This window comes from Acanthopagrus latus, chromosome 4, assembly GCF_904848185.1.
Source record: "Acanthopagrus latus isolate v.2019 chromosome 4, fAcaLat1.1, whole genome shotgun sequence".
Taxonomy (NCBI): Eukaryota; Metazoa; Chordata; class Actinopteri; order Spariformes; family Sparidae; genus Acanthopagrus; species Acanthopagrus latus.
In genome coordinates this window covers 22,823,655-22,938,784 of record NC_051042.1, presented here as the reverse complement: position 1 = coordinate 22,938,784, position 115,130 = coordinate 22,823,655, and the positions used below count along the sequence as shown (strand labels likewise).

Sequence of the window (115,130 nt, the reverse complement as noted above, 5' to 3'; positions counted from 1 at the left end):
GGCGTGCAGTCTGATGGGAAGTCAGCACAAGAAGCAGAAGAAGAAACAACAACATTTTTTGTGTTTTTCTGAAATGCTAGTGTGTTTCTCAGACTCAGAGGTAATTGTATTGGGTGCATATTGTCTTTTTGATGAAAAAGTGTCAAGGGGAATACAATAGATAGCCACAGACTGGAGCTGAATCTGAGTTGCCACAACAAGGACCATTTTGGTGTGCCACCCTAAGATTTTCACTGGCCCCATCTGGCCCCCCTATGAAAATGTTCCATGGAACCGAATTAAGGTGTCAACCCCCCCCCCAAAAAAAAAAAAACGGGACGGCAAAGTTTGTCCCGGGAGAGATTTATATTTTCCCGGGACAGCTGACGAAAAAAGAGAACAATTCTTAGTACGGATCTCTAGTCTTCTCTGACAGCGGTATTTTCTTGCGAAGAGGCGCCGCCTGACAGGCAAAACCCGGGGAAAAAAGCAACCCTTGTGACGTGGCCGCTTAATCCTGTCAGTGTCGGAAGATGGCTGACAGTGGACCCCTGGCAGCGAAAAGATGCGACTCTGGCTCAGTGTCCTCCGTGAGCATGGAGACTATATCGGCCCTGACAGAGCTGGAGGATCTGGAGAAAGTTTATCAGCAGCTCTGCACACAGGAGGTCAGTAGAAACGGCTGTTAACGGCAGTTTGTTTGACGTTGACACGTCCTCCGTTTAACTTCCGGGACGCTGCTCGCCCAAAACACTACTGAGGGAAAGGGCTCCACTTTGATGGAATAAGACCAAATAAATGCAACAAAATAATGAAGCTATTACGTTAATGACTTTCAGAACATGCTAGAGCTATTGTTTACCATTAACTAATCTCCAGTGCGTGGAAAACAGTGGTAACGTTAGCATCTGAGTTGCCAGGGCACAAAGCTGTCCACAACACCTAGCTAACACAAATATTAGTATGTGATAAGTGATGAAAGTGATAGAAATGATTCTACCTGTCAAGATTTCGACTCTAAAGTCTCTCTGAGGGTGTTGGCAAGCATAGTAAAGCTACCATAACTGGCAAACCATTTTGAAGATGCATAGCGTCACCCTGCTGCCGTAACAATGTATCTCATGTTGAGGTATACATCGTTTTTATGTAATTAATTATTTTGTCAGACTTATTAAAGGTGCACTATGTAGTTTTGCTGGGTTTTTCATGCCAAAACACACTAAATAAACTAACTCTTAGCTTTCATGACTGAAATCGTGTCCTTGTGTCTGTCTGTTTATTCATACTGTTTTATTTTGTTTATATGTGGCGGACCCTGCCACCTTTCTAGCTTCAAACAGTGTTCTGGGACCTTATTTTTCTCTGAGAACAGCTTGTTTATTCACTTGTGGGGGAAAAAAATCATAGTTTGTTTTATCTCATTAACAATGTGAACATCAACATTCTGAGTTTGAATATCTTAAATGCCCTGTCAGATCTGCCTGACAGTATCACAAACACAATCACCCAGTCAAATGAAGAAAAATGTACCAGTGGGTTCAAAGAAAAATGGTAGTTCATGGGCCATTCATGCAAACTAAATGGTAACGGCATGTTCACAGGGTGGGTTTGCAATGTGTCATCAACCACAGCAAGAAATGTAATTGTCAATTTGTCCAGAAAAGTCCTGAAAGTGTTTTAGATAGAGCAGGAAACCTATGCACTAAGTCTCCTAAAGCCCATATTTAAAATTATATGGAGTCCTGTAATATACTGCCATACTGATGCAGTAGTGTTACTCAACTCACCCTACATGCTTTAAACTACTTACACACCACATTATCTAATACTAACATGCCCGCTTTCCTTGTCAGATAACTACATGCCTAGATATTTACCAAATTTATTTGGTTTCTGTCAATTAATTAGGTATGTTTTGATAGAAAATGTGAAGATGTATTGAACTGCATGAATCTGTACTAAGTTTAAGATGCTTAAATCAAAATAGAATTCATATTCATTTTGCTCATCAGATGTATTGTTTTTTCCTCTAATGCAGAAAGAAGTGGAGGCTGAGCTGGACAGACTGGTTGGACAGGAGGGCGCCATTCACACAAAGATGCTGGCACTACAGAGGATGGGGTACAGTTTAAGCAGATTAGTGTAGTATCAAAAACTCAACATTTATTTGAGTTCCAGTCATGACAGTCTGTGTTCTGTGAACTGTCTCCGTCTCTTACAGGCCCAACCTACAGTTGATCGGGGGAGATGCCAGTCAGCTGTCAGGCATGATCACTTTCACATGTAGCCTGGCCGAAAACGTTAGCCGCAAAGTCAGACAGTTGGACCTTGCAAAGGTTAAAACACACATTTGATATATCTATCATAGATACAATATCATTTATGTGCAGTTTTATTAACCTTTATATTCATTGAAGAGAGTTTAAAAGGGGGGATTTGTTGATAATATAATAGATTTAAAAGCATTTTGACACAATGACAAAAACACCACGTATGATTTTTAACTTTTGCTGACATTTTCTGATCATCTTAGGTTGTATCTATTTCAAGAGTATTGCAGTGGATCGCACTGATTTCTTATTTTGTTTAATCTTTTTCTAGACACGGTTGTATAATGTCATCCAGCGTGCCGACGATATCCTCGATCTGAAGTTCTGCACGGACGGTGTCCAGACAGCTCTGCGTAACGAAGATTATGAACAGGCTGCTGCCCACATCCATCGATACCTCTCTCTGGACCAGTCGGTTATTGAGCTGAGCAGGCAGGGAGAAGAAAGTACGAGGCTTCCAGTTCTCCAGTCTTGCGCAGCAGTGAATGCTGTAGTCTAATTTGATTTAATGATTTTTTTCTTTATGTTTTGTAGATCAAATGTGTCAGATTATTATATGATAGTAGTCACTCAGACAATATTGGGAAGAATCATGGAAAAACACCAAATACTTTAGCACTATGATCCACCAAACGATTTAATACTTTTGTCACTGCAGTGAAAGTAGCAGTAAATCAGCTGCAAAATAGGAGCTATGTACTGTATGTGTGAGCTTGTTGATGCATCATGTTTGCTCAGGTAGTGCTGTGGACGCCAGTCTGGTAATGCTTCAGGAGGCAGAGCAGAAACTGAAGGTCATTGTTGCTGAGAAGCTGGATGAAGCTGTAGCAGCAGTCGACCTCGCACAAGTGGAAAGGTTTTTCAAGATCTTTCCTCTGTTGGGCCTCCACCAGCAGGGCCTTGCACGCTTTGGACAATATCTCTGCAGTCAGGTCAGTATTGTTGTTGGTCCTGTTTTTGTACAAGGACATCTGTGAGTACTTTTGGTCGAAAGAGCAGTCACTTATAGTGCATTTAGTTACACCAGTCCCATGGAAGAATGGCCACACATCATACAGGTTCTTAATAAAGCTCTCACTTTCTGTTCCTTCAGCACACACTGTGATAACTACAATATAATAAAAGACATAAAGGTTTCAGGACATACAGCTACCATTCATTGTTAAGGTATCTCAAGCAAGTCCGCATTGATAAGCAGCCTGAAACACGTGAACACAACAGAAATGTGCTGGCATTAAATAGGATTAATGAAAATGTCTCACTTTTGTTCGTGTAAAATGTTAACAAACATTATGCATAGATAAAAAAGACAAAACATATGAAAGACAATAACCATGTGCGACTCTTGGACCGCATGTAGAATAATGTTATTTTGGAGCTGCATGCTCCTCTGCAGCAATGTTGGTTCTGACCCGTGACATCACTACATGGCATCATGTCCCACCATGCCCTAAACTAAATTGAGCCCCTCTGATCTGTTACATTCAGCATTAGAATAAAACCTTACATAAAAAGCAAATCATTTCTTAAACAAAAATTTATGGTGGTACATTTTAGACTCATTTTTAAACTACAGTGACACTCAGTAGAGTGCATACCTCTGCCAAGGCTTAACAGTCCCAGTTTGTTATCACTCATAGATACAAGCTACCTATAGACACGTTTTGGGGTTTGTTTTTTTTTTCGTGTTTTTTTTTTGTTGTTGTTATTTTCAAGTGCAGTGCATTTCTTTGAGAAATTAAGGATAATGTCTGAAAACATCCTGTCTCGCAATGTTAAAGGAAGTGAGAAAATCTGCCTTTTGGGGTCTATTCTGGGTGGAGACTTTTTTTTCTTTTTTATTCTCAATCTATTCATGGAAATCTCCATTGTATAATCCAGCCTACAAACCACCAAACTCAATCTCAATTGTCATCTTTGTTTTTTGATCAGAAATAATCAAAGATATCTTGGTCTCATTTTTAATTTCCCATCTGACATATTCTCACACAGCTTGCCTCCAAAGCTGAGGAGAACTTGGTCCTTGCTACGGGAGGAGACCTGGGCGAGAAGAGAGCTCCGCTGGTGTTTGCAGACACTCTGACGCTGCTGCTGGAAGGTGAGATAACGGGCCTGATGCTCTGCCTGCATCTGCAAGCATTTTCCTTTATTTGCTTGGAGCCGACTTAACTAACATGTTCTTGTGTGTTTACAGGTATTGCTCTTGTCATTGAGACTCATCTGGTGATTGTAGAGACGTATTACGGTCCGGGCCATCTGTACACACTCATCACTCACCTGCAGCAGGAGTGTGACCAGCAGGCCCAGAAAATAGTCGACAAGTTCATCCAGCAGAGAGGATACCACAACAAGGTGTGTATGACATCGGAGCTGCATGATCGTTTTTACTGCGTACCTGTACACACTGTGAACTTTTATCCTCCTTCAGTTTCAGGTTGTTCAGAGCAGCATGATGAAGAGCGTGCCAGGGGAGCGGATCGAGCCCAGGTAATTGTGTTTGTCTCAGCAGTGTCCTGCGTCTCCTCCACATTTGTCTCTGTGGTGTTTTGTTTATAACACCTGTCTCACATAAACAGGGAGTTGGACCCTGTACTGACAGAAGTAACCCTGATGAACGCACGGTCTGAGCTCTACCTGCGCTTTTTACGTCGTCGCATGTTGGCCGACTTTGAAGTTGGGGATGCTCAGAGCGTCACACAAGGTAGATTAATGTTAACGTGTGATGATGTATACAGAACACTGATACCTTTTTGAGAATGTAGAGCTGAAATAAGTCATCTGGATTTGGGATTGTGATTTTTCCTAATTCTTTGGACAGAGCATCAACAGAATGTGGAGAAGCTCCTGAAACACTGCATGCTGAGCAGGACGATGCAGGAGCTCATTGGTTACTATATTCCAATGGAAGAGTACTACATGAGAGAGTCTGTCAACAAGGTAAATTACTCTGTTTTCTCAAGTATTTTTATTTACAGTTTTTGAGAACTCTACCAATTGTGAGTATCAGAGTTGGGGCCTACTTCTGCATACATGGGAAAAGTTGTGTGAAAAAGCTTTTGTTGCCTCCAGAGGGAGATACAGTGACTCGAGTGATGTCACGTGAATCAGCATCAGTTGGGGCTGAAGACTACAAGTTTGACAATGAAAACCTCTGTAGACCACTCCTCATCTCATTTTGAGCCTGTGAACTTGAGGTTACGTTAGCCGCTGTTAGCATAATGAACCAGAATCTTTGACCAAAATGTCAGCAGTTAGAATAGCATTGTGGGTAGTGTAGGCAACAGATTTTTCAGAGGAACAATGCGTGAAATTAATAAAACATTATATTTCTGGTTTTGCTGCGTTTTTCTCCTTCATCATGAGAGTGACTATATTTGAGGAGCACAGTGATAAGTTGGTGGAGGATGTTTTCAACTCACTTTGATTTCTCTTTAGATCACACATCGCATTCTTCATCAATGAACAGACTTTGCTTAGTTGTCACAGAGATTTATCATCAAAGCTTTGATGCGTAATAACAACTTATATTTCACGCAAATATATACTTATGTCAAATTAATTTATATCTTTTCCAAGTACATGTAAGATGAAACAAGTGTGGCCTTTCTTGAGAACCTATTTGAATATATGCAAATAAGATAGTGAACAGTTATTGTCATCGAACATGGGTTTATGACACTGTATTATATTCAATTCCCTCTAAATGAGCAAAATTTCCTCCCCAGGCTGTCACTATGGATACATATGAAAAGGGTCAGCTGACCTCCAGCATGGTGGACGACTGTTTCTACATTGTTAAAAAGTGCATCAGTAGAGCTTTATCCAGCTCCAGCATCGACTGCCTCTGTGCCATGATCAACCACGCCAACTCTGTGCTGGAGTCTGACTTCAGGTACTCATTCTTTCTCTTTTCTGTTCACATTTTCAGTACTTCCTTTTGTTTACACTTTTCATGTCTTGTGTCCGTGTGCCCTTTCCTCTCTTCACCTGTCAGGGAGGTGCTGTATAATAAACTGCGGCAGGGCTTCCCAGCTACGACTCTGCAGGACATCCAGCGTGGCGTCAGCAGCGCGGTCAGTCTGATGCAGAGCAGCTTACAGCAGGGCAAGTTCAACACACTGGGTATCGAGAGCACTGAGAACGCCAAGGCTGCTTTTCTGGTAATACACACACACACACACACACACACACACACACACACACACACACACACACACACACACACACAGCCGCAAATTTTTAAAATGGCTCACAGCTGAAGGAAGCACTACTTCAAAAACCTTTCAACCCGTTTGTCGAAAGGTACATTTGGATCAAAGAAATACTTAAAGGTTTTATATATCAGTCCTGTCACCAGGATAAAATGTTGGCAGAAGGAATGGGCCAAAAAATCATGGAAAACACTGTCAACAACTTGACTGTGGTGAATTTTCATTATTGGGACAATTGTGAATTGAGATAATCATGAATATCCTCACCCAAGATGGCGTTTCAGCATTTATAAGCATGTCGACACTAGATGTTTTTAAGTAGACCAGCGGACAGTTTTCAGCTGTGTTTGTGTTGACAAAAAAAGAATATTTTTGATAGGAAATCAGTTCATCTCTAGCTGTGTTTATAGCAAACCAAGATCTGTATTTTAAGCCAAAAGTTGATCTTTTCCTGACCTCAACCACGCTTATTGGGGGGCCTAAATCTAACCAGAGCATAAAGACTATGAAAGAAACACAAAGTTGAAATATAAAGAAATGAATGAACACATTTGTGGTTTACAGAAAAGTAGATTTGCCAATATTTATTCAGGTGGTGTCATTCTGCCAGTTTGACCTTGACAGAATGACGGAATAAGACTGATTCATATTGAATCACATCAGCTATAAAAATCCTTCATTCAGTCTTTTTATTCTACCTCAGGTGACTCTGAATAACGTGGAGGTGTGCAGTGAGAATATCACGACTCTCAAGAGGAACCTTGAGGTAAGATTCACAGCTTTGCGTCTCTTTTCATTGTTTATAGTTTACCTTGTTTCTCATTTTCTTTCAATTCTTGTATTCCCTTCTGCAGAACGACTGCGCCAAGTTGTTCAGTCAAGGCGCCGGCTCTGGTGAGCAGGCCAAGATTGAAAGCTGTTTGTCTGACCTCGTCAACACGTCCACAAAGTTCAAGGATCTCTTGCAGGTTAGAGACATGTGCACATGTTGAACATTGCTCTTCATACAGTAGGAACTCAGCAACTGGGAATAATTCTGTCTGTGTGCTTGTAAGGGATTATTATGAGAGCGTAGTGTCAACAGCAGAGAGAAACCATGTCTAATGTATTTATTCAATAAGAAAGTTGCTGGTCATATTTTTTCCTAAATGAATGCAAAGTTTATTGAGATACTTACTCACTCAGCAGTCTTGTATCATTATAAAGAGGGTAAAGATGAGTGAGGTCATAGGAGACATGTATCCAGGGTAAGTGTCTGGAAATAGGACCTTTTTGTGGTAAAAGTTTCAAGCTCAGATGTGATTTTATTTCACAGGAGGGACTGACTGAGCTGAACACAACAGCCATAAAGCCCCAAGTCAAACCCTGGATTAGCAGCTTCCTGTCCATCTCACACAACATAGAGGAGGTAACAGCATCAGCACAGTGACCAGAAATAAATCGGAGGTCATGAAACACGTTGCCGTAACTGCCTTTGTCCCTCACAGGAGGAGTTTAATGATTACGAAGCTAATGATCCCTGGGTGCAGCAGCTCATCATTAACTTGGAGCAGCTCATGGCAGAGTTCAAGGTATCTTGTCTGAGCAACATTTCAGCCATCACTCCAAATATAGATTTTTTTTTTTTTTTTAAACTTCTCCCTGCCTTCTCACCAGACGGCCCTCTCTCCTGTCATCTATGACACACTGACCAGCCTGATGACCAGCCTGATATCGATTGAAATGGAGAAGACTGTCCTCAAATGCTCATTCAGCAGGGTGAGGAGCTGGGCTCGGCCACAAGGTGGCACCGGGTGCCCTGCGCATCACGTCACATCACATCTCTGACACACATGTGGCGAAAAGCCTCAAGCTATGATTTATTAATGAGTCCAGAAAGGCCTGCAGGAGAGGTTGCTTCCTCTTTGCACGATAGCGTCCTCCTATTTTGAGCTCCTTACAGGAAGCCTCCAAATGAATTCTTATACAACGTCTCATCCACTCACTGTTTCTGATCTTTTTGTTGCAGCTCGGAGGGCTGCAGTTTGATAAAGAGCTCCGGTCTCTGGTGGCGTACCTCACTACCGTGACCACCTGGACCATCAGGGATAAGTTTGCTCGCCTCACACAAATGGCCACCATCCTTAACCTGGAGCGGGTAATTTAGATCAACCTACACACCTATACAGAATATAGTAATTAGTATAATTGGTATGAAAGCTCATTTTATGTTTTTATCTTAATATTTATAGCATGATAATGAAGGTTCTCAGTCATCCAGTCATGGTAATTCTGTCCTGTATCGTAAACAACTGGATTTGTTTCAGTTCCTTGAAGACGTTTCCCCTCTCGTCCAAGGCGCTCAGAAGAAACTGAAACAAATCCAGTTGCCTTCGATATAGCACTTGGAATATTTATTTAGTGCATTTATCAAAAACAGTCTGATGCCATTTTATGATACTTATTACTTTCAATCAGAATGATTAGAATGACATTTGTTTTTACATCACATTTATCTCACAGCTACTTCACCGATTTAAGATTTTGCATACAAAAGATTTGAGGATTTTATAAAATATGGTGCTAAATATTGTTATAACATAACTACTGGCAAGATTTAAAATGGTAAAATAAGTTTCACCTCTACAAACTACATATTAAAATTTGGCGTCCATGTAGTCTTCAGATCTATAGATGCTGACCAGGAAATTACAATTTTGCAGTACTAGGTCAAACCTTTGCAAAACTGCCCCAAATGTAAACAACTACAGTAAAATGATGATGACTCATTTACAAATCAATGATAATTATTCATATTAATGATAATCCAGTGATTTAATAATTAGTAATGTAAGCCATTATAGCTTCTTTAACCATTAACATGTTGAAATATTTTGTAATAAATACGTTCTCTTTGTACTTTTTGCTTTACACAGGCTCATAACGTGCATTTTTCTCCTACAGGTAACCGAGATCTTGGATTACTGGGGCCCAAATTCGGGGCCCCTGACATGGCGGCTGACCCCGGCGGAGGTGCGTCAGGTTCTGGCACTGCGTATCGACTTCAGAAGTGAAGACATCAAGAGGCTGCGGCTGTAACTCAGGAACCAGCACGCTGTTTATCAGCGACTGCCGAGCATACTCACCTTGTGATGCTTTTCACTAAAGAGCTCAATCCAGGTTTAATCCACGTCTCTGTAAATGGACGTGGGCAGGATGCAGGCAAAGGGCCGGGGATTTCCTTTTGACTGGAACAAAAGTGCACATTGCTCATAGTGGGTTTCCAGACTCAACGCCTGGCTGATGTCAGACTGCATCAGAGTTCAAGCTCAGCTTTTAGGGACTTGGACACAGTGAACTGTTTGATATGAATGATCTGAGAATATTCTGTATAATGTATAATTAAAAAGTGTAAATGTGTTACACTGGGAGTTCCAACCTTTTAACCTGTAACTACGTGTGAGAAACGAGGACACACTGGGACTGAGGAGCGGCGCTCTGCGGCTGTCGGTGAAACAGAGCAGTAATGAACATCCTACCCATTAAACTGACAGAAGCAGGTCAGACAGCTGATCCAGCCTAGTCATTCAATATATGAATAGCTCCTTGTCTGTGATGATGGAACACTTTTAACCTAATAAATTGAGAGCTGCTGTGAAAACGCCTCTGATCCCTGCCATCCGCCACATTTCACGAAGTGCTGCCCTGTTGCCACGGAGGACCTGCTCCCAATCTTTTATACATGTTGCTGACACTAAATACAAAGCTGTGTTCACCAGGCAATGAAGCATTAAAAGTGGTCCGTTTTCATAATGTTCAGCCTAATTTCCTGGCCTAACCTTCAGTCTCTCCATTGATTAAAGCGGGTCAGTGTGTATTTAAACTTTTGCACTGTGGTGTCACAGCTCGTCATCAACCCTCTGACCTTCTTCTTTGTTTCGTGTAATCAGACTCAGACCACAAATGCAGGAGTAGTTAGGAAAAGTGTGGCTTTAATGTAAACACAACATTCGATTGGCTCAGCACAAACATTCCACATGAGAGCAACCAATAAACTACCAAATAGGATGGGGGTGCAGCACAAAAACATTCACAGTAAAAAAAAATTGGTATAATCATAATATATATACAGTACGGTGCTTTTAAGGTGAAAATGGAGATAGGATATGGGGACTGATATGTGATAGATAAAGAGTATACAGGGGATGGGAGGATGAATTTCAGGGTGCACAGGTGAAAATGGAGAGCTGTACTTTTTCTCTGTGAGAAGAGAAATGTGACAGATGAGGGGGGGAGTAAATGGTTCCCTGTTTACTGATCAGGGGAGAAGAGGGTCTTTAAACCCACAACCTCCCCAGACAGAGGCTGCCTCAAATGATATTGTTCTCCTCGTGCAGTCTTCTATTTCTACACAGATTCACGTCAAAAGGATAAAGCACCACACAGAGAACAAGATGTCATTGGAGGGCTGCTTTCTAACCCTCTGAACCATAGACAGGTGACGGTGTTCCCCTCCCAGTTTTTCATGTCAGGAAATAAATATGTGGCACGGGATTTTCAGGAGGTAGGAGGAGGCATGTAGGGCATGAGGCTCAAATAAATAAATCATTCGATGATAATAAAATGTTATATCTCACTTAAATAATATTAGTTGATAGTATGAACATGAGCTATGATTTCTGATACTAATCCCCTATCCGTTGTCAAATGGTTGGCACCGATATGACGTTTGTTTCTTTCCTTTTTTCCTTTTTTTTTTGGGATATATCATTGGCTGATAGGCATTTCCTCACGCTTACAGGAGGCCAATGGCGATGGGCAGCAGCCATTCTGAACAGAAGAAGCTCCCTCTTTCATTATGTTTTAAAGTAAAAGGAGACATCAGAGAGTGGAACAGACCTGCAGGCTACTCAGTCATGTGTGGGTCTGAAGGAGAGGGGAGCTTTGTCCCGTCTGAAAGTTAAAATAGCCTCCTTTCCCAACCATGACCCTCAGCCACGAGTTCAGCACCTCCCCAACAACATCACCATCTCCACGTTCATACACACAGCAGCTCTTCAAACGGAGCACAACAGGCTATATTCAGTACGGGGTAGAAATGCCTCGAGGCTCGCACAAAAAAAAAAAAAAAAAAAGTCACATAAAAGATGGGACCATATTCCACGCCGTGGTTAAAAAATGACATTGCACAATCCTCGGGTTGCATTTTCTGGACGCTTTTTGAGTTTTGGCTCCAGCTGAATATACCCCTGGTGCTGCCGCTTCTGACCTGACCAAGTTGTTGACGCAGTCATCAACAAAAACATGAAACATTCAGCTCAAGAACACATTTTTTTATATATAAGACAAAACTGGGGTGTGTGTGTTTGTGTGTACTGAAATCCAAATAAAAAGGGAACAAATCATGGCAATAAATCAGTGTGGTGTCTGACGGCAGCTCTTTGGGTCCTTTTTGGACGTGTAGAATTACATATTATGTGTTTAAGTATCATCAAAATTATCATTATTAACACCTCATACTCTCCACGACAACCTCTGTGCTTGGACAGGCCTCAGTATAAGCCACACCCTCTAAGGTTGTTTGCGATAATGATGTCAGTGACGGCATCAAACACTACCTGGATGTTCCCTGTGTCAGTGGCACAGGTCAGGTGACAGTAGATCTCTTTATTGGGAGAGCGGTTCTTACTCTCAAACTGAACCTGAATATATGCAGTAGCATCGTCGTAAGTATTAGCACCTGGAGATGGAAACAGAGAGAGAAGAGAGCGTGAGAGACGGGCGATCACCACTCTGCCCGTGGAGCAGCTTGGCTGAGGCACGAGGGTCACGAGGACTCACCTGTGTATTCTGGAAAACAGATCGTCAGCGGGGACTTCTTGATCTTCTCAGCGAACAGATCCTTCTTGTTGAGGAAGAGGATGATGGAGGTGTCGATGAAGAACTTGTTGTTACAGATGGAGTCAAAGAGCATGAGTGACTCATGCATGCGGTTCTGCGGGAGGATGAATATGTGTTTAGTGCTACACTGTGGAGAGCACCTCACAGTATGTACGTCGGGATACAGCATCACCTGAATTAGTGACGTTTCACTGGTTACTTAAAGGGCCAGTGTGCAGGATTGAAGGGGCTCTATCAACAGAAATTAAATGTCTTACTCTTAACTGTGATTTAATGTTTTTTTTGTTTTTTTAAACTAACCCTAACCCTAATAACCTTTGTGTTTTTTTAACCTTAGATTCGGCTTCATAGCAGGTCCTCGTCTCAAGAGTCTGCCATGTTTCTATGGTAGCCCAGAATGGACAAACCAAACACTGGGCCCTTTGGCTTTTTATTAAATTGGTTGCGATCTGCCTAGATACCTTTACATACCAGTCCTTTAATGTGTAACTGATAAATATCTTTTGGAAACAATTGTGATTGTGTAGGTTCATATTTCAGAGGTTGTTATTTATTGAATATCAACTACGAGCAGAACAAATAAACAATTAACGGCTCATATTCTCTTCTGAGGACAGCTTGTTTATTTAGTTATGGAAATACAATCATGAAAATAAATAATTCTGAGTTTAGATGATTACCTTGATAATATCATAAATATTACCTTTCTACGTTTGAATATGTTCAAAAACTACATAGTGCACCCAACACCAGGTAGCTGGCTGATGTACAACACAAACGTTTACAATTTATACCAAAGAAGAAGATAGTAAAAGACGGATCTTGTGGTTTCTCTGTTAAATGACATTAAGGGTTTCATGATAGAGGGTGTTGTACAGACTGTAAAAGTGATTTCAAATCTATTGTCATCGTCAATCTGTAGCTATCAACCTTTAAGATACATTTTTATTTTGCCATTTTGCCTTGACAGATTAGAGTCAACAGTCCAAAGTAAGGATACCAAGGCTACAACAGGTCCTCACCCAGGGTCCTCAATCTTAACCACTATAAGCCACCAGGACGCCTTTAACATCAGTCAGATCCTCACCATGAATTAATTTAACTGAGTCGTACTTACGGTTGTTTCATCTTCATGGAGCACCTGGTCGTATCCGCTGAGAGCCACACAGAAGATAATGGCCGTCACATCTTCAAAGCAGTGGATCCACTTCTTCCTCTCTGACCTCTGACCTCCCACGTCAAACAGCCTGGCAAGAATGTGCAATAAGTCAATTCAAACACAGAGCTTTAATCCCTGAAGCTCATCTTGGATAAAATGCCAGCAACAAAGGGCGAGTCATCACGAGCTGCAGAACAACGGAGCAGCGACTCCATGAAAGCTACCTGAAATGGAGGTTTTTGAAGGTGAAGTGGGTTTCGACGATGCCAGTGGTCTTCACTCGGGTTCTCAGGATGTCCTGCTCTGTGGGCTGGTAGTCTGCTGCCCCGATCCGATCTAGACTGTCCAGGTAGCTGATGAAGAACAAGAAGAAAGTGGATTAGACAACCGGTGTTTTCTCTTTTTCTGGTGCACATAGGGGGTTCTTAAAGTCCGTCTTGCTCCACTCACTATTGAGCAGAGTCATTGAGCTGGTATTCACGGGCGCGGCTGAAGCACTCCTGGGTCCCGGCGTCGGCCCAGACGCGCTTCATCGCAGTAAGAAGCTCTGCAGAGTACGGCTCTGTGTCCTCCATACGAGTGACCACATCGCAGACCAGCTTAGCATCCGCCTGGAACAACACATTACATAAGATCAGGGGAGAAGGAACAAAATGACATCTATGCATTTATTATTTATCACCTGTTTTCATGATTTTGTCGGATTTTTCAACAGTCCATTACAAATATAATATATCCAAGCATCCAATCTATGAGGGACATCAACCAGACGTCTTAACCCAAACTTCATAGTGTCTCATGTTTACATCATTAAAACAATCTGATCATTATTTTATTCTTCTGTCAAAAGATTACAATCAAATTTCAACTCCCTACATTTCAAGGACGTATGAATAAAATCTCAAATTTCAGCTGGAGGGTGGATGTCAGACTAACTTTTCTGTCCTTGTCTCCAAACTCGACGCCCAGGGAGTCCATGGCTCGGAGGATGGCAGCCAAGCTCTGGATGGTGTTGCTGTAGACCACAGGCTTGTACTGCTTCACGTCATCCCCAGAAAAACCATCTTCGTGGATAATCCTGCATGCACATACAGGTATTAGACACAAGCATGGGCCGTACCGAAGAAGGCACGCGCATCCGTATGTTCTTGCCGAGCCAAACAATAAACAGCGTGTGCCAGGCGATTCTACTTGGCGATCAAACACGAGACATCTCACAGTCTCTTCCTTCCATCTCCACCTAAAATGCATCTTTAAGTGTGTCGGTGTATAATGGGATGGGAATTGATCATATTCTCAGTGTGATCTGTAATTGGTCAGTAATGTGATATCCAAGCCATTTATAATTTATGACGGGCAATGGAGTGGAATCAGTCACAGCACTAATCAATCACAGCAGGCGGGACTCTACTGTTACATTTAGTATGACACAGTTAATCTGGTCGTCATTAAATTATCCATCAGCACTCCCTCATCTGACCTCACCTACACTCAATCTATAAAGGATCAGTCATAACGTCCCGAAAACTGACCGACATTACACATCAGCAGCTTCTTTTGAGTTCAGTCGTTAATGTTTGATGAGCAGAATAAACGAGAGAAGATGTTGGGGTTTTTTTTTTTAAATCTATATTCATCGCTCCATCACCTCCACTCACGCGAAAGAAAAACATTTCCATGAAATACAACATTAACCTCCAGGGACAAGCGGTAGAGATGCAGTTTCACTAAGCAAAGGCCATTGAGTTCTTTAAAGGTGCACCCAAAGATTATTCTTTATTATTGAATAACCTGCCAAATAACCACTCTGTCTTTAAAATATCAGATTGTTTTTAAAAAATGCACGTTTTAAGCCCTCACATGTCTCGATTCATCCAAACAATAAGTCCAAAAACTCAAATATGTTCAATCTACTGTTACGCAAGATGAAGAAAATCCTCAATGTCTCATATTTAAGAAGCAGGAACCTCAAAATATTTGGTATCTTTGCTAAAAGAAATTATTGTACAATTCAAAATAGGAGTTTATTAATTGTCTGTCAATCAACTCATCGATTAATCAAACATGATGACGATGGTTTCGCACATTTTCTTGGCGGAAACCCTAAAAGAGGTGCTTTTAATCTGTATTTTGTAATCTCATTGTGTGCAAAATGGCCAAAGACTGACCTCTAAATGAATGTATAACTCTGGGTGCTACTAACAGTTATATTAATCAATTATTATTGGATTTATTAATTCTTCTGAAAGGTATTTATGCTCAACACAAGTTCCCAAGGGAGTCTAATGTAACATCTTTAAATACAGTTCAAAACTCAAGGGAATTCCAATTATTGTCACAAAGAGAGAGAAAATCTGTCACACTCACATTTAATAAAGCAACATTTTTTTGCCACTTTGGCTCAAAAAATGATGATTAACGATTAATAGATGACCCAAATGGTTCCAGATGAATTTTTAATTGAACGGACTCATCATTTCAGCTCCATATAGGCTGCAGTACGTGCTACGGATGAAAAGTTAACTGACCTATCACAGAGTCCGAAAACAGAAAAAGTGTAAAAATAGACGCCACTGACATTTCTGAGACTGAGAGCCCGGTTAGGTCACCCATCAGTGAGGTTCCCTCTTTATTAATTCATATCCATACACCAATGCTTATTGTGAGCATGTTTTCGGCTGTGGGACAGGTTACATTTAAGATCATTTAAAGATCATTTTATAGATTTCAATGGCAGTGACTCTGTATCAGGTGTATCGTCACTTGTCTTACCAGTCATGAAACTACCACAACCAGGCCTGGATCACACAGGATTCAGAGACCTGTCAGCCATCATGCCAACCTGCACAGCATGTGATGATGATGATTATGTACACCAAAATTCATCGACCAGTGTCTGAACTTTATGACCCAAAGTGAGTGGTAAAAATCCACCCAGCTGCTGCCGGCTAAGGCTAAAGCAAACCATGAAAAGTGTTGGTAAACACTATTCGGGCCTGGTGTCTTGTGTTTCAGGGCAGAGCAGTGAGTTACAGACGAGCAGATACCACAGGGAGGGTAATGAGGTGGAGGGAAGAAGAGGAAGCAGGGCATGCATGGAGGGAAGGAAGGAGGGAGGGAGGCAGGGAGGGTGCAGTCAGTGCACTGCAGGCCGGGATGCGCTGAGCAGGACGGAGACGCACACACGCACACACACACACACACACACACACACATACACAAAAAAAAAAAAAAAAAAAAAAAAAATGGGAGGGATGCTTCACAAGACACAATATACAATGGATGGACGGTGCCTTTTCCCGACTGGAACATCTAGAAACTTAACTAAGAGGTTTAGAAAAAAAAACAACAGTGATTTAAAAACATCAAAGAGTGATTTAGCTTAGACAGGGGCAGGTTTAGATGCGGTTTTAGAAGCCATATTTCTGCGTAAATCCGCTTTATAGGCAAAGTACCCCCGGCGATATCGGGCACTTAAAGCCATTAAGATTAAAAGCAGAGGTATTCACTAATGGAGCTGTAGTGACCTCGATGTAATTCACACACACACACACACACACACACACACACACACACACACGCACGCATGCACGCACACACACAGAGGAACAACACCCACATATTCCCAGTCGTGCACTCCCTGTAGTCAAGTAAAACCCTCGTTAACTACATTTCAGCACCCAGGCTGCGAACAGCACCCTGGGGCGCACCGGTGCGGCCTCAGCAGCCTCACTGTCGGTCTGCAGGAGGTGCTCGAGTCACCGGCACTCCTCCGGGGCAACGGCCTCTCGAAACATGGCGGCTCAACCTGCCTGAGCACAGATAGGGGAGGCGCAATCTCGGGCCTTTTACTCTTGCGGTGCCGAGAAGGGTTAAATCGAGCCAGAAAAAAGAGGGGGAGAGACACTTACTTCATCTGTTTGACGATGGTGCTCTTGCCGGACTCTCCGCCGCCTGAAAAGAACGGAGGGCAGAGTGAGAGCCGGCAGTGAAATCAGTACCACGGAGAGCACCTCCGCCCCAAGCAGTCCCACCACAAGCAAACCGAGCCGCGACGCGCCGCGCCGCGCCGAGGCGCAGCCGCCCCGCGGCCGGAGAGGCTCTTCTCTTACCGAGCAGAAGCAGTTTGACGTCCTTAGCGGCGACCATCCCGTCCTCCTTCAGGTTTTTCTCGATGGCCTTGCTCCGGTCCAGAGCTGCGCGCTCCTCGGCGCTCAGTGTACATCCCATGTTTCCAGGCGAATGAGCAATCCCGTCGTCTCTCCGGTCCGCCCTGTCCCTCAACGACTCTCAATCAGTGCGCTGTCTCTCGCTCGGGCTCTCCTCCTGCGCGGTCTGCTACAGCATTAGGCCCGGATTGAGGGCAGAACAGAGCCGGGATCCCGAAGCGGTCTTTTTCTCCGTGACTCTGTCTCTGCCTCCTCGCTCGGTCTCCTCTCTCAGAGGGGATTGGGGGGTGGGGTCGTTGTGCTCGAGCCTGCGGGGTTGGGGTTGTTGTTAGGTGGGGAGGGGGGGGCCTGGAGCTCTCTCTCTCTCTCTCTCTCTCTCTCTCTCTCTCTCTCTCTCTCTTTACGTCTTTGCCTCTCTCCCCCTCTCTCTCCTTTTCTCTCTCTCTCTTTATGTCTCTCTCCCTCTCTCCTCTCTCTCTCTCTCTCTCTCTCTCTCGCGCGAGACTCATCTAAACGCGCACAATCTCGCTGACGTCAGAGCAGCCGAGCTTTAATCACGTCCTATGAAAGATTATTCAAATGAAAGAGCCGTTTAAATGGCAAATGTTGCCCTGTTGTCTCTCGGTATTAGTGCAAACTGTTGTTGTCGTTGGTGGAAAAATTAAAACGCCACAACACTGGCAGGACTCTTCTCCTGTTCTAGGATTAACATTCAGCAATATAAATGCAGCCTATAGCAGAAACATGGTGGAGAAGAGGAGCTGTGCATGTGCAAAAACAGACTGGAGTCTATATGTGACTTAAAGGAGCGCTGTGTGGAGATTTTGATCAGAAGAAAAAGGTCTCTTTTCATTGCCCCTCTTTGTTTTCATGACTAAATAAACAAAAAGATATTTTTTATACTGTCTTGCTTTGTATATATGTGGCGGACCCTGCCACCTTTCTAGCTTCAGTCAGTGTTCTGGAGATGTTACTGTCCACTGAGAATGGCTTGTTTACTCAGTTATGAAAAAGGAGTTTGTGTCATTACCTCATTAATATTGCAAAAATGTAAAAATCAGAGTTTCAAATACTACACAGCGTCCCTTTAAGTATGCTAAACAGCATTTATTAGCAGCAAAATGTAGACTACTTAAATTATCAGATGTATATAGTTGTATTGTATAGGCTCAGCATTTTTACCTGTATTGATATTAACATGATGTGCATAATAACAATTACATTACAGATGTTTATTGAATGTAGGGCAGCAGAAGGATTAAAACAGAAGTCATCAAGTGTCTCCAAAATTGTACATGAGTGAATGTACTCAGTTACATTCTATCACTAATAAAATCTTAAAATCATATTTTAATAAAAGTAAAAAATTATTGGATAGAAGTAGGCAATTAAGTTAAATGGCCTTTCTTAATTACTCAATATAAAGGTTACTCACCTGAGCATAATTTGTATTTGGACCAGGTATATGATGTATGTGCTGTAGACTTCCTGGGGTGTTGAGTTTTTGTGTTTGGTGTCGACTGTCTGGTTAGGTTATTATTATTAAAACAAAAGCATGACAGCATTTGTCAACATCTTCTGTACAGTTACAGCTATAAAACAGGACATGTCACTCAAATTCAACCAGAAAACCCCTGTCCCACTTATTCACAAAAATTCATTACCTTCATTATGGTCTCAGTTTTGTCTATACTGCAAGTTATGTAATTATTTTCTAAAACAGAAAATTAATCTTAAAGGTGCAATATGTATGAATTGGTCAAATTCATATTCAAAACAAATAAGTGCCAGGGTATCACCAGAGTAACTGCTAACTGCTGCTAACAGTAAATGTCTTTCGCTAGTTAGCTAAGATAGAAGTTCAGAAAGCGTGCACAGGGAGTCTGCGAGTCTCAAGGGGTTTTCCAGATTCACATTTCGTCCCGTCCACAAGCAGACTCGAGCAGACCTTCTGCAGGCTCACAGGGAGTCAGCTCGGGCTGCAGTCTCCACCAGACTGCACTGATTGAATTACACACATTTCAATGCAATACTGACGTGACATTGTAGAACTTGTGTGTAAAACAATTACTTTCTTTAAACGTTACTAGAATCATGTAGGCCAGGCTTAGGGTTAGAAGTACAGTAAGTAGAGGGAATCAAAATGCATTTTATTCCTGTAGACTTTAGGGGCTGTTTATTGGAGGCTTATATTCGCCTTACTGTTTCACGCATGTGCAGACTTGATGTGATGACAATGAAACATCACAGCATGTACTACTGAAGCCCTTGAGCACTCAGTCTGCACTTCCAGAGGGTGGACATTTGGATTCAGCCTTAGTGTTTATAAAACTAGCACAGAAGCTTTTCACTGGTATGGGGGTAGCTGGTTAGCATGCTAATACAATGCACAGACATCATATTGTCAAATTTCCTATTTATTCACACTCTGTTTTAAATTGAAGTTAATTTTTTAATGTTTTCAACTAAAGTTCTTACATGTTCCCTCTTTAAATAACAGTAGATTTTTGTGTAATACCTATATTTGTATAAGTGTAGAACATAAACATCCATATATGTCATAAACCCACATATTCCCAGAAATATTACCAAGCACATAACGTCTTCAGTGGCAGTTAATAAAGCCCTGCTTTTAGCCGATGTAAAGACACACGAGTCTGTCAATCATAACTTACACAAATGTGTATGTCTATGTTGGGGGTTGCGGCTGCACCATATAGCAGTAATATAATGTTTGTGTCTGATAAAAGCTTCTAATCCACACATCACATCTGGATGGATGGTCAAGTGGAGTAAAGAGAGAGAGGAGGGGGGGTTGGGCTTTTACAGTGGACCCTGAATGAAAACCAGCAGAGGAGCTCAACCTGAAGAGACTCCATCCATCAGTGAATTTCCTCTTTGACAGCCAAGCTGAGATAACCCCCCCGACACACACACACACACACACACACACACATCTCAGCTGCAATCTCCACCTCTCTGCCCCGAAGCTCCCACAACGTGACACATGCAGGCACATACATACACTCAGCCACAATATCAGTAATCAGCACAGTTTAATCATATGAGCATGTGCACGGTTGTGAGTGACAGGGAGCGATGGTGGGGAGGATTAACACCAAATTATACCTGAGGGAATTTTGAGAAAATTATGTTATCGGTTTTAATTACACTAATGCATCAAACACAAACATGAAGACTTTTTTTTTTTTTTACAACCATTTAATTTGTTCAAACCCATTTTTTAGAAAATCAATATTCTTCAGTTGTGTACTCATTAGAAACAACAGGTTCCATCTGTAAATTGACTTCTAAATCAGAAAAATAAAAAGAGAAACATGATTTTTAAAAAAAAGAAAAAACAGGTGTAACAGTGCATTAAACTCAAAACCCAAGCACATTTTTTTCAAACAGTGATGACAGGTCATTTCATCTAAATGAAAACAATAATACCAATGAATGAAAATCAAGATTTGAATCAATTTTCACAGAGATGTTAGCATGTGTTCACCTGTCTGTAACATGTACACGTTCACTCACACACTCACACACAGGAATGATTTTGAATGTCAATCGAGGACAAACATACTGTATATAAAAGCAGGCAGGACAAAGTCAGCAGCTCCTCAGGTAGAGGGGACCTGTCCTCCTCAGTTTTCACGACTCGTACACGCAGAACAAAAGCACACAGAGTTACTCTCGTGGCTGTATGTCCAGAATATGTTCAGCCAGGCTGGTGAGTTTGCAGTCCTCCAGTGCTTTGACCAGCCGGCTCAGCTTGGCTGCTCTCCCCTCCGCCTGGATGAATCGGCTGAGCAGCTGATAGGCTTGCTCATACAGCCCTTCTCTCTCGTACTCATAGGCCAGGTTGTCTATGGCCGGACTCTTCAGAGCCCGGCAGCTCTTTCCCAGGGCCCTCCCTACATGCTTCCACTGACGGCCCACTCCGTTAGAGAAGCTCTGAACATCTGCCGCTGATAGCATTCGGTCCTCTGACAGGCCGAAGGATAAAGGATGAAGGACAGAAAATACATTAATGTCAAAACCACTTAATTGTGGTTACTTACCTTTGGTTTGAAAGCATATATGTGTGTAAACAGTAAGCATTTCCCAGAGTTACTTATGGACTTGCTGTGCATCTCACATGTGCAGGATATCAACAGGATTGTTTATATACATGCACATTAAGCTGTTGAGGTATTAAAGGGGCTCTGTGCAACAATTTGTAGCAGTTTACATGTATTAATCACTTATTTATTGGCCGAATGTAAGAAATAAGACCTCCCCGTCTCTTGCGGTTGCCTAAACAAGTCTGTGGATGATTTGTTTCAGACTGTTGACTTCTTTGTGATGGACTCGAGTCTAAAGGATGACACTTTGTACACATTTTCGAGTAGCTCATCTTAGTTCCTCGCTACTTTCCATTAACAGGAAGCAACAGTAGTTAACATTAGTTCAAAAATAGATACTGCGAACATAAACTCACTATGGGCTTTGAGCACAACACAGGAGTTCCACAGAGCCTCTTTAAAGGGACACCGACTGATTTTTTTTATTGGCCACTTACTTTGGGGCAGTGATACAAGCTGTAGCACAATATTTATAATTTACCACATGTAAAATTCTAACACAGCCAGCAGACAAGGAACAACATCTTATTCGAGTCTTGTTTGTGTCCTACATTCACTCCTTGTGCTGAAATGCTCCTTAGAGCTACGTGGAACGTTCACACTACGTGTGGTCCCGTCATTTCTGTTTTATTGTATTGTGTTATTTGGGGATTTGCATGGTGTCTTTGCAGTTGCACTATGTTTTCCTCCTGTGTTCCTGTACTCCTCCCCAGGTTGGTCTTTCCCCCTCGACACCTGCCCTGAGCCGGCCTCGTTAGCCCTGCCCTGTTCCCAGTTGGTCCCAGCTGTTTTTCCCAGCCTATCAGCTCCTTTACTGTTTTGTTTCTTTACCTCATTCCGCTCACCTGAGCTCTCTCCACCTGCACCTCATCCCCTTGTGAGTTTCGTTTGTATTCAAGTCAAGTTTGCAGTTAGGTCTTTGTCGAGTCATCTGTTCTGTTTACCTGTTCCTCAGGCTTATTTTGAATCAAAGCTCTTCCGTTGATTTGCCTGTGTGCTTTCCACCTTCTACCTTTGTGTCACAATATCAGTTTATTGATTGTATATATGTGTGAATGAACACAAAACTAACAGCTGTTGTAATTTCTGATAAGGATAAGAGACTAATATGTCTGCCTGCTCTGTTTAAAAATCAGCTTACAAATATCAGTAAATATCACAGGTGGTTTCATATTGTTGGGCAGCTACTTTTTTTGTTTCAGCATCCCACTGAAGTATACCATAATCTCTATTTTGCTCACAATACTGAGGGAGTTTGAAGAGTTGTATAACTTGACTTTTGAAGCACTATCTAAAAGAAAAGCCACAACATTTTATTGGCAGCTGCTTTTATATACTAGCAGCTAAATTTGACTGCAGCATTTACACGTGGTCACCAAGAGAGTGACTGATAATAAAATAGACTTGTGCAACCTTCAAATGCCTTTTAATTGCTTAAATGTGAACTTGCCAGACATAAACTGTGTAAATCTAAGTAGATTAATATGTAATTACTCATTTCTTACATTAGGTTCACTCATTATGAAAGCAGTTCTTATATTTCAGACTGAACCAGAGCAGCTGGTGCTGCTAGAGGCCTTGGAGGAGACACTCTGGGAACTTAAGTCCCTAATGCCCAGATACATTAAAGTGTCTGCGGAAGCGAACCTAAATTAACACGAACTGAAATTGAATCTGGAATTAACACAATTACAAAATTAAATTAACTTTCAAGACACTGTAGAGCCTCATTGGTTAATGTTAATTCAACAGTTCAATACGAGGTCGTCAAATTTAAATCAGTGTAAAACAAATACATTATCTGCAGGCTCTAATCTCTTCCCAAAGACTGACCATCAATTTATAAAAGGTCAGATTAGAGAGTCAGCTGACAAACAGCACTGAATTCATATGCTGTCAGACAATCCAACACTAGACGATCAATCGGCTGTTGGATTTTGTGAAAATGATAACATGAGTCTGGCAGCTTCTCACATTAAAAAAAGTTGTCATTTTGGACAGCAGGCCAACAAATCTAGACCTCTCGACTGTACAGCTGTGCAGCACTGACACACTGGTTTAAAAAAATTAATAAATGAAAGCGTGCTGATGCTAATTCTGACAAATCATATCTAACAAGCAAGTTCCTTATTTCAACTTCACTTTTACACGTTGTTGAATGCACTAAAACAAAACCACCATGTTTCTGTTCGCTGAACCATGTGCTTATGGTGAATCTAATAAAAGGCAATAAGCATCTCAGAATAAATGAAAAAAGTCTTTTTGTGATATAAATGCTATTTTAATCTGTACTGTGACCTCTTCTGGCTGATCTACAGACTACAGAGGACTCAAACTAGAAATGGTCGCCTTGACTCACCAAACACTCTGTTCTGAAACTTGAAGCAGTTGCTGGGGAGAGGAGACTCCTCCTGTGTGACGGCAGTCGTCGTAGGGGCAGGACGGAGGGCCTGACTCCGAAGCAGCTGCTCCAGGTGATCAATCTCCTCATCACGCAGACGCTCCGGCTGACACAAAGTGACAGAGAACAGTTTTAATGCGTCAGTGTAAAGTTTTCTTCTGGTTCTACTGCTCTTCACTCTGCTGTAGCTCTCTAGCAGAGCTACTGTTTTATTTCCAAACAACAGACATATGTATACAATCTGCACTATAATCTATCAATTTGCAGTTATTTAACACAATATCTAAATCCTTTAACATCTTATACCAACAGAGTTAATACAATACAGCATCAAATGTTATTCCACCTACTGTATTGTTGTTTGTTTGTCAAAATGTAAAGTGTGCTGTGTTGTTTGTAATTCATGTCCAAAGATGACAACAGTATGTGTTCTGAGAAGCAGGACAGTTTTATGGGCTCTAACAGTATGAATGAATTTTGTGATCAGCGAGCTCTGTTGTTTTTATCTCAGGCTATCTTTGCATATTTTCTTGCTGTATTTTTTAAATTATAATGCCTGGTTTGATGCTGCAATTCCCTTAATCCAAGACAGATTTCTCCCACAGGAGACAATAAAGTAAGATCAACCTTAAAATTCAAGGTCCTATTTTTAAGATCCTCATTCACAACTTGTCAAATACTGATGCTCTGAGATTCAAGGATGTATCGCCCGCCATCTCAATGCATCAGTATTTGACGAGTTGAGAATGAGCTTTCAAAAATCAATGTTTCTTACAAACAGGACCTTTAATCAAATGCACAGTATGTCATTTCTGCTGCTAGTGGTCTCTCAATCAAAACAATGACAGAACACAATGTTTGATGACGGTGTGATGTAGTGTGGAATCATGGGAGTTGTTGTCTTCATTGTTAAACAGAATCTGTAGCATTCTGCAATGAAAAATCAAACAATCAACAGCTGACAATAGAGGTGCTATTATACCAAGTTTCTTCCTCTCTGGCTGACATATCTGATTTTTGTCGTTTCTCTAGAAGTCATATGAACTAAAAGGGGACCAAATTAAACACAACATAACCTTGAATAAAATGACAGGCCTCTTTGGGTTTGAACATTGTTGGGAACACTTGGTATAATATAAATACACAACAGTGTAAATGACGAAGGTCTAGTCGTTTTTAGTTTTATCTAATTTTAATGTATAAAATGTTATATCATGTAATTAAACTGTGAATTTAGAATGAAAATGAAACTTTATAAAATTGGTGCAAGTAGTTTTTCTAAAGATGTTATTCTTGCCTTGCTGTTTTTTTTAACATCTCCTTGGGGAAGTCTCACTATCTGCAATTTATTTATATGCTTTTGCATATTTTAGGGTATGAGCTGAAGTATGACCTTGTGTAGGTATTCAAAAAAATATTTTAACTTGTAAGCTGTATTATGTTGTGTCAGTAAGGGAAAATATTTAGCCAAACAAAATGGAATAATAAAGCAATAAAAGTATTTCTGACTTATTCTATTTTTGTAGTACTGGGATATTCCTCTTGAGTATTTGTTCACAACCCGTGTTGGTATTCAAACTGTTTTCTTGGCTCTGCTAAATGAGCTCAATCAGAGATGCAAATGGGTTGGTGCTGTACTCAATGATGGCAGTTTCACCAGATGGAGAAATGACTGACTAATCCGAGCCTAATATCAAATTTAAGAATGGGGAAGTCATCTTTCCACATGGCAAGCTTGCTACATTCTTCAAAAATAGCAGCAAGCATGGATGAGGTTGATGCAGCTATGAAGGTTGTTGTGATTCACTCACAGCAATAACAACACTTAAATTGACTGATTTCTTTTATAACGTGGAAAAGTTCAACTGCAGGTTCTGTGTTAACTGAAAATGATGAAGGCATGATATATCAAAACTAAAATCTAACATGATCGGAATGTCAGTAGTACCGGTTACTTGCTTATTTGAAACACTGGAGCTCCATCTCAGATCACCAAAGAACAAACAAACAGAAACATCCAGTCTACCTGTGACAGGTGGATGTGCTCTAGGCAAAGCTCCAGCTTGTCCAGACACAGATCCAGGATGTGTGTGCCGGCCTTGAGCTGTGTTTCCACTGTGAGCTCTTCGGGAAGTGCAAGAAGCCGGCAGGCGTGTTGGGAGAGGGACTGACGCACCGCTCCAGAGCTGTAGCTCTCCAGGAACTGCTGGCAGGCTGCCACGTCCACAAACTTCACCTCCACCCCCAGAAACGGATCAGCATCATGGACCTTAAGTATCTCATAACCACCCAGACCTCCTGCAGAATCTGACCATGGAGAAAACCCATGAATACATGTGACATCCAAGAAAATGCACATTTGTTTTATATATTGATTAGTATGGTAAACACGCCTAATAGATCCTAACTGGGGCGCTCACCTGTGAGTGTCAGCTTGATGACCTTGAACACGATGAACTTTCCCTCTTGCTGGTCTTTGTAGACAGAGAGCAGGTTCACATCAGGACAGAGCGACTGCAGGAACAAGACCGCACATCCTGCACATGGCCCACGATCCACAGTCTTGTCTGCCATTCTCTGAAAAGAGTGGGAGATATGCAGCGCATGGTTTAAATTAATTAAAAAATGTATAAAAAAAAAGAAAAATTATCATTCCGGCATATCATGCAGACGACATCAGATGATCTAAAGATAAGAGGATCCTTCTCCCCATTTTGTTTCCTCATAACAAACATTATAACACTAACTGCAGCTAAAGATGCTTATGACTTCTGTTATGCATTTGCAGCTTTCCCAAAACAACTATCATGATTTTCCCTTCCATCAGAAGACTTTATGTTGTTTTTACTTTTATTGCTTTGGTTGTGTGGTTTCATTTAATTCATGTTCTAATTATTTATGTTGTAAAATATTGTTTTCTAATTCCAATTTCTAAATATTAGGAATTAACAAATATCTTTAATTGCAATTATTTATGGGACGATATATAGTCCAACAAAAAGAAGCTATTCTGACAGATGAACTATTTCATAAACTTGAAGAAACTAACATCCTTTAACTTCACACAAGTTCAAAGTCTGAGAGGTTTAACAGTTACCAAACAGCATCTCATAACATTGGCAGCTGTGAAGGTCAAGAAGTCAGCTTCCATTGTATTCAAAGAGAAATTACCTTTATACTAAACTCTGTGGATTGTCCTTTGTAATGTGTATATTTTCAGCACTGTCTCTTTATTTCAATTTCAGTGAGTATCCATCAGTCACCATGGATCTGACTGACAATGTAATTTATTTCTCTGTGTGTACTTGTAACATCTGTAATATTGTTGCATAGCCTTACTCCATTTATCTCTTTGTAAAGTGGGATTAATCAGTAGAATTGATTTTAATATATGTGACTGCTTTTTTGTTCTGAGGATTTTTTTTTTGAGAAGGACCATTATTACATAATACTACACCCTTTTCAGATGATGATATCATGAGACCTAAATAAAACTAAACCCCAAAAGGATTAGATCAGAAATGGAACAATTCACAATATTAATGATTATATTCAATATTTTATGGCAGCATGACAACTTAATTCATTTTCAAGTAATGAGTTTCATTATTCCTTTCAGCTGAAGCTGATCTTTAAAGAAACTTATCATTTCAGACTTCTGAGCGTTTTTTATGGAGCACATGTTCAGTGTGTTAGTGAGAAGTCTTGTGAGGGGAATTTTTTTAAGGCAATTTTTCTTCATATAAATTACACAAAACAAGAAACAACAACAACAAAAAGTCAAGGTCTCAATTGTTCCAAAAATAAACCGCTAAATTTCAGGTGTACTGTCACAACCATGAAAAGTTGCACTTTACAAATATTTGGGAGAGTATGCAACCAAAGTAGTTGGACTTTGAAGCCCTGCAAACCATTTATTCAATCTTTATATTGTTGAATGGCGATGGCACTATTCACCATATTGTTACGTTTAATTTAATTAAGTTTATTCATCTGACATAAATGTTAACAGTAACATTAGTGCTGCAACATTCAGCCATGCACCAGCACCAGATGCACTGCACTCAGTGTTTATAATAAGATGCTAATTTACAACACCTGGCCATGGGAGACTTATTAAAAATTAAAAGTAGCTAAACAAGAGGTTGATAGAAAAATACAATTCAGTTATGAATATGATGCAGGTCACAAAATACAATATTATAAAAGGCTTAATTAGTCTGTGCAAGTGAAGTTGTGTTGGACTGATATGCTGCAGACTAAATGATGCACTTGTTAATCAATCTGCAAAATTATTAACGGTGTCCGAAACAGTTGATATTGTCTCAGTTGCACAACTATTGTAGTGAAATGTTCTCCAGACTCTGAGCTTGATGAAACGTTCGATTTACTTGCACAACATAAATCATAAACTGAATATAACTGCCTGGACCAGTGAGTGACAGCCAAAAATATGTTTCCTCCTGGACTTAAAACCACTTCTCTCCTAGTGGTCCCTGGCTGTTGTGTCCTCACTCCACTTTACCCTTTTACCCCAGCCTCCCTTTGAAACCCTCATTACATAAAAACATGTTTAATCTCAGCCCTCCCCTCCCCCAGTTCAGCCCCTGACTCCTGTGTGCTGAATGAACCACCGAGGCCCACTAGCTCTCCCTTGGTGTTGTCTCCATGCACAGGATGCAGAGCGCTCTGCATGGAAAGAGCATCCTCTGAGCTGGATTATATACATATCCTCATATTTCACTAATACACAGTATGCTTGGCCACTAGGTCTACAGGAATCTCCACAACTTAGCCCGTATGTAATTATATGCGATCCTATCTACGTGTACTCTGGAAGTACACTGTGAGATTTGTTCACCAGCTGTATGAGGATTAAGTGATCATCAGGAGCTTAAAATATATCATTTAGCTTTTGCTGCCAAAAGGCAACCTCTAGTATTCCCTGGACAGCTCATCTGATGATAAATGAAACAATTATCTGATTCAGAAAAAGGTGCACTTCCATCTTTGGCACTTTACAGCTCCAGATCTAAACAGACCTGTAGATAATGGCTTGAAATATAAGAGACCTATTCACCAGCAAATGAAGGCTACCACTAACGATTATTTTTACGTCAATGAATCTGATATTTTTTGGTTCATCAACAACTTGCCATCACAATTTGAGACGGATAGCTATCAAAATATTTGAATTTTGTCGGACCACCACACCAAAATCTATACACTGGTTTTTCTTGATAAATTACTTGCAAATCTATCATCAAAACTGTTTAATAATTACTGATTAATATTTGGTAGCATGAGGCCAGTAAACACATCTCTCCCCCCAAAAATTTAAAAATGCTGACATGACGTCACTCCCTCTCGTGTAACAATAAAACTTCTAAAAAATCCAAAGAAACAAAACAGACTAAATGTGTCATTCTTGAATAAACACACTTCTTATCCATACTTAACTACACTATACTTTATATGGCCTGTACAAACACACACAGTTGTTTCCATTTGTACTGACTGATTAAATCTCAGGACACACCATGCTCACTATATGTACATCTCTTAATTATATAACACAAAGTGCCTGAAAACCATACAAACAGGGATGCTTCACATCAGCTAGAGGCCATTGTTCAAATCCTTTGAAATGAATACAGTGCTACTGTCACTGCACAGTATTTGTAACGCTTACAAAACCAACTCTGTATCCCGGTGATTGGCCTGAGAGAACCCTGAGTCATGTAATGTGAATCCTTGCAAGTCATAAACATGAGAATTGGGTTAAAGTTGGATTAAACTATTCCTAGTATTACAGGGTGCCATTAAACATTGCGTACTACTATCACAAAGGTGTATGTTTGTTGTTGCAGTCAAGCACAGTCTGAAGCACACTGTCCTTAGAAGAGGTCTAATCTAGGGGTCGACCATGATATTTCGGACCAATATTAGTTTGCAGTAGAAATGAGAATCTTTGTCAAATTTTAAAACAGACAGTTATGAAATAAACCTAAGTACAATTTACTCAAGTAATGTTGTTTAGCACAAATATGAAGAATTTTACTTGAGTATTTCCTTTTTCTGCAACATAATACTCCATGTAGTTACTAGTAACTTTGAAGATTCAGATTATTCAGTTTTTATCGGCTATTCATTTTGGTGTGTTACCTATCATATGGTGTTGTGGGTGGGACATTGTGTTAAAGGATTGTTGCATCAGAGCCAACTAAGCACATTTTTAAATTTGTTAATTTATCAGGAATCTGACAGAATAAACACTGGTATCGATAATTATAAAATGCTGCATATTGGCCGGGGCCAACAATTGTCTTCCCCGAGTCTAAACACGCTGTTAAAGTGTAAACACCTGTGAAGGAGGACTATGTGCAGAAGCTTAGTGGATAGGTGTCAGTTTTCAACAAGGAACGTTACAGAAAGGAACGTCTCTGTAAGTTGCTGAAATAATCAGTTGATCAAAAGCACAATTGCCTAAATTTCGTGGATCCACATTGCAAAGGATGTGTTACAAAATCCAGTCCTTGCAGGACAGTCACCAGATCATACTGACTTTAACTGAACTTTAGAATGGATTAGTAAAGAGAAAGAGACAATTACAGTGAATATTAATGTTTTTTGTACATACATGGGAGTGTATGGTTTTAAGACAGACAACAATAACATGTAAAAACCTATCCTAAGTGTGTAGCTTTTCTAACTCTACTCATGTTTTGTATCAATCTAGTAGCCTGTCTGGTATCTTTTCTCCAAAACAAATCCAGTTACTTACTTTGGATATATTAAATCATGCAGTATTGCTGGAGATAAGACTTTTGTTGTTGTTGTTGTTGTTGTTGTTGTTGTTGTTCGAGTGAAAAGCAAATACAGCCAGGTTGTACCGTAATTTCACGTGGTTTTAATGTCAAAGGCCTGAATGCTTTCAAACAGCAGGCTAAGCTACAGATGTGGTTGCTAAGCGATCCAAAGCCAACGTACATGGGACGTTACAGGTGATTTTCGGCTACAACACGTGAAGTTAGCTGTACCTGCTACAGGTGAGAATTATTCACCAAAAGTTTTACAGAAGCATTGCACTTTCGTTCAGCCAGGAGGAGACACGGAGTGTCCATTTTGTACAGCACAAAAGGTAAAGATGTACGTTAAAAACACAGAAATATGAATGGAGTTCGGTGGGTTGCTATGAGAGCACAGTTCGTGTTGGTAATCCTCATGTACAGTAGATACAACTGCCGTAAAGCTTCGGCCAAAGTTTGACCAAACGAACTGCTGAAGTGTTTATTGAACAGCTAAAGGACCCATGATTTGTAACGTCTCGTTACACGATTCACTGTGAAGTAATCCTTCGTTAAAGTCGGCTCAAACTTACCTTAAAACTTTGTGACATTGTTCGGTGACGCTTCCTCCTGCGGGATCACACCCACTGACACAGTAATAATTTCCTGGCCTCCCATTGGCTGGGCGGGAATCAAACCGCACTCTGATTGGTGGAAATCAACACGCAGCCTGGGGAAAAAAATCATGACAGGAAGGAAGTTTTTTTTTTCTTTGATGTAGGAATCCATATGTAGGGCACAAGACTTCGGGCAATAACTCGTTGAAAATCAACATTTTCCTGCCATGATTCCGTACGATTGCAACATAATCGTTCACATAAGTGGTAAAACTTGTGGGTTACAATTATGACTGAAATGAAACAAGGAAGTGGTTCAGGGTGAGAAACTTGGTTGGTCAAGTAATCAAATCAGTGCTGCTGTAATTTATGGAAACATAATGCTGTCAGATGTCGTGACTACATTGATTTTTCTCACCCACAAAAAAATAAAGCATGATAATAGATATTGCACTGATAGACCAGGTAGCTTAAATGACAACAGCTAATGCCAAGGAGGAGCCTCTGTTTTGTTAATATTTGGCACTACCTCTGACATGATTAGTCATTTTACTGATGTGAGAACCTTTAGTTTTCTTCTGCTTTCCTTTCATTATAAATTAATTATCTTTGTGTTTCTGTGCTGTTAGACAAAACAAGCAAATTGGTAAACATTACCTGAGGTGAACACTTGTAATATTTTAATTATAACAGACTAATCAGTAACAAAAACAATGATCAGTTACAGCCCAAGAAGCTACTTTTCTGCATGCATTTTTTGTGGAGACATAAAATAATAATTTTCATGGAGAGGAGTTATTCCCAGATCAGTTCAAGATATATGATGAAAAAGCTCAGGAAAATGTGTTGTCAAAATTGATACCTTTTTAAAAAGATATTCAATAAATATTATCAAATGTTTGTGTACTTGTTTATGTATGATGACACAAATGTCAGCACTGTGTCAGAAGAAAAAGGTCATTCTTTTACATTAAAGTTATTTTTCACATTATGCTCAGTGATCTCACAATTGAAAAGGGAACCAGTAAGCCAAAAAATGGATGCTTCCTGTTTGATTAATGGGAGGAAAACTCATATCTACTTTCACTTCTCATCTCACACACATAGGGCAACAATGATGTTATTCGCAATTGTTCAATTTGTAAAATATCTTATGTAGTTGAAAAACCTGGGCAGATTTTAAAGGGACTTTAAGTTTGCAAATGGGCACGCCTGAACAATATTTACTAAAACAGAAAAAGTTCACTCAAGTTTTCCAAGAGAAGTTAATGCTGATCAAATAATCAAGGGGTTAGTAGTTCAATCCCGAGCTCCTTCTGTCCACACGTCCAAGCAAAACACTCAATCTCCTAGGGAGATCATCATGTGCCAATGTGTACACAACTACTCTGTGTCAACTATCTGTAAACAAAACACCCTAGGAGTACAATACAAAGATGATACGAAACCCACACAATAGATGTACTATATATAGATTTATTCATAGTATACAAAAGAGAAGTCATACAATGCTCTGCAGGTTGAACTGTTGCCAGAATCAGAGGAACTTCTGTGGTTGACATGTTTGACAAATTTGAGGGTTTCTTTGTCTCTGTAGACGAGGGCGAGGGAATTGTTCTCTGGATACACCGTGAGAAGCTGCGACGAAGAGGAAACCAAAGCAATTATGATAAGCATTGAAGTATTACCCACACTTGCATAATTAGACTTTATCACAATAATCAACACTCACCTCCTCGTCCTCTTCATTGGCAACATAACATGTGTAGCCCCCAAACTCTGACTGCCACTCTACCAAAGACAAGTCAAATGTTGGAACAATCACAGTGTAGATCTATGCTTTGTGTGTGTGTGTGTGTGTGTGTGTGTGTGTGTGTGTGTGTGTGTGTGTGTGTGTGTGTGTGTACGAGGACTTACCAGCACTGCAAAAAGGCAAAACAAGGTCCAGAGCGTACTCGGCCTGTGCTGCTTCTGCATCGTGCAACAGAGTATAGCCGCCATGAGACCATCGACGCAGTTCACCACAACATACAGGTGTGCTTGGCTCTAGACAAAACAAAGATAAAGGTCAAAACACAGACACACACTCACAAATAAACACTTTGTCTGTAGAAACTGACACACACCTTTTTTTCTGCTTGTATTCGCTGATTGTGATTGGGCTGATGACCCCGTGGCTTCTCCACTCTCTGGTACATCCTCATCTTCCTCTTTATCCTCATCCTCATCATCAGCAGGACACAGGTAGTGCAACTGAAGGCCGGTGAAGTTGGAGAGAAGCAGGAAGAAAGACTCTGAACGCAGCAGCTCCCAACATTCACCCACACACTGCGGCAGGGTATCCAGAGAGGCCACATCATAGCACCTAAACACACACAAATGCAGTAGTCTTAAAATATGCTCTTAAGCACAGAACATATACAAAGTATACCCAGACACATGACCTACCTCTTATTGGGGGGACCCCTCTTCGTCCACTGAATCTGAGCGACTCGTAGCGCTTCACTCACCTCCCTGAACTTCTCCTCCTGAGGACAGATGCACAGTCAGCCTGCAGAAACATTCGGACCCGTGCAAGGCTGAAAACAGTTGAGAAGTTACCTTGAGAAAATCTTTGAGCTGAATTTCAGAGCTGTCCTCAAACTCCTCTTGAATCTGCTCTTGATAGGAAATGTCCAGGTAGACTGGATTGACCCACTCCAGCAGCACCGTTTCCTGTGACCAAAACAAACACATGTCAGCGGGAGCGCAGGCTGTCTGTTGGATGAATAGTTTTACATTTTAGGAAATATAACTAAAGGAGATGACTGGTCGCTCTGTGCAATGCAGTATAAATTATTGTGTAGGTTGTTTTTCTTTTTGGTTTTTGAATAAATTAAATGCGGCAGACTTCATGAGTTAATAAATGAGCTAAGCTAAGCTAATCAGCTGCTGGTGGTAGCTTTATATCTAACAAATAGTTATGAGAGTGGCATCGATCTTCTCATCCAACTCCCGACAAGAAATTACCCAAGTGTATTCCCCGCTAACTTTCCTATAAAGATAGATAAAGAAACATGACGTAGAAATCGGCATCTTGTGCGATTTGGTGCCCCTCACAGTGTAACACCGCTGTCATAAATTCAAATCCCATGTCTATAACAATTTGTCAGACATAATGTAGTTGTTTACTCCGAACGACACTCATTACATCATAACAATGTTTAAGTGAACATGTATGTGGTGCACTGATCCTACCCTCTCAGAAACAAGAGCTACAACACCATCAAAATCACCTGTGTGCATGTTTGACCAGACTCACATCTCTCGGTAAGTGTGGGCTCCGTGAGATGGGGGCCTCTATGTGGCGGGGAGGACGTTCCAAAGACGGACCGTGAAACCAGCCGCTCAGCGACAGGCGACACTTGTCCTCTGTCAAAACCTCTGACACCTGAACAAACACAACGTACGTTATCGGAATCACAGGTGTAGCAGTGACGAAAAAGGGCCCGGTTGGTTATTCTTACTTGGTGAAAGGAGACGGGAGAAACTTCAAAAAGGACGAGCGTGTTCAAAGACGGTACGAGCGACTTTACTATGCTCTGTGGCTGGAAGTCACCTGATGACAGAGATGAAGAGTGTATGAGACCTCTGTTATCTTAAAGCATACACACAGACACTCTCACAAACAATGGGATACTCACTGTCTATTGAGTAGAGATCGAGGGTTCCCCCGTCGCTGCTCTGCCACGGAGGCACCAGATACAGGATGAAAGCAACGCGCCTCCCCTCCAACTCATCATCATGGCACAAAAGAACATCTAGAAAGAAGACAGAAGGTTTCGTGCTTAAAAAAGGAAAACATGCAGCGTACAAGTAGGCAAAATCTGATCGAAAGGGCCCAAAAATTATAAAGAAATCTCACCAGTGTATTCATATCTGGCACATGAAATATCCACCGTGGGCTCCAGTTCGACCCCCAACACTTCCCCGAGCCAGGAGCGGAAACGCCCAAACAGAGCTGCCCTGAAAACAAAAACACGGATTAATGCAAACTGCATTTAATTCGCTGAATTGTATTGATGGTGAGAATAAAGCTGCACCTTTAACCTTCTATAAGCCTCACCAAACAGACGGCATGTTCGACCGATCAAACCTACCATGACATTTTGTTGTGACATACATAATAGATGATCGCAAGAGGAGGCCGTTACAGTGCATCTAATTATGGTATCTATTCTCAAGGGCTGCATTTCTTCAGTAGGTACTGTATAATCATAAGTAGGTATTTATGAAGAAATTACATGTTTCTTCCTGCTGTAATCACAGCTCTTCATAATCCTATTAAAAAAGGCACATTATTTCAAAATAAAGGGGTCCTGTGTGCATTATTTTGCTGTCTGGATGCTGTATGAGTCTCAGAGGTGTTGTCCTGGATTCAGTTTTGACACTCAGCTCATTTTGCTCTTGATTTACACATTGAGATCTTATTTTTTTCCTGGACTTGGATCAAAACTCCAACCTCTTGGCAGGTTCGGCAGCTCTTACCGCTCTGTAATTCCACAATCACAGCTTTGTTTCTAGTCATTTGTTTGAAAGCCCCGACATTTACACTGCTGTAATAACTCTCAGTGCACCAGTGTACTGAATAAGAAACAGTCGACGCGCTCTAACAGGGATCACCTTGTGCTCTCAGGTGATTAACTGCAGCTGAATCCATTTTCCATTAAGTTCAGCGTGCAGTCCTCCCATGCCAAATGTTAATGCTACCTTTCAGCCTCAGAGCACAAAATGATGGAAACATACTAATTAGGAGTCAGATGCAATCTCTGGCGCCACCTGGTGGAGCTCATGAATAAACCATAACATGTCTCCCAACCACAGGGCAAACCATCAGATTCTAGTGCTGCTCCAACAAAACAATTGCTTTTAACCTATTCAGCGCAGCAATGACAGATACAGACTAATGGATGTGTAAGTATATCTGTCTTGAATATCTAAAAAAAAAAAAAAAAAAATGTTTGTTTAGAATGAACGTGAAGTTTGTCTAAACTGTTGTATCTAACTTGATCTTATGCATTCTGTGTTTTCTATTTTTATCTTTTTTTTCACTTATTATTGTTCAATTCCAATCTCATGTTGTGCATTGGTATCTTATTTTTACCATAATTATCAAGTGGGGGTTATTCTCCTTATTTTACAACAATTAAGGCATTTCATCCCCGTTCTTATGTTAATTCTGTCTTGTTTTTATGTGAGGCACTCACTGCTGGTCATTTCTTTGCTGTAAATAACTTTGAGCGTTTTTTCTTGGAAGACAAACTATTTCTTTACCTTAGTCCTGTAATATGTGGCTCTTTTCTCTTCTTCAAGTCATCTGACTGCAGGGGAACAACGACAAAGCAAAGAAAATAATAAGACAAGACCTCAAACCAACTGGAATACATCAGCGAGAAGGTGAGTTTGATGGACGACCTGTTTAAATTTGTACAGATCGTTTGACTTCTCGTGGAAGTTGAGCCCCAGCAGTTCTGTCTGCAGGTTCTCTACGAAGGTCTCCCTGTCGAGGAAGTTCCGGATGATGCAGTGAGGAAACGGGTGGCAGTCCAGCTCCAGATCTCCTGCACATGAACAGTGAAAGATCAAACGCCTGTGCGAGATGGCGACAAATAACTTCTCGTAAGTAAAGGATCTGCCAAACAAACCACGAACTAGAGTCTCAGCTACAGCCGCACAAGCTAAACTTATCTGGACTATCAAACAAACAAGAAAGATGGAATATTATAGATATATAGATTATAATTTTCATTCAAGTGGGGTTAGGTTAAATGAGATCAAATACAACCTGAAAAAAACATAGTCTCAACTCAGATGAAATCTTTCAAAATACTGGAACTCACATTATATCTTGGACAATATGAGGTTATTTTATCTATATTTAATATTAACTATGTAATTGACAACAAACAATTAAACAATTATAAACAATTTATTAAGCAAGTGTGTGTTGTAAAGTTGCAATCAATGTTTAAATACTAAACAGTTAATTAATACTGTACAGCTCATCTTAAACATTATCTAAGGGACCATAGACAGTTCCAACTCATAAAAACTTTTACAATTACTTAGAGGGGCACTATGTAGTTTAGGAGAAGATTTTCAAACTCAGAATTGTAATATTTACAATACTAATGAGGTAATAACACAAATTCAGAAATACGTATCTTTTCCATAACTGAATCACTGAGCTATTCTCAGAAGAAAACAAGGTCCCCAGAACACTGTTTGAAGCTAGAAAGGTGGCAGGGTCCGCCACATGTAGATGAAGCAAAACAGTATGAAATTGAAAGACAGTGCACCTTTAATTAATGGCTTATAAAGCACTTCAGTGTTTATCAATAGCAAAGTACTAACAGTGAACTATTGGCTAAAGTATAACAAACTACAAAGTTAACATTTAGTGATGGTTATCGTTAAGTGGCACCCAATAAGACAGTTGTAACATGAAAGGATATAAATGTATTAACCATTAGAGATTCTGACCTTTTTTGTTTATACTGTTGCAAAAGGTTTAAAGGTGCACTATGTAGTTTAGGAGATGAAATTTAAATCAGAAGAGAAAGATCTTCATCAACAACTATTTATGCCTAAGCAAACTACCTTCATCTCATGACTGAATAAACAACGAAAACACAATTTCATACCGTTTTACTTGGTTTATATATGGCGGACCCTGCCACCTTTCTAGCTTCAAACATTGTTCTGGGAATTTTATTATCCTCTGAGAACAGCTTGTTGATTCAGTTATGGTAAAGACAATAAATATATCTGAGTTTGTATTATTACCTCATTAATATTAATCGTTTTTAATTCTGTGTGAAAATGTCTTCTTCAAAACCACATAGCGCCCCTTTAATACTTCTGGATGTATGAGAGAATTAGCAGTAATGGTCCTAAAACAGAAGTCACATAAGAATCACTGTATTGTTAGATCAATATTGTGATATATAATGACTATAAAGTTGTGCGGCTGTAGGAAAGGATATCAACAATTTCCTGCTAATGGATTTCAGTGTCTTGGTGGTGAAGCTGGGCAGAGTTGTTTACAGGCTAAATGTCCAAACTGAGGCTGTTTTTTCAGCAGATTAATCCGGGTTTTCTATGTGCATTACTTTCTTTTAAGATAACCCGTCTCACACATATGTGCTTTGCTGCTGTCTTCATGATTTAGGGATGTTATAATGCAACAAGCCTTGATCTCGCAGGACAGGAAGTTCTCCAGACACTGAGGCTAGCTGCTTCATAGCCGATAATCTGACACATCTGCCAGCAGATCTGCTCTTCACCTCTGACTGCCTTGTGTGTTACTTCAGTTGTGATGTAGATTTGCAGTTGGTTGACTAACCGTGGCTGTAGTGAGTCTTCTGGCTCCACGCCTCCCTCACAGCCCTCTTCACCTGCTCGTCGTCTACAACTGAGCAAAGTTCAGCTGTCTCCTCGCAGTTCTTCTTCTTCTTCTTCTCCGTCCTCTCACTGTCTCCCTGCGGTCGTTTAGAGGCCATGACACACACTAACAGCGGGTGTTAACTCATGTGATGGTGCAGTTTGTTAAGAGCTTTTACAACATTTTCAGTAAACGTGGGGAGGTATGAAACGGCCCGTGCGTCGCGGATAAATGACGTTTCCGACGGGCGGAAGGTTGCGCCCTGAGTTAAGACTGCCAGGCAGCATTGAAAAACTAACCACTACAAATGACAATTTCATGTTCATTTTAACTTTTAGAAATGTAGTGCATGTTATTCGTTATATTGGAAAAACACTCTATATAGCTTTCGAGGAGATAAGGAATTACAAACATATTTAAATTAGGGTTCAATTGATTGCTCGTTTGTGATAGCGATGCAGTGCAAAATGGCACATTTGCAGCATAATAGCATTACAGATTAAGTTTAAATCAATTATTGATTTTCTCCCCCCTAAACCTGCAAAAAAATAAAAGTCTTTATTGTGTATAGTATCAAGGAAACATTGTGCTTCACTCGTGCATATCTATGATTTATTTTAATCTGAACATAACCAAGTGAATTTAATTGGGGCAGTATTCAGCTGCCTATGGGGTAAACCACCAGGCAAAGCTGGCGTTGAAAGAGTAGGCTGCTCACTTGATATATGAGGACTAAGTCAAACATCAATTCTGGCAAATCTATATAGTGAAGCATTTTGAGGTAGTTTTTAGACATTCAATTTGTGTAAACTCAGTGGAGATTTTAATCGGATTTGGCAAATATCTCAGTAGGCGAGTGTCTGACATTTTGATTTAGTAGTTTTTTTTCTGTTTTGACTATGCGACACTTTCACATAATACAGTCCTCTTATCAGTCTTTAACTAATACCAATGAGCTTGATATTTACTTTGAAACATATACAGATCAGTAAACCACTCACTTGCTTTATGCATTTTTATAAAAACATACTCAAAGGACTGCTTTATTAAAAAGAAAAAAAAACACAACATTGTTACAGGTTAAAACAAGAAACTCAATGATGCAATTTTTTTAATCAAACATTGGCCTCCTCCAAGAGGACATAAAAGCAGATTCTTATCACACTGGATTACAGACCTGTAGGCTACAAAAACTAGCATTTTTCCAAGATAAAAAAAAAAAGAAAGACACATGACATTTTCATTTTTTCTTTTCGCAGTATAAACACCCCTGTGGACTGTCAATATACCTTACACGACAAGCTTTTGTTTTGTGAAAGTTGATTTTAAGATTGAGACATATTTTCACCACATCTTCACTCGGACGGGGCTGCACTCACAGAGACAGCCACATTCTTCAGTTCATCCGGGTTAGTTGTAAATGAAATTGAACCTATAAAAAGAAAAACAATGTTCATTAGAAATTCATCCCTTCAGTTTTTCATTTTTAGCAGTACTACATACACAATGACCATCCAATTACAGAAAATATGAAAAAAAACCTGCTCAATAGCTGCGGTAGACTGGAGATGATTGGTCCATATCCAGGTGCGTTGTCATACAGTTCAAACAACGGTGCTGCCACCAGTTTGTAGTTCTTGGGGACAGCAAACAGCGCTGTAGAAAACATGAATCACAGGTTTCAAAAAGAGAAACAATGGTACTTTTTCACGAATCTCCTTCACTTTTATTTGTACCTCTGTCTTTTTGTCTAATAAACTTCAAAGCTAAAAAACAGAACGATTTCACAAGTTGTATTGTGATATACTGACCTTTTTCCTGCAACTGAACCAGGAACAGTTTCTTATGCTCCTTAGGTTTGGTGATGTGAGCTGGAATATAGGGATACTGCAAGACAGACAACTCCAGATGAGTTCACATTGGTGCGCAACATCATGACTTATTTAACTCCATCAATTTCAAGTTGTATTCTGGACTGATGAAGTGAGAAACAGCTGAAAACTGTTTACAGTGTGTTGTAGTCAGTAACTGATTTATGCTGTAAAGTACACTCACATCACACTGCTCGACAGTGAGTCATCTAAAACACAAACACACCACTTGGACCCAGCACCCCTTTTGAATTTTTTTTCCCTCCATTATCTCTGAAAATCTGACATTTACCGCACATTAGTCATACTGTTATGTTAACAGTGAAAATAAACTAAGTTAAGCTCTGTATTTTAAACATTAAAACAGAAAGATAAATGGTGTTTGTGTTGACATATTTCAAACTACAACTATTTTGATAAAGAATTAAATGCTGAAGTCATTATAATTAAAATATTAACATTTCCTTATCATACATTAATAAATTAAAAGTTTTTTGCGTTTTTGACTGTCAGTTGGACACAAGAAACCGTTTAAAAGATGTCATTCTGGGCTTTGAGAAATTATGATTAGAATTCTTTTTAGACTTAACCGTTATTCAATTAATTGTGAAAATAACTGGTAGTTGCGACCCAACTGATCTGTAAATGCTAAACAGTTTTTAACATTCTTAATATCTGCTTAAATTCTTCTTACTGTCGTCATCTGTGTGTACTAACCTGTGGAGGCTCAAAGTTGGGGCGCCACCAATTGCCAATACAGTCGTCAATGACCCAGTCTTGCTTCACACCATCCTGCCGTCCAAGGATCTAACATACAAACAAAAGTTTAAGCACATAAAATCCACCATCACCACAGAAGAAGCTTAATCTGTGCTGTGGAATAGCTACCTCTGTCATCAGGCGTTTCAGACCCTCCACCTCATCCTCTCCTGGACTCAACTCTCCCCCAGGCCTGCAGGAGAGAAGCAGACTGTCAGACCACAAACGTTCATACTGCTGGATAGTGCAGGAGCCTCTGAACATTAAATACTCACAGTTTGAAGAAGGTGGTGCCCAGCTGCAAAAGTAGCACATGAGGTAGCCTGTGTTCATGGACGATGAGAACTCCTTCCACCGTCCTCCGCATTCCCATCTTATCAAACTCTTCCCGCATCCGTTGGAAGCGGGCAGCCACTGAGCTGTCCTTCTCATAGAGAGGCTCCTTGGTGCCGAATGTGTAGTTGGTAAGAGGATATCTGAGGTAAAATACACATTACTAATCTTATTAAACATGACCACGGAACATCAGGTTGGTTCACACAGCTAGTATAAAAACATCAGATTATTCTCGATTAGGGCTGATGAACACTTTTCACCTAAAATGATGTAAATCTAATGTCATGTAAGTAGCCTAATCAAAAATGTACAATACAATCTCCCAAAGTCCAAGCTGACATGTGGAGATGGCTTGTTTTGCCTGTCCAAAAGTAATGAGCCAAGGTTCCCTCTGACAGAAAACAAAGAATACCAGCGAATATTCAATTAATCAATACAATCAATGTCCATTTGAGAAACTGAAACCAGATTTTTTGCATGTTTACTTGACAAAAAACAAACAAAAAGACATTAATTTTATTATCATCATTCTTGCTTATATATAGTTTTTAATTTTCTGCATATTTTCTAAGAGTCTTGAGTGGGAGCATGGACGGGAAGCAATTTCCCATAGGGAATCAAATATTTCTGATTCTGATTTCTGAAATGATAAGACTGTGCAGTGAAATAAACAATAAATGAAATGACATGCCTTTCAAATGAGTAAATTCAAAACTTTTTATCATGTAACTTTTGATTCACTACTTTTGTTTTATTGTGCTTTCAATGCATTTTTTATTCATTTATGTTTGCTTTTCATTTTTATTTTCCTGTCAATGCAATTTTGCCCATTTTAACATTGATCTAAACATATTATGTTTAATGCATGTCCATATGAAGTACTGCCTTGTGTCTTTAAGAACTTTATAAATACACTTGCCTGGTTTTCAAAACTGGCCATTATTATATTAGCATCATATGATAGTTTTTCTTTGACTGGCTGCAAAGCAAACACACTCAAGCCCAAAACTTAGCCACATCACAGGTACTAATATATTGTGTCAGACACATCATGCTCAGTAGCTCCTGGATCTAAGAAGCCTGTTGTAGCAGGCATCAGACACAATTAGCTAATTGAGCTAACTCTGAATACGTCTGACTTGACTGTCGGTCGTCGGTGTATGTTTACTACACGGCACACACTGATACTGAACCCAGCTACATGTGCATTATCAGCCCACATGAACTCACAGGTTGATGGTCCTCTCCAGTGTGAGCGGTTTAGCGGGCCCGCTGATGTATTTGTTCCCAAACTGAACGGCACCACCGCGCGGCCAACCGGCATTCGAGCGACTGGGAGGCACGACCGACATTTCTACCGTGAGCACGACGAGGCGAAATCCTCCTGCAAGTCTACCTCTGCTGGTGGGTGGCCTGAAGGTAGTTTGAGTATCTAAATACTGGTAGCAAAAGAAATTCTGTGGATAGTCCACAACAGTTTCCTCGACCGTCGTTTCCCTCGGTCCTCCTCTTCCGGGTGAGGTGTAGTTTTCTGGGTGATGTCATCGCCAGCGACCCCTGCTGGTCTGGATGTTGAACGCCAGGGATTCACGTCTCTATGCACCTGAGTGTGGCTGCGTCAGTATATGTGTTCGTGTACATATTGTGTGTGTATGTTAATGAGGGTCGCTTTTACAGATGTGAGATTTTTTTCTAAATTAGAGTACACTATGGAGTCATCACCGTAGCTTAAAACATTAGTTTACTGTGGCTTTCAAAAGAAGCAGATGCTTAACTTTATTATCTGAAACCTTTTATTTGCTGTGTGCATATTCAAGATCTATGTTTCTTTGTCTTTTGTTTTTATTTCCTTTAAAATGCATTTTTTAATCTGTTCATTTGTGCTTTTTTCTGTTTATTGAATACCATTTAAACATTGACCTAAATATCTTATTTATCTTATTGATTCATTTCTATGCCTCTGTGAAGCACTGCCTTGTGTCAGGAGAGTACTTTATAAATTTACTTGCTTTAAATTTCGAAACAAGCTTCTCAGTTCTAACAAACTGGAGCGGAGTTGCAGGATTTTAAACTTTGTGTGGGAGTGTCCTTATGGAGGACATGTTTGAGCTCTGAGTTTCAGAGTTGTTAGGACCGCTCATGGGTTGTTGCTTTAACCTGCCTTCTTGTGAGTTGCTAGGGCTAGGTGAGCCCAGGTGTGAATGGCTGTCAAACTGTCTTGGGAGGAAACTCCCCAACTCTAGGGAGTTTAAAAGCCTGCAGCTCTTCAACAGCTAGTTAGAACTGAAGAACCCTCTTGGATGAGAGGTGAGACGTCTTCAAGAAACTGAAACACGTCCATTTTCCAGTCCACGCCCTGTTGATACAGCACTTAGAATAACCAAGGCCTGGATGACTGAGAACTTTCATCAACATTATATCAACAACAAATGTTCATGTTGATGAAGGTCACTTTTACAGATGTGTGAATATTTATCAACTACACCTGCAACTGCAAACTTCTCTTTTATCAGGTATAAAAGATGTTTCATATTCTACTTTTCATGCTGCATGGCAGAGAGCTGCTGAGCTCTTGTTCTAGACTATTATTATTAACATGGCTTAACACCTCTAAAGCAGAGCAACACATTTCTGGTAAATGTAGCATTATGAGAGGAAATTCTAATGTGGATTGTATGTCTTTCTGTGATTCACACATAGTTGTTTCCACAAAATAATAGCAACACTAGTTTAATTTTTAACCTTTTCACTCCTCTTCAGGCGGGCCTTTCTTTGAATTACCAGGATGTCTCAAAATTGAGAGGCCAGAGTATCTGCAGGTATGTTTCTAAAAACATATTCTCTTTCTCGTGATCAGATATCAGGCATTTGGGCCAGATTAAGATGTGGTGTGTTTTTATGAATCCCACTCTAGAAATGTTGCTTGACAACTTAAGTAAATACCCTCTTTCATTTCCCTAACAGCTGTATTGCACCCTGTGCTAGAGGCTTTGGTCCATTGTCTTCATAAGATTGTATTAGACACAGAGATCATAAACAAGAGTATTATAAGCTATGTGTTGCATTCACTTACACATCCTTGATAATACTGCAGTGCTGTAATGTAAAACATAACTTTGGCATTAATTCAAATTCTACCTTACAGTTGTATTGGCAGCATTTAAATCAAATGGAAAAAATATAATTTTACATCTATGGAAGCCTTCATGTGGCTTGCGAGTTTGGATTATGTCCAACATCATAACTATGATGGTTTAACTAATATCCAGCTACAAATAGTATTTTACCTTAAAAATGGGTATGATAAGGGTAATATATACTGCATATATGTTGGCATTGATGTTTCATGTTGTATATAGTCCCTACAAGTATATGAAATATAATAAATATGTCTATCAAAATTTTAAACCTATAAAGCATCACACAAACTTTGATTTCAAATGAATCTTGGAAACAGTGTATAACTCAAAGTGTGCTTACTAGTTTTTTTCGGGAGCTTTTAACAACACCTCATGTTCTTTCTCTGCACATGGACTTAGTTCAACTATCACCAGGTTGTTCAAATCTGGTTCCAAAGACCCCTGTTGAACAGAGACAATGAGACATTATCACGTTTATAACATTAAATCTATGCCAGTGGCAACAGAGGAAGTCCATGAGCTTCAGATAAAGAGAGCAAGCGGACCTTGATTCAAGATTTCTTTGTCAAAAACCATAAATTCCTTAGAAATAACGCATTCATACATAGTAAAAACAAGAGGGGATGACTCAGTCAATCTAATAATCCATTTAATAGTCATAACTATGTCTCTTATCCATCTATTGTAAACATGGTGTATTTTACCACAGTAGTTGTCTTATGGTACATAATCATACGTGCAATGCAAAAATTTTAACATAAGTTAAAAAAGGACAAAGACACTGCTGGATTTGTTAATTACATCACACCAAGGGGATCTCAGTTCTTTGGTCCAGTGGCCTACCCTTTGTGGTGTGCTGCTGTAATGTGGTGGTCCCTGTAGGAAGTGCCATGGATCGTCTCCCCCCACCCTTTACTCTTTACTGTGGCCTCTCCTGCCCCCGTCACAGTAGTTGGTCCCGTGTTTAGTAAATTCTGTATTTGTGAATTACTTCTCAACCACTGACTTGGATTCTTCTTGTTTCTGACCATCTCTCACTCCCTCATCACTACCATCTCTTCCTAATACGGGTTCAGCCACTTCTGTTTTCACTGCGTCTTCTTCAGTTTTCACACTTTTTTCCTGCGCTTCTTTCTTCATCACTTCACTGTTGTCCAGCACAGGCTTCTCATTTTCATTCTCGCTTTCCTTCTCACCCTCGACGACTTTCTTGCTCTCATCTGTGTCAGCTTCCTCGCTTTTTTGAGCCACCTCATTTGCTGTCAAGAGAGGGAAATCACAATAATCACAAGTGCATGCAGGCATACAATAAAGGAAAATTCAACCATTATCTACTCAGCCCCATGTGGATGGAAATCTGTGTGAAGGTTTGTATCCCAAAAACATTTCTGAAGCTTCACAGCATACTAGTATTCCCTGAACTAGCTCCACCACCCATCAGGGCTTTAAATAATGTTCTCTCAAATCAGTTTGGGATATCAGGAGTTCTAGAGACTTGGATTATGCCAGATGAGCGGTAATGTGTCTTTTTTCGTCTAATATAAGACTTCATTTGTTCAAGAGAGAGCAAGAGAATGCTGCAACACTGTTTTGCTATGATGCTCCAGAAACTTTACCCAACTCCCATCGACATGAGCGATAATAGATACTATTTTTCATTTTAATGTGAACTCAACCTTAAATATTCACAGAATTCAAAAGTTACCTGCACCCTTCACTGCAGGCTCTTCGCTGGATCTTTCTTCAGGAGATGTCTGTAAATTATTATCCTGGCCTGCTCTATCATTAACAGGTGCTGGCTTGGTCAACTGGGGAGAAGTAGCACTTGAGTTTTCAGTCGTGACGGGGCCAGAGACAGTCTGTGTGAGGGTAGTGCTGACATCGTCAGTGTTAGGTGTGTCTGAGTCAGTCGGGACTGGGGAGCTAATTGCAGCCGCCGCAGCTGAACTGGTGGTGGAGGTGGTATCTGCGCAGTTTAGACTGGTAGTGGTGGTGGTAGTGGTGTCTGTAGGGTTTGTTTCACTGGATGAAGTGGAGGGAGCAGAGATATCAGCAGAGCTAGAGGTGGCTGGGTGAGTAATGGTGGAAGTGGAGACAGAGTCCATGGAGTCGTTGGATGTTGGGCTTGTAGTGGTGGTAGTGGTAGAAGAGGTGGAACTGGTGGGAGGAAGTCCAGAGGAGACCAGAGAGGATGAAGGTGTAATGGTTTCACTCGAGTCAGGAGGTGGAGATGTAGTAGTGACTGCTGCAACTAAAGTTACGGAGCCAACGGAGGTGACTGAAGTGGAATCATCACTAGCTACAATAACTGAACTGGTAGTAGTAGTCATATCTGATGTGCTGGTAGAGGGTACAGAAGCTGTGGTGGTGACAGTGATAGCTGCATCACCACCAGCAGCAGGAGGAGCATCAACTGGGATTTCATTTGGCTCTGGGAAACTGGACTTAGTTGACAAATTTGTGGATGCTGTGGAAACCGGACTGCTGGGAGCACAAACCATTTCCAAAGTGGTAGTGGAAGGCGTAGTTGTCGTTGTTGAGCTGGAAGTGACAGATATGCTAGGAGTAATGGACTCAGAGGAAGTGACTGAGACAGTGGTTGGGGGCTCTGTCGGTGTAGTGGTGCTTGTAAGGGTAGTCTGAAAGCTAGTTGTGGGGATTTCAGTGGTAGCTTCAGGGATTGAGGGTTTGCTGTCGACCTCTGTAACATTCGTGGCTGTTGTAGCTGCTGCGGTGGGGTTAACAGAGTCAGTGCATATATCTGTGTCAGAGGGCAGTACAGTACTTGAAGGGGAAATAATAAAATCAGTTGAGTCGGGGACTGAGTCTGAGATTGTCGGTGCAGTAGGAGAGATGGTAGCAGTGGGGGCAAGAGTAGGCGTAGACGGAGCTGCAGTTGGACTCTGTTTAGTGGGCGTGCTTGTCTCTGCCTCCTGTATTTGAGCTAGCTCGTTCTCAGGTGTGTTGCGGCCAGATGTTGTTGGGGGTGGACCTGGCTTGAGAACAGGCTTTGGAAGCAAAGCGGGTTTCCCAGCAGACTCGTGTGCTGACACACTTGGGCGAATTTGATGCCTTGTATCTGAAGACAAAAATGATTGCACGAATTGTTAAGCTTATCATACACAGATGGGAGAGTTGATCTGTGGTTGGGTGTGTGTTTTACCTGATGAAGCAGACATCGTCCGAGGTTTTGTGAAAGTTGGTGGTGGCTCAGGTTTACTGTCAATGATGGTACCTAAGGCAAAAAGATCTTATTTTACTAGAGGAATTAATTCACTAATGTTTCTATAATGGATTGAGAACAGTCTTATCAGCCTAAAGAGATAATAAATCCTTTTAATGAAGAACTGATCTATGTCATAAAGTCCATTTCATACAAATCCCTCAACTTTGAAGATTCATTTGCCTCATTATCACTAATCTGGAGCAGAGAGGAGTTTGATCATGTAAGCCATCACATAGATAAGAGGACATACCTTCAGATTCTGCTTTTTTCATCTCTCCCTCCTGATTCTATAAGAACAAAGGAGGTATTTAAAACTGCTGAAGATTTTTACATTTACATATATATCTTAATGAAAACATCCACACACCTGTGTCTCCCCTGGCTGGGCTTTGGAAACTCCAATACGCTGAAGCATGAGATGGAGTTTCTGTTCGAAGCTATGTTGTCCTTCAAACTGTTTCTGAAACCAGCAACAGCAGAGTAATGAGTACCCTTCCAAACATATATACATACATATATAAAACTCTACACACGCTCACCTTGTTTCTGGCATTAGTACTCCCTGCTGCTGATCCAGATAGCAAAATAAGAGACTGGGATTTCCCCTCTCTGAGAGCTCGGCGGGGAGGCACCGCTTCGCCCCTCAGCGGTGGCGCACCAGAAACAGGTGTCTCCTGAGCAGCTGACTCTCCAGTAACAGCGCTGGGATTCTCTTTTGCTTTCTCCTTTTCATTTTCCTTGTCCTGCTCCTTCACTCGGTCCTTGTCTTTTTCTTTCTCTGCTCTGGCGACCTCCCTGAGCGGGCGGATGAAATCAGCGATGGAGGCCTTTTTGGGACGCCCCTCTTGGCTTGTTTCTGATTTCAGACCTCGTCTCTTTTTGAGAGTAAAGAAATCGCCAAGCTTCCTCCTGAGTGTTTTCGTCGGGGGTGGACAAGGGACGGAGCTGGCAGGAGCCACTTCGTGAACTGTGATAGATTCCTCATCTTGCTTTTTCCTATATAAAGGATCATATGCCAGATCAATCCTGTGTACATTCGGGTCTGTGGTACAAGTTTATTAAAGCAGTATTGTTAGGATCTAGATCAGCTGAGTGGCAGCTGGTGATACTCACAGTGTATCAGTAGGCAGCACTCTCTTAGTAAAGAACTCTTCAACTCCTTCATCCACCCTCCCCATGAATTCAAGGACTTCATTTTCACTCTCAATTATTGTCTCCTAATGACCACACACATATACAGAAAACACATTTCACACCAAAGATCAAACAAACAGATACTGAAGAGCAACTTGCATCACGTGAAACTTTACATTACATAAGCATCACCTCTGAAAAACCCACACACTCTGGCACAAGTGTTTCTTCTGCCTCTATAGGTGTATTTTGGTTTGAATCGCTCATCCAGTCATGCTACAAACCAGCCTCCTGGGAGTCAGTTGCTCAGTAACGTACAATAGGGGGGCGTCACTGGGTTTTACATGCGGAATGAGGGCAGGATAACTCATTTTGCCAATGTAGGTAATCTGATATTGAAATTGCAGCTATACAGCGTTGCATCATCCTGATCATATTAACATCTGTGCACACAAGTAGCAATAAAAGCCAGGAGGTTGACTGCAGAATACAAATTTAGCAGAAGTCAACGTTACATGATATCCTATCAAGGGAATTGCTTGGATTTTGTCTCCCTGGCCACTGGCTCCGAGGGAGTGACTATATGTCTACAGCCTAATAGCTCTGTGACAACATGATCAGCTCAGTGGAAAATGGAGATGATCACACACACTCTTCTCGTACAATCATGTGAAAAAATAAAAACCATACTACAGAGGCTTTTTGTCGGCGAGAGTACAAGAAGACATTCAGTCAAACACCAAGTGTGGGTTCTTCAAACAGCCGGTGACCGCTACAATGGGACTGCCTTAATCAAGCAGGGACTAGGCATCTTTCACAGCACTCCCCCTCCGTCCTTCCCTTCCCCCTGCCTCTCCCCTCTGTACCCTATTACATCTCTGCCTCCCTTCCATTTTCTCTCCTCACACACACACCACCTTTCCCTCACACTCCATTTTTACAAAACCTCTCTGATCCTCCTTCACAGTACCTGCGGTCTGCTGGGACGGTAGTTCAGTTTTTGTCGGTGGGGTCTCGGTCTGCTCTGGGTGTAGTGCCTGAGAGCTGGTCCGCCCAATGGCAGCTCCATTGGGGAGACACGGCACGCTGTTGCTGTGGAGCTCTGTTGCTGAGGCACCGTTGCTAAGAGCACGAGCACCAGCAGTATGTAATGCCTCCAGTGAGGGGGGGGGGCGGGGCCAGGCTGGCTAGACTGACAGATCTGACAACAGAACCTCGCCTTTATCTGCCCCCTCCCCTCTGAGAGGAAAACCATGAGAAAAAGATGGTGATAAAATAAGAAGAGGCAGAGAGAGAGGGAGGAATAAAGTGACCATACTCAGATTTGTTTCATCAATGCATCCTAGTCCACGACAAGTACAAATGTATGAACATACTGCCATGGAAAGAAGTGAAATGAACAAAATGTTCTATTGGTTATGTAACAAATTAATAATTTATTTTATATGCGGAAAAGATGCTGAAATGCATTAAATGACAGGCTGAGCTGGTGTACAATTACACACACTTGCGTCCTTTTAAATTTCAAAGTGAGCCGTCTCACCACTAATACAGGAAACTGTCTCTAATAGTCTGAAGAGGATGGTTATAGAAAAAAGATAAAAAGAACTGAGACTTGTTCAGAAACCAGTATTTTAATTATATTACAACCTCCTCTGGGAGTATGTGTGGCAAGCTTTATGAAAACTGTGTTGCCTAATTTAAATATCAAATAATAAAACCAAGAAAATGAATTTCTGGTTTGAAACTTGATAAATATAAATGTATAATTCACACTGTCTCCATTGTCATAGGTTAGAAAGTGCTTCATATCATTCAACATGATTTATGACTGTAGCAGTTTGATTAAATGCACTTACATACAGTTTTGCTCGATGGATCGTCTATCTTTTCTGTATGATTCTGAAAGTACTAATATATTTCAGGACTGTTTCCACTCTGAGCGGTTCATAACAACCCATAAATAACTTGTTTTCCGGTTATGAACCCATGTCAGGTTTTCCACATGGAACAATATGACATCAGCTATTTCAGTGCAAAGGTGGAGGTGTAATAGACTGACAGAAGGTTACTGTACATGGAAGCACAGTGAAGGATTATGGTGAATTCTGTTTGTGTGATAGACCAATAAAGCTAAAAGAAGGCTGACTGAAATTTTTAAATCAGGTGAGTTTAAAATTTCAGCAAATGAGCTGCTTCACCTGGAAAACTCATGCTCAGATTTCCTTAGAGGGGGCTAACAGGAGGTTGATATACATCAAAAATGGTTAGCCAGACTTCAGCTGAGGACACTGAGGTTCATGATCAGGGTTGTTAAACTCCTAAACCACAGTGTTTCAGTTTTGCCCTTAAATGTTGCATATTCCAAATCTGACATGTTGAACCTTGCTACAAAACAGCACATCTGGGGCCAGGAAGTACTGTAGAAAAGCTGTAAGGACACACTGCACAGGGGATTAATGATAGGCCTAGCATTTTCCCTCCCAGCAGTTTTATCTGATCATGGTGCTGATATCAGGATTTCGGACAATATTGGCTACCACTTTTAAACTCCTAGTTGTCAACCCTATGCCATTAATGCAAGGCACTTTCTGGATGTGAAGATGCCACCGTCCATCTACACTGACACAACTCTACATGGAAACCCTTAAGGATGATGTGCAATCACGACCATCTGTGTGCTGTGAGGCCCGCCCTACACCTAAAACATTCATACTGCCCTCTGGTGACGGATTTTATGAACTGCTTTAATTCTGGAAATACTTGTAACCTTGATTTAACAGTGACTCGAAGCTGTTGGGGGTCTATAATTCTATCTTGACCAAAAATGACCGATACTCCTCCTCAGAAAGCTGATCAGAAACCTCTCGTGTCCTTCGGTCGCCCTGATAGTGTTCCCAGACGCCACGCCCACGCCTCAATTCAAATCTGGCGCCCATCACCCACAGCCACGGCTCGGCAACGCCCCTTTACACCCTCGGGCGCCGTGTTTGCGCAGCCGCGTTAGCTCTTTAGGGCCGCCATTTTGTGTTAGGCCCACTCTTCCAAAGCGGGAGAAAATTATTAGTCCGGCGCTCAGCACGCACGGACGGCCACAGCAGGATCGAAGGGAGCGATCACAGACGCAGAGCTTCGAAGTGAATATAACGAGGAAAAGAAACAGCCGGGAGTAAGTGAAGACGTCGCTTTGCCTCCAAACACGAAACGTTTTTGTAGGAGCCGTCGTCGGCCTCTAGGTGTCACGGTAGGGCTTACCGGCCAGGCGGCTGGCGGGGGGTGTTTGTCTCCCTCTATCGTTGTCCAAAATGCACTAAATCCGTATATAAACTGCAACTCCCGGTCTCAGTTGAGCGATTTGGTCGTTTTTGGCTGATATTTTTGGGTATCTGCGGAGGGATGGTTGTATTTATGAGTGTTTCTGTTTTAAGTTTGTTCAGGCCTGACGTCCATCTTATCGTGCCCTTTGTTTCCTGTTTTCAGACGTACTCGCGCCTCTCGAGTTAACAAACCAACTAACACGAGTTGACGCTTCAGTAGTTTGCACCGTTTTAACAATATATGACTTAAAAGACCAAGAGACTGTAAGTTAATAACGAAATGTTGCAAAATGAGGTGCTCGTATAACAAACGAACGTGTAACTGAATCGTTGATTGATCGACTGATTGTCAATTCCGTAAATGACAAACAGGCAGCGCATCAATGTTTAAACATGACAGACCAGCACAGCAAGGAGTAAATTAGCACTTTTTGAGAGTTAACCTCACTTTTGGACAGATAGTGGTACTAGGCACGATAAACCCTCACGGGTTGCGTCTTCGCAACCTACTGTTCACTTGAGTTTTACGTTAAGCCCCGGGTGCCACTTTATCTGACTCGTGCTCAACTCTACCCTCAATCTGTCGTGTGTCTGTACTTTCGTGTGTGTATGGCATATATTTTGACTTGGTGCACAATGTAACAGAGATTAGGAATGGCCATGATAGAGAGGCAGTCTCTATATGCCTCTAAATTACAAGTCTTAACCAGTTTCTATCACTGCATCTGCTTGCTTTTCAACTACCTCGACATATGGAGACAGTTTACTTACACATTTGACCTTGTTGTTGCATTTTTTTGGTCAGCGTTTTAAAGGGAGCATACTAATGGCCATGAATTCAGAGAGAATATTTGATTATGTCAATACATGCAAAATTAATGAGTGGCCCTTTTTTAATGGTCGATTACAGGTTCAGGTCATTAAAATGACAAAAAGCTCACACTGAGCCATTGAGATATCTTCTGCTGATATTACTACAATACCCCTGTCAAGAGCCAAAGTCCCATTCCCTTCAGCTTCCCACATTCCAGAAAAAATATCTGCAGTAGTTGATGGTGAGGGGTGCATAGATTCCATTAAAGCCCCCTTTGAATTGTGCCATGAATGACACCTGCTTGTCAACTGAAAAGATGTACTTGCAGGTCGACATATCTCACCAACATGGCAGTCACCAGGCAGAGAAAACTTAAAATAAAATAAAAGGACACACTCAGTTCTGGCCATATTAGCAGATGCAGTTATGTACAAGGAGAGTTAGTCAGTTCTGGGAACTCGCTGATATGTGGGCTAACTCAGCAGAGTGGTTATGGGTTTCAGTGAGTAATGATTGAGACGACACCTCTTCCGCAACAGCTGGGTGTGTTGTCTTTCTACTTATGCATACTCAGTCCTTTGCTCGATTTAGTTTTACCACAAACAGAGACTTTCTTAAGTTAAGAAATTATCTTTTAAATTGACAGACACTGCAAATGTCAAGACACTGGTCCATCACAAAGCTAAATTGTTTACAATGACACTACTAGCTAAAGCTCAGTTAATATTAAAGAGTGATTAGTTATATTGGTTTCAAGTCTAGTTGAACTGAGCAAAAATGTACTGCCAATTATTTTTGAAACGTGGATAAAATGTTTATTAGTAAATAAAACCATGTGAATATTCATCCATGGAGGAACTTATCAGAATTTTAATAAATGTCTTTTTTATTAAGGGTGTTCATTGGCCTATCACCATGGAGGGTGAGGTTGTTACCATGGAAACCACCCAGGCTGATGGAAAGGCCCTACCAGAAGGAGGAGAGACCTTGATGCAAGGGGCAGCCATAGCTCAACAGGGGGAGGTGGCTGGTAACATGGAGATGATGGTGATGGATGCTCTTGATCCGACTCTGCTGCAAATGAAGACGGAGGTGTTGGAGGGCGGTGGCACCGTGACTGTTACTGGTGGTGATGATGGTCAGATCATCACACTCCAGGTTTGTATAGAACACAAGTTAAGCCTTTCTTGGATGACCAATAATGTTACTTCTTGAGAAATCGTTTTATAATTTTACCGATTGGAGAGTTTTGTTGTCTTTTTTCAATCTAGGTGGTGAATATGGAGGAGCAGGCTGGAGCTGCATTAGGTCTTGGTCAGCTTCAGCTGGTGCAGGTACCTGTCACAACAGCAACTGTGGAAGGGCTCCAGGCCACCTATGTTGATGCATCAGCAGGAAACAAAGATGCAGAGCCGGTTATCTGTCACACTCTTCCCTTGCCTGAGGGTTTCCAGGTGAGAAACAACACTGGGTTGCTGTTAAACAAGATCAGGTTTTCTACTTGTGTCGTTATTTGGCTTACTGAAAATAGCCTGGTCCTATTAAGATGAAATATGATGTTTTTTAGGTGGTAAAAGTCGGGGCCAATGGTGAAGTAGAGACTGTAGAGCAGGAGGAGCTCCAGGCAGCCCATGAGGAGCTTCAAGGATCAATGGCAGAGGAGGAAGGAGAAGAGCCAGCAGAAATAGAAACGGCTGTGCCACAGCAAGAAGAAGCAGAATGGTCCAAGGACCCTGATTACCAGCCCATCACCACCTTGCGTAAAGGAAAGAAAGGAAAGAAGAGCCGCCTGCGGTATGGGGAGGGCAATCGTGACATGGATGTCTCTGTGTACGATTTTGAAGAAGAGCAGCAGGAGGGGCTGCTGTCAGAAGTGAATGCTGAGAAGGTTGTAGGCAACATGAAGCCACCAAAGCCCACCAAGATCAAGAAAAAAGGTTTGACACTGATTTTATTATTATTTTTTTTATTTATATATGAAAACTTAGTTTGTACTTTAGCTATGTGAGGTCCCTCTTTACAGTCCCAAAGTGGTATATACACTTGTAGTGCTTTAACCACGATCTCCCCTGTACAGGTGTAAAGAAGACCTTCCAGTGTGAGTTGTGTAGCTATACCTGCCCAAGGCGCTCCAACCTGGACCGACACATGAAGAGCCACACAGACGAGAGACCGCATAAATGTCACTTGTGTGGACGGGCTTTTCGGACAGTGACACTGCTGAGGAACCACCTCAACACACATACAGGTAATGCAAAAACTGATTTAAAACATTTTTTTTTTTAAATTGACTGAATAGTTCAGATAAACTGGTGATTGAAGAACTGAATCTACAGAATTGAACTGTCTAGCTTCAGTTTACTTGTGTTATTTGGCACAATTCTGTCAAGGCATTATTTTTTCATCCATAATATGATTGCTTTTGCTTCCTGTTACATTGAGACAAAGCAGGCATAGAAATATCTGTATTACTAAACCATTTATCATTCTCAAACTGTGCTCCATTTGTTTAGGTACTCGGCCACACAAATGCACGGATTGTGACATGGCATTTGTGACCAGCGGTGAATTGGTGCGTCATCGTCGTTACAAACACACGCATGAGAAGCCCTTTAAGTGCTCCATGTGTGACTATTGCAGTGTGGAGGCAAGTAATCACAAGTTGACCTGTGTTCAATATCAGCCAATCTGTAATTCTTCTCTCTATTCCCCTGGATAGACTCCTATTTAAATAATTCTGTCTCTTCTAGGTCAGCAAGCTGAAAAGGCACATCCGCTCTCATACAGGAGAGCGACCCTTCCAGTGCAGTCTGTGCAGCTATGCTAGCAGGGACACGTACAAGCTGAAGAGACACATGAGGACACACTCGGGTAACATACTTGCACCATCTACTGGCTAAAAGATTCAATTTACCCCCAGTTTGAGAAGAGTGGTCCAGTTACTAAATTCTCTCCCCTTTGTTGCAGGTGAGAAGCCGTACGAGTGCTACATCTGCCATGCCCGTTTCACACAGAGTGGCACCATGAAGATGCATATTCTGCAGAAACACACTGAGAATGTGGCTAAGTTCCACTGCCCACACTGTGATACTGTCATCGCACGCAAGAGTGACCTTGGTTAGTTATTTGTCATCATTTTTACTTCAAACTTTGTGTCATTAACATGAGAAGATGTGGTAGAACAAGTTTTGGCAATGCCTGTGTTTATGTGGGTGTTTATTAAATTGGACATCTTAAGGACAATTGTTTGTTTTCAACCATACAACAGGCTGGAGTAACATATGTCCAACTAATTTTCATGTCTTTCTGGTCCTGTTCCAGGTGTTCACTTGCGGAAGCAACACTCATTCATTGAGACAGGAAAGAAATGTCGTTACTGTGATGCTGTTTTTCATGAGCGATATGCTCTCATCCAACACCAGAAGACCCACAAGAATGAGAAACGTTTCAAGTGTGAACAGTGTGACTACTGTTGCCGACAGGTGTGTGTGGACTATGAACACCTATATATTGCTTATATATATTTTTTTAATTCTACATACTTATTAAATTACTATTTTTGTCTGACCTAGGAACGCCACATGATAATGCACAAGCGCACACACACTGGAGAGAAGCCGTTCGCCTGCAGCCAGTGTGAGAAAACATTCCGGCAGAAGCAGCTTCTGGATATGCACTTCAAGCGCTACCATGATCCCAACTTTATCCCCACTGCCTTCGTCTGCAGCAAGTGCAGCAAAACCTTCACCCGCAGGGTAGGAATGAGTTCTGTTTTTAATTATGTTTTTCTTTTATGTATAATAACAAGCTGGCTACAGTACTGTTGCTCAGCCTTCGTTCCAGTTTTGCCCAATGGCCCCTTATCCATATGTATTGCAAAACTGTTAACAGATTACCTCTATCCACAAATGAGACTGATCATTAACTTTTGATTCATGAAGATTTTTTTAATATTTGTAAAAGGGCCAGTACGGAAAATTCTGCATGTATTCAGTATTTCTGTAGTTCTATATACGCCTGGAAGTAGAAACTTTATTTTTGCATATGCACATTGAGCAACTCTTATGTACGTATGCATGTGTTTTTGTTTTTTATCATTTTTTTATTTTTATTTTGTGAGGGCATTACAATACAGTAATTACTTTCAGAAAATATACAATGTTACGTCTGCCACTCACAATTAGTTTTTTTTGTGTGTGTGCCAAACAATAAACAAAACACACAAAGTTAAATGAATTACATCTGGAAACTTTGAACAAACTAGGAAAGATAGATCTACATAAAAGAGCAAATAAAGAAACGTTACCAGGTATTTTTGAAGTGAAGTATGAGTGATACAGAGTATTCCTTAGGCCCAACAAAACATTCAGAAAAATAAAATTATATAACAGTAATTGCAAGGTCACCCATTCCATACTTCTGTCTGTTCAAGACCAGCATATTTAACCCACTTGGCCCACCTTTTAGTAAATGTGATTTTTTTGAAGGCGGAGGGAGGAGGTAATCCTTTCCATAAGGTAAATGTCATTTACGATACTTATCCACTCCTGCATTGTGGGTGGATCGGAGAGTAACCAACGTCTTGTAAGTGCTTTTTTACCAGCAGTTATCAGAATATCAAATAAATATTCAGCAGCTTTCCTGACCTGTAAATCAGCATTTCCTAAAAATAATGTGGAGAACTGCATAGGTAGAAAAGTATTAAATAGACCATTTAATACTTTATGAAGCTCTGCCCAAAAGGATTCAACCACCGGGCATTCCCAAAAGATATGCCAATGATTGGCTTCCCGGTGTCCACACTGCCTCCAACATGTAGCCTCCCCTCCAGTAAAATGTGCCTTTTGTTTTGGCGTAATGAAGGTATGTATGTGTTTTTACAGCATGTCACTGAGTGTTGATGGTTATGTATGTGCTCCACAGAATACTATGCTGCGTCATGCTGAGAACTGCAATGGTGAGGTTGCTGATGAAGAAAATGGAAACCCCACACCCAAAAAGGGTCGCAGGGGCAGGAAGAGGAAGATGCAGACTAGGAGGAATGATGATGATGACGACACAGGTACTGTATACTGTATGTGTGCTTTTGTAGCAGCTTCTCAGTTCGATGCTAGAATATGCAATGTAACTTGTTCAAAATGGGTCAAAGGAGCCTATTTATCATTGAACCTACCGGTGAAAAGCTGTTAAGTTAAAGCAACTTTAACAGTAATGTTCTGTTGATGATGTGCCCAGAAAACATGAGACTGAATTACAATTTGTGTTATTTTTTACGTTTGATCAATTTCAGTGGCCATTGTGTAATAAACCGCAGCTCGGAACAGACCAGATAATATATTTAAGATGGCACTCTTGGGCATTGATAATGTTAAAATAAGGCAACGATTGTCTAGTCTCCCAGTCTACGTGATGTTAAACGTCAGGACTAATAGGCTACAAGATAAAAAGCAACAGATTGATATTGACTGTAGTTAATGGGCTTGTGTTAATATTGTATAACCAGAGCTATGTAGTAAAATACATTTTAAGGACTGGACTAAACATCAGATTATATTCTACATGTTATATTTTCCATCATTTCTTAGTCATGGTCATGTTGTTAGTGCGATAGCCTCTTAATTTTTTTGTCAAAGTGCCCCAGATTAGATTTTAGTTTCTCAAGATGTACTCACATGCACTGCTACCATGATCTTTAACAGACATTTCTTGGACAAGCTGTGTGTGTGAATGCAAATGTCCAAATCGGTGTTGAACGTGCATGCTTATGACATTGCACAGCATTAAGCTGCTTCCATACGCTTTCCACTCTTTGCCTGATATTTTGGATACATCTAAATACATGTAGTAGACATATTATATACCACTTAGTTTAATATCAATCTTCATGTATAAATGTGGTGGTCATTATATAGAGTAAACTTTGTCAGTAAAGTGTACTAAAAATGTAATTGGTATCTGCTTGTTGTCTTTACTGCACATGCAGAGGCTGAGGCTGAGGCTGAACTGGATGATGAGGAAGAGGAGGAGGAGGAGGAGGAAGAGGAGGATGAAGAGCTTTTAAGTGGAATTGAGGTGGAACAGGCCCCACCAGTTGTACCTATCCCAGCCCCTGTGGAGCCACCAGTCAAGAGGAAACGTGGACGCCCCCCAAAGAACAAACCCGACAGTAAGTGTCAGACTGTTATATTTGCTGATGGACTGTTAAAATGATGACAACCTGATATCTTAAATCATTTTTACAGTGAAAAGCATTTTCACATTTCTTTACATCCGTTAGTACCAGATTCTGACCTGCAACTCTCTTAACAGCGGCTGCGATTATCCGTGTTGAGGATGAGGCCACCGGAGAGGTGGATGACATCATCGTGAAGAAGGAGGTTGGCGCTGAACAAGATGACCAGGAAGATGGCAACGACGAGACCGTGGAGCAGGTGGTGGTCGGTGGAGGGAAGTCTACCATTCAGATGGAGTTGTCGTCCCAGGAAGGGGGCACAGCACAGCTGTCTGAAGCCCCACCTAATGGAGACCTGACCCCTGAGATGATCCTCAGCATGATGGACCGGTGATGGATGTGAGGGTTCACCCTGTAAACACACGCATCACCGCTTAATTTTTTTAAAATTTAGGATGACAAACACTTCCTAAACAGAAACAAACATCACTGTTGTAATTTAAGATTTGCTTTTTAATCGTGTATTGATAAAAGACTTCGATGAGTGAAAAAGATTTTTAATAAGGATTTGACTACCAAAAAATGCATATTTCAGAACATACGATTTTGAGGTTGCCGTAATTGACAGCAGTATTCTTTGCTTTCTCATTGTTGTAAACTTGTTATCCACTTTTGTGTAATTAGTAAGGGATCTTGCTTTACTGCATATTGAAAAGAATTTTGAATATCCTCACTGAAGAGCGCAATGTACCTCTCAGTTTGGACAGAAAACTGCTGCAGTATCATCAGAATTGTCCTTATACTGAGAGGCAACTCTTGATGGATTTACTGCCTTAATCACAGCCACCTCAACATAAGAAAAAAATATTTTTATTTTGTTTTCTTTTTCTGTGGTTAGTAAATCCCTTTTTAATCTAGTTTTTAAGAGCTTAAATAGACTGCTTATCTTATGCTCCTTTCTTGCTACTGTAACATCCCTAGATAATGCATATGTACTAAACATTGTCACAGATAATTTCAAGGAAATAATGTTTGTTTTTTTTGCTCCTTTTGTGTAGCCATTCCACTTTGGGTTGATGTTTTCCTTTTGTACCATTGGCAATGCAATGCTACGTAGCTGCTTGAATGATATTTGAATAACTGTGGCAATTGAGACCGGATGTATGACTGTACAACCAATAAAAAAACAAAACAAAAAAAAACAACAAAGTATACATTGAGAGTGATTTAGGTTTTTGCAGCTGTAATTATTTTATCATGGATATTTAAAGTCAAGAGATGACACATGTTGGTGGTACAGTTACTGGAAAAAGTCTCGAATCATTGTTTTATCAGAATTGGCTTGGTAACACACGAGTGTTGACACAGAAATGTCCGTGTATTTTGCTTGCAAATATATTTTATTAAATGGACAACCTGATATTAAGATCACTCATCTGTATGTCTAAATAACAGAAATTAACTGAAAAATACATTGCAGGGCTTGTGCACCATTTTTCTGATGTCTTGACAGTCTGTTTTTCACACTAGTATTGTTCAAATGTGTCCCAATTTTTTATGGCATTTTCATTTTTAGCCATTTATTCAAATCTAGCTTTAACTGGGATACAATCACCCATCTGCCTCCGGTGATGCACTTTGTGCATTTGCAGAAGGCTTTATTACTTCATTTACAAGACAAATGAAATGGCATTCTCTCTGTAAATGGGATCATGACTCGGTGTAAGCTTTCAGCTGTTGGTTAATACTTGTGCTTTGTCGTCATTAATCAGTCATCTCCAAATAGACTGATATGAACAGGAAATGGCCTGACTCTGAAACACTGGCCAACTTCTTTGCATGTGAGATGTGGCATGAATGCACGTCATGTGAGAATAGCATGGTGAAGCCAATTAAAAATGACTTCACTTATGAGACGTTCTATTGTCAATGCTGCCATCAGCAAAATCACTTACATGCTGCAATGTGCTGTGATGGTGAAAAAGAGGATGTATTTTCTGCCTAAAATCATAGAGAAATTTAGGAGATCTTTAAACAAGTTTTCAAAATCTTAGATCCCATTGGTTAGGTGTCAGACAGCAGCTTCACACTGGGAGTCTGTTATTGACTTTGGATGATACTGTTAACAAGGTATCGGTACTACTGAAGCTAGGCAAGGGAATCTGTTACATTAAAGGAGCACTATGGAGTTTTGGAGAAAAATCAGAATTGTAATTTACGTAATACAAACTCAGTAATAAATATTATTTTCTTTAACTGAATAAACAAGCTGTCTGCGGTCCCCAGAACACTGTCTGAAGCTAGATAGGTGCCAAATATAAAAAGATCTCTGTTAGCTTAAAGGTGCATTATGTAGTTTGGGGGAAGAAATTTTATTCAGAAAAGAAAGATCTTCATCGACTTTCTTTTTTCTGCCTAAACAAACTCTTTGTTTTCACGACTGAATAAACAAACTGACCTTACAGGACAACACAATTTCATACTGTTTGACTTTGTTTATATGTGGCGGGCCCTGCCATTTTTGTAGCTTCAGACAACATTTCAGACTTTATTTTCCTGAGAACAGCTTGTTTATTCAGTAATGAAAAATATTTATATTTATGATTGTGTGTAAATGTTTAAATGTCTCAAACTACACACTGGCCCTTTAACTACAGTTTCTAAACTATTCAATTACATTAATGTTATTATGACAAACATGTCACAAGGATAAAATATTCAACAGGTATCCATCAATCCAAATGTTATCTTCACAGCTTTCTTAACAACACCTTCCCAAACAGACATTAATTCTCTGTGAGGAAGTTACCTCAATGTCTTTTGTTTATCCTGACGACACATAAACTCTGAGTCCTGGTGGTTTCTGAGGTTTGGGAACCTCCGCGTCATGTGATGGTTCAGCAAGTCGCTGTAACTTCAGCTGAAGCTAGTTATTGTTTTAGCTAACAGCTAGCTAACACGAACAAAGTGCTACAAATTGGCTTGCTTCCAAACGTTTTAACCATCGTTAACATTACGTAATGAATGATAGTGGGAAGACATATTTAGCAGGTTAACAATGTAACATAAAGACCGTGTTTAGCCCTCGGTAGCGGTATTTAAGACATCTCCCCTGCAGCTCTTCTCTCTTGCAGTTAACTTTACGCTCCATCTAGTTAAATTATAGTTTCTATGAATGCAGTTTAGGTCTAACCGGAGGGGGGCAGATATTTAACCAGTTAATGTCGATGATTAATAGCGGCATTCTTGGTTTGCCAGCTGCAGCGTCCTGTTTTGTCGGAAATCTGGAGGAAAAAGCGCCACATGCTTTTCTTTATCGCCGCCCCCTCCCCGGCTTGGTCAAATTTGGACAAACGGCCCCGACGCCGCCGCCGCTGCACCTGATAGATTTATCTGCTAAACGTGAACCTACACGTTCTACTGGGCCACCCATGGGTGACTCTGGGAGAAGTTGTTACGTCTTCTCCTTCCTGTCCCTCGGAAACATCATGTCTGTTTTTTCCGATGGATTCACCGTGGCGTCGCCAGCGAAGCACAAGCAGCAACGGAGAAAACAGTGACAGACTGAGAGACATCCTTGTTGCCACAGCAACTAGCCGAACCTCGATTTCCGGTTGGAGGAGCGACATTTCACAATAAGTTTACACGAAGGCGTAATGGTCCAAGCTGTTCTCATGTCCAGAATCATGACTGGCCTCAAACATACACCACTCAAAACTAGTTAGGGATATTGGGATATTTTTGTGTTTCACTCGATTGTTTATACTGTGACATATCTGAATTTTTAAATTTGTGTTTTGTTACTGGATTTGGTCTCCTAAAATTAATCAAAAGTAACTGTCCAAGCAAAAGCTGTTCTGAATATACTAAGCTGAGTTTTGATGTGCAAAATGTTAAAGGGTTCGCAACAAAAAATGTCATCCATTATCAAGTTTATACGGTCTGTATATATAACATGGGCTGATGTTGCATGTGATCCATCAGAGTATGTATTTGTGGTTGTATTGTCCACAGTGAGTTGTGGAATCATTATTGAAATAAGGAATTTCATGTTGCCCCATTCATAAACAATTTCTATTTCCCCTTCATGATAATATGGAAAATTGTCCAAAAAACCCAAATTGTCACATCCTTAGAATTCGATTACAAAAATATGCACATATACCAAAGTAAGTCCACAGATTTATATCTTTGATGTAGGCGTGTGGTAAGTGTGCAGCTGTTCACAACATGATGAGGCTACAGATAGACAGAAATAATTGTACAAATGTATTTCCATTTCTTTTTGAACCATTATAACAAACCAGCAGATAGATCTTTAGATCTATAACTAGAATCCTTCCTCAATACAATTTTCATTTGTGATTGTTGAAAATGTAATTTGCAGTCAGTATCATTTGATACCGTTGACAATGTTTATCCCTCTTAAACTTATTTCACTTAATTTTACATATTTTAGAATCATTATTGTCATACTGTTTCTACATATTGTAATTTATCTGCAGCTATTTCTGTTGACTTACTATGCAAGACACCTGTTCTGTCTGGCCTGTCCCTCCAAATTGAGGGTAGAGGGTGCAGTATTTAGAAAAATATATAAAACCCTCAGATAAATACATGAATAAAATTGTCTCTTCCTGACAAATATGCATGTCACGCTTCAGAGCTGGTTGTCAAATGGTGTGAAAGTTGAGGGAGCAACCTCTTGATGTGTAACAATTTTTTTTTAAGGTCACATCATGAAGGAGCTCTCTAATCGATTGACTAAATGTTGGAGGGGATTTGTTTTTCCATTTGAGCAGTATAATTCTCGTTGCCAGGATTGTAGCGAGAGGTCAGGAGAGGTCACATTTTAATATGTCTTGCCAACAATCGTTCCGTTTTGGGCTCAGTTTTAGTGGGTTTCTATTACTGTTGCACCTTTTTAACTTCCATATCTGCTGCAACTTTAAATTCACGTTCGGAGCTTTTATTGTGAAAATCTCCAAACCGGTAGTCGTTTGGCTAACTGCCGCTAACTGGACTGTGGACACAAAAAACTGCGAAATCAAGGAGAGGGACAGCGCCCAGAATAACTGTAAACCTCTGCTAATTGCGTGGAGCATCGCGTCGGAAATGAGACTCCGGTCATCTTCTCCGGGCTGTCGGACATTAAAACAGAGGTAGGTAACGGCTGCTTTTTCTCCGCCAAGGTCACAAGAAGAAGAAGCCCGTTAAATTTTTTCTCTACATGGTCATGAGTCCGTCCGACGTGAAGTTGCTTTGCCGTGATGTTGTCGACATTGTGTCCGCCAGCTGGCTGTGATTCCCTTCGGTCCCGCTTCTCTCCCAGCTGTTTGCGGCGGTGGCGTGTTAATATTCGGGGCGGTGGAGGTCCTGGTGTGGACGGGAGTGGACTTTTTTTCTGTGGCCTGTGATGCGAGCTCCGGGGAGCTGGGGTGGGATATGTGCGGAATACAAAAATCTGGCCCGACACCGCGTCCCCTAAGTTTTTTTTCTTTTTCTTTTTGCTGTTTGGACTCCATCATTCACTGTTTCGCTGGAGGAAAGAGCTCGGCCGTGATGAGTGAGTGTGTTTATCCGACTCAGTGGCCCTCCTGCCGTCAGGTTAGGCTAATCCAGTAATCTGGAATAGAGGTGGCTGCATTGTATTGTAACACCATTACCCCTCATCCTCCTCCTGCTTCCTCCTGCTCCTCCTCCTCTTCTTCTTCCCCCTCCGGCACACTTGGACCCACAAAGTATGGATGGTCTTGGAGGGGAGGGAGCTGCGTCGTTGTTTATATCTGCACTAAGTATTCAGCCACATACAAGAGAGGCTTAAATGCTGAAACGATTAGTGGATTAGTGAACTTCCAGTAGTAGTTATGATTCATCGCCAACATGACACATGACTTTCTTTTCCCTATTCTGTGACAGAAGGTCAGATCAGACCAGTTTAAGACACCATATAGTTACCGGTACGTAGTGATGTCTGATTTAATGCTGAGACAGTCAGAACACTGATTGACTAAGTAATCAGCATAGAATTAATCACCATTTAGCTAGATAATTGGCTAATGGTTCAGGTCATCAAGGAAGCATTTTGAGTGCCTTTGCCAGATTTAAAGGTGCATCATGTAGATTTAAAACTCAGAAAATTATTATTTACAATACTAATGATGTGATGGCACCAACTCATAAATAGTTATTTCATATATTTACATATAAACAAGCCAGGACAGAGGTGATTAAAGTCCTCAAAACATTGTTTGAAGCTAGTAAAGGAGCTACTGAGAGGGGCCCTGCAAATACAAACACAGTAAACCAGGATTCAACTGTTCATTCATTTTATTCGGACTTGAAAATCAAGCAGTGAAGAATTACTTTCTCTTCTCTTAAAATTTCTTTCCAAAAAAGTCTTCACAGCCCGCCTTTAAACCATTGTCGGTTGAAAATCCTCATGGATTCTATTCGTCCATCGAGATGGGTTTTTGTACTTGTTCACAACTGTTTTTATTCCCAAAACTTACAATTGCAATAACAAAACACAAAATGACGTTTGGATAACTGCACCTATAGAGACAAAATGTATAAATACTAGAACCTAAGAACCTAATCCTAAAGAAAAAAAAACAATAATCTTCAGTTTCAGCCCTGTTCAGTTAATTTAGCTCGTGATCGGTCAATTTGTGAAAAATAACAAGTGACAGTGATAGTGAGCTGTCGGACCAAAGTGCTGCTAGAACAAGGCTGTATGTGCTTGTGCACGCAGAGACTGAGTTTTTTTTTTTTTTCTTTTTTACACGAAAAAACTCCAGTCTTGTGAGGTGATTGGAAACAGTGTCCTCTTTGTTCACTCTGGTCTGTGGAGAGGATTAATCCAGCTAATGATCTGTAATGTAAGGAAGAGGATAAGAGCACATCTGACAGAGAGGAAACTGGGTGACTGGCACTTGAAGTTATCTGGAAAACTCGGTCTACTCAGAGACTGCGGGGGCTTCCTCAGGTACAGCTATTTATGGGTGGGTGGGAGTATGTGAGATCTCTCTCTCTCTCTCTCTCTCTCTCTCTCTCTCTCTCTCTCTTTGATTGTGTGTTCCATCATGATGACTTTGCACTTTCACAGCTCTCCAGGGTGCAAGTTCTGCTTGTTCTTTTGGTCGTTTTTTTGGCAAAAGTTGTTGTTTTCGGGATGTTTCATCCGTTAACGATCTCTGGTATGGCACCTTCTCTTTGCCATGTTCTAACTCTGACCACCTCCAGTTAATCCTCCCAGTGGGCAGCTCGGATTAGAGGTTTAACTGGACCCCCGGCCTGGTGCACCCCGAGTGCACGTCACCTCACCGTGTTGCAGTGGAGCGCAGAAAACACAGCAGGGTGCATACAGCTTATTCTCATGTCAGCAGTGTTATTCCTAATAAGGCTTTGATCATTATGAAACCATAATCTGTGTGTTTTCCATTTCTGCGACTCCAACAGGTGGAACATTTTGATCCCATCTGTTACAAATGAGGCACCTTTCTCTCCTGGTTTTGAGTTTAGTGTAAGACAATGGGGAGCAGATGTCACTAGCTGCTCTGTCCTGGACTAACTCATTCACAGATACGAAGTGTTAATATGGGTTTGGCTCCTGCTTGACAGATTTAGTGTGCTTTAAGTCTGTAATCTCTTTTGTGACTAGATTAGCCCAGGCACGACCCTCCCTTCCTATAGTTTCCCCTGCCTTTGGCATCACGCTAATCTGCCCGTTTAGTAGCTTAGCTCGGAGTAGAAAAAGGGTCAATTCTTACACCCTTGCTCAGAGCGGAGGGATGGTTTTATATTCTAGGGCCAAACTTCTGTGTAGAATTTCCTGTGTAGAGTCAGCCATGAGACTTCCTGTGCTCTGGTGTTGGATGTGAAGAGGGGGGTGGAGAAGTAGGGAAGGAAGGGGAAGAGAAGCAAAAGCAGACTGTACTCCCTTCTGTTGTCAGCGGCAGCCAGTGTGGTTGCTGCATGCACGTCGCTCGACATCACAGACTTTCAACAAAGCAGTGTGGCCAGACCGAGGAAGTGAAAGAGTGGCTTCTATCCTCTTTTCCCCCCATCAGCTTATCCTCCAGTGACTTCTGTAATTATCAGAATCCTTTATAATCACAGAGAATGAGCGAAAACACGTCAGGTACAGTGAAGAATGAGGTGAAGGGGGACATTTTTGTCTCTAATGTTTCTTTTTTGTGTAATTACAGGACATGTCCTTCGGTTTGTTGAAGCCACAGCGCTACACTCAACTCTCCAAGCATGCTACAGTAGTGACAGTATCTCTCTACTCAGCAGGTGAGCTGAACTCTGTCTGTCTCTCCGTCCAGCCAGTTTCCTGGAATAAACCAAATAATCACGAAGGCCTTATCAGAAGTGATCCCATGTTCTATCTCTCTCTGCCTTTGTCTCCCTCAGCACTGTTTGATCCAAGAGAAACGTGCCTTGTAAGGAAGCAGGATGTTCACGGGCTCCACCAAACTGCCACCCACTAAAACCCCCCAGCCCGAGCGGCTGGATGAAGTGTATGCTGCCTTACGCAAAGGCTTACAGTGAGTAAACACATGTCCGGCACTGTTTGCATCGATAGCCGTGGGTGGCTGCCAGGCGGAATTTCACTGCATTCACAGGATACGTCTGCTTTTCAGCCTCAAAATGAAGAAGTAATGGTGATTGGGTTTTTGTTGTTAGGTCGTACCTGCAGGTCCACCAGCTGGAGCTGGACAGTCTGGGGCAGCAGATCAGAGAGAACAAGAAGAACAGTCGTTTGGTGAGATGCTCATGTAGTCAAACCAGTCACGCCAGTATTGACAGTACCGGGCCGTCTTACCAGGCTCTCAGTCAGGATGTTAATTTGATACTTTGTGATGCTGAATGATTTTAGTCTTGTCGTTTCCTCCGCAGGGGTCTTTGTATGAGCAGGATAAGGTGAGTTTCATTCACACCTGTTTTATACAGACATGATTGCAGGAGGTTGAAAATGTACGAGGATTGAAGAGAGGCAAATAGTTTCTGTTTTGTTTGTCAAGTTTAACAATTTGTTTCTTGTTTTGCAGCAAGTGAAAGCCATAGAGAGGTTTATGCGACGCTTGGACTTCCATCTCAGCAAGGTGTGTATGTATGTTCTGTATGTATGTGTTTATTTAAGTTACTACGAGGAACGTTTAACTGGTAATGAAATAGTCTCAGTTTGATACTGATCCCTCTTTATGACCTACATAAGCAAGCAAGACTATTAGAGGCTATTTCTGTTCCTGTGTCCGACTAATCACAGTCCCATAAGTCATAAAATTAAACCTATTTTTGATGGTGGAGCGCTGAGGATGAGCTGAGAGGTCTCACAGCCTGGAGAAAGAAGCTGCTGCTCTGTTGTCTGGTGGCACAGCCATAAAGTTCACTTTGTTTCACCATCGCCATCTTTTGTCCAAAAAAAGAATGTTCCTGTTGTCGCTTTAAATGGTAAAGAGTCCAATCAAAATGTTGTACTGAAACAATACTTGAGTGGACAATGTGTAATGTAAAAATGTACCGGCTGTACAAACCCAGAAATAATAATAATAATTATTACCTGAATCTTTATGATTTTATGGTTTTGCCTCTCAACACTCACACTCATCTGCTCATGTCCAGCTGCATCAGCTGTTTTTAGGTAAAAAAAAAAAAAGAAAGAAAGAAGAAAAGAAAAGCCTCTGATGAATCCACTACTCGTGATGTACTTTGCATCAGATGTCAGACAGACACAGTCAGCGACTAGCTGGTGAATATGGTGGAGCATCTAGCAACTAAACAACAAGATATTTACCTCAGGACTTGCTAGAGATAAAAACAGAGTGATTATTTGACTGAAATTCACAACATTGACTTGAACACAACTCCAAATGAATGCTAATGATGCCTAATGTGCGCTGAATGTGTAAATAGGCAAATGTTTGCTTACACCTTCATCATGGCAAATTTCCATGGTGACGCTGTGTCAGTGCTGCGTTCTCGGCCTGTTCCACTGCTCCTGAGCAGCTGAAAATGCTTCAGTTACACCACATGAAATATGAATCTGATGTTTTCTGTAAATTAACAGTGGCATTCAATCAGTACAAATGTATGATAGTATTAATTTTTGTTCTCTCTTCAGGTGAGAATTTAACATTATATCCATTTGTTGAAACTTGTGTTTTCCAGGTTGAGGAGCTCTACGATGCCTATTGTATACAGCGGCGACTGCGTGATGGAGCAAGTAAGATGGTGGCGGCCTTCAACTCCGCCACTGGCAGCAAAGAGGCCAGAGAGAGCCTGAGTGAAGCCAACAAGGGCTACAGGGAATGCACAGAGGCAAGCGACTGACCTGAGGGCATGGCTCTCACATTATTTTACCTAAAAATAGATGTATCTTCTAAAAATTACATTATTACACGATTAGATTATTTAATCCCTTCCTCTGTTGTGTCTGCAGCACATGTGCTCACTTGAGAGTGAATTAGAAAGCCAGATGGGAGAGTTTCATGTCAAGATGAAGGGTGAGTCACTTTCTACACTCATATGACTTCCTATTTGCTCTCCAGTTCTCATTTTTCTCGTCCATTTCCGATGTTTCAGGCCTCGCTGGCTTTGCACGGCTGTGTGCTGGTGACCAGTATGAGGTAAGAAACACAATTCCAAGCATGCAGACTGGAATCTCTGCATCACATCCGCTTGATCACATCAGCTGTGTTTTTGTCACATTAGGTCCTAATGCGCTACGGGCGGCAACGCTGGAGGCTACGAGGCCGGGTGGAAGTCAGCAACAAGCAGATGTGGGACAGTGAGGAATACATCTTTCTGCCGCTCGTCACGGAGCTGCTGTCAATCAAGGTAATGAGATCAGCTGGTTTTCCTGTTTTGTTTTCGTAGGAAAGGTTTTACTTACCCAACCAATTTTTGTCCACTGGTTTCTTCTCAAGATGTAATTCTTGCAAAAGGAGTCACAAATGCAGAGTTTGATTTTTTTTAAACAGCCAAATAATTTTCCTAAAACAGCTGGATGGATAGTTTTAAGCAAATGTAACTCAAACAGCAGTAAAGTAGTGAATTTGTTGAAGACTATTTTCAGCTGCGTATATTTATGGCAGCAGGAAGCTGTGTGTGGGATCAATTAAAAAAGAATGCCCATCATAACGAAGAAACATGTCTCCTTCTCCTTCAGTGTTTTTTTAATGGTATTTGTTAAAAATGAGAAAAATACATTTTCTCACCAGCCTGCAACTCACTTCATGCAGTCTCACTAAAGCTGCCAGCTTGTGCTAATTGTGAAACTGTGAATCTCCCACGGTCTCGGCCTCTCCTCATCTCTCTGGTGTTTGCTTGTTCTGGTTGTCAAGGTGACGGAGCTAAAGAGCCTGGCCAATCACGTGGTGGTGGGCACCGTGTCCTGCGAAATGCTCGACCTGTTCTGCCCGCTCCCCCAGACGCTTGCCGTGGATATCAACGACCTCGGGACGGTGAAGCTGAACTTGGAGGTCACCTGGAGGTACTGAAACTGCAGCACACACCTGATATGTTTTTATCATTTTAAAAATATTTTTTGGGCATCTTTTGCTGTTTCTTATGTTTTTTCCCCCCTTGGTTTTCAGTCCGTTTGATAAGGATGACCAGACATCATCCACTAGTACAGTTTCCAAACGGCTGCTGTCCAATCAGAGCCCTCCAGACACGCCCTCCATGCGGGAGCAGGTGTTTTATGTGAGTCACATTAAAAGTCATATCCTGTTAGCATTTTCCACCAACATTACCTCCATTTGTTACACCACTTGTTCATAAAAAAATGGTTTGTGAATTCTTTATATGCACACAATTTATTTGCCATATATCTCACTGATGGCTATTATTACTGTCATTTCACTGGCTTGTTCTATTTCAGCTGCTCCCCAACTGCTTTGTCTGTAGCGGTAGCACTGATGTGTGTGAGGATATTCACAGAGGACTGTGTGTGAGGACGTGTGGAGGTGGGAGTAGCGTGCCTAACGCGAGCAGAATGAATGATAGCAGTAGTGTGACATGTGACAGCAGCAGCATGTATGAGCGGAGCTGTGGTCCTTGTAGCTGTTTAATAGTGGTTGAGTAGAGCTCCAATATGTCCCTCCTCTTCCTCACCTCCTGTGAAGAGCGTGCCTCGTGTCGGGCCCAGACAGAGCCGCTGGTCGGCGGAGGCGTTCCATGACATTCTGACGGACAGGACGGCGTCCTTGCGTTGTGATTTTGGCCGCACAGCACCCCGATTCACCTCTGTACAGTCGGTGTGTTGGGACGTAGTTGTAGCTGTAGTTTAGTTTGCAATAATCAAAGAAATAGTAATGACTTGTCAAGCAAAAGTATCAACATATGGAAGTAATTCTACAAATATTTAGTAAATTGAATGAATTGTTAAAGGTCATTTCCAATCAAATCCAGGATACTAACAGAAAAAAGTCTTTATGTTTTGATTTCAGTTTAACCTAAAACCATCAGACATTTTGTCGGCTGCAACATGTGTATACCGCCTTTTTAATTTTATTCTAAACATGAAACAAAACACATACATTGCATTAAATCATTTGTACACTGGAGCCCCGCAGTGTACAAGCCATCTTTTTGTTTCATGTTTTGCTTTAAAAAAAACCCAAAAATTTAAGAACATCTTATTATGACGCATGAAGCAAGATTAAGTCTCTTCCTCATCTATCTGTATCTTGTTTCCTTTCTAGTCTCTGTTAAAGCGACAGGGAGAAATGGAGAACGGAACAGTCTGGTCCAACTCCTCTGAATCATCCGATGACTCCTCCAGTCCAGCCTTGGCTCACCATGCTCAGAGGCTGACGGCCTCCAACATGCTGCAAAGCACCCTGACCACTCAGCTGTCATTCACACCGCACAAGTCCAGTGCTTCAACGCCATCGCTCTCCTCCAATCAAGAGGAGGACGAGACAGAAGCCGGGGAGGTTTTCTCTCAGGCAGATGCGGTGCCTAACGGCCATCTGCAGACTTCCTGCTCGCATAGCCAAGTCGGCGAGAGCAGTCCAGACTGTAATGTAACTGATAGGGCGTCTGTCCAATCAGCTGACCTCTCTGAGGCCTCAGCAGACCTGAGCTGCTCATGCCCTGATGTCTCCTCTGTGCCTCCTGAGTTTGATTTGTCTCAAAGCAGCATCCCACAAGTGTGTGTTTCAGCGGAGGAGGTAAAAGATGACGCATCTGAGGACATATCAGTCCAGACTGGACGGACTGAAGCAGATGCAGGAGAGGGACAACAGGTAGAAGAGACACATCAGTCCGTCCAGGAGTCAAAACAACCAGACGACGCTCCGAAGGTGAGCTCCTGCATTTGTGTTTTTGCCAACTCTAATTTATGATGGTGACATTTAAACACATGCATGTTTCTCTCTGCAGGCTCCTTTTCCTACTTCTTCTAGTTTCAATCAAGAAGTCGAGACAGCCCTTGAAAGTTTTGACTTTCTCAACTGCTCTGACCTCGAGGAAGATGAGGAGGAAAAAGAGGACGAGCAACAACAAGAAAACGAAGAAAAGAAGGAGGAAGAGGATGGTGCTGATGATGATGATAATGATGATGATGGGCAACATGAAGAGAACCAAAATATAAAGGAGGAAGAGAAAGTGGAGGAGGAAGAAAAGGATGAAAAGAACTTTTACTCTGGAGGAAGGTAAGTGTCATCAGATTGTTTTTCTGTGAGAATTTGGACAAAGTGTTGGTCATTTAAGTATTTCATATGAAACATTTCCATCCACGTCACATGACAAGAGACTAGTTCCCATTTCCCCTTTCACTGTGAATATGTCGCATTTACACAATTCATTCATTTATTCAGACCTTTATTTAAACAAGGAGGGGCAATGAGAGCAAGTTCCCTTTTTCAAGGTCACCCTGAATAAAATATATAATAAAATTCATGAATCGAGATGTAATGAGTGAGAACAGGAAGACTGTGTTTTCACACATTTGTCACTGTTAGCACAGCATGACGCAGACATTTCTTGTTTCTTGTGTTCAGGATTTGTCGTTAACAAGTGAAACCATACAAACAAATGAGATCAGCTTCTTTTAAAAGGGCTGAATCAACTGTTTCAGTGCGGAAATTGAGTTTTATTCAGACCTTCCTGACAGTGATGAAGGCTTTGTCACCAAGAGTCTGCAGGCGGGGCGATGTCTCCAAGTCCTAATGATAACATTATATCCGACTCAGCTGCTCGTATTTACAGTCTGAGTGCTGTGATTTTGATGTAGTAATAGATCGTACTATAGATATGGAGTCTTGTGGTTTCTTAAACTCATCATGACCAACTTTATTCAGTTATTCATTTGGGACAACACAGATGGTACATAAATTCTGCTGCTATGGCTTTCTAAATCCAAACAAAGCTAAAGATGTGAGTAGTGTGGGATAATGGGAGATGTTGACTTCATTTCTGAACATCCATTGCTACTGGTATAAACCAAGTGATGTGATATAAATGTTCGCAACCAAGGTCGGGCTATAAAGTTTTATTCATGCTATATTTAGTCAACTTCCCTCCTCACTCTCTGGCTCTCTCCCGGAAGTTCCAGCAGCGCCAGGTGACCAAATGAAACACACCTTGAGTCAAATTACAGATTTTCCCTGGGTTTGAACATTGTTGGAAACATTCAGGATGATTAAACAACACAACTCAACAAATCCTCAGTCATTTTTGTACACTTTAATGCGGAAACAAACACACAAATCAGCATTTCTGTTTCAGTAAGTAATTAATTTTCAACTGCAGTCCTTTGGTGAGGATGTTCTGGAAACTATAAAGTAATAACATTTACATAACGAAGATAAGAAGAGGCCATAAAGACAGCAACAAAACAGGAACTCTTTAGACAGAACACAAGCTACACAGAGCAACAAGAAACAGCAATTAGGAAAATATTACAGCAATACAAAAAGGAAAAACACAGCGAACAGTTCTTATGAAAACCATCTTTTGGTGCAGAGCAGCAACAAACAGTCGACATAAATAAAATACACCATTCTGTTAATCTTGATGAAATATTAAAGGATCTATCTGGTTGTATTTTAGAGAAATGTGTCACATCAGTCTACTTTTTGTCTCCCTTTGCAGTGACGATGAGGAGGCCGGCGGTCTAGAGATCCTAATGGAGGCTCCAGAAGGATTTAGGAACTCAGATGAAGATCGTTTCTCTGAATCACAGGTAATCACAGAATCTGTTGGATTATTTTCAGAGCAGTTATTGTGAGTGTGTTTTCCACATTTGTAATTAAATTGAATGCTAAAAGAAATGTTATTTTTTTAAAAAGGAGTCCAGCGTGGCAGACATGCAGGATTTGAGTCAGATAGAAATGCCGGAGGAGCAGGAGGAGCACAGCGCGGAGAAGGGAGGCGACCAACACGGTGAGAGGCAGCCTGACGGTGAACAGAGGCCGCAGTTGTCCATGTGAACTCAACAGCAAGCGTGAGAAGTTGAATCTTTGTAATCTTTCAGGAGACGACACATCACATGGTCAGGACGAGCGTCCCTCTACTCCCAGCCACTTGGCCACTACTGTCTTCTGATGACAGTGGAACCATAACCAAACCATTTCTCCCAGTCTGATCACCATCTCCCTCTCACTCTGTGGGATTGGAGGCCCTGAGGTTGTTCCACTCACTGCTCAGACAAACGAGCTCTTCCATCACGGCAGAGTTTGTGCACACATTTGCCTTGTTCTGACCAAGAACGATAAACCTCATGACAGAAAGTCCCCTTCAGAATAACTCCCCCCATGAAGTCCTCATTCTTTCAACACACACTCCCATCACATTGCCTGGGTTGAAGTGGTATCCCACTTACGTTTACACTTTCATAAATGGCTCCTGTCGTGAAAATTCAGTGTCCAAAATGTAAACATTTCAGGAACAGCTAAAAGCGGCCTTGTTTCTGGCATTATTACAGTGCATTTATGAAGTCATCCGATCATTTTTTTTTTTCCAAGTTGGTGGATTTCTTCGATCAGAGAGGCGTTCAAATCACCCAGAGTTTCACTACAAGTTTATCAGTATTTGTGGATATGAAAATCTATCAAAGTTATGACTTTTCAGTGTTAAATCAGTGTACAGCCCAAAGCTATTTCAGGGAAGAAAAAAAAAGACTTCATGAGCATGTGATGTTTGTCTGAAGATTTGTGTCGCCGTGCTGTGGACATGAAGTCATTTCCAAACCAGGAATGTACCCTGAAAACTAACAGGATCTTTTCAGTTTTGGCATCAGAGACAGTTAATGAGAACAATCAGAAATACACGAGTGCAGGCGTTATCTTTAAATCAACAACCAGGAGCAGAAGTAGTGTTAGGAATGAATATAAACACTTGAAGAATAGGAGTCAGACTCACTATGGTTCAGTTTTTTACAAACAAGAACAATCTGCAGTGTAAAACTATATTTAAACCTGCATGTGTAGCTGCCTCACACTGCCAGCATGTCTGTATAAAAAAAGCTCAACTGATCAGTTTAGGTTTGTAAGCTAGGCTCCTGCGCCAGGAAGCTATCGGGTCTGTATCTGTGTACAAAAGTCGCCCCATGAGGGCGCTATAGTCTTTCAGCATCATGCTTTATGTTGTTCTACAAAAGCCTCGTCATTCAGAAAGTGCCTCAAGTGACAGAGAAGTAAGGTTTAAAATGCCATGAGCAGGAGAGATCAGGCAAGAGATAACAGTGTTTATTTTCTGAATTACTTTAAGAGTGTGCACAATAAGAGATATTTACTGTTTCATATAAAGAATTGTATATGTCTTGAAAAGTTCAAATGTTTATGTCCAGAAATGTTTAAACTTTATAAAGGTTTCTTTAAAATGAACACGTTGTGCTGTTGTGTTGAATGAATCAGTATGTAGGACAGTAGACATAAGAGAGCAAAAACAACATTTACTGAAGAATTATTTATTTAAAACACATATTTAAATGGAGAGGTTTACTTGTGAACATTAATAAATTATGTGTTTCTGGTGCTCTATGAATTTCAGACCAAATAACTGAATGTCAAAGGACAATAAGGCACTTGTAACAAACGCTGTGGTTTTGTTCAGGCAAACAAACGATGTGTGCAGATACTTAAATGAACGTTGAGAATTTGTGTTAATTCAGCTGTATGTTGGCTTGTTTTTTAACGGTTTCTGTCAAAGAGGTAAAACAGGGAAACACATCCCTGGTGAATTCATTAAAAAACACATAATCTAATAGAAAAACAAGCGATCAGTCAAAATACCAGTAAAGTTTAGAAGACCACTGTGACACATTTATCTAACAAAGCATCAATATCACACACATCTGTTCTGCAAAACTCAAAAACTTGACTCTCACTATTGTCGTTAGCAGTGACATGTAAACCCAACAGTGCAACTCCTCTGAGAAAACACAACAATGTCATAAATGATTAAAATGATCCTAATGGAAACCCAATAATCCTGAGTGTCATCTACACAGACTGAACTCTACAACACTCTCAGTGCAATGAAACATCACAGATAAACAGCATGAGTTTTAAAAAAAACAACAAAAAAAAAACAGCCCATCTTCTAGTTGTTTTCTTTTTGTTCCACTTCTCTGAAAATATAACAAAGAAAACATATTTGAATATTATTATGACAGTAGTGTTTAACTTTTAACAGTTTGATGTTTAGGTTTCATATTTTTATTTGAGAAGGTGTCATTTCTGGGGATAAGAGGGACATGTTGAAGGTTTCAATAAATGATCATTTGTTTAATTATGTGATTCCAAGTACTGTTATTGTATTAACAAAAGAGCAATTTACATAATGCTATTTGGAAACCCTTATGCCCAGTTTCCTAATAACAAGGTTACATTGATTTATCATTTAACAACAGGTTGAGCTTGAGTACTCTTTAGCTATGTTACAGAAAAGGAAACTTACATGGAGGATTGTGGAGGATGAATCGACAATGATGTGTTATTATTATGTTTTATATTGTTATACACACATAGCTGTTATTGTGCATGTGTTAAACTGGGTGATGATGATTCTGATGTTTCAGCTGTTTACTAATCAGGGCTGAATCAGGGGTCATAGTGAACAAATGTGTGACAATGTTTCCAGCACTAAGACCATCACCTCAAACAATAATAACTATCATATGAGAATACTGAAGTTCATTTTACAATGTTGACTGAATATTTGTGTACCAAAAACAGTTTGGCAACCCTATGGTACCCTTAAAATTATTTAACGGGAAAGTGGAGCTGCAGAGGATGCAGCTATAAATGTGAAATTTAGGGTCATAATATACGTTAATATACCAGGGTGTCATGATTCTCTGAATAAGCGATTCAATTTGACTTTTAATTTCAAGACCAGGATTCAATTTGTCTCTATTGTATCTGGATTTGAAAAGATCAACAGAACACTGAATAGTTGTCCTTACTGTCAAACAAACATTTTTATGTCCTTTAAAACAATGGATTTTTCAACAACAGCTTGATTCTTTTTTTCTGGTGGCTTTTTGGAGGTGAGGTGGAGGTTTAGGAAAATTCAAATTATATTTTCCAAAAATAAAGACTCCAGGGTTCATCAAAAAAATAAAAACTACCCTTCAGTAATCCAACAATAAACAACAAAACTCAGTTTGTTACCCAGTTTGGGCTTTCAAACCTGTACTAAGTAAACCATCCCAAACAAATCAATAAATAAAGTGTCTCTGGGAATTAAATCCATTCAGGTCAGTTCATCCAAGAAAACCCTTTGAATTCAAAAAATGACCTAACAAACACCAAGAGCCACAAAGCCAGTTAATAACATAATGTGTCACTGAAAATGTTATTAAGAGTGAATGAAATAAAAAAGTAAATTCAATATATAAAATGCAGAGTAAGGTTTTGGACTCTGTGATGTGAAACCAGATTATGTTGTTGACCAGACCTACACAGAAGCATGTCTTCATATTTGTTTCTGTCCTCACCTAAAAACTGAGCGGCTGCTCCAGCGACCCTCCCAGCTGCAGTAAAGCCCGACTGAGTCCGTCCTTCAGCACAGAGTAGTCCGGCTGCTCAGAGAACTGCAGAGTCATCACTGTGGTCAGGTATGTTTGAAATGCACCTACATCATTACACACACACACACACACACACACGGAGAGAAATATATCGGCAAAGGACACATAATCAAACACTTCTTTTATTTTAATGGCAAATAAATGTGTGCAAGAAACATTTTAACTCACTGGAGACTCTCTTCTTTCCAAAGCAGTGGCTCAACAGGGCAGGAACATCCTCAATGTACCTACAATCAGAACTCTTTTGAGTAATTTACATGATCCTGATCTTGAACAACTCATTTGTTGTTAACACGCTCTCACCTCTGTTTCTGTGTGGCTACCTGGTCCGGCTGAGTGACAGCCGTCCACGGCAGTGTCCCTGTGTGCCAGCGCAGCATGCAGTAACCAAGAGACTGCAGGTCACTGCGTCGAGATGGAGCTGAAAGGAGAAAACACAAACACACTAACATCTGTTTTCCCTTAAAGATTTACCCTGATACATGAACATCACCTTGTTTTTTTGGTTTATATAATCAAACAACTAAAATGCTGGAAGAACTCTCACTATCAGTTCCACAAGAAAAATCGAATGTGTCACATTCTGTGAAGCCTGCATGTGACGGCTCTGCAGGCAGAAGGATTGTGGGAGGAGTGCAGGTGTATCTCGTTGAGGGAAGAAAATAGGAGTGTTTTATTTACAGTAGCTGGTGGAGTGAAATGATTCCCTGACTGTGACTGAGACAAGAAGATCAGTGAAGCACAAGACTGACTCACCTGCTCCCTTGTGTGTGTCCAGGCTGATGAACTCGATGGTGCCCTCATGTGGCGTCCTGCTGGCTTCACGGTACTCAACATGTTGTCCACCTGGACAGAACCTGAAAGCATGGCAGTATCCTACCAGATATACCTAAACACACACAGAAGCAAAGAGTTGTCAGCGTAAAAACACATTTAAATTGTCACTGACAGATTACAGTTTGTACTACAGGACGTTTCTCACCTGTGATTTCTGTCCTGGTTTGATGTAAATGTTTTCTGCATTTATATCAGCGTGAACATACTCATTTGAATGGATATACTGCAGAACATCCAACTGCAAAAAGAAAGAGGTTATTGTTTATTAAGTTATGGAGGATTATAGTTATTAACAAGTTCTGGATCTTGTGTTTTCTGGCAACTAAAATTAAGACCTATTTAATTAATTGCAAACTATTTAGATAATCAGTTAATCACATAAAAACAAAAACAAAAAACAAAAACAAAAAGGTCAAAATTCCACCTTCATGAATGTGACTATTTTCTGGTCTCTGTTCTCCTCTATGACAGTGAAGTAAATATATTTTGGTTTTGTACAAAATACATTTTATATGCCAAAAAACTAATCGAAACAATAATCGACACATTAATCACATGAAAATAATCGATAGTTGTAGACCTAGTTTACACTCACTATTCTACAGGCGAGCTGCAGGACGACTTTCTCAGACAGAAGCTCATCTTCTTCCTCCATGACAGACTGCAGAGACTGACCCATGTCTGGGAAAATCAAAAACCTATATAAAAAAAAATGTTTCAAAAGGCCGAATGTCAAGTTAAAGTAAAATCTATTTTATTCATATGTGTGTACATTTTGACAGATACACTTAATACACACCTGTAGGAATCTGCATGAGGACCGAAGCCAACACAGGAAGGAATCCCAAGAAAATCCAACTTGTTTTGTTTGATCCACTTGTCCACTAGAGAGAGACGGTGGGAGGATTATCATGTGTGACACAATATGTGTTTGTTTCCCCAAAGACCAATCAGAACTGCAGCTCAAAAGACGGCATGATGGGACTCCTCTTGCGCAGCCCTGCTCTTGTGATATTGTGTAACTAGATCACATGACAAACTGTCAGAACCTTCCTTACTGTTTATTTCACGCTGTTAATGTTTGTGGTTCTGTTTCTAATTTTCTGTTGGTCACCTGTTCATCAGACTACTACAGCCAAAAATAAACACTGAACAAATTGTAAACAGTGATATAAATATTGCTGCAACTTCTGTTTAACTACAGCGCGCCTTTCACAACAGACAGAAAATCTCTTTAATCAGGAGCAATACACTTGTGTTCTTGAACTAAAAGAGCTGCTTTGAGGAAACATACTGAACCCTCACCAGTTGCAGGTTTAGCAGCTCTCTGCAGGAAGTTCTGCTCATTAAAGATTCTCCCATCTTTAGCTCCCTGAGAGGAAGAGAGATCAAATAAACTTTATTGATCCTACTCAGGGAAACTGAAGAGCTGAGGGAGCACTGGTTACAGGAAATTGAGAACAATTGAAAACCATCAGTTTGACGATGAATACAAAAGAGGCACCTCAGAGGATTGTTGTAATAATAATTCAGCATTTTTTACAACAGAGTTTCATAAATGTTGACTATGAGTCTCGAGGTAGCACTTACCAGTTTGAGGATGTGATTTGATTCTTTGGAACTGGGTCGTGAAACTGTTTGGGCCACTGAAAATAAAAAAAAATAAAAAATCATTATATACGCGTTTCTACAATTAAAGGTTGGCAGAGTTGCTTGTTACATCCTGCTATAGAAAACTTCAGCTCAATCCCCTGAACTAGGCCTCTCTTTGTGTATTCTAGTAAGAAATGTGCTTTAATAACTATATTCAAGCTGATTTTATGGATTCAAGACACTATTTTAATTTTGACTTTGTTGTAAACAGCAGTGTAAACATAACAAGGTCACTAACTACTTATAAAACTTCACGTTTTCACATTTTAAAAACAATTATTTTCATTATGGTAATTGCTTCACTTTTACAGTTTCTGAATGTATATTTCTTTTTTTGTGGTTTATTATAATGTGTCTGTTTTAAGATATTTGACAGGTAATGTGATGGCTGAGGGATGATCATCAATATCCAATCTATCTAATTGTACGTTTAGTTTACTTGTAAATACGTCCTGAATGCAGCTTCACCTTCGTAGAGGAGTTCCGTCGTACACTGACTGAGCAGTTTCAGCAGCTTCCAGTTCTTGCCCACTGTGTCCGTCACTTCTTCACCTTCCTGAAGCGGCTCCACAGCCGGCACATGCTTTGCCTTCTTGGCTTTGCTTTTTGCTGTAGCTGAAAATGCAGACGTAACATGACCAACCAATTATGTTCCACAACTATATCATTTGTCACTCTTGGCTTCTGACACCCTGGTGTGTGTGAACAGGCTGACTAAAAAACAATCATGCAACAATAAACAATGTGTACTTGTCCTTTTACAGTAATATGTCACAGTCAGTGACTGAAAACACAGGAGAAGAGGATGAATGCTATTTTAAAAGGATATATGTCTCAGATCACTCAGACTCCAAAGTTTAAGTTTTTTTTTTTACATAAAATCCCTCAAGTACCACCTTTTAAATTTAGGGTGCCCATTTACACATTATTTATTTTATGCTACTAGTACGCACACAGTGTACCATGACAAGATTAACCACATGTCTGGCTTGTGTTTTGTAAACTGCCCCTCACCTGAAAACTGAAACCCCCTGGTTGTCTTTCCTCTCAGAAACGAGGGTATCCACTTCAAAATCTGCAACTGCAGATGGTGTCTTGTGATTTTTCTATGTTGAGAGGAAGCTGCTTCCCCTTATTTCTGTCAGCTTGTAGTGGGACTGACTTTATTCACTCACTCACCCTTTCACTTGATAAAATACCAGTACCAATTCATGCTGTGTGGCAGTAGCGAAAGTTTTCACTCACCTCTAAATGGTGACCTGGAGATTGGAGAGGAAACAGGGGAAGTCACGGCCACCGGACATCCGTCTACTGCCGATTCTTCTGCTTTCTTACTTGTTTTATCAGTCAGCTTCTTTCCATCTTCTGCCTGCTTCTTAGCAGGGCTGGAGAGTTTTGCCTTTCCCCTGACTGAATATGAATCAAGGCACAGTCCAGAATAATGAGAGAAAAGATTATGACAGAAAACAGGAGAAACACTACATTTTTCATGTGGAATATCTTCTGTTTGAGCTCACCAGGTCGAGGGGATTTTGCAAGAGGAGAAGAGGAAGACTCTACAGTTGGCTCTACTGATGCATCAGGTTTAAAAGTGACTGTGTGCTGCTTTGTAGGAGTTCTAGCCAATCCAACACCACGGTCTGTTGAAACAAATCAAAAATGTTTTTGTTCCAAAGGAAGGCATCAGCTGTAAATATTCAAGCTGAAATTATTTTATTTACACCAGTGCCACACTGATACAGCATATCTCTGTACTCATATTCTCACAACATATCTCAAAATAGCTGCTTCCCCACCATTTAAGTTACCTTCTGTCTTGTCATCTCTGACCGGTTTAGTGGGGAGCACCACAGGTGAAGTGGCAAGGTTGAATTTAACATCCTTGTCCAGTCGTAGGGAGTTACGGGTCTTTCGGAGTGCAGGACGAGGTGTTAGTGGAAATGATGTAGTGCAAGCATAGGCTGTGAAAAGAGAGAATTTGTTAGGTGTACTATCTATGGAATACCAAGTTACTCATGAAAAAATCCTGGCTAAGATATTTACCTTTACTCTCAGTGGGCTCAACACTTGCACTTGAAGCAACAAGGCTTGTGTTAACTACTGATATTGCAGCTTCACCACTCTTGAGTGGAGTGCGACTTAAAGAAGCTGTCGAGCTCACGGTTATAGGTTCATCAGGACCAGGACTCGGAAGCTTCTCTCCACACGATGGACAGAATCTGAATCCAGGCTGCAACTTTGTCCCACACTGAGGACAGAACTGGAAAGGCATTCTACAAGAATAAACACAAAGAGACACACACAAACACAAAATTAAACAACAAACTTCACTTCAGCAGGTGACGTATCTTTTGGGTGTAATCCTGTCTATGGATCTAAAATGAACCAATTTCACCAGAGAAATACACACAAACCAGCTGTTATCCTCCCCAGATTGATTAACAGGGAGGCGTACAGTTATTGTGTGAATGTGCTCGTAACAACGACGAAAATCATCACTTATAATCAACCGAGATACACTTGTTATTCTGTCCGTCCATGTATTGACAGCCATGAGGTCTACTGCCATGGAGATATATTATGAATTGCCATGGCAACTCAATTACAGCAAAACTCGTCTTCCTGTTAACACATCCAACCAGACAATATTAGACGTAATGAGATGACTGAACAGAGTTAAAAGAAAATACATTTTACGCTAGCTAAAAATAAAAAGAGGCAATCTGCTCTCATGACAGCTTACTTTAACTAGTTAAGCTAGCCAGCTATCATTAGCACTGAACTGGAAATATGACATATAAGACGATAACTCAACAATTTGAGTTAAAAGTCTTGTCTGTTTTCTACACGAAGTTCTTTCATCTTGCGTCAGTTTTGTGTGTTAATAAAAGCAATCAATTGAACGAACAGCCTGACGTAAGCTAGCGAGATAGCTAACATACTAAAGCAGACTTTAAATTAATAAAAATGTAACTCGTCAGAATTCTGCTTTTAAGCCCCGACCTTTCAGTAAAACTGGAATCTGGGTAAAACAAATCTTTGCATTTAATTCAAAAGTTGCCAAAACAAACAAAACTGTCAGAAACCTTCCTGAGTACTCCTCCTGCTGCTTCTTCTTCTTCTTCTTCTTCGCTGGATAATCAACGCTGCACTTGGAGCTGTGATGAGGAGGTGCTGCCCCCCTGTGGGGATTTAAAGCAGCTGCAGCCAACATGTTTTCTAATGTACAGGTGAAACTGTAATAAATAAGCTCTTGGAAAAGATGGATTTCTTTTCCACCACTGATGATACGAAAATTAAATCATGAGAGATTCAAAAAGTAAACAACATTAAATGGGATTATTTTCGAGATTTTATTTTCATGACATTAATAGTCTTTAGGTTAAATCATATCAATTAATTGAATTGGTAGCACATAGTCTCCTGGTAAATTGTTGACAAATCCAGGACGATCTGCTGTAAATCATAAAATAATTTGTAAAAATGTTTGAATAAAAAAATGCCTTGCCTTTGCTGGGTTTGGTGCATAAATCAGAGAAAGAATAATGGCTTTCAAATCTGGATGTTCTGTCTTTTTTTCTATCCTGAATTAGTAAATGTTTTCCATACAATAATGAAATTACTGTGTAAAGATCAAGCATTTTACATGTAATATTTTTTGCTCCGTTTTGTTGTATGTATTAAGGTTGTAGGGCCCACTGATAAAGGCTGTGATAGTGTGTGCATATGTGTTGGTATCAGAAGGTATTGATATGATTTTGTATTTTGTATTGTTTTGGTGCGATTTGGTGTAATTTGTTTTTATCCAGAACAAAAGAAAAGAAAATGTAGATGTTTCATTATTAACACACTTCACAGATTAACGATGCCTAGGAACAGGACCTGGTATAAATGGCACTTACATGAAATCAGATACTGCTTCAAGTAATACATAAATAAAAAAATTTATTTTTGGACATAATTTACACATTTTGCATATGAAACTGTATGGCACAATTATAAAACATAACATATTTCAAATTAGTCTTATTAATAAAATCAGATTCAATTTCAGTAATAGATTTTCATAACTGTGGATTGAAACTGTGAGTGAAAAAATATATTCGGTGTCTTAACTAAAAACACATTCACTCCTTAATAGAAAAACAGTGTGATACAAATAATGTGGATTTGCGTGTAATACTTAACAGTTGGGACAAACCATTACAGCGTTTTACAGGGTGCACATACTATTTTTGTAAGATATATATATATATATAGAAGATCACACCCGAAACAGTAACCACATCCAGTAAAATTATAACATATTGCTGTGTGAAATAGCACCGTTGCTCTTTTTCCCTGAAGTCCAATGTTTTATTAGGGGAAATTAATTTTTGATAATTGTCATGGAGATTGTCGGCCCACCACCATAACAATAAAATACTGTGGGAACTTATTTTTATTCATAATAATCTTGGGGCCACAGCACAAGGTGCAAGTATTTAGGCTCTGACCTAATGAAATATAATTCCATACAATACATTACAAGTCAATGATGATGATAATAATATTAGAAATAATAATAATGATACTATGGGTGGAGTTATTTAATATTCATAAGCTCTGACTCTTGGGGCAGCAGAGGACAGTCATGAAACTTCATCTTCATGGTGGAGGCAGGAAAGATTTGCCTAGTTGTTTTAAACATCTATAAGTAGTTGCTAGGAGTCCTTTTAAACCGAAGCACTGAATTAAACATTACTAAATGTCCCCAAACAAAGTTTTTAGTTTAAAAGGTAAATCTAAATGTAGCGACACATTTTGTCCAAACAGTCAAAATACAATATTTTTATTTCTTTATTTATTGTGTGGGTTTCTGTACAGCAGGATACTCTACCTGGGTTCCTGGAGTTATTGCTCAGTCTTCAATTACGCTTTTTTCAAAAACGCATTTTTTCTTCTTATTAAAAACAACTGAGCATTAAAGATTCTAACTATCTGCAGAACGTGTACAGTACATTCGAAAGTATAGGTGACTCAGTCAAACTGCAGTCCATAATTCTCGCTTGGAGGCACAAGAACAACTACTGATCTCGACAATAAAATAAATGAGTGTTAATCGTCCATCTAACGTCAGATTGGCAACATTTTTCAAGGCTGTGGCTCTGGTGAGATTGCAGCCTGACGGTAGAGCATCGGTAGTATATCACTGGTTACCTAAAGTTCTCTATAAATACATCCATCCGCAAACTTCTCTCTATCAACAAACCTTGACTGCAGTCAATATTTATCTGACAGCAGGAAGAAAAATAAAAGTGGCATTTTTGAGTTAATTGCAGTGTGAATCTACGCTAACCTTACAGCAAGTAAAGAGTATTAACAGTGTAATAGACAGAGCAGCTCAGACTGCTTCGACTTGGTGCACAAAGTTCATACCTGATAACATGATCATCATATCTAGTTGATGACTGAAGTTGAATATTTCAGCCATATGTTATAACAAATAAACATCCCACACTCCAATATGAATTAATTGTTCAAAAAACAAATCATATTAATTGAAATGAAATGCCCATATTTGAGAGGCACTTAACTCTGACAATTAATATAGCATCTCAATGAAAGTATCAGTAATGCACTGGTTTGTGGGGTAATATACAAATAATGTCAAGGTTTACCCGACATAGAACACAATATATGTGTAAATATTTATATATGTACTCCCAACTTGGATGTCTTCCTATTTTTTCAACACTATGATGGACTCAGATGTTTGACCACAGTGGCTCCTCGTCATTCTAACATGCACATTTGCTCTTGTCAGAACTCTCTGAGAGGTCTGGGTTGGCGGCTCCATTAACTCGGACAGTCCCGTCAGGGATCCAGGACTTGTCAACACATCGTTCCATCCTCTTCATGATGAGATCCAGCAGGATGTCAACTGCCTGGCTGACGTTCTGTCCGTTTGCAGCACTTGTCTCAAAGTATGGGATTCTGCATGGAGGGAAAACATTGGTTATAAACACAGAACCACTGACTGCTGCTACCAGTTAGAATCCAACAGAAACTGAACTTGGTTTAGAGGGAAAAAAGGACATTTGATATTTTGAGGTTCCCTAAAAAATATCTGTTTTTTTGGTAAAGGTGTGTCCAGCAGGATATTTTACATGTATGAACAAATATTTGCCTTTCCAGGAGGACCGATTTAGTGCGACAATCTCCTGCATAGACTTGGGCAAACAATACAGCCACTGCCTTCTTGACAAACACTTGAGGGAGAGGTTCATGTACAGATGGATCAAAACTAAGACATACCCATACTTCTCTGCCAGCTCACGGGCCTCATCTTCAGACACTGCTCTCTGATCTGTCAGGTCACATTTGTTGCCACACAAGATGACATCTGGACTTTCACAGTATGCATGAACCTGTAACTGACCTGAGAGATGCATTCAGAGACTTAGTGTGTTTTCAGTCCTGTTTTAATCTGTAATATCCTTAGATTTCCAATCTGTGTTATATTCACCTAAAAACAGAAAGTAGTAGTAGCTCAGGCAAGAATAAAATGAAGATAGAAAGGCATTCATAACTGGAAAATTACATGTTTAATCACAAAATATGTTGGGTTTAACAGCAGCTTACATGAGCCAGACACAAAGAGTGTTTCAGTTATCATTCACTTAAAATATTTCACCAGTCAAAAAGGGATTCAACTCTCTAAAATGTCCCATGGACTTAAATATTTTCATAGTTATACCAACTCAGGTGTCTTTATTATAAAACCATTTAATTACTATATTCACATACATTACATTTAATTAATTACTTAACATGTACATTTAGTGAGACACATTAGAGGACATACTCATCCAGTTTCTGACGTTGAGGAAGCTTTGTTCATTTGTAAGGTCAAACAGGAGGAGGAAACCCATGGCGTCTCTGAAGAATGCAGTCGTTAAACTCCGAAACCTGATACCATTCAGGAAGTAAAGCACATGACAAATACAATTAGTAGAGGAAGAGACATACTTTAAAATAACTGAAGAAAAGACTAGGTTGACACAGTCTAAAGTACTTCATGTACCTCTCCTGTCCTGCAGTGTCCCACAGCTGCATGTGGATCGTCTGGGTTCGACCTGAAGTTCCATCCGGACCTGATGATTTGTACATCTGAGTGAAACAGAGACAAGTGAGGTTAATCTAAATGGATGTTCTCTGCACTAAATACAACAGATTTTAAACATAATATTGACCACTACAAAACCAAAAAGATAAGACAAAAAAACAATGCAAATCTGGAAGTGTAATTGAGATTTCTCCCAACAGTCTAGAAAAAAACGTATATGTGCCAAGAAGTAAATCTTGTTTCAAGGCACATTTCATACATTCAGATGTTATCCACATCTTTCTAACACTGCATTCATTTTCATTAGCCAGTTAAGGTGGATGCATAAGCCTATTTAAGCTTAAAAGTAGCATTAAGTCTTTACTCTTGGATATTTTGTCTATGTGAGATTGTATATCCATGGTCAGTGTATAACATGCAGTAGATGTCAGCTGACCCCGTCTACAGCAGCACACCGCTAGCTTCCCTCACCAGCCAGTACTCCTGTCTGCTTCTACAAACTGGTTATGTTTGTGCATGAAACACACTGAAAATGGATAATTACCAAACTATCGCTTTAAGAGTATTACAGAGCTACTTTTGCTCTCAGCTGTATGTCCACTGGACACTGGATAGTCTGCTGTTGAATTTTAACATTTCACAGATTTTAACAATCAAAGACAGGCAGTAAAGCTCTGAATTATTTGAGGACACATTTGAGTCCTTTAATCGTGTTGTTTAATTGTCATATTTCAATTTTCAATCAAGGCCGTCAAAACATTTGTCTGTTTTTTGTTCCTGAATATGTATTCACTTGCTGTATCTTCATCTTTTTCATCAGAAGTGGAAAAGCTTATAATAAAAAAATAAGCACCGCAAAATAAGTTTTAGTGCCCATTATAGTCACGATAAAACTGTTTTATTCTTGGAGCTGGAGGTCAGCTGCATTTAAGCGTGAATAGTAAGTAAATATGAATACTGCTCAGATGTTTGCCAATGGTATGAAGTGTTTATTCTTAAGGAGGGTGCTGCCTGCCACTCACCAACGTTAGTCATAACTTCTGTTGCAACATTCATCAGTCGGCTTTTGTTACAACCCTGTTACTTAATGGTCAAGGAATGCATTTAAGCCCCTAATTAGGTAGCCGTAAATGCTTGTAGCACACACCAACACAAGGAAATCTTACATCCAAAGTGAAGAATGTAAAATCCATGTGCACTTTAACTGAATGGAGGAAATCCTCAACAGTTCTAAAGCCAACTTTAGTTAAGTTTTACTCAAAACTCGTCGAACTCACCACTCTTTTTTCTCTGAAGTCTATTCCAACTGTAGTGATGAACTTGGAATTGAACTTGCCATCTGTGTATTGGTAGAGGAAGCTGGTTTTTCCCACACCAGAATCACCAAGGGCTAGGAATTTGATGAGGTAATCATATTCCCCATCAGACATGGTTAGTGCTTAAGTTCTGAAACACACAAACAAAAAAAGTCACTTCACCTACAATCATACTGTTTGGCAAAGAAATTAATCTCAAAATCAACTGGTATCTGTTTGTTATATCACTCAAATGTAAAACAATGACAGGATCATGTCTATGATGACACGCAAATCACACACTGACAACTGTCTACATCTCATACAAACACCAGAAAACGAGTGTTTCCAGCACAGCCAAAGCCTGATATAACTTTTCATCTGTGCCATTATGTCCAAAAACTATTTGAAAAATCCATCGATGAGCCAAACAGCCACACGGGGCAAGCAGGCAGCAAGACAGCACCCATGCACTGCTGCTGCTGTACATACTGGCAAACCAAATGTGTATTCATCCACCACCATCACCACAAATGCACTATCTAATCCTGTTTGTGTAACATTTGATAAAAACTGCAGTAGCCAGTTTTTTTTTCTTAAGTAAAAGGGCAGAGCCTTTTGTCAAAGTGGAAAGTACACATTTGTTTTTAAAGGTTTCAGACAGTTGGAGACTTTGGTGTGTTCTTGAAATTTTAAGTCATAATGTGGAAACACTGCAGAGAAGATGTGCTGTCTCTTAATGCTCAGAGCGTAAACATGTTGACAGCCCTTTGAAGCTTTATATTGCCATGGGATTGTCCCAGACTTCTTAAACTAATCTAGGTCACTCTATGTGGACAGCAACTAACAGTTACAATTTAAAGCCATATTACAAATTACAGAAAATATGCAATATGACTATTAACAAAATGTTTCTAATCACCAATGAAACTGTTTCTGCCTGAATGACATCAAATTTGGCTTGTCATGTGCTAAAATCTTGTTTAATGTTTTCCAAATTGAGTTCACAGAAATGATCCCAGCTTGGAAATATTTTTTCTGATTATTATCATATTAATTCCATATGAAGGGAGAGAGATGTCAACTAAGTCCAGTTTGTACAGTATATACCCACACAGACAGAAGGTTAAATCAGACAACACAGATGAAAACACTGTGTCTAGGACTATGGGTGTGTAAGATCTGTCTCATGTTCCTAAAGATCATTTAAGCAGAAGAACTTACACAACAGTGACATACACAATAGGAGTTTGGAACAGAGTTCCCCTGAAGACTAAGTGTAGACTCGTTGCCTTTCCAGTCCAACTGGATGATTTAAAAGTATGCAATTAACATTTAAATGTGGTGGCCATCATCTTCATGTGATTCTATCCTCATGCTGATGCAGGTCAACTGAGAACAACCATTCAGACAAAAGCTAACAACACATCTGTCTTTGCCAGTACATATACAGAAGAACATCATATCCTACAACAGATGCCAACCTTCATGATTTTTGAAGATATCAACAAAATGGTAGATAAAGCAGTCCATTACATTGGTACTTAAGTCAACAGATACAGCACAGGGAGAGCTCACAATTAATGCATAATCAGTTATTTTTCTATAATTTGAAGGACCAGTGAAAATGTGCAGCGAGGTTGAACTTGCCAGCTATCAATTATGCATGCAGTTGGCATAACAAAATTCACTTTCCACATTTTCCCACCTATTTAATAAATAACAAAAGAAACAGGCTCCGGCCCACCTCCATACTGTGTATGTAGCAACACATTTTATCTTCACTTTTCCAATATTATGCAAGACGGCCTGCAGAAGCACATTTCTACAGTACATGGCACTGTGGGTGAATGTGTGTAACAAAAGAGTGGTTTCGTCATGCTGACACAGTGACAGGAAGCATTATAGATTCCTGTCTTTCTACAACCTCAGACAAACACCAAACAGACCACACTCAAATTTCTATCTACTCACTGTCACTTTGAAAAGTAGTAGTTGTAGTTTTTCTCAATACATTAGAAGTTGTTGTATATTAGAAAATAATCAAGTGTGAAGGCACGCATTTTATGACACTTACACGATGAAAATGAGAAGCACACAACATTTTCGCGACATGGTAGACCAATCCCTGTCAAAACATTTCAAATTAAGCGCAGATGTATCATATGACCCGTGTGTAGAAAAGTATTCAGACAAGTCTTACATTCCTCTTCTGTAACCCCCAGTGAGCCTTTCATCTGCAGCCATAAGCAGCTTAAGCTCTTGTGCAAAATCAGGATCCATGATAAATGCACAGTGATGGAAATGGTCTGTTTCAGGCACCGATGTGGCCATAAACGGTGAGCAAAGACATCCAAGCGCTCGAACTATGATGTCCACATTCTTGCTCAGGGGCCTGTTTTTACGCAGGTGGGTTGGAAGTTGTAAATATGGTCTTATTTAGAAGTTTCAAAAGCCATAGGCCTTTCCATCAGGGAAATGATTATGTTTTCCAGTTCCTTCAGTTATATTACTCTTTACTACTGGTTCTAGAACACATGATATAGACCTCTATTGATCTCAAATCTAGCCAAAACATATGTAGTCTATTACAACATTCCAGCAGCTAAAGTTCAGTTGTTGAAACTGTTGCTGAAAGAGCTGTTGTGTCAACTTTCTTTTCATTTTGGAGGATGTAGTATGTGGTCCAGCTTACTTGTCTTGCATTATTCTGAGCCACATTTCTAAGCTTTTGTCCACCACATTCAGACCTCAGAAATGCCTATAAACAAGAATCAACACCTCCTGTTTTGTAGATTGCATTAGTTTTGGTAAGGTGTACCAGAGAATGTGGCAACTGCATGTGCCTGGTCGACCTTACGCACAGCAGGCACTTTGACATGTCATAGCAGGAAAAGCTCAGACGAAATTAATAAGATTAATTGCAGCACATTTAGATGACGGTCCTGTTATTGTGCATGTTGGCTCACATTAATGGTAACTAGGATGACTACTGGAACTGAACTGAGACACTGTTAATGTTATAGCTATAAGTAAACTTTTCCTGTGACAAGGTACAATAAAGCAGTGATATACAGTTGCAGTCAAAAGTTTGCACACACTTGGAAAGAAAATGTATACCACGGCAGTCTTCACTTCCAAGGATTTTTTTATAGCTCTCATTATTCTGTGATGGAATGATTGGAATACATATTTCTTTGTCACAAAAATTCATGAAGTGTACTTCAAATCAGAATTTATTATGGGCCTTCTAAAAATGTGACCAAATCTGCTGGTTCAAAAAAACACATACAGTAATTTTAACATCTACATCAATTTTTAACCACCCCTCTTGACAGAATTGGTGAAGTTCAACTATATTTGTTGGCTTCCTGGCACAAACTTGTTTCTACAGCTCAGTCCCCATGTTCCTGATGGGGTTCAAATCAGGACTTATGAGGAACATTCCAAAACATTAATTCTAGCCTGATTTAGCCATAGCTTCGCCACTTTCGATATGAAAAGAAGAAACATTATAAATTCAGATTTGAAGCCAACTTCATGAATGTTTTCAAAGTAGTATGGGTTCCACTCAATCCATCATAGAAAAAATTAGAGCTGTAGAAATCACTGGAAGTGAAGACTGCCATGGTATTTTGCCCGCGATGGCAGCCGTCCTCTAACTTTGTCTCAATAGATTAAACACTTTTCTACCAGAGTTACCAACATTATCATTGAACACTCTGGCAGCAAATCTTGAGTCATTTTATGCCACAGGTTTTGACCAAAAACAGGTCACAGAAGTGACACAGTAGAACAAAACCACACTGCTGGAGACAAAGATTGTGTCAGCAAATTTCTGCAGACTATTATCAGGCTAATCTATTCAGACAGCTTCTTATTGAGCCCCAACTGAAATAGCATAATCCAAAACATAACACACTTAATAGCAAGCATTCATGCATGATATATTTGCAAATTATATAAAATTTCTAGGCGATTGCCAGGTCACATTTCTCAAACATATCTAGGCTGTAAAAAGGAAGTGAGCTCTGGTGGCAGGGTATGCTCTTCTGCTGTGTTAGATATAAAAACACAGAGTGAGGTAAATAAAAGAATAAATAACACGCCTTAACCGTAAGACTGCCTTAAATCAACCTGTCTGAATCAACAAACTCTCCCCCTGGCCTCCTGTACTGGATGTAGAGCTCTCCAAATGAAACATAATGATGCTGGTTTCACATTAAAGGAGGTGGAAAAGAGCTGGCACTAAGATAGCATTAAAAGTTGGCAAGAAGACATCCTTTTGAGACTTCACTGTGAATCACTGTCCAGGGTTGAGTGGTCTCCCAAATATATCAACTTTCTTTGAATACCTTTATGCCTTAGAAACTGTGCAAGTTAAACTAATTTGGTTTTGAAAGAAATAACATTAGTCTCATGTTTCCCACAACCTTTTAATAGACAACAAACAAGGCCCTGTTGCACTACAAGACTGAGGTGTCACATAATACAGTCCTTCCTTCCTTCAGTGGAACGGGCCACGCAAGCAGCAGTTAAAACGCAATCTGAAATGAAGTGTGACGTCTATCTTAAACAAAATTTATTGGTGTCATTAACATCAGCAAAAACTGTTTAGTCTGGTAACAACAAATGTCTATATATACATATATATACAAAAACACAAATTATAAAACAGAAATGTAATAATACGCCTTTTTTCCCCTTCCTTCCTTTTAACCTCCAGGGTCAAAAATGTGTCTCTGGTAATTTCATTAACTGTTCACTTGTTTGGTACTATTGTATACAACACGTATATTTTACCAAAACAAATGTGCTGAATTAGCCTAAAATTACCACAAACTAATAACCAATACCCTGTGCAGAAAATAGGAATCAATAAGTCTCAACAGTGTGTTGAAAACATGAGCGTGAAGGCGTTTTTTACAGTGTCACATGATCACACCACAATTTTGACAGCTCTTCAGAGGGTTTAAAGTGTTACTGTGGTTGATAAGATCTTTTAGGTTATTTATATTAGAAATTCAGTTAATGATTTTGTGGGATATTTTAGTCATCCATCTATCTCAGTTGCCCGTCTTTAATTTAATGTCATTCCAGCATATTTTGCTGGCACCCTCTTAAAAGACATGTCTAATCCCCACAAGTCTTTCCTATTTAGATAAGGTTTAAATAAAGCAGAAGTGGACTAACTCTGCTTGTGTTTGCCAGGCAAGTGCTACCACCCATGCAGACCAGCAAACAAAAAGTGGCTTTAATCTTTTGTCAGGGAGAAGTGGAAGACCCACCCTGGGCAGCTGTCCAACACAGAGGCCGGCAGCTCCTTGGGAAAATCCGGATATGCACATACCATAAACCTGAAAGGGTGCAGCAGGAGGAATGACACACTACATGATGGTGCAACTCAGAATAAAATCCTCATGCATATTTAAAACTCCTGGCTACCAAAGCTGGTGCCTATCTAGTCATTAAAATACCCTGGGAGGCTTTATCTACAGCAGCAGCACTCGCTGTGAGGACACAAAACTCAATCCTCATTATTCTGCTGAGACACAAACAAACACTCCAATCTTTTAACTGTACCAAACAGAAGATCTCAGTGACCCGCCAGCTGGTCCTCATGTGGCTGTCACTGTCACTGATGGTCAGGAGGCCTCTTAGACAAACTTAATCACTTTTCACTTGCTATGTGTTCTGGCAAGAAGGACGACGTGGATGCCAACTTCCCAGTTTCCTTAAGTTTGTCAGACATACCACAGCCTCAATATGGGTCCAAACATTCCTAAACTTTGTTCTAAGTGTGAATAACTTAAAGTCCTGCTTGGAGAGAGTCGTTTTTCCCCTTGCATTAACGGCGATGTTAATTTCTACGAATTTTTGAACAAGTGTGGAAAAAGCTAACAGTTCTGAGAAGAGGCAGGTGTTCAAATGTAACGACAACGACAGTGAATTTGCCCAGCAGATTATTGGGCAGTGAATCACTTACCAACGCAGATAATTGAGTGAATTTAAGGTAAAAGGAAACTTTGAAAACTCTCGCTCACTCCTGACAGATGCTACAGACGGGTTTGTTCGCCTGACATTTCCTGGAAACACATTTTGAGTAACGCTACTCACCAGCCCCGGGGCGTTGCTGCTATGTTCTGATTGTGTCGTGGTGAAAAAAAAGTAGTTAGTTAAAACTGACCGCCGAAGACTCTTCCGAAAGGTGAACAAACGAAGACTTTACTTTCTCCGTCGCCTCTGAGCCATTAGCTGCTGACATGAGAGCCGCTTCATTAACACTGAACACAGCAGCTCAACTCTCCGTGGTGACGAGCCGCGCTGTCGAGAAACAGCTCCTCCTCACGGAGCTAACGGCCGTTACATCCTCACAGCTAGCTTAACTGAGGGGAAGAACACCGGCCGTTACAGCACCGTGACGACCAGAGGCTGCTCAGGTCACTGTACTTCAGTATTTCTGCTTCAGCCTACGTTACACAATACTCAAGTACACTTAATAAGGCCATATGGTATTCTTTATCTCACCTCACTTATAGAGCAACTTGTTAACTAGGTAGGCTACATTTCAGTGATGGAAAGTAACCAAATACTTTTACTCAAGTACTGTAGCCCACCTAATTGTACTTCAGTTGAGTGTTTGTTTTTTAGAGTGAGATATTTTTGGTTGAAAAGAATCAAAACGTAAGATTATAAAAAGAATATGTTGAAGTAGAGTGGTAGTGGTAGTATTGAGTCCTAAAACCTAAAAGGTCCAGTGCAAGCAGTGTAAACACCACCTGTCCCCTGGTGCCTTGAGCTCACAATCCGGATTGCTAACTAAGCAAACTGGTGACAGCTCAAGTTAGCAGCAGTTAGTGGTTTCTCTGGTGATTTGCTGCCCCCTATTTGTTTTGAGAACAAATTCCACAGGTGGCCAGTTCTTAAATATGGCACCATTGATTGTGCCCATTTAATATCTTTTTGTCACAGTTAGATGCAGTTCAGATTAATAGGCTACAATCGCATCAACAAATACATTATGATGTATTTTTTTATTAATGATAAGTGATAAGACTAGTATATGAAGTTCTCCTTAAAGTTAACATTATATTGCAAAAAACTCAAGACAGCATCCTGTCTCAAGCTTGACACATTAAATCTTCCTGTAGAAAATGTTTTTGTTCTTTTTTAAATCAACCACCCAGCAACTAAAATTAAGATAGAAATGAAGGCTATTTAAAGTGACGCTTTTAAATTATCATAGAATTCACATCATCATGTAATGTCTTCTACAATTTAATCTAAATCACCTAACAAATAGAGAAATAATTGTATTTGAATTAAGGACTTTTACTATTAATGGAGTGTTCTTATATTAACAGGTAATATATGAACTATTTATAGGCTTATGTAGACCACAGAACTAATTGTCTGTACACATGTTAATCCAGGCAGGGAAAAGCATTGGGACCCTGGCAAAGGATCTTGTTGCTGAAATTCTTCTAGGTTTTGGCACTCAAACAAAGATGGCAGTGTATAATGAATATCACAGTCTCTGGAGACCACTAGAAGAGCTTTACAGCACTGTAAGTTGAGTTTGATTACATATTAAGCCTTAGAGCCATAGCAATTTTGCTTTTTTTGATTCACAAAGACAGTATGTAACATTTATCTATTCATTCAGTAAATTACATTTAACATAAAGCATCCAGAGAAGGTCTGAGGCAAAATGGCTTCTCTCCTTAAGCTTCTGAAATAAATCAGAAACATATAATGGTATGTTATGGCAAACTCTGACACATCTTTTTGAAACAGTTGATAATTCAGGAGGTCACATTATTAAATATTTTATTTTTGCGCATCAACAATCCCTCAAAGAGCATGACTTTATCCATGCTGGTCTTGTCTTTAGTTCAGCCTCCATCATCTGACAGTCCAGCAGCCTTTGATGTTGTTCCTCTGGCTTCTGTCTGTGAAGTGATGAATTATTGTGACGAACCGTCTGTTTCACTCTGTTTCTTTGGCACATCCTGGTTTTGCTGTCCTGAACTCTTCAGCATCGGGTCAAAGTAAGGTCTGTAGATATAAATACCACCACCAAATCCTAGCAGTGTGACAAAGACCATCTGCGTGAAGGGTATGCTTCTTCTAAACATGACTTCCTTAGAAATAAAAATCCCAATGTTGAGACACTAGATGATCCTGAAAGAAAAGTAAATTGGTGTTATGTAGACACTGAATTATAATCAAATAATCTTTTTAAAATCATTTTGCATCTGCTGTGCTCTGTTGAATGTTACATGTCCTTGCAAAATTTTAGGCATAACTTCCAGCACGGATGGTTTCAAACTAACTGCTGAGTTCCTGGCTGTGCTGGACCAAATGCTACTGTTTAAGCAGCATATCTAGAGCCACCACATAGTATTTATACATTAACTTTTAAATTAACTTTTTTAAACATTTCCAAATAAAAATATAAATCCCTGACCAGCCACCAGATGTTAAGTAGATTCTCATCTTTTGTACCCACAAAGAAACTGGGGTGTCTTTGTTATATTGGAAAAATAAATAAACGTTTCCTAATTAACACATTTCAAGACTCATGTCACTAAAAATCCAAGGATAACTCCATCTGAACAATGGTCTTTTACCTTATGCATTCTGATATGTATTAACAGGAGTATAGTCGTGTGTATCGATCTCTATAAGAGTGTATTAATATGATATATATGGAACAAGGCCAATTTGAATGGATTAGTGTTTACACACGATGGTTGATGTTTTCTTGCTGTAAAACCTGAAAAAACTACCTGCTAGTAGAGAGATCAAGTCATCTATCAAACATCAAAGTTCTGCACTAGGAAAGATACTTTAATCAAGCGATCAGTGACTCAACAGAATCACTACACTGCCAAAATGTCATTTTGTCATGAGAACAAGGACATTTACCCTGACTTTAAAACTATTTTCACTGTGAATTATTTACGTTTGTATGTGTCTTACTTTGAAACATCCAGACCGGATATACACATAGCGTCTGCTAGCTTAACAGATTCCTAAACCTTTAGCTGAATAAAAGGGGCATTTTTGCTGGTTTAGAGAACATTCTAAGCAACATTTAAAACTTACCAAGGAAGCGGTTTATTTCAAGCGTCTATAGTCAACAAACGGAGACAAGCAGGACAGCATGGAGGTTAAAAGACAAGACACAACCTCAAGGACTCCGAGGAGACTTATGTTGAGTGGGAAAGCGTTCTTCTTCTGCTGTGTAAATTCTGGTAGAGCGGTGAAAAGCTGCAGTTCGCCACTTGGCGGACAGAGCAGCAACGTTCTGGCTGCACTGTGGAGTGATACTGCCAAGATCATATTTACCTGGGCGACATTAGACTTTTTTTTTTTTTTTTAGCTCAAATAATTTAAACAACTGTGTAAGAAGTATGCATAAAATCATAATCAGAAAATAGTAAGAAATACTGTCACGACTGTAAAAGGCTCAAGAGCTGACATATTCACAGTGCTTGTTTTGTCAAAAACAGTACAAATAATAATGTATTCGTGACACATGAAACCAATTAAAATACATCATATAGCAAATAGTCATCCTAAGCTGGAGCCATGGCGTTATTATGCATGGAAAAATTGTTTGTTTGTTTGTTTGTTTGTTTGTTTTTGTTTGGATTTTGAACTGAAGTTGGCAACAGTATTACAATTATTACTACAATTACTTATTCATTTCTGTTTTCACATTAATAGTAGTGATGAAGTGAAACTTTTTTGTATTTGTAATGTTGACTGAGTAGTTTAATGTTGTCCTTTTGTAACATTTCCTTAAATGTTTTACTGTGCGGACTATTTAAATATATTGTCTGCAGTTCGGAGAAATGTGACCCATCTTTCTGAGGCTCATCAAAACAAACAAACAAACAAACAAAAAACATATCGGTACTGTGGAGCTTTTACTTTGAAGGCGGGAAACAACGTTTCCCGGAAGTTAGTTTAGATGCGGAAGCGCAGCTGATGAGCACCGTTCGCTCTGTGCTCACTGGAAATTATAGAAATTCATGCTCGTTCAGGGGAAGTTGTAAAAGTTTAACGCCGCTGGTGAAATAAACAGAGAGACTGTGCAGGTTGCTCACTCGTAGCACCCGATCACACAGGTTACGTTAATATCGTATATTTAAAGTGAAGCGTGTCAGATTTCCTGAGGAGTTGATTCAGCCTCTGAATCTGACTGATCACACCTGACTTACACCCTGACAGGTGTATTATGTCGGCAGAAGACTGTGGAGACAAGAAAGACACAATGTCCTGATGGAGAACATCCGACCACGTCTGAAATTTGGGAATAAAGTGGAAGAAGTGAAACTGAGGAAACGACATTCTCAACTGTACTCAAAGAAAGATGACTCTCCTCTCAAAGACGGTGGGACCCAAACATGTGATAGTTTCATATCCGGACAAAACATTGAGGTGATGTTGACCAAACATGTGATGATACAAAAATAACACTGCTAATAAGACGTGATTGTGTGACTCCACAGGTGTGTTGAGAGCCAGAGTTGTAGTGTTTTGTGTGGCGTTCAGGCTGATCAACTGCTTCCTGGTTCAGACCAGCTTCGTCCCTGATGAGTACTGGCAGTCCCTGGAGGTTTCCCATCGGATGGTCTTCAAATATCCTTTGTGACTGGATGTGTGTGGATTATCATTATTATTTGCACTAGGCAAAAGTGTCATAAAGAAGATCAGCATAGTTTGTTATGTATTAATTAAAAACCTTGATAAATAATGATCACAGTCCCAGACTCTGACATAATGCATCTAAATTGCTTAAAATGCAGCAATCAGATCATTTCATTTGTTTTCTCAATCAGTTAGAGGGTCTTATACTGTAACTTTTCACATTCACTGTCTTAAATCATTTGTATTTTACCAGGTGGGTGCCACTGAGGTCTGGCATATCTTCTGCAACAGAGTCCAGGATTAAATGACAGGATTGAGAGCTCAGAAATACTTCTTTGAGCCCTGAGGGGAAATTATTTTCTTAGTAATGATAATAAGACTTAGTCATGTTTTTATGATGAAGAAAAATCTAGTTTTGTGTCATTGGATCATTCAGTGTGTGACTAGCAGAAGTAAAAAAAATACCTGACACCATAATCAGTGAGCTCTTCTTGCTGCCTTCAGTGAGGAGTCTGTTGTAGCAACACTGTGGGCTTTTTTTTTTTTTTTTTTTTTTTTTAACACAATTACGTGATTTTGCTGTTTAGACCAACTCAGTTTTGGTGTCTGGGGCCACCTATTCTCAAAACTGGGCTTTTCTTTCTTACAGTGCAATAAAACAACAAGTGACTGTTGACGTAAGTGTTATTATTTTTGTTGCTCTTTGATTATTTTGTGTCGTTACAACCTTAACAGTGTGACTTATGGGTACATGACCTGGGAATGGAAGGCAGGAATAAGAGGATTCTTCTATCCACTCCTGTTTGCATCCATATACAAAATATTACACTTCATAAACTACGACTCGGTCCATCTCCTGGTAAGTTCTTGTATCTTCTATCCCGACAACTTCACATCAGAAAGTCACTTTGTCTTTCTAATCCTGCTTTGGTTGGTTCTGCAGATTTGGCTGCCGCGAGTGTTTCAGGCGCTCCTGGCTGCGTTTGCAGATGTAAAATTCTTCTTCCTCATCCGCACGCTGGAGAGTCGTGACGTGGCAACATGGATGGTGAGGAGGAGATTTGTGTGAGGAAATAAAAGGGGAGAAGTGCCTGATGGAAGGGGTCATCTCTTTCTTCTTCTTCTGCTCGTCTGTAGTTCTTCTGCCATCTGTGCTCGTGGTTCTCGTGGTTCTGCTGCACCAGGACTCTGACCAACAGCATGGAGACCACCATCACCTGCCTGGCTCTTTTTTACTACCCCCTCCCTGGGTCCAAAACACACAGCAGGTCTCGACTCATCTCATATCTTCACTCTTCTTACTGTTAATGAATCTCATCAGGAAAAAAAAATAGATAATTTACAGACGTTTACCTTGTTGATGTTTTTCCAGCAAAAAATATTTGTCCCTGGTGGCCTTGGCCATCGTTGTGCGGCCGACAGCTGTGATCGTCTGGTTCCCTCTGCTGATGTATCATTTCTGGAAGGAGGAAAACAAACTGAGGCTCATCACTCATAAATGCATCCCTATAGGGTTTGTATCTTTTAATGTTACCCAAACTTAATCTGAATTTCTTCCTCAGGTTTTTGTTTAATAATCCACTTGTTCCTCCTTTCCAGAGCTGTGGCTGTTGTGGTATCAACGCTGATTGACTGTATATTCTACGACAAGGTGAAATATTAAATCCATGTATATCACATGACTGCTCGTAAAGTCAAAAATAACATTGTTTCTCTGTGTTTCAGTGGACCATGGTCCAGTTCAACTTCCTCAAGTTTAACATCATCTACAGTGTGGCTGATTTCTACGGCTCTCATCCCTGGCACTGGTACTTCACTCAGGGCTTCGCCGTCGTCATCGGCCCTCACCTTCCTCTCTTCCTTCACGGGTGCACCATCGCCTTCAAAAGATACAAGATTCTGTTGGCAGCAGTCGTCTGGACGCTTGTGGTTTACAGGTAAAACATCTGTGCTCACATTCACAGGTTTAGTTATCAAACTGAGAATGTAGCTTCGAGAGATATAGCTTTTCATTCTTTCTAAAATAAAACCTCACATTTTATCTGCAATATTTTGGTATTTGAAGTTAGTATGTATTTATTTTAAGTTGATGTGATCTTGATGTTAATGTTTAATATCTCAGGTGTCATACATGTATATCTGCGATGATTAAACGATAATTCATTAGTTGTCTATTATCAAACTGACTGTAATCTATTTGATGATCGATTCATCATTGTAAGTCATTTAAAATGAAAATCTGTCTAGATTCTCTGTTTTCAACTTTTTAAATGTGAATTTTTTCAGGTTTCTGTCATCCGTAATGAAATATATCTGCATATCTTTGGGTTGTGATTGAAGGTTGAATTGAGGGCGTCCGCTCTTGGAAAACACTGCTGCACATTTTTCACCATTTTCACACATTTTATTGACTAAACATCTAATCAATTAATCAGGAAAATGATTCACAGATTAATCGTGACCGTACATGCTCACTGTTTGCAGCCCAGAGTACATGTGTCTTTAATGTTATCTTGTACTGGAAGGTGCCCTTTGAAGTTCTCTTGTAAACAAAGTTATGTTTATGTTACCCACCAACACAAACATGATGAAGTAATTTCCTTCCTCAGAAAACATTTGCAAAGCTGATGTCTTTGATCATTTTGGGTCCTGTATTGTTTACATTCACATTTACCTGCCAGCAGTTTTCTTTTTTACTGCGCTTACTGGTGCAGGTCTAGTATTACTGGCATGTTGCTGCCACATGTAATCAGTGGAATATTTTTGAAACAGTTTGAAGGACAAAAAAGATACAAAACAGGGACCCACTGAGGGAAATGTTGTTCCACAGTGATGCCAGTGGTCAAATGCTCCTCAGGGCTTCACTTCAGGCAGTTTGACTGTGATGATTCCTGCTCTGCTCTAACATGTTTGAATTGTTATTCCTCAGTTTGCTTCCTCACAAGGAGTTCAGGTTCATCTATCCGGTGCTGCCGTTCTGTATGATCTTCAGTGGTAAGTTCTCAGCATCACATCGAAAACATTTACAAACAGACAGACGTGTTTTAACACTTCTTCCTCTACAGGTATATCCTTGGCTAACTTGAAAGCTTGGCGACGAGCTGCGGCCTTCTTCTTGTTGGTGGGTAACCTGGCTGCAGCTCTGTACACCGGCCTGATCCACCAGAGAGGCACGCTTGACGTCATGACCCATCTCCAGACACTTTGTGACGTCAGCAACATCTCCAGCCCTCCGCAGACAGACGTCCTCTTCCTCATGCCCTGCCACTCGACGCCATTTTACAGGTGTGTTGCAGCCGTCCACATCTCGATTATAACAGGGACCTTAAGGTGAAATTGCTTTTCAACTGTACGCCTGATTTTAATAACCGTTTTCTTTTCTCTTTGTCAAAGAAATACTTTTTCTACAAAATCCTCTTTGATTTTTCTAAATATGACTAACGCATAATTGTAGCTGTGCTTAGTGTCTTCTTACTAAAAGCAGCTTCACAAGAACTTTGTTTACATTAAAATAATGTTTCAAACTCTTATATCAGGAAATAGCCAGTAAAAGGATTAGATCGATAATAATAATAATAATAATAATAATAATGTGTGTAGTGTGTTACTTTGGTCATTACCATGTCCAGCATTACTCGCTCTGTGTGTTTGATATTGTCCATATCTGACTATAGTTTTTGACTTCCAAAAGTTGATACAGGCTGAGTGAAACATCAAACTTCCTACCTTGTGTTGAAAACGACCTGACTGACTGATGGTTCTCTGTTTGCAGCCACGTCCACTGTCCGATGAAGATGAGGTTTCTTGAGTGTCCTCCAGACCTCGGAGAGGAGGGTTACGTCGATGAAGCGGATAGATTCTACAATGACCCTCTTCACTGGCTCAGGACATCATTTCCATACAAATCTTCTCTACCGACACATCTGGTTTTGTTTGATGTTTTAGAGACGGTAAGACACTAACAAGCGATAATTCTCCATGTGTTTCAAAACGTGTTGTCTAAAATTTCATGTGATTTTGTTGTTGCAGGAAATCTCTCTGTTTTTGCAAGCGAATAACTTTGTGAGGACAGCGGAGATGTTTCATACTCATTTTCCTGAGGGAAGAGTTGGAGGAAGCATATTTATTTATGAAAGGCACTGACAAACACTGGAACAATGGCAATTTTCTTTCCTCAAGAACAATGTCACATGAGATTAATTTGCTACTGATATTAAACTCACTTTTTTTTTTAAACATCACTGTCTCAAATGAGTGTTTTTTTCCAGTCTTTTCCCCAACATATGTAAACGAACAAGTAAAACTGCCAGGTCCAGTTAAAACAAGCTCGAGGTGGAATGTTAGAAAACTGCATATTAACATATTAACTCACTAAGCATAACAACACACAATACCGTCACACAATGCTGTCTCTGTAGCAGCAAATTCAAACAACTACATGACCAGACACAGAAACATCCAAAATGCAGCATATCTTTTGTTTTTTAGAATTTGGTTTCAAATTCCAGAACATCTGCTCATTATTTTAAAGTCTCTTTTTAAACATATGTAGTACCGATCGTGTTTCAGAAGAAAGTCTTCATCAGATCAATGATTTAAGGGCCAAAATAAAAACGTCTTCATACTTCTCATGTGCAAATGATGTCAAATATGCCACATCTTCCATTTGGAACCTAATAATTACTTCACTGAACACAAACAGATCAACAACATTCAGTAGCATTGAAAAGTTAACATTGTGCAAACGTACAATTCAAAAAAAAAAAAAGTTTAGCATCTACATACAACTCGACATAGAATTTGCAACTATAATATTAATCTGGTTAAGATTTATCAGTATTTCGGATCAAATGGCATTGGACCCAGTTCTATTTTCACATCAGCCATGTGTCGGTCTGCGTTTCTTCCTGATCGGCTCCACTTGCGCTCACTGTGTGGTCGAGGTCGAGCTCTCTGCTGCTTTCGCTGTTGATGCTTTGCCCTCGTCTCCTTGGAGTCTGTGTTGGGTCTCTCAAACGGCCCGCTGTGTGATTAAAACACAAAACATAAATGGCATGGTTTAGTAGTATTGTGTTGAATTCATAAGTATGTACAAGCTGTTGGATAATAATGGAAGAAAACAGGGGCGGTGTTCACAAAACATCTGAGTTTCTAACTGCAAAACAACTAAAAATAAGTCCTAACTTGAAGACTTTGGTCAAAGATGTCATTCACCAAATATTTTAGCGGTAAAAATAGCTACAGTATGAGAGAAGTTGAAGGCGGCCCAGAGTCCTGAAGTCAGTAAGATCTGCTCACAATTGCTTAGCTGTAGCAGACTAAACATTTAAAAACAGATTTTATCAGCACAGTAGCTGATAAGAATCAAAACAGCTCAACAACAAAGTTAAAACAGTCTAGTAACAGAGGAAATGACAGTTTGCGCAACTCCACAGCTTCAACACTGAAAAAAAATAATGTGTTGGGTCGAAAGATTTGTTGGGAACACTTTTAAAACCTTAGTTTGTTCAAGAGTTCATTAAATATTCTGTAATAAATAAATAAATAAATAAACAAACAGTACTTTCTGCATCTATTTTGATAATCAAGTAATCATTTCAGTCATTTCTGAAGCAATTCTACAACCATTTGAAGATCTGGATTCTAAACTTTTGGATGAAACAAACAGTTTGAGAAACAATATTTTATTTCACATTAGATTAAGAATTATTTTACAGATTTAGATTTTTTTTTCCTTTACAATTTTGGTTTATTTCATTTTGTACAGCTTTTTTGGGAAAATGTCAATTTCCTTGAAAGAAAAGCAAAATTGAAATCCAAGTTAATAAGCAATCATTGGAAAAATATTTCTATTTATGTTAAATAGTGTATATGCCTGCTGACAAATGTCACTTCTTTCTAGCTGAAAGATTCTCTAGGTTAGGATCAGGCTCCATCTCTGTTTCCCCAACATTAGTATCAGATTGATGCTGCGTTCCAGACAACTCAAAACTCAAACATTTCCTACTAGAAAATGTACAAAGAGATGCCACTTGAAGTTGGTAACGTTTGTAAAAGGCTGCTGAATTTGCAACATAAAATGTTAAAAAGTGTGTTCAACCTCGTGTTGTTTTACCTCCATTTAATTTATTTACCCAAAGACACATCATTTGTGTCAGTCGAGTTTTTGGTTCACTTCTGACGTCTTTCAGCTGAAACGTTATGAAGGTCAAAAGTTGGAAATAGGGAATTTAGACCTCTGAGGTTGTCTGAACACAGCTTAAGTCTTTCGTTCCATGAAAAACTTTGAAACAATCTTGGAAATTATTCAGTAATTGTTTGGGGGTTTTGGAAGGAAAGCTTTAGTTAGTCTTCAAGGTGGCCTTCTTGTATCGTGAGATAACTTGCAAATACAGCCCCAGAACTTACTTTGGGCCATAGCTTCTTGTGTAAGCCTCTCCAAAGAAGTGGCGGTAGACGAAATCATCAAGATCTCCAAACACATTGTCATCAAGTCCATGGTACTCATGCATGTCGGTCAGATAGTCCTCAACGCCGCTGACAAAGTCTGTGAACAGCATCCGGTCGTGAATGAACACTCCGTTGTGGAAGAAGTTGTTGATGAACATCTCCAGGTCTTTCCAGTGGTGGAAGTGGTCGACTTCCTGCTGCAGGTAGCTTTGCAGCAGCTGGTAAAATTCATCAGCTCTGATTGGCTCCATGGCTTTGTTAAAGAGACTCATAGACTCCTGGTAGGCACAGTCGAAAACTCCAGAGCATCCTTTCAAGTTGGACTTGTGGCTGTTATGACCTCGATCTTCGTGAACTTTACCTCCTGATTTCCGAGTGTTGTGGCTGCTCTGGAAGGAGTCATCGAAACTGTGTGCATGTCTGTGATGAGGCTTGTGGAATCTGTGCTGCCACGACTCTTTTGATTTCTTCTCATGACTTCCCTTACCATAAAAACCTCTGGCTTTGTTGAAGAAGGTGGAAGCCGAATCCTTGAAGTTTCGGAAGGTTAATTTGACGGAATCTGAAAACTTCCTCAGGTTCTCCTTCACGGCTTCCTTTGCTTTCTTTATCTGCTCTTTGTGGTGATGGACAAACTCCTTTGTGGAGTTCTTCACAGCATCAAATGTCTCTTTCACCTTTCCTGCCATACCTGGCTTTGGTTTCTTCATTTTAGGCTCTGTGTCTCCTTTGGCTCTTTCCTCTTTGGTTTCCACATACAGCCTCTCCCACAGGTCGGAGCGCTGCTGCTCGAAGCGCAGTCTCTTCTCCAGCTCCATCAGACGCGACTGAAGCTCTTCAGACTCTGAACCAGCTCCCTTTCCAGCTCCGACGATGCGACTTCTAAGCTCATTTAAGTCCATCCTCAGCTCATCTGTAACCTTCCTCTCCCTGTCGAGCTTCTTCCTCAGTGCCTGTGCCTCCGCCATCATGTCTTCCCTCTGGCCGTGGAAGCTTCGGATCAGCTCTTTCTCCTCCTCAAGCTGATCTTTCAGCCTCTGGTTCTCTGACAGCAGCGAGTCGGTAACGGTTCCCGACTCCTCCCAATCTCTGATCTTGTTTCGCAGGTTCCTCAGCTCCTCCTGTAAGGTGGACAGGGTCTTTTCTTCATGTTCAAGGGAGTTTTTCAGCTGCAGGTTCTCAGCTGTCAACCTCTGCTGCTGAGACACAATGTTACTTCTCTCCTCAGCCTGTTGTTTCAGCAACATCTCCAGGTCATCTCTCTGGGCCTGATGTGAAAAGAAGATACAAGAGGGGAATTATGGCTTCTTGAAAAAAAATGACAAGCAAAACAACCTGAAGGACAAAAAGTGAAACAAAGAGCTTATTTTAGTCGCGGCATTTCCGTAGGTTACATTTGCATTCAGTTTGCATTTGTACTATGCAGTTACCTGAATGTGAGCTTGTTGGATGATGAGCTCGTGGTTCTCTCTCTTCATCTTCTCAATCACCTCTGTGAGTAGCGAAATTAGTTTTTTGTCATCCAGGTCATCCAGGCCAAAGTCACCCCTCTGGAGAAAAGGAACAGATAAGTTTTAGTCCATTAAAGTTGTGGTTACATGGGTCGTGTTGAGTTTAAAATATGAATTACTTTGGCATCTGAGTACATCAGTGAGAGATATGAGACAGACAGGATATTTAAATCAGAATATTTTCATCAGTGCACTGAAACAATTAAATCTACTGAGTATTAATTGTTATTATTTGCCCTATATATCTTATTCTGCATTATAAAAGTTTTCATATCGGTGCATACTGGACAAAACATGCACATTTATGGAGCTATGACAGACCAATATCAGCCAATGTTAATCCGGCATCTAGGCTCTAGTTGGGATGTTTCATTTACACTACATTTACAATAGAACCTTACAGTAAATTACCATATCATAGTAGTACATATTTTGTTTACAGTAACTTATATATTTCAGTATTTTTCAAGTGCTTTGTATAGGCGTATTCTTACTTACTCTTGTTAAGATTCACTTTGTCTATTTAAATACAATTTACACTTTTTTCACTGTATCAGTATTTTCTGATTTGAAATGGGTGAAATGTATCGCTAGACTATTTTATCTGGTTGCATCAAACTAGCGTGCACGGTTTTCTGTATTTAACAATTAAGTCAATATAAATATCATGTAAAGTAAGTCTGTATTAAAGAAGTTACAGAAGTCAAAAGCATGGTATAGAGTAAGTCAATCGTCATGTATGTTTGCTGCAAATGAGCTTATTGTTACGGTGACTTGTGTTGCCTGACCTGGTTCGTAAAGTGTTGTTCTCTGACATGTCGGTGAATCAGATCTCTCACACCATCAAGGTCATTCACTTGGATTTTCTCCACAGATTTCTGTCTTTCCTGAATCTGCACTGTGCCTGTCAGTGACACACCAACACGTTAGTTACACAAACCACTAGAACACATTGTTATAGGTCAGTTGGTCATAATGTTATTAAGAGTCAGAAACACTGTTACAAGGAGAAAAAGTAGGACAAGTACAGAATCTACAAGCTGTTTAAAGTTCACATAAGCTCCGTAGTTCTCAAAGATAAGGAGCACTCAGATATCTCTTTAACCTGGTCAACCAAGCTGAAGAGCTGTGAAAACAAACTGAGAATAATTCTGGCACAAAGTACAATTTCAATCTAAATCGGATTTCACAGATGAACTTTTAGCAATAATCATGTATATTAATCTTGTGAGTAAAATAATACCATGGAAGTGTCCAAAGCCCATGCTGATGGCTACGACGAGGGCGATCAGGATACATTTGTTGAGGATGCTGCTGCCCTGCACTTGCACATTTTGGCCATCCAGAGCAGCGGCATGGGGTCTTGCTTCAGCCTGCTCCTCCTGCTCGCCGTCATCTTCCTCATCCTCCTCCTCTTTCTCACTCTGGCCTGACTCCAGAGCCTCCTCCTCCTCCTCCTCAGGCTCAGTCACAATGCTTGTGGTATTCTTCCTCAACCTTCGTCTTCGGACAACAGTACCACTGCTTCGCCCTGCCTCATCTTCACTGCTGCTGGAGTTTGTCACTGCAGGCTGCTGCACCGGGAAAACTACAGAAAAATACACAAGTTATGGTCATAGTGATCACATGACGAAAAAAAAGTTATAGAAAGGAGGTATACACAAAAATGTCAGGCTCAGAAAGCACACAAGTGAGGTCAATCGTGCAGAAAACAAATATTACAGATTAACTGATTCCCTACTGATGAAACAACACTGTGTCTAAGTCTTGATTCATTTTAGTGTTTGTGAAATTAGTACATTAAAATAATATTTTGGGAAAAATATTTGCTTTCTTGCTGAGAGTTGGATGACAAGATCGATAACACAAGACAAGAAATAGTCCAACACAAACCCTGTAACACTGCAAGGAGTTGATTGTTACACTTGATTCCTCTGAGTCTTAGGAGCCCTCTTGTTTCTTCATTTCTGTTTTACAGTTGTACTTGTAATTGTTGTCTTAGCCGTTTCCTGCTGTATTCTTATGTAAATGTATGCTTCTCTGTGTTAGATTTGTTGGATTTAAAAAAAGATAATCATCACCAAAGAAATTCACACCATGCTCATCACAGATTAAAAAAATTACATTTTAAAGCGTATTTCAGCATATTAACTGCTCACAATTTTTAGACTGACTCAGAATATCACTACAAGGTCTCTATAAGACTTCAAGATTCCACATCGCACTTGTGTTCGCTGAATATTGGACTGGGATTAGCTTCCAAACTACTGAACTCAAACATTCAACTGTATGTACACAAAGAAAAACATGTTTTTGACTGAAGGGGGACCAGACTTAAACCAGCCAATCATGCAAGCATATGGAAAAAAAACTGTAAGAGGAAACTACTTTGCATTCTTTAACTGTGGTTGAACATGCTTTTAAAAGAAGCACTGCTGGCTCACACAAGCCTGTGTTCTTGTCAGCCAATAATCAGGTTTAGTTCTGTGAGCAAGCTTAAGATTCACTCCAGTTTCAATCAAGCCACCTGGGAAAGAGCGGCCTCCAGTGAGCTGACTTCTCAGGTGGTAGCCTATGTTCAGGAGTCTCTGTGGAATTTTCCAGTGACTCAACATCAAACCTGCTTCAGCATCGACAACAGGCAGAGAAAGAACATTTTTGTGTTGATGTGTGGAAGAAGACGTAGTGACAGTTCAGTGTGTCAGTGTGCGTGTCTGTTGAAGCAGGCCTACCAGTCTCAGCAGCAGTGAAGGCGTACTGGCTGCTGCAGGAGGTGCCAAGGTAGAACTCCTCATTGGTTGCTGCGTCTTCACCCGCCTCAACATGCTCGTCCTCCTTTAAGTCTCTGAGAGTCACAATATCCGAGTGATCGCTGGAGGACAACGGACTCACATTCTGGTGCCCTGTTGTGGCGTTTCCAGTCTGGAGAAAACATAATATATTGAAGATTAAGGGCAAGGCAACAGCAACAGAGTTGCTCTGGATTATTCAAAGAATAGTTTATGCAGGTTATTTGTCTGTCTCACCTCAGAGGCACACAGCGTCTCTACAGGTTTTTCCCCCAGAGTGTCATCAAGTGAATCAGCAATGCTCTCCTCACCACATTCAGCTGAAAAAATTGTTTTGAAAATGATATTCATAATCAAGGCAGCAACTCACAGGTATTTTGGTGATTAATCTGTTGATTACTTTAATAGAAATATCACCTCTGATAAACTAAAAATTGTTTATTATTTTTTATAATATTACACTAAGAACATAACTAGTCAATATTACAAATAAAAATCTTCTTATATAATACTAATGATAATATGTGGATTCTACCAGCAGATGCAGCGGTCTTTGCATCCTGCAGCTTTGTCTCTTCCACTAGATGGCGCTCTAACAGCTCAGTTCCGTACTCCACCACCACCTCTGATCCCAGTGTCTCGATATCTGAACCCTGTAAACACAATGAGCGTATATAAAAACAAATGTTGTCATTAATTATCAGATGTATAAATCCTGCATTATTTTCTGAGTCTGAGCAATAGGAGCCTACAGTAAGTATTTCTGTGTACAATGATTTATAGCATTGACTGGCAAAGTAAGAAATATTAGAAAAGGACCCTGCGGTAAAAGAGAACCGACATTTGCTTCTGTGACTGAACAAACATCAGTTGGCCAGAATTATGCATTCATTGTAAAAAATCCCATAAAAAGGGAAAAGCTGCAACTGCAACTTCATATAAACAAAAATAGTCTATAATTGCACAACCTCATCCTGTTTTTTTCATTTCAGATGTACAACTTGTGAAAAAAAAAAAAAAAGTTCTTATTACAAAAACTCAAGCATGAATGTCAGAAGTAAAAGAATATTTTTGCATACAAGTTGCTGCAGGCAGTTGTATGCAATCCTTTTATGGGACTTTTTTGTTAATTGAAAGTTTGTGCTGCCAAATCAGTTTACCATGTCTGAAAGTATTGAACTGTCGGCTCTTATGACACGAAGACCTCTGTGATGGAACATGCTACTTGACTCCACTGATTTCATAATTTGCATTATTAATTAATCATTTTTAATCAAGGACTATTTGAGTTTATTGGCATTTTTTTCTGCATAGTAAAAAATCTTTCTCTCCTTGTTGTCACCTTACAAAGTCAAAAACTATACAACAAATTAATCTAGCTGGGATTAAGAAGAAGGAAAAAGGATTTGTACCTCATTATTGATAATAGTCCAGCCACAGGACGACTCTGCATCACTTGACGTCTCTGACATTTCTGTCAGTTGTCAGCAATAAACAGGGATCTGGGGGATGAAAGGAGGTTGAACATTGAGGGCAGTATGTTGTGGTGATAAAGAAAAGTAGGCCAGTGTGCCACAAGCTGAAGAAGAGTTGAATGAATCTTGAGTTTAAGCAATCCAGAATTAGTTTATTATTGTTAACAATCAGGATACCATATACAATAATTAGACAACTGTAAACATCCATATCACTTAATAGTTAAGTATAGGGCTGCACGCTATAGTCAAAACATCTTATTGCGATTAATTGCATCATCGTGATGATATTACATTCATTGAGCTCCATACCAAACAAATATGTTTCCTTATGCTTTCTGGAGAATAAGAATTTCTCTGCGGCACAACTGTATTTCATTACAATTGTGAAATTGTGATTTTTAATAACATTACAAGTTTGCAGTCCAAGTTCAGTTCCATACCACATAACCGTCTTTCTTTACAGCCTCTGTTCTGGTCTATCAAATAACAAGGAAAAAAGAGTGCTAAACAAATAAACCTCCCTTGCTTTACCTTACTTTGTGTCGCATTTGGCATTCAGAAATGATACTTTAAAAAAAAAGGAAATTGAAACAAACATCTGCTACTACTTTACTGTGTATATTTGATGAACATGAACAGGTGAACCCAGCAATTCAGACTTGAGTACTTGAATTGCAGGGTGCTGTGCTGTAATTTTAATCAGGTGTACGCCAACACACGGCTGGCTTTCTTTTCTGGTAGTCTGTAACTGTATGCTGAGAGCTGGAAATTACCCCAAACTTGGAGATACTTCCGGGTTTGTTTTTGATGAATGAAGTGACACAAATTTATAGAAGTTCAGAACAATACAGCTCACTGACAACGACTCATATCTGGCAAGTTTGAAAAATAAAATCTCATGAACTTGAACAATGATATTTACAAACAAACAGGATGAACAGCGCCCTCTAGGTAACAGAGCACAATAACAACTATCTAATGATGCCAGCTCCTGCGGCCTGACAATGACAACAGCCAACAACAGAGTTAACATCGGTTCAACACTGCAGCCTTTAGCTGTAGTTGACATTAGCTTCGTCTGTTAGCATTCAATAATGAAAATAAGCGGTCTGTTAGCAGCTAGTTAACTAACTTAAACAGGCTAGTTGTCGACGCCTCCTCTCCAAGAACCGTCATATAATTAGTGTCGTAAGCGACGTGTGTTGTGTTAAGAAGCAAAAACAGCATCGCTATCTTTAAAATAAATGCGAAAATTGAGTAAACTCACCGGTGTTTTACGCCCAACGACGAGGCAGCTGTTTACAAGCAGCTCCAGAGAATTGCAGTATACCCAAGCCTAAGGTTATCCGTTAACAACCATGAAGCGGGCTGTCCAGGGGAAATGTAGTTTTATAGACGTATACCTGGCCATGCAGCACGACGCAGTCACCGAACTCCTAGAACAACAAGTCCCATCGGCCAGCGCGGTGACCAAACAGGCTCGACGGACGGGCGGAACAGCCGTGTGGAAACTCCGATAAAACATAAACAAGGAAGCGTGACAAAGCAGACCGCCCACAAAATGAGTCAAGAAGAAAACGAAACAAAATTAAATTAATTATGTGTTATGTAAAGTGTTGCAGCACTTTCAGAAGCTTTGAAAGAACACGTAGATGATGCTGAAAAGTCCAGCTGTCCATCAGGAAGCACGTGGTCGTCGTTGTTATGAGTTTTGAGCGCCTGTCGTCTGGCCCCTTGCCAGCAGCGGGATCTTTGCGTGTCGGTGTTATGTTGAGTGACTGGTAGTTGCGGTTTAGTGGCTCTAAATACTCATGCAGATACTTAGGGCGCAACCTGTGGAGACTCATGAAAACAACCACATGCGTCTATGGTGTTTTATATTAGCTCAATTATGCTTTAATATGAATCAAAAGTGAATAAACATTGTAATATACTGACATTTGAACACAAACGAAACACAAAACAAGCATTAATATAATGTTTTGTCAGTAAATGTTTTTCCTGTCTTTCTGTGTGAATAAGTGCACATCTTTTGCCATGGAGAAAACTGACATAAAATACACACGACTAAAACTGTTCATCATTTTTGCCCGATTTGTATGTCAACCGGGGAAAATGTATCTCACATTTTTAGAAATGGGATGAAGACATAAAAAAGACGCTGTGTGGAATTAACACCTCATATAATTTTTTGTTTTTGTATCAATGCATTGTCGATAAATATTTCTAACATCTGCTGCTGTTGACGTGTAGCAACAGTAGAGGTCAGAGTTGTCAAGGTAATGGTGTGTGTGTGTCTCAGTGTGTGAAAGATGGTATTTACTGAGTTGTAAGGTGCTTTGCATATAGATTTACATAATGGCAAATATAGTTTCAGCTCATATGTGCAGCAACTAGGAAAAGTGTATTTTGACAAAATAAAGCACAGTAAAGTGATGAA

General features: G+C 40.1%; 13 protein-coding genes across 25 annotated transcripts; 4 read left to right on the top strand and 9 right to left on the bottom strand.

The window, feature by feature from the left end:
* The first annotated feature begins 512 nt into the window (after positions 1-512).
* On the top strand, positions 513-9,922 carry cog4 (component of oligomeric golgi complex 4). Its single transcript, XM_037095600.1, has 19 exons — positions 513-647; positions 2,018-2,100; positions 2,201-2,315; positions 2,581-2,755; positions 3,048-3,241; positions 4,302-4,407; positions 4,504-4,661; positions 4,738-4,796; positions 4,886-5,010; positions 5,128-5,246; positions 6,035-6,201; positions 6,304-6,469; positions 7,224-7,286; positions 7,375-7,488; positions 7,836-7,928; positions 8,008-8,091; positions 8,177-8,278; positions 8,529-8,657; positions 9,464-9,922. The coding sequence occupies exons 1-19, from the start codon at positions 513-515 to the stop codon at positions 9,596-9,598; spliced, it is 2,322 nt and encodes a 773-aa protein (XP_036951495.1). The 3' UTR covers positions 9,599-9,922.
* Positions 9,923-10,463: 541 nt separating this feature from the next.
* gnao1b (guanine nucleotide binding protein (G protein), alpha activating activity polypeptide O, b) lies at positions 10,464-18,065 on the bottom strand. The gene is made up of 8 exons (XM_037095601.1): positions 17,672-18,065; positions 17,471-17,513; positions 14,496-14,637; positions 14,010-14,170; positions 13,784-13,912; positions 13,518-13,647; positions 12,341-12,494; positions 10,464-12,239 (listed from the first exon to the last, which is right to left on the bottom strand). The coding sequence occupies exons 1-8, from the start codon at positions 17,787-17,789 to the stop codon at positions 12,052-12,054; spliced, it is 1,065 nt and encodes a 354-aa protein (XP_036951496.1). The 5' UTR covers positions 17,790-18,065; the 3' UTR covers positions 10,464-12,051.
* Positions 18,066-20,928: 2,863 nt separating this feature from the next.
* Positions 20,929-31,788, bottom strand: tradd (tnfrsf1a-associated via death domain). Its single transcript, XM_037095879.1, has 5 exons — positions 31,641-31,788; positions 26,680-26,836; positions 26,286-26,566; positions 24,218-24,365; positions 20,929-21,720 (listed from the first exon to the last, which is right to left on the bottom strand). Exons 1-5 carry the CDS (start codon positions 31,656-31,658, stop codon positions 21,422-21,424), a joined length of 903 nt encoding a protein of 300 aa, XP_036951774.1. The 5' UTR covers positions 31,659-31,788; the 3' UTR covers positions 20,929-21,421.
* A 1,331-nt stretch (positions 31,789-33,119) lies between these two features.
* On the bottom strand, positions 33,120-39,341 carry ogfod1 (2-oxoglutarate and iron-dependent oxygenase domain containing 1). Its single transcript, XM_037095878.1, has 13 exons — positions 39,049-39,341; positions 37,119-37,264; positions 36,978-37,024; positions 35,569-35,669; positions 35,348-35,464; positions 35,171-35,262; positions 34,966-35,094; positions 34,266-34,379; positions 34,113-34,192; positions 33,791-34,029; positions 33,582-33,710; positions 33,397-33,455; positions 33,120-33,302 (listed from the first exon to the last, which is right to left on the bottom strand). Exons 1-13 carry the CDS (start codon positions 39,203-39,205, stop codon positions 33,141-33,143), a joined length of 1,572 nt encoding a protein of 523 aa, XP_036951773.1. The 5' UTR covers positions 39,206-39,341; the 3' UTR covers positions 33,120-33,140.
* Positions 39,342-40,092: 751 nt separating this feature from the next.
* Positions 40,093-43,581, bottom strand: nudt21 (nudix hydrolase 21). The gene is made up of 7 exons (XM_037096789.1): positions 43,284-43,581; positions 41,993-42,193; positions 41,847-41,910; positions 41,676-41,765; positions 40,899-40,974; positions 40,629-40,743; positions 40,093-40,519 (listed from the first exon to the last, which is right to left on the bottom strand). The coding sequence occupies exons 1-7, from the start codon at positions 43,403-43,405 to the stop codon at positions 40,498-40,500; spliced, it is 690 nt and encodes a 229-aa protein (XP_036952684.1). The 5' UTR covers positions 43,406-43,581; the 3' UTR covers positions 40,093-40,497.
* Positions 43,582-45,825: 2,244 nt separating this feature from the next.
* On the bottom strand, positions 45,826-60,113 carry LOC119018645 (flocculation protein FLO11-like). The gene is made up of 8 exons (XM_037096475.1): positions 59,976-60,113; positions 49,533-49,636; positions 48,959-49,415; positions 48,787-48,879; positions 48,670-48,706; positions 48,357-48,428; positions 46,899-48,272; positions 45,826-46,452 (listed from the first exon to the last, which is right to left on the bottom strand). Exons 2-8 carry the CDS (start codon positions 49,595-49,597, stop codon positions 46,181-46,183), a joined length of 2,370 nt encoding a protein of 789 aa, XP_036952370.1. The 5' UTR covers positions 49,598-49,636; positions 59,976-60,113; the 3' UTR covers positions 45,826-46,180.
* LOC119018646 (transcriptional repressor CTCF-like) lies at positions 52,563-61,516 on the top strand. 3 transcript variants are annotated; one of them, XM_037096478.1, is made up of 13 exons: positions 52,563-52,722; positions 54,579-54,842; positions 54,956-55,138; positions 55,252-55,621; positions 55,762-55,932; positions 56,198-56,331; positions 56,435-56,555; positions 56,652-56,801; positions 57,006-57,166; positions 57,257-57,439; positions 58,608-58,746; positions 59,674-59,850; positions 59,994-61,516. In XM_037096478.1, exons 2-13 carry the CDS (start codon positions 54,600-54,602, stop codon positions 60,248-60,250), a joined length of 2,289 nt encoding a protein of 762 aa, XP_036952373.1. In that variant the 5' UTR covers positions 52,563-52,722; positions 54,579-54,599; the 3' UTR covers positions 60,251-61,516. The 3 variants fall into 3 exon arrangements, with proteins under 3 accessions (XP_036952373.1, XP_036952371.1, XP_036952372.1); XM_037096476.1 differs by having other exon boundaries at positions 52,564-52,722; positions 59,668-59,850; XM_037096477.1 differs by lacking the exon at positions 52,563-52,722 and adding an exon at positions 52,781-52,797 and having other exon boundaries at positions 59,668-59,850.
* A 3,335-nt stretch (positions 61,517-64,851) lies between these two features.
* Positions 64,852-76,697, top strand: LOC119018647 (rho family-interacting cell polarization regulator 1-like). Its single transcript, XM_037096479.1, has 17 exons — positions 64,852-65,018; positions 68,067-68,154; positions 68,275-68,408; positions 68,548-68,626; positions 68,761-68,784; positions 68,913-68,966; positions 70,033-70,182; positions 70,304-70,367; positions 70,447-70,490; positions 70,576-70,701; positions 71,208-71,356; positions 71,460-71,568; positions 72,570-73,172; positions 73,252-73,523; positions 74,965-75,055; positions 75,162-75,255; positions 75,347-76,697. The coding sequence occupies exons 3-17, from the start codon at positions 68,317-68,319 to the stop codon at positions 75,415-75,417; spliced, it is 2,022 nt and encodes a 673-aa protein (XP_036952374.1). The 5' UTR covers positions 64,852-65,018; positions 68,067-68,154; positions 68,275-68,316; the 3' UTR covers positions 75,418-76,697.
* Positions 76,698-76,764: 67 nt separating this feature from the next.
* Positions 76,765-84,608, bottom strand: vrk3 (VRK serine/threonine kinase 3). Of its 6 annotated transcripts, none has more exons than XM_037096482.1 (16): positions 84,484-84,608; positions 83,441-83,670; positions 83,206-83,358; positions 82,915-83,037; positions 82,643-82,807; positions 81,866-82,012; positions 81,335-81,390; positions 81,050-81,116; positions 80,544-80,628; positions 80,340-80,442; positions 79,890-79,982; positions 79,664-79,796; positions 79,211-79,328; positions 79,076-79,134; positions 78,815-78,951; positions 76,765-77,443 (listed from the first exon to the last, which is right to left on the bottom strand). In XM_037096482.1, the coding sequence occupies exons 2-15, from the start codon at positions 83,667-83,669 to the stop codon at positions 78,815-78,817; spliced, it is 1,668 nt and encodes a 555-aa protein (XP_036952377.1). In that variant the 5' UTR covers position 83,670; positions 84,484-84,608; the 3' UTR covers positions 76,765-77,443. The 6 variants fall into 6 exon arrangements, with proteins under 6 accessions (XP_036952377.1, XP_036952378.1, XP_036952379.1 ...); XM_037096483.1 differs by having other exon boundaries at positions 84,401-84,504; XM_037096484.1 differs by lacking the exon at positions 84,484-84,608 and adding an exon at positions 83,812-83,966.
* A 717-nt stretch (positions 84,609-85,325) lies between these two features.
* On the bottom strand, positions 85,326-96,144 carry rab27a (RAB27A, member RAS oncogene family). 5 transcript variants are annotated; one of them, XM_037094342.1, is made up of 6 exons: positions 95,918-96,144; positions 89,783-89,951; positions 88,464-88,549; positions 88,245-88,348; positions 87,695-87,818; positions 85,326-87,373 (listed from the first exon to the last, which is right to left on the bottom strand). In XM_037094342.1, exons 2-6 carry the CDS (start codon positions 89,933-89,935, stop codon positions 87,178-87,180), a joined length of 663 nt encoding a protein of 220 aa, XP_036950237.1. In that variant the 5' UTR covers positions 89,936-89,951; positions 95,918-96,144; the 3' UTR covers positions 85,326-87,177. The 5 variants fall into 5 exon arrangements, with proteins under 5 accessions (XP_036950237.1, XP_036950238.1, XP_036950241.1 ...); XM_037094343.1 differs by having other exon boundaries at positions 95,988-96,127; XM_037094346.1 differs by lacking the exon at positions 95,918-96,144 and adding an exon at positions 95,787-95,811.
* Positions 96,103-104,700, top strand: pigb (phosphatidylinositol glycan anchor biosynthesis, class B). Of its 2 annotated transcripts, none has more exons than XM_037094340.1 (13): positions 96,103-96,240; positions 100,043-100,205; positions 100,324-100,453; positions 101,204-101,321; positions 101,406-101,510; positions 101,600-101,730; positions 101,835-101,975; positions 102,062-102,113; positions 102,188-102,399; positions 103,392-103,456; positions 103,528-103,747; positions 104,235-104,412; positions 104,492-104,700. In XM_037094340.1, the coding sequence occupies exons 2-13, from the start codon at positions 100,094-100,096 to the stop codon at positions 104,603-104,605; spliced, it is 1,578 nt and encodes a 525-aa protein (XP_036950235.1). In that variant the 5' UTR covers positions 96,103-96,240; positions 100,043-100,093; the 3' UTR covers positions 104,606-104,700. The 2 variants fall into 2 exon arrangements, with proteins under 2 accessions (XP_036950235.1, XP_036950234.1); XM_037094339.1 differs by lacking the exon at positions 96,103-96,240 and adding an exon at positions 99,748-99,939.
* LOC119017600 (protein PIGBOS1) lies at positions 97,605-99,099 on the bottom strand. The gene is made up of 2 exons (XM_037094347.1): positions 98,912-99,099; positions 97,605-97,984 (listed from the first exon to the last, which is right to left on the bottom strand). Exon 2 carries the CDS (start codon positions 97,936-97,938, stop codon positions 97,768-97,770), a length of 171 nt encoding a protein of 56 aa, XP_036950242.1. The 5' UTR covers positions 97,939-97,984; positions 98,912-99,099; the 3' UTR covers positions 97,605-97,767.
* On the bottom strand, positions 104,571-114,366 carry ccpg1 (cell cycle progression 1). Its single transcript, XM_037094338.1, has 10 exons — positions 113,958-114,366; positions 112,625-112,714; positions 111,748-111,865; positions 111,450-111,532; positions 111,156-111,345; positions 109,667-110,011; positions 109,212-109,327; positions 108,343-108,462; positions 106,871-108,180; positions 104,571-105,485 (listed from the first exon to the last, which is right to left on the bottom strand). Exons 2-10 carry the CDS (start codon positions 112,682-112,684, stop codon positions 105,296-105,298), a joined length of 2,532 nt encoding a protein of 843 aa, XP_036950233.1. The 5' UTR covers positions 112,685-112,714; positions 113,958-114,366; the 3' UTR covers positions 104,571-105,295.
* Positions 114,367-115,130: the final 764 nt, after the last annotated feature.

Bases quoted from the DNA above. Each gene is read 5' to 3' on its own strand.
- cog4 (XM_037095600.1), top strand. From the start codon at position 513: ATGGCTGACAGTGGACCCCTGGCAGCGAAAAGATGCGACTCTGGCTCA. The intron at 4,408-4,503 runs GTGAGATAACGG...GTGTGTTTACAG, and splicing joins TCTGACGCTGCTGCTGGAAG to GTATTGCTCTTGTCATTGAG. The intron at 4,662-4,737 runs GTGTGTATGACA...ATCCTCCTTCAG, and splicing joins AGAGAGGATACCACAACAAG to TTTCAGGTTGTTCAGAGCAG.
- gnao1b (XM_037095601.1), bottom strand. From the start codon at position 17,789: ATGGGATGTACACTGAGCGCCGAGGAGCGCGCAGCTCTGGACCGGAGC. The intron at 14,638-17,470 runs GTAAGTGTCTCT...ATGTGCATGCAG, and splicing joins ACCATCGTCAAACAGATGAA to GATTATCCACGAAGATGGTT. The intron at 12,240-12,340 runs GTGAGTCCTCGT...TTCCATCTCCAG, and splicing joins CTGTTTTCCAGAATACACAG to GTGCTAATACTTACGACGAT.
- tradd (XM_037095879.1), bottom strand. The intron at 24,366-26,285 runs GTAGACTGGATG...ACTTTGTGTCAG, and splicing joins AGCACATCCACCTGTCACAG to CCGGAGCGTCTGCGTGATGA. The intron at 21,721-24,217 runs GTGAGTCAAGGC...TCGGCCTGTCAG, and splicing joins GTTTCAGAACAGAGTGTTTG to AGGACCGAATGCTATCAGCG.
- ogfod1 (XM_037095878.1), bottom strand. From the start codon at position 39,205: ATGGCCTCTAAACGACCGCAGGGAGACAGTGAGAGGACGGAGAAGAAG. The intron at 34,030-34,112 runs GTAGGTCATGTG...GTGTGTGTTTAG, and splicing joins AGGGGTCCCCCCAATAAGAG to GTGCTATGATGTGGCCTCTC. The intron at 33,456-33,581 runs GTAAGTCCTCGT...TGTCTTTGGTAG, and splicing joins TTTGCCTTTTTGCAGTGCTG to AGTGGCAGTCAGAGTTTGGG.
- nudt21 (XM_037096789.1), bottom strand. From the start codon at position 43,405: ATGTCGGTCGTGCCTCCCAGTCGCTCGAATGCCGGTTGGCCGCGCGGT. The intron at 42,194-43,283 runs GTGAGTTCATGT...ATTTTACCTCAG, and splicing joins CTGGAGAGGACCATCAACCT to ATATCCTCTTACCAACTACA. The intron at 40,975-41,675 runs GTTAGTACACAC...TCTGTCTTGCAG, and splicing joins CCAACTTTGAGCCTCCACAG to TATCCCTATATTCCAGCTCA.
- LOC119018645 (XM_037096475.1), bottom strand. From the start codon at position 49,597: ATGGGGAGGGTGGATGAAGGAGTTGAAGAGTTCTTTACTAAGAGAGTG. The intron at 49,416-49,532 runs GTGAGTATCACC...TCCTTTATATAG, and splicing joins GTGCTGCCTACTGATACACT to GAAAAAGCAAGATGAGGAAT. The intron at 48,707-48,786 runs GTGTGTGGATGT...TTGTTCTTATAG, and splicing joins CCCAGCCAGGGGAGACACAG to AATCAGGAGGGAGAGATGAA.
- LOC119018646 (XM_037096476.1), top strand. From the start codon at position 54,600: ATGGAGGGTGAGGTTGTTACCATGGAAACCACCCAGGCTGATGGAAAG. The intron at 54,843-54,955 runs GTTTGTATAGAA...TTTTCAATCTAG, and splicing joins GTCAGATCATCACACTCCAG to GTGGTGAATATGGAGGAGCA. The intron at 55,139-55,251 runs GTGAGAAACAAC...GATGTTTTTTAG, and splicing joins CCTTGCCTGAGGGTTTCCAG to GTGGTAAAAGTCGGGGCCAA.
- LOC119018647 (XM_037096479.1), top strand. From the start codon at position 68,317: ATGTTCACGGGCTCCACCAAACTGCCACCCACTAAAACCCCCCAGCCC. The intron at 68,785-68,912 runs GTGAGTTTCATT...CTTGTTTTGCAG, and splicing joins CTTTGTATGAGCAGGATAAG to CAAGTGAAAGCCATAGAGAG. The intron at 70,368-70,446 runs GTGAGTCACTTT...CCGATGTTTCAG, and splicing joins GTTTCATGTCAAGATGAAGG to GCCTCGCTGGCTTTGCACGG.
- vrk3 (XM_037096480.1), bottom strand. From the start codon at position 83,937: ATGGACGGACAGAATAACAAGTGTATCTCGGTTGATTATAA. The intron at 79,329-79,663 runs GTGAGTCAGTCT...TTCTCCTTTCAG, and splicing joins GGACACACACAAGGGAGCAG to CTCCATCTCGACGCAGTGAC. The intron at 79,135-79,210 runs GTGAGAGCGTGT...TTCTGATTGTAG, and splicing joins GTAGCCACACAGAAACAGAG to GTACATTGAGGATGTTCCTG.
- rab27a (XM_037094342.1), bottom strand. From the start codon at position 89,935: ATGTCTGATGGGGAATATGATTACCTCATCAAATTCCTAGCCCTTGGT. The intron at 88,349-88,463 runs GTACATGAAGTA...GAATGGTATCAG, and splicing joins GACACTGCAGGACAGGAGAG to GTTTCGGAGTTTAACGACTG. The intron at 87,374-87,694 runs GTATGTCTTAGT...CCCTCCATGCAG, and splicing joins GAGCTGGCAGAGAAGTATGG to AATCCCATACTTTGAGACAA.
- LOC119017600 (XM_037094347.1), bottom strand. From the start codon at position 97,938: ATGTTTAGAAGAAGCATACCCTTCACGCAGATGGTCTTTGTCACACTG.
- pigb (XM_037094340.1), top strand. From the start codon at position 100,094: ATGGAGAACATCCGACCACGTCTGAAATTTGGGAATAAAGTGGAAGAA. The intron at 102,400-103,391 runs GTAAAACATCTG...GTTATTCCTCAG, and splicing joins TGGACGCTTGTGGTTTACAG to TTTGCTTCCTCACAAGGAGT. The intron at 104,413-104,491 runs GTAAGACACTAA...TTGTTGTTGCAG, and splicing joins TGTTTGATGTTTTAGAGACG to GAAATCTCTCTGTTTTTGCA.
- ccpg1 (XM_037094338.1), bottom strand. From the start codon at position 112,684: ATGTCAGAGACGTCAAGTGATGCAGAGTCGTCCTGTGGCTGGACTATT. The intron at 110,012-111,155 runs GTAGGCCTGCTT...ATTTTTCTGTAG, and splicing joins CTTCACTGCTGCTGAGACTG to TTTTCCCGGTGCAGCAGCCT. The intron at 109,328-109,666 runs GTATTATTTTAC...TGTCACTGACAG, and splicing joins GGGCTTTGGACACTTCCATG to GCACAGTGCAGATTCAGGAA.